Source organism: Haliotis cracherodii, unplaced genomic scaffold, assembly GCF_022045235.1.
Source record: "Haliotis cracherodii isolate W230 unplaced genomic scaffold, xgHalCrac1.p SCAF_3, whole genome shotgun sequence".
Taxonomy (NCBI): Eukaryota; Metazoa; Mollusca; class Gastropoda; order Lepetellida; family Haliotidae; genus Haliotis; species Haliotis cracherodii.
The window spans coordinates 22,668,715-22,793,681 of record NW_027266286.1 but is presented as its reverse complement, the minus strand read 5'-3'; the positions used below and the strand labels follow the sequence as shown (position 1 = coordinate 22,793,681).

Below are 124,967 nucleotides of genomic sequence, written 5' to 3'. Positions count from 1 at the left end.
AAAATGTGTCTTAACAAAAATATTGAAGATCTCCGTGGATAACTGAAGGTTCGCTTGAAGAGACTAAATCGACTTTCATGAAACTAGATAAGCAGTCATTGAATGTTTAAGAACTATGTGGCATATTTTTCTATGCACATTTTTCTATGCGACTCGATTTTACAAACAGTATTAACTGCGGCAATCATTTAAATTATGGTACATATACGAAAAGTATGTTCCAGATAAGATTTTTCCCTGTGATGAGGACAGTACAATAACTTACATCTGGTCTAGCCAAACGATGTCCTTGTGCGCCTGTGAAATATAAAGTTCACCGCGGATGCAATAAACAGCGAAAAAACCTTTTATTAATCATAAGAAATCCCTGCAAAAGCAGGGTCAGCTGAATTGGTCGACCATAAAATGAATTTATGAATCACGATCAAACGGCGATGATACCAATTGTTCGCGAAATGGTCAGTGTATCCTGCTCCGCCGGGGAAGTCTGTCACAAACACATGCAAAAGACAAGACAATTGCTCACCTGAAATATTACGGGGACATAGGGTACAAGTCAAAATAGAGACTTGAACATGCACAGACACTTCTGGTTTTAAATGATATAATCCGTTTCCATTGAAAGTTGAGAAATAAATATACAAATGACAAATGCTGCTCGAACAGAGTGTCACCAAGCTGTGACACGTTTCGGGAAATGAGGTTCTAAAGTTAGTTTAGTGGACCGCTTTTACCAGAAACTAGATACTTGTTATGTTCCTATGAAGGGTAGAACACAGAAAAACACCAGTCTCGAGCTCTGAGACTTTGGTGCCGAAAATGGTGTACATGTAGGTTTCATATACGATAGCATACTAAACCTTAACTAATAATTGTAATTTATGTTTAGATACGTAAATCTCCATGTCTTCTTTTGATAGCATCTTATGATATACATTTAAACATCGTTAATCAGGGTTAACGATTCATGGTTGCGGAAATATGGATGTTGGAAATATGCATAAAAATTCACAGTACGATCGTTCGGAAGGGGGGTTTCTGGACTAACGAGGCTCTTAGTAAATGGTTCCATTGTCCTCTGAACATATGGCAATATATTGTATTATGAAAAGTTATAAGATACAAATATGTTCTTTTGGGCCGTTATAATCGATCTCATGTTACATGGTTATGTGTATAAATGAAAATTATAAATATATAAATTCATAATTTTGGATTGGTCTTTATTTGAAACTTCAGGGACTTTTCAGAAATGTTATTGTATTATTTGCAAGAGTTAAATGATAAAATGAATTTTAAATGAAGAGAAATTACTGGATATATTTTTATGTATGAGTAACGTTTCTTGTTAAATGATAATGGTTTCTAATAAACTATCTTGCAACGACTTCCCATGAAGCTGTTTTAAGACTTTCTTGTCACCTTCCACATAAACAATGTTCTCATAAAACAATATTTTAAAAACAAAAAGTAACTTGATATCGGTGTCGAAATGTCCGAAACTAAATAAAAGGCACATTTGGAAAAGGCACCGGTGGGTCTGGATACGCTCAGCTTTTCGCGAACACCTGGTATCATCAGTATTTCGTAGTGATTCAGTAACACATGCCTATTATACAATCGGAATCGTACAATCGACTCTTAATAGATTTTAGGTGTTATTTGTTATGATTATGGAAATGTTTTGTCGCTTTTTATTTTTCAGTTTTAAACACTAGTACGTGTGGCATGTAAACACGGACATAGTGACATGTAGGCATGTGAACACGGACATTCAGGCACAAAGGCATGCAGACACACGGACATACAGGCATGTAGACACAGACATACAGGCATGTAAACACGGACATAGTGACATGTAAACACAGACATGTAGGCATGTGAACACGGACATCCAGGCACAAAGGCATGCAGCCACACGGACATACAGGCATGTAGACACAGATATACAGGCATGTAAACACGGACATAGTGGCACGTAAACACAGACACGTAGGCATGTGAACACGGACATTCGGGCATACAGGGTACGCATACGAATAGACAACCGTGATCTACTCACAGCGTTTTACGTTTGAGATCAATAAAGAATGTTATTTTTACATTTGGAATGTCTGGGCCTAAAAACAGAAGTCAGGCACTGTTCACTTTGAATGATCTGGTCGTGCAATCGTGTATGTTCATTCATGAAGCAATGCCACAAAATACACTTCGAATTGGGACAGTGATGGCACAACCGGAGCACCCATGGTAAGTCTAGATATCTGTCCAGATAGTTTAAACTGACTTCATTTCACCACGCTTATCCTTTTACGTTAAATCAAATTGAAAGTCGTGACAATGGTCGGGTGCGTCATTCTCATAGGGACCCTCGATCCATCGGTCGTCGTGCATTGGATATGGATATAGCATATACGCGAATTGGACGCGTGTGACGATCCTGTTTGATTTAACAAAGTGTGTATAAATGTCTCGCTTTCATAAGATTCCTTCAGTTCCGCCTTGTAGTTGTTAAAGCGAATGACTTCTCGCGATTTTTTATGAAATAAGAAGTTCCGATGTGACAAAGGTCATATGTGTGTGTGTGTGTGTGTGTGTGTGTGTGTGTGTGTGTGTGTGTGTGTGTGTGTGTGTGTGTGTGTGTGTGTGTGTGTGTGTGTGTGTGTGTGTGTGTGTGTGTGTGTGTGTGTGTGTGTGTGTGTGTGTGTGTGCATGCGTATATGTGTCTTAAAAGTGTTCGTGTTTAATTGTGATATATCAACACACAACAAGAAGACTATAGTGTTAAAGCTTAAAGTAATGTCGCATAACTGTTTGGCTTCGAAATATCCACAGCTTCTGAAACACAGTTAATTGGTCTGAAACGCGTTTGACCTTCTCAGTCTTTTTCAGTCTTTCCCAAGCAGGGAACACAACAACTAAGTTATATTGTGTCAATCTGAAAATAGATATACTTTTACAACTACTAAAAAGCATATATTCAATCGAGAACTTTATTGCTTTAAAAAAAGGATGACAAAAATTACTTTAACAAAAAATGGTCACATTTATTCTCTGCATGTGATTCTTAGCTCGTTGTTTATACGTGTGTTGCAAACCTTTTAGTGACAATTTTTGTTTCAAAACCTTTATTTTAAATTGTGTCACTCTATGCGATTCGAAATATGTTTTAAAGAAATACTGTATTTATCTTCAACTCTGGGAACAATAAAAAATAACTAAAAAGTTAACTGTGTCAGTATTTCAAACACTTTTTTTTCAGTGTAGTAGATGCTGGAATGACCCAAGTTCGTAAAGCATATGCAGACCGAAACACGGTTTGGGGACGTACCGAACAGGTGCACAAACCATCTGGCGATATGTGTTCAACCAAGTACTTAGGTAACCCGACTATCGGAAATATTTGATTTCGCGAACTATCCGCATTCATCTGGCATGTAGATCACATCCCCTGTTCATTTCCCTAACACTGCATCCTCATCTGTTGTGTGCAAAAATCGCAACAAAGTGAGTGAGTGATGTGGTTTTAGCAATATTCCAGCAATATCACGGCGGGGGGACACCAGAAATGGGCTTCACACATTGTACCCATGTCGGGAATCGAATCTTTGGCGTGACGAGCGAACGCATTAACCACTAGGCTACCCGACCACCCCCGCAACAAAGTGTTACATGTTTGTGAGAATGGAGGGGTACTATCGGTTGAGCAGGATACGATCACCTTTTGCGAATATGTGGTATCATCACTGGGGCAGGTAATTTATATTATGATATATATTAGTGTGGGGAGGTGGGATTGTCTTAGGACTCTATCATATTTTGCCGATCCCCCATTATATTTAACATACCCCCCCCCAAAAAAAAAAAAAAAAATAAATAAATAAAAATAAATAAATAATATATATATATATATATATATATATATATATATATATATATATATATATTATATATATATATATATATATATATATATATATATAATATAAAATAAATAAATAATAAAATAAAATAAAATGAGTACATATAACACATTTTAAAGACCACCCGTCGCTATTATATATGACCAGCCCCTAAATAATGTTCAAATTTATATTATACATGATTTATGAGGGTATCGGAATCTCAAATCATTTAATTTAATTTAATTTAAGAGATGTCTTAAGATTATGGAAAGGGCTTGTCGCTTATATGTTATACGCACTACGAAGAAGAGGGATTAGGAGTGAAAACGGCTTTGATTGATCATATATTGAGAAACATTCCCTCAAATCCACATTTTCCGTATCAAGTATACACAAACGAGCAGCAATAACCTTAACAACAAGAATGGCTATGTAACTAGCTCTGATATTACTGTAACGTGGAGGTTGAACCCTCGATGATATTTTCAAATATTGGCACATGTCTGGACACTTTGACGCAAGCTGCGTCTGCCGCGGTGACGTGTGGATGTAGTTGCTGCCGCAGATGGTGATAATGAGGTACGTCGCTGTGAACATACTCAGCCAAATGATCAAGGTGTAATTAAACATGTTTTTGTTATATGTGCATACATATACCATAACAATTAGTTTCCCAGTGCGAATATGTTACAAGTGTTTTCCAAGGCTCCCTGGGTTCGTGTAGCGCGCTTTCAAATTGTAGTCTGAGGTCATAATTAATTATGTACTCGTGCAGTGATGCCTGTTGATGATGCAGCTACTTTGGTATAATTCAGCGTTTTATTTTCAGATATAGCCCGTCGGGGGCATCCTACTTGCCCGGCACCTTTTATGCTAGGGGTGAACAAATTTCACACTGTAATGAATTCGGGGGTGAACACATTTTACGCTGTGGTTCCCCTTGTGAATGGACCTTGTGTATGGACCTTGTGTATGGACTTCTACCGGACAAGAATCAATCAACATACCACACCTTCATACTAGCACCCACAACTGTGTTCACTGACTTCGAAACTGCTGCACAAAACGCTGCTTCCCAGGTATTTCAGTGTCAACTGAAAGGATGCCTTTTTCATTTCCGACAGTGTATCTGGAGAAAGGCGCAGCTGGTCTCCAACAAGCCTTCCAGAACGACGACAACGTGAACATGCTCATAAGACGTGAGCAGCATTACCCCTGGTGCAGATGTGTGACATCGACGACGTGTGGGTGAAGACCTTTGATGAATCAGATCTGGACAATTACAAAATTGGGAACTTTGCGGACTGTGACCGAGCAATGGGTGGACAAAAACAACGGTGCTATGTGGAATCACTTCCATACCACTGGTCCACGTACAACCAACCATCTTGAAAGTTTGCACTCCAACCTAAAGAGGCTTGGACGCAGTCACCCAAACATGTACAATTCATTGAAATTATCCAATTTGAGCAGGACAGTAATGAGATTGTAATCATGCAGCTGCAGTCTGGTAGTTTGATGCCGCCATAAAATAGGCGGTATCGGAATTTGGAACACGCTCTTGAAAGAGAGAAGCGACTTCTTACTACAAATCAGAAATCCAAATACCAGCACCATGACGCAGGTACCCCGCCGTGATATTGCTGGAATATTGCTAAAAACGGCGTAAAACCATACTTACTCACTCCCCATGACGTAGTGTCGCCTCTTGTTGGTTTGTGAATTGTGAACGTATGTACAGAAATCATATTATATATCGAATAAATAAAGAAACTTTTTGTAATACATTTGGAAAAGTATTACTGGTGATACTATTGTATTGTATTTTTTGTGCATTTTTATCTAATAAAAGTAGAATTTGAAATATATACAAATGGAGTTTGTAAATGTGTATGTATGTCATTTTCCACAATTTGTATATGGATATACTTGAATCTTTATTTTTGAAACAATATCAATGGAATTAAAAAGTTGAGCAAAAGCACTTTCTTAGTTTCTATGACTGAGGCCGGACTACTGGGGGCCATCACTGACGGACTTATATTTGAGACGACCCCTCGTCTTAAACACACATGGTGGGGATAAACTGTTTGCCGGCTGTCGGACAAGTAGGATATCACCTCCCGTGGGAGGAAGGCCCGAAGTAAAACAGGACGATGACGTTTCCTACTGGCCATGGGTTTGGTGGTTACACATCAAGTGTCATAATCACGGCTGACAATGAATTCGAACCCATGGCCACCGGATCGTGTGATTGAAAACCTGTCTGGTAGGCTTTAGAGGATTTGTTATCCGTGCCCTAAATGTTGAATATTGTATAGCAACACAGAATAGTTAGATCGAGAATTTTTACCACCCTAATTATAAAGTGTAAGTATATTACATTCTACGTATTTGATGGTTCACCTAAGTTGGTTTTCATTGTTTAACGGTGTTTAAGATTCAGGTTAAAAGCCCTGGATTGGTGCGGAATTAGTTGACGGGGGTTGGGGAGTGGGGCGACACTCCTATGTAACAGTCTACCGTAGACACACAAATAAGGGCGTGCGCGCGATATGTACGAGGGGTGTTCATTAAAGATTTCCCCTAAACCACTTAGGGTTATCATATTTGGTTGAAATTTCACATGTGTAATGATACATGTATCTATGGGTTATGACTGAATTTGCAGCACCGAACTATTAATCTTACCACTTTTACAGGTGTTACGATCGAGTAGGGTGTGACAATGGAGCCAGTAGAATACCGAGCAGTGATTAGGTTTAATATTTGAAAGGTCGCACACCAAAACACCAAACACTGGCATCGCCAGTTCAAGTGTGGTCGGACATCTGTGGAAACAGCTGCCATTCCTGGTCGCCCCCAATCAGCCATTGATGAGGACACTATCCATCAAGTGGAGACCGCCATTTTGGCAGACCGACGTATAACTGTTCGCCAGTTAGCACAAGATGTCAAGATCAGTGTAGGGTCTGTGGAAAAAATCATCCATGACAATTTGAACATGCATAAGGTGTCTGCCAATAGAACGGAAGCCGTTGTTGTGGAAAGGCTTGATTCAGCGACGCTACGTTGTCCTTACCGTCGGTCGTACCAAATTAAAGTGAGTTGGTGAGTCAGGTTTAACACGACATTTAACAGTACTCCAGTTGAATCACAGCATGTCGGCTTGTTGGGGATGAAAGCCCCAAGGGATGCAGGACATTTTCCACGAGCACGGATATGGTGCTGACAGACCTGGAAATAAGGGAGAATCGGTATTCGAACCTATGATCATAGGATTCCGACGTGTCTGGTGATATTCCGGTGCCTAAGACGACTCGGCCACCTGTGTCACCCGTTACAAAACAACGCTTATTGTAATAGTAGTTTAGGGGAAATCAATTTATTCATTCTGAACAGAAAGTAGCGTCTGCTGTGACAAGGATCCGCGACCCATGAGGCTGAGGCTGAGGCTGAGGCTGAGGCTGAGGGAGTGAGGCTAACACGGGGTGTGGATGGGCTGGGCAGCGTGATGGTGGGAGGGACCTAGGGAGGAGAACAACAAGGGTGCGGTTTTATGCACGGAGCAGTTGGTGGGTGGGGGGGGGGGGGGGGGGGGGGGTAGGGCTTACTCTTGTCTCTTCGTGAAAACAAGAATTGCTGTCGGCCCCGTCATCAGAGTTTATTGTTGGATATAATAAGCGTGGCATTTGAAATTTCTAACTTTAAATGTAAAAGAACAAACAAAGCGGACAAACACTCACCCATAGGAAATGTGAAAAGATCAATAAAAAAAGTCATAGTCACTGACACCATGTTTAATGTAAATGTGCGTTTAGCTGGAGTACTTGTGGTTTTGTTGAAACCTCAACACTGTCTATCCTGTTTACGTGCATAGTTATGTCTCGCTGTTCATGGATATATTGTATCTGTGGGGAGAGCGAATTGGTTATTGTGGCTTTAAAGGTGTAGCAGTAAATATTGCTTCATGATTCATGGAAAGTGGTCTTCGTGCGCACCTCCATCAGGGTGGGTCTGAGTCGTTAAAGGCACCGCAATTCGCTGTGCAGAGTTGCGTCCCTTGGGCACGCCTATGGACAACCTATGATTGTGGATTCGAGTCCCGGTTTACCCCGATTATGTGTCTAGGTTTGTCAGCACCAGGCCCTTGCTTGTTGGTTTCACCAAAATGGCTAACGTCAACAACAAGTTTCACTTCTTGGTCTCTCAGCACCATGCTCGTTGGTTTCACCAAGATAGGTAACGTCAACAAAAAGTTTCACTTCTTGGTCTCTCGGCACCATGCTCGTTGGTTTCACCAAAATGGCTAACATCAACAACAAGTTCCACTTCTTGGTCTCTCAGCACCATGCTCGTTGGTTTCACCAAGATAGGTAACGTCAACAAAAGGTTTCACTTCTTGGTCTCTCAGCACCATGCTCGTTGGTTTCACCAAAATGGCTAACATCAACAACAAGTTCCACTTCTTGATCTCTCGGCACCATGCTCGTTGGTTTCACCAAAATGGCTAACATCAACAACAACTTTCACTTCTTGGTCTCTCGGCACCATGCTCGTTGGTTTCACCAAGATGTCTAACGTCAACAACAAGTTTCACTTCTTGGTCTCTCAGCACCATGCTCGTTGGTTTCACCAAGATGGCTAACGTCAACAACAAGTTTCACTTCTTGGTCTCTCAGCACCATGCTCGTTGGTTTCACCAAAATGGCTAACGTCAACAACAAGTTTCACTTCTTGGTCTCTCAGCACCATGCTCGTTGGTTTCACCAAGATGGCTAACGTCAACAACAAGTTTCACTTCTTGGTCTCCCAGCACCATGCTCGTTGGTTTCAGCAAAATGGCTAACGTCAACAACAAGTTTCACTTCTTGGTACAAACTAGCTCGGTACCTGAAACTCACTTCTTTCGTCTCCATTTACGACTCACCTCTCAGCATTGCACTGTCATATCTAGCAATCTATATGTGGTGTTCCTGTACATTTAAACCATCAGAGACTAATCAGCCTCGAGTATCTTCAAAAAGCCAAAAGGCAAAATAGTTAAGAAAATTATATGAACGGATCACGAAAAACCAGCGATGACACCAATGAAGACACCTCTATTGGTTGCACTCTGCTGAATGATGTAGTACCTTCGGCATTAATGTAATCTAGTTCATTAGGGGCTGACCATATCACATTGGCGTGAGTGTGTTTGGGGTGTGTACGTGGGAGGGGGTGGGGAGAGAGAGAGGGGGAGTAGAGTAGGGGTGTGCTGAATTATATTTTGAGAAAAACACCTTGCAACATTGAAATTTTGGTGGCAGGCAATTTCGTCGTTTTTCAAAAGTCAGAAGCATATGCGACAATTTATATTTTTCGATAAAATCCCAGCGCCCCCCTCCCCAACCTCTCCCCAAATATCAAATTGACGGACGTAACCGAATTATGATCATGTTTTCATTATGAGTATGATTATACATTTGACACAGCGACCTTAAGGACCTAACCTCTTGTATTTACTTTGTAATGACAAACGTATACATGGTGGCTAGGTGACCCCATGTCAGCGAGATAATGTGATCTCAGAGGAACCTCGCGGCCTTCATTAACATCAAATGACTATTTATTAAGGTTTCGTTACATATTGTTTCACCAACATTAACCTGAAACGTCAATGCGATACATTACCTGTGAGTCAATTACGTGACACGATAAGAAAGCCAAACTTAGATACTCAAACAAGCATACTGACTTTTAAGTGAAAAACCATTTATCTTATCGACAGCAGATGGCGTTGTTAAGATTTTAAGGTCCATTTTTAAAGACATGTTATACAATCATTTCACACCTTGACATGCGATATATAAAAACAATATAATGAGGTCAGGTTTGTCTTAACAAGCTTTACAAGTATATGACCTTTGACCCATATAGAACATCAGTGATAACGTTATACCACGCGTGATAACAACATTGAGGGTTAAGGCCATTCTCCTATAGGAACAAGGTTTGCATTTATGCAATGATTGATACACGTTGCTATCTGGACGTGTAGATTGTAAAAGGTTACAAATTGTTTCAACTGAATAGAGTTCCCTCGCACTTGCTGACCCAAAGTCTGTCTTGCATGTGGCCCTTGAAACACGATGAAGTTCGATGATGTTCTCCGCCATGTTGGCGAGTTCGGATCGTACCAGAAACGGATCTATTTTCTTCTATGTCTTCCTGCAATTACGCATGGTGCCCGGATGATGGTTAGCGCTTTCCTGCAGTACGTTCAGAAACACAGGTGAGTGGGGTTCAACGCCACTTTGAACAGTAATAGCACGGCGTGTCAGTCTAGCGTGGGGGGAGCGCCAGACGTTAGGAAGGTCTAAGACGCTCGTCACGTTTGTAAAACACAAGCATCGTGACCAAGCAGGACATCACGCATGTCTCAGACGTTTACCATTTTTGTGAAGCCCATGACCCCACCACACGGGGCTGACACGCCTAGAAATATAGTCAGGGGTGCGAATCTGTGGCTGGAGCACGTGGCCATGAGGGCGCGACCCACCGCTAATTGCGCCACCCTGTGACCTTTGTGAGTGAATGTAATAATTATACGTTTCGAGTCATGTACGTTATGTATTTCGGAAAAAAAGATTGCTTAGCGTGTAGTCAATATTGTCTGCTTAAGTATTTGCACGTCTCTATCTATATATCTCTCGCCTTGTGTTAACAGGCTAGCTCGATGCCGGGCAAAAGGAGGAATATGTTTGATGGTTTCTAAAAATAAACCTGACTGACATCGATCCTGAACGCTTCCCGGCTTGTACATGTGTCTGGTTTCGTTTAATATAAGTAGGTCGAAGATGGGGATGCAGACGATGGAGGGATAGAGAGAGAGATACGTTGCAGCTAAACTCCTGGGACATGAAAGTATATACTTATGTTTGACGGTGTGTGAAACTCGATGGTGATGTAATTGGTACTAGTATCATAGCTCTGCCTACAGTCTGCAGTGTTTTGTCGCCTTTTCAGCGTAGAAACATTTTGATAACATATTTGTAATTTGGGGGGTAAATCCAATTTTGTGTAAATATTCTTTTGCCTGGCAATTTATGTCTTAATGTTGATTGACACAATATTTTACATTGTGAAGTGCATAATACGATGTTTGTTAACAGATATACATGCAATGAGACAATTCGTTTGAAAATACAATAATTAAGCTTATGACTAACCGAACGATTTGATTGACTGATTAGTTCTTTACGTAAACGTGTGTGAATTATCGGATCATTACAGAGTTAATTGCACCCATACAATTATATATAATGTGAAAACAAATAATTTCAGCATTACTCATTCATAAATATACATAAATTGCGTCTATTATATCTGACCTTCCTAAACTCTGTTTGATTGTTATTATATCTAATTGAGCAGGCCACCAAAACCACTAAAGAGGTACCTTGCTATGACAATTAGTTTCGTACGTTTCTTCGGTGTTATTTCAAATGTTAATAGTTTTGCTATCAATTAGGTGGCACGTCCCAGATTTGGCCATCCTGTTTTAACCACCTAGGTGAGGTCATTTGGAACGAGTGTCAAATCGTATTCTTCATTCTTGTTTATTTCAATATTACCGACTTTCCTAAACATTATAGCATTATGCAGTGCATGATTGTCATATAGATTGAATATTCCTGAGTACGACGTTAAAAACAAACAAACAGTGCATGACACGACTGATTGACAGAAAACAAAAAAAAAGATGTATTGCATGTAATAATGTTAATTTTCTGGAGAGGATATTATTTTGAAAACATTTCATTATCTCGCATGATTTATGTGGTGTTCTAGGATCATTGTTATATGATTGATGATGATTTGACGAGTGAGTGAGTGAGTGAGTGAGTGAGTGAGTGAGTGAGTGGGTGAGTGGATGGGTGGGTGTGTGTTTGGGTGAGTGTTTGGGTGAGTGAGTGAGTGAGTGAATGAATGAGTGGGTGAGTGAGTGAGTGAGTGAGTGAGTGAGTGAGTGAGTGAGTGGATGGGTGGGTGTGTGTTTGGGTGAGTGTTTGGGTGAGTGAGTGAGTGAGTGAATGAATGAGTGGGTGAGTGAGTGAGTGAGTGAGTGAGTGAGTGAGAAAACGCATCCGTCGCTTTGTAGAATAATCCCAACACTATCACGGCGAGGAAGACAAGAAATGGGCTTCACATATGATACATGTGAGGAATCGAACTCTGAATATAATTTTAAATGAAGAAAAGAGAAAGAATAATGATCGATTATTTTTTTAATTTTACAATGTTTATTTACATTAAGTGTTTTTAAGACTTGTGGGTGTCATAACGCATCCTTTGAAACCCTCGCCTGTCGCTAACGATTCTAAATAACATTTCCAAGAATCAAATACTAATTTACAGCTGTAAATCTGACAGGAAAATAAACAAGGGATGTATGTTGTACGTATGGTGCGCTTTGAGCATACATTGTTTGTAGTGGTAGCAGTAGGGGTCGTTGAAGTAATAGTAGAAGAGGTTGTTGAAGGAGAGGTAGTAGTAGCAGGAGTAGTAGTAGTAGTAGCAGTAGAGGTTGTTGTTGTAGTAGTAGTAGAGGTTGAAGTAGTACTAGTAGTAGTAGTAGTAGTAGTAGTAGATGTTGTTGACGTAGTAGCAGTGGTAGTACATGTTGTTGAAGCAGTGGTGGTAGATGTTGTTAAAGCAGTTGTTCTAGAGGTTGTTGAAGTAGTGGGAGTAGAAGTAGTAGTAGTAGTAGTAGTAGTAGTAGTAGTAGTAGTAGTAGAAGTTTTTTAAGCAGTAGCAGTTGTTGAATAGTATTAGTGTGTATGTATGTGTGTGAGTGTGAGCGTGCGTGAGTACGTGCGTAAGTGTATATGAGAGACAGCTTGAGAGAGAGAGAGAGAGAGAGTGTGTGTGTGTGTGTGCGTGTGTGACAGAGTGAGTGTGTGTGTGACAGAGTGTGTGTGCGTGTGTGTGGATGTATGTGTGTGCTGCTGACACGCAAGGCTCGAACCTCTGCATATTGTATGATATGTATATAATTGTGCTTGCATACAAAACAAATATCTCAGCTTCTCCATCTTCACTGTCTCAGTAATGATGAGATCACTAATTCTAGTTCATCATAACCGGAGCAAATGGCCAGGACCCCAAAAAGCCAGTTCGTTATATCCGTCAGTTCGTTATAAGCATGTTCGTTACAAACGTAGTTTACTGTACTTACAGGTGCGCGCTACCAGGCTATGACAACGATACGTACGCTATTCAGTCGGAGTACCACAACGACCTCATCAACTCCACCATCCCCTACAGCTTCCAAGATGGTGACGTGATATATGACCAGTGCCATGTGTTCACGAACGCTTCAGGTACGATGACCATGGTCAGGTGCAACCGATGGGTGTATGACAAGAGTTTGTTCCTCCAAACTGCAGTGTCAGAGGTAGGTACATGAACAAACGTAAAATATCATAGTTATTTTTTAAAACGAAATATGATAGGCTCTTTTAGAAGGAATTAAGGTTGGCACGAGGAGGGATAGGAACAGTTCAAACATTTGTTACATTTAGTGAGTCAGTGAGTCAGTGAGTGAGTCAGTCAGTCAGTCAGTCAGTCAGTCAGTCAGTCAGTGAGCTGGGTTAACGCTGCTTTTAAACAGAATTCCAGTGGTATCACGGCGTGTCAGCTTAATGTGGAAGGAAAGCCGGGGCGGTCCGGGATTCGAATCGAAATCATTGAGTTTTGTGGTGCCCAAGGGACGTAACTATGCACAGCCAATTGCGGCGCCTTAGACGACTGGACCTCCGTTCAGTGACTAATCGATGTTTCCTCTCGATTCAACAAAAGATTGGAATTGTGTTTTACAATACGTCCTGGTGTGTGAATGTTATATAACACATGGCGTGTTCACAGTACAACATGGTGTATAAAGATACTTTATATAACAACTATTGATTCCACAACACAACATGGTGTATAAAGATACTTTATATAACAACTATTGATTCACAGTACAACATGGTATATAAAGATATTGTATGTAACAACTATTCATTCCACAGTACAACATGGTTTATAGAGATACTGTATATAACAACTATTGATTCCACAGCACAACATGGTGTATAAAGATACTTTATATAACAACTATTGATTTACAGTACAACATGGTGTATAAACATACTGTATATAACAACTATTGATTCCACAGTACAACATGGTGTGTGAAGACGCGCTTCTGACGTCCCACTCACAGATGTTGTTCATGGCTGGCTTTCTGGTGGGAGTCTTCATCCTTGGGGCGTTTGCTGACAGGTACCTCAGCAATTAGAACAAATAAGGGGCTTTAATACAGAAACATCTGCATCTTAGCATCTAAAAAACCCAGCAGCTTCGATATGGCCTTCCTCTTATCATCGTTCACAGACGTAAATACTGACACATCAACGTCTTATCAACTACAATATTTTCTATATTGGTAGAAAGTACCAATTCTTTCTGCGTTCTCATCATGTGTAGTGATAGTTGAAATACACATCGACTCTCCCGTAGGGTCCAGAGCAACCAAAGCTGGTCGTAAGAGGCGACAAATGAATCGGGAGGTCAGACCCCGTGACTTGGTTGACACAGTGTCCTTTGTGTATCTTTGCTCACAATATCAATCACTCTGTCGTCTTGTTCCAGCTAATTTCCAGGGAATTTTCAAAATGTTATTTGATTAGCAACCTCGTCTTATGCGTGGGCGAGTCAAAGGCGACGGTATGATGTGTCAAATTCCCATGACAGAATCGTATAAAATATAGATTGATAAGATGAGACATGGTTTAAATGAAACTAAATGGCGTGTTTCTAACTCTAATTTGTTTATTTCCCCCAGGTATGGACGGAAGCTTGCCATCTACGTCTCAATGGTCATCAACCTGGTTTCTGGGCTAGCCATGGCCTTTGCCCCCAACTTCTACGTGTACGTTGTGCTGAGGTTCCTGCTGGGGGCGTCCACCTCTGGCTACTTCACGGCGGCCTATGTGCTCGGTATGCCCCTTCACGTCTTTCATTGATCACTGACTTAGTGTGCATAGTAGATGGTGTACAGCGGAAAAAGAAACTTAGCTTTAAAGAAAGACCTTAATGGTGGGCGTGCGTTGTGTTTAATATCGTTAGATGCATGTGTTTACTCTCTCTCTCTCTCTCTCTCTCTCTCTCTCTCTCTCTCTCTCTCTCTCTCTCTCTCTCTCTCTCTCTCTGTGTGTGTGAAGCCCATTTCTGGTGTCCCCCGCCGTAATATTGCTGGAATATTGCTAAAAGCGGTTTAAAACCATACTCTCTCTCTCTCTCTCTCTCTCTCTCTCTCTCTCTCTCTCTCTCTCTCTCTGTGTGTGAAGCCCATTTCTGGTGTCCCCCGCCGTAATATTGCTGGAATATTGCTAAAAGCGGTTTAAAACCATACTCTCTCTCTCTCTCTCTCTCTCTCTCCTCTCTCTCTCTCTCTCTCTCTCTCTCTCTCTCTCTCTCTCTCTCTGGTCGAGGGCACAACTGTGCCATATAACTCAATAAATCACCAACAAATAACCATTTATTGCTTGTTTCACTTTTGGCAACTATCAAACATACACTTTCTTTTGTCCTCCAGTTTAGCTGAAATTTACACCTCTCTACCTCTATCCAACGCTTTCCCTTCTTCTCATATTCAAACAAAACCACACTATTTAAACATACACGTCACAAAGAGTTCACGATTGATTTCAGCCGCTATTCTTTGTATTATGCATTCCTGGTGTTAAAGGTCTGGAGATCGTTGGACCATCCAAACGCATCTGGGCGGGAATGGTCATCAAGTACTTCTTCGCTATTGGCCTTCTCCTGATTGACGGACTGGGTTTCGTGATAAGAGACTGGCACCACATGGAGCTTGTGGTCACGTGCATCGTAGCTGTCTTCCTTCCTTATTGGTGGTAAATATCTTCCTGTATCATACACAACCAATATCAGCGCGGGTCAATAGTCTTGTTCATAAACTTCCGGTATCATGTTTTTCCTAAGGTGAGCCGCCCGTGAAGATCCGGGTTAGAATAGGTCTTCAGCAATCCATGCTTGTCGTAAAAGGCGACTGCTTGTCGTAAGAGGCGACTAAAGGGATCGGTTGGTCAGGCTTAGTCTGTCTTACAGACCCTGATACAAATATATATCAAATACAGCCCATGCAAGTCTATAATGTTTGGCAAGTCTAGATTACTGCAGTATCAGGAGAATCACTGGGCTCCCTTTTTATTATGTTTTATTAAGATATCTGAACAATTGTTTTTTTCTGTACGATATGTTCATTTCAGAGACTAGATGTTAGTCTAGGTCAGGCGGTTTCATTTGTATCCAAATTGCGCAGGTGGATGCTCTTAATGTCCATCACAGGAATGTCTGGTCTAGACTCGATTATTTACAGATCACCGTCCTATAGCTGGAATATTGCTGACTGCGTTAAGTAACAAATAAACTTCGGGTGAGCCTATGACTCGCCTTTGGTTTCCAACATGGGTACATACCTTTGTTGCTGTCCAAAGCCCGCCATAATGTTGCTGGAATATTACAGTCGGTGAAAAAATAAACAAAAACAGTGTCCTCAGTCAGATAGATCTGCCGAATGCTAACAGCGGCGACTAAAGGTATTGACTCACTCACTCTCTAAGGATAATCCCCGAATCTCCAAGATGGCTCATCACACAGGGCAGAATACCGGAAGCGGAAGCGATCATCCGAAAGGCAGCTGAGGTCAACAAGGTGACTCTACCTGACAAGCTTTGTGCAGAATCGGAAGAGACTTCTGATGAAAAGGCAGGAAACATCACTTCTTTCCTGCAGCTGTTCACGTCTTCAGTGATGTTGTTTAGAACTCTCATCATATTTTTTAACTGGTGAGTGTGCACTTCCTCGCGTAAACATCCATAGTCCGAGACCACAAGAATGACGATATATACGACAAAAGTGTATGATTATCCACTAAATTATATAGCTCTAAACCATATATCGAATTCAATGTGTTCGAGTGACCAAACAATGGTAGTCAAATATTTTCATGGAACTGTTACAAAATGTCATTATATAATCTACTTGTCTTTGTATTTCATTTCGAGGAGACAAAATTAAACGTAATTCGTCAGAAAATTAATAAAAGATACATTTTTGTAAATTTAGACTAGTGGTAAAAGCGTTGGCTTGTGAATCTGAAGACGCACTTCAATTCCTCGCAATTATATGATGTGAGTCTCACATTCTAGATGCCCCCGTGACGTGTTTGATTGCGAGTCATCGTTCCCTGACGGCATGGGACGTTGCTCATGATATCAATCACTGTTTGTCTGGACGCGATTATTTCAAAGCCGCCGTCATATAGCTGGAATACTGCTGAGTGCGGCGTTAAACAACATAACTCTATCTCAACATCAAACCTTTTTTTTTGACAACATTGCCCTTTAGACCTATAGACCTAGAACATAAGATGACCAACGGTCACCGGGGTTGGTAATGATTGTCCATCGTGTCAATCCAGGCTAGTGACCAGCATGGCTTACTATGGACTGTCCCTCAACACACAAGACCTTGGTTCGGACAACTTCTTCCTGACCTTCTTCCTGGCCAGCTTGATGGACTTCCCCGGGGTGACCTTGTGTCTGTTTCTGCTGGACCGCGTGGGCAGGAAGGTCATGATGTGTGGGTCCATGCTGATCGGCGGGGTCGCCTGCCTTCTCACCATCTTTTCCATACTCTACCTTGGGGAATGCAAGTACCGGGTTTTCATTACGTTATCACACACTCCCACAGAAGGAGATTACACTGATCAACGATTGGTCGATGGACATACGGTTTAGCATGAGGTATAAATATTCTCAGGACAACTTATAATAAGGTTCATGTTTAGTGATTTTAGTGGATGTTTCCGTCTTTAATAGTGGAGAAAATATTTCACCCAAGCTAGTTAGATATTCAGTACAAACATAGACTAAAAGGTCGACCTGGGTCACGGACATCGCGTTTATAATAGTGGAGAAAATATTTCACCCAGGCTAGATAGATATACAGTACAAACATAGACTAAAAGGTCGACCTGGGTCACGAGCATCGCGTTTATAATAGTGGAGAAAATATTTCACCCAGGCTAGATAGATATACAGTACAAACATACACTGAAAGGTAGACCTGGGTCACGAGCATCGCGTTTATAATAGTGGAGAAAATAATTCACCCAGGCTAGATAGATATACCGTACAAACATAGACTAAAAGGTCGACCTGGGTCACGGGCATCCGTGTTGGAGAAAGCAGCATTTGGAGCTTATTTGGGCCATTGTCATGTGACTGTGGTTACTTTCGAATCGTCCTGGAAGGAAAACACTTGGGAAAGAAAATTGGTAGTTGCAAATTGTCAACCATAAAAAATGTCACACAATTCAAAGTTTTCCAGGGACAAAGGGGTCCTTATAATATGGTGTCCATTGATCCGTGGACGCTGGGGTAGACTGGTGGTTAAAGCGTTGCCAAAGACCCTGTCACAAATCTTCCGAAGGGTACGATGTCAACGTAGTGAAAACTTTCATCAATATGACCTTTTCAATGTCGATCTAGGCAACCTGTAGATTAACAGCTCTGAATTAATCTTGGAATCCAACGAAAAAGTGGTAAGAAAAAACAGTTTCACTATCAAAACAGTGTTTTAAAAAGAGAGGAGCCATACAACTTTATTTTTACACTTTTTTTATACAGCAGGTCATCAGTAAACAATTTATCTATCAGGCTTAAGCCTAAGACAACAATAGTTCTCCAGTGCATTCTGGGGAAAAAAAAGATAAACAAAAATACAAAGTGTACCCTTTTATTCTTTTCGACGTCCAGTGAACATGTATTCTGTTGGGGTTAAACTTGAAGCAAAAATAAATCTCCAGTATATTTTGAAACAAACTTATTTACAAAAATACAAAGTATACCATGGTATTCTCAAAGACGTCCAGTAAATAATTTATCAGCTGTGGTAAAACTTGAGGCCAAAATTCTGGAACAATACCGACCCAGAACACTCTATACCTGTACACCTCTACATAAACATTACTTCTTCACACCATAGCGTACCAATGGATCACAATCACGCTGGCGATGATCGGAAAGATGGGTACTGCAATGTGCTTCGCCGTTGTCTACGTCTTCTCTTCGGAACTCTTCCCCACCGTTGTGCGCAACGTCGCCGTCGGCGCCAGCTCTTCCTGGGCAAGAGTCGGTGGGATGATTGCACCCTATGTTGCAGATGCGGTTAGTCACAATATATACGGTTTTGTAGGCTAGACAGGGGAGAGCTATATCAGTGAACTCCGCTTTGAACAGTGTTTCATTTACATCACGGCGCAGCTGCTGGATGTTGGGTGAGGTGAGGTGAAATTGGGTTTAACGTCACGTCCAAGATTGTCGCACTTCTATAGCAACGTGCATGCACGTGTGTGTGTGGCTGCTTGTACTAGTCCGGACTGATGCCGATTTTTAGTGCTAGCTCACTGAGATACCATGCCGCAGTTTAACATGAATACCCCACTCAGACACAGTATACTGACTCCGAGCCGACCAGTCCTTGTTTTAGCCCTAGGCTTGGCTTTAATGCCGAGCGCCAGACAGGGTAACAACAAGTACCATCTTTTAACGTCTTTTGGTATGACGCGGCCGGGGATCGAACCCCGGAGCTTCCGCTCTCCGGGCGGACGCTCTACCACTAGACGGTCTGCTGGATGTTGGGGCAGCAGTGATTTTACTGTTACTATTTTTACTATTTTGTTGAAACCCAAGTTCACGGAGGGCGATTATGAATAATTGCGGTTTCAAGTCCCAAACATAAGATCAGCGGATCCTTGCACGACTAAGAAACGAGAACGGAGGAATAGTCCCCGGTCGCAAGGTCATACAAAACTGTGGATCGGTTGGTTACATGGTAACCTGGCTGATTGTGTACCATCCGGTCCCGGTTGCGTGGATGGTTGCGTATGTTTTCAGCCACTGGTTTCTCTCGCCAAGATGCGCTTATTAGTAGGCGCTTGATACTGCGACATCAAACAATATTCATTCATTTCACTATTTGTTTTAAATCAAAAATTTCTCCCTTTATTCAGTACGATTATTCTGCTTACTGCAAGCTTAGTGGTTAAAGTGTAAGTTCGTCACGCCGAACACCCGGGTTCGATTCCCCACACGGGTACGATGTGCAAAGCCCATTTCTGGTGTCCCGCGCCGTGATATCGCTAGAATAGTACTAAAAGCGGCGTAAAACCAAACTCACTCACTCTGCTTACTGTCCCCTCGTCAGTTTGAAAGGGCCATCTATTTATGAGCCTAACATTAAATCTTACATCATTATTTGAAAGACGTCAGTAAATATTTCCATCGTTGTGCTTTGTTCTTCAGGGCAAATTAGTGGGAGGAGATTTCGGGAGAGCTCTGCCGTTGTTGGTGTTTGGGGCGGCGTCGGTGGTTGCGGGACTTCTGGCGCTGCTCCTGCCGGAGACCTTGAACAGAGATCTCCCCGAGACCATCGAAGATGGCATCGCCTTCGGCAGGTATGCAAGTTTTGCAACAAGGTCGCAGCATCAATAGTATAGTTTAGTCAGTTTACGGCATAATCAACGGGTATAACAGTGGATCAATTACGGCTTTACTACTGCGGACCTAGCATGTCTATATCAAGGGGCGGTCGGGTAGCCTAGTGGTTAAAGCGTTCGTTCTTAACGCCGAAGACCCGGGTTCGATTCCCGACATAGGTACAATGTGTGAAACCCATTTCTGGTGTCCCCCGCCGTGATATTGCTGGAATATTGCTAAAAGCGGCTTAAAACCATACTCACTCACTATATCACTACTTAGTCATCTATATTAGAGGGGGAATCTCGACGGTGTGGTCAGCAATGCCTCAGCTATAATTTATCATGGCGTAGTCCGCAATTCCATAGCTATCCAGGGGGCGCGGATGGCCCAGTCGTCTAAGGCGCCGCGATTCCCTGTGAAAAGTTGCGTCCCTTGGGCACGCCAGAAACCTATGATTGTGGGTTCGAATCCCGGTTCGCCCCGATTATGTTTCTAGGCTTGGCAGCACCATACCCGTGCTCGTGGGTTTCACCGAAGTGGTAAACGTCTGAGACCTGCATTACTTCGGGCTTTCCTCCCACATTAGGCTGACACGCCGTGATATAACTGGAATACTATTAAAAGCGACGTTAAACCCAACTCACTCACTCCGTAGCTATACTGAAACACAGTAAAAACGCATACTGTTTTCAAGCATAGACATGGTGTGTTTTTGTGAACAACGGATCTGTTGTAAATACACAGAACAAGTTAATTTGATTGTTGTATGTTTGTTGTTTAACGCCGCACTCAGCAATATTCCCGCTGTATGACGGCAATCTGAGAATAATCGACCCTGATTTTTGTGGCCATTTTGCCAAGTGTTACAAAAATTCACATATACGTCTTCAAAGAGCTTCAGTTTATTTTACAACTGTATTACAGTCAACATGTTAACGCAACATTTGGGAGTAGGTCCCATGCTTGTCATATGAGCCGAATAATGACATTCTGGTTGTTACAATATCCGATCTAGGCCCCGTTTCACAAAGCGATCTTAGCGCTAGGGTGATCGTAACTTTCATCTTGGAAATAGGGTTACTATGGTCGTAATACAGTAAACTACGGTTATAACGAACTCAAAGGGACCACTTATTTTAGTTCGTTATAACCGTAGTTCGTTATAACATATATACAGCATATATACAACAAATGGCCGGGACTAAAAAAAAAGTTCGATATATCAGTCAGTTCGTTATAAGCGTGTTCGTTATAACCGTAGTTTACTGTACTAAGCTCGTTTTGTGGAACGAGGGCCTGGTTCCTGTGTGTCGTCGTCCCCGACGGCGTTAGGCGTTCATGGTAACAATTAGCTGCATGCCTCTTTGCTTTTGACGGGTCCCTTGGGCACGCCAGAAACCTAAGATTGTGGGTTCGAATCCCGGTTCGCCCCGATTATGTTTCTAGGTTTGTCAGCACCATACCCGTGCTCGTGGGTTTCACCGAAGTGGTAAACGTCTGAGACCTGCATCACTTGGGGCTTTCCTCCCACATTAAGCTGACACGCCGCGATATAACTGGAATACTGTTAAAAGCGGCGTAAAACCCAACTCACTCACTGCTTTTGACGGAATATTGCTGAGTGTGATGGAAAACAGCATTCATTCACCCACCCTACATTTCGGTTTCCTAGGACAGCACCTAACCCCACACCTGCAGTGGTAATGACAGCCTATCACCAGGACAACCAATCAGAGGAGGGCGCCAGGAAAGATAAGACGGATGAAAAATACCCGGGGGATGCAGACAAGCATCATCAGCACGTGGCTTGAAGTGTACACGGGATAAACGATCCGATTCTCGCGCCCATGTTCTCAGGAATGACTGTGTGAGCTTTTTATAATATCACGCCAGTACGGTATATGTTATCTTGGTATACTCGTATACTGGCATGGTATATGTATGGTGGTATACTAGTACTAGCATGCACATGAAATCGTGGTATTTGCTGTCACTGCAATCCCATTATAGTATATACTAACACGGGTTTTGTCATTTAAGGAACAAGATATCATGCAGTAATGGACACGCTATCGTGGTATATCGTGGTACATCCTAGCATATAATCTTGTCACAGCTAACATGGTACACGTTATCATAGTATATGTCATTAGGGTATATACTACAATGGTATATGCTGTCATGGTATATACTGCCACAGTATATGCTATCAGATATATACAACCATGGGTGATATGCTGACATGGTATATGTTATCACTGTTTATTCTACTATAGTATGTATATGCTGTCATGGTAAATGCTATCACGGTATATTCTACCACAGTATGTATATGCTATCATGGTATATGCTATCAGATATATACTACCATGGGTGATATGCTGCCATGGTATATGTTATTACGGTATATTCCACCACAGTATATATATGCTGTCATGGTATAAACTATCAGGTCAAATGCTGTCATGGTATACACTATCAGGGTAAATGTTGTGATGGTATATGCTGTCATTGTATGTGCTACCACAGTATGTATGTGCTATCATGGTATACACTATCAGGGTAAATGATGTGATGGTATATGCTACCACAGTATGTATGTGCTATCATGGTATACACTATCAGGGTAAATGCTGTGGTGGTATATGCCATTATGGTATATGGCAGCACATTATGTAAATGCTGTCATGATATACACTATCAGGGTAAATGTTGTGATGGTATATGCTATCTGGTATATGCTACCACAGTATGTATATGCTCCCATGGTATACACTATCAGGGTAAATGTTGTGATGGTATATGCTATCATGGTATATGCTACCACAGTATGTATATGCTGTCATGGTATACACTATCAGGGTAAATGCTGTGATGGTATATGGCACCACATTGTGTATACGCTGCCATGGTATACACTATCAGGGTAAATGCTGTGATGGTATATGCTATCATGGTATATGCTACAACAGTATGTATATGCTGCCATGGTATACACTAACGGGATAAATGTTGTGATGGTATATGCTATCATGGTATATGCTAGCACATTGTGTATATGCTGCCATGGTATACACTATCAGGTTAAATGCTGTGATGGTATATAATATCATGGTATATGCTTCCACAGTATGTATACGCTACCATGGTATACACTATCAGGGAAAATGCTGTGGTGGTATATGCTATCATGGTATATGCTAGCACAGTATGTATATGCTGTCATGGTATACACTATCAGGGTAAATGCTATCATGGTATATGCTACCACAGTGTGTATACGCTGTCATGGTATACACTATCAGGGTAAATGCTGTGGTGGCATATGCCATTATGGTATATTGCACAACAGTGAGTATACGCTGCCATGGTATACACTATCAGGGTAAATGTTGTTGTGGTATATGATATCATGGTTTATACTACCACAGTATGTATATGCTGCCATGGTATACACTATCAGGATAAATGTTGTGATGGTATATAATATCATGGTATATACTACCACAGTATGTATATGCCGTCGTGGAATACACACTATCAGGTCAAATGCTGTCATGGTATATGCTATCATGGTATATACTACCACAGTATGTATATGCTGCCATGGTATACACTATCAGGATAAATGTGATGGTATATAATATCATGGTATATGCTACCACAGTATGTATATGCCGTCGTAAAATACACACTATCAGGTCAAATGCTGTCATGGTATATGCTATCATGGTATATACTACCACAGTATGTATATGCTGCCATGGTATACACTATCAGGATAAATGTGATGGTATATAATATCATGGTATATGCTACCACAGTATGTATATGCCGTCGTGGAATACACACTATCAGGTCAAATGCTGTTGTGGTATATGCTATCATGGTATATACTACCACAGTATGTATATGCTGCCATGGTATACAGTATCAGGATAAATGTTGTGATGGTATATAATATCATGGTATATGCTACCACAGTATGTATATGCTGCCGTGGTATATGCTTTCAGGGTAAATGCTGTGATGGTATATGCAACCACAGTATGTATATCCCGTCGTGGAATACACACTATCAGGGTAAATGGTGTGATGGTATATGCTATCATGGTACATGCTACCACGGTATATTCTACCACAGTATGTATATGCTGTCCTGGTATATGCTATCACACATAAGCTATACATGCAAACATGCAAACATACTTAAAGGAGGTTCTCCAAGACGCTACATGCAACTTTTGCACATTGGTGTTGCATACATTTCTACTGCATGCGCAGGGGATTAATCTAACCTTAATTTTCTGACTAATATGATGTTTTTTATCATTCTTTATATTCTTTGGGAATACAGATGCTTTAACCTATCGGGGTCATGCACAAAGCAGTAAATTAAATGTGCCAACACAGGAATTCACATAACGAACCTACCAATAGGACAGGTCATTCGCACTGAATATCTGATATTTGTTTTTTGTCTTATATCTGGTCTGTTCTACTGGGTGACTGCAGTACTGAGGTCAATCTTTATAGAAAGCAGGTTTCAGTTTGGTAGATCTTTGTACAAATCAGGGTACGGCATAAATTATGACATCAATGTACTTACTAACAACTACCATCGACCATTCACAAAAATATACATGACATTTCAAGTATGAAATTATTTTGTTGAATGCTTTACTCGGAAATAAAGATTTTACTCTTTAACCTTTACAGATTTTATGGGTTTTTTTGTCAGTTATGTCACTGAGTGTCAGCTTAATGTGGGAGGGATGCCCGAAATGATGCAGGTCTTTGGGGTTTGCCACTTTGGTTTTGTTTTTTGTTATTTTGTTTTTTAACGCCGCACTCAGCAATATTCCAGCTACATGACGGCGGTCTGTAAATAATCGAGTCTGGACCAGACAATCTAGTGATTGGTATCATAAGCATCGATCCACGCAATTGGGATCGATGACATGCATCAACCAAGTCAGCGAGCCTGACCACCTGATCACGTTAGTTGCCTCTCACGACGTTAAACAACAAACCAACCAACCAACCAACCAACCAACCTAACGTAACACAGTTAGTGCTTTAGTGTGGGGCGGGATCTAAGCCCCAGACATTCTCAGAAGTCAAGCTGTCGAACATGGTCATCCAACCTCCTACTCTACGCGACCAATGTTGCTCAACTTCGCTTGATTTATGACCACGTGCCGCCATATGTATCTGGGATTCAAAGCCACATTCATAGGATTCTACCCAAGCTTCTTCGTTACAATACACTCTCAGTAACATCGCTGCCTTCAGTCATTCGTGACCAGCTCGTGTTATTCCGGGACAAGCCGAATAGCGTGACCAACTCGTGTTATTCCGGTACAAGCCGAAGAGCGACTCGTACCCCTCTCCCGGCATTTTTTGCGACTGGGTTCCTTCTAAGCGCAAATGGGCATAGTTAAAAGAATTGTCAACTCTTTGCGTAACGATTCACGTATATTTTCCACACGTCATATATTCCGGATGTTATTGAAAACACATCTCGACTTACGGTATTTATACAGTATGACTAAACATATTTAACTGTATTAAGGGTATATTTTTAGATGCAAGACATTTGTAAAATCAAAAATTATTCCTGAGGGATTCTTTGATCGAAGTACCTGATGTCATACGCGCATTCTGATTGGTTTGTCGAAATTCCGCACATGACATTCATCGATAGGGGGGCGAGTCTGTTTGCAGGTTACGGAAAGGGGCGAGTGGTGACGAATGTGTCTTCGGTATGGGCGCGGCCATTTAAAAAATCTTGAAATTTGCCCTCTAACCCCCAATGTAGTAACGTTTTTACTTGTGAATTGAGAATTTTTAAAAGGTTTCCGACAGACCAGATTTCCCAGAAGAATTTTACTTCTTGGTTGTTTGATCAGATTTGGTAAGAGAGTGCAGACGAACGGAAAATCACCCCTCACATTCTTATTTTATTAATTACATGATAGTTAAAATGAAACAGAAATTCAAACTGACAAACAATGGAAATAATTTAGCGCCGGTAAGTAAATTCGGCGTCACGGCAGACATCATTTGTTTGGAAACATAACGGTCAGTCGGTTGCGAGTTCAACTCCAAGTATGGTTGTAGCCACCTGTAGCGGGAGCTTTGACTGGTGGCAGCGATTGTATAGAGAGCTCCGCGAAGAGGATATCGCAGTGGGGAGCTGGGATTCTACCGCTTAATCGTGATGCAACTCTGCACAGTAAATTGCACATTCGTGACCAACTCGTGTATTTCCGGGACAAACCGATTAGCGACTCGTGTCGTGGCCAATTTTGCGACTGCGTTTCGTCTAAGGGCAAACGGGCATAGCTAAACGAATGGTCAACTCGTTGCGTAATGATTCCTGTATACAGTAAACTACGTTTATAACGAACACGCTTATAACGAATTGACGGATCAATCGAACTTACTTTTTTGTCCCAACTATTTGCTGTAGTTATGCTGAATATATGCTTATAACGAACTACGGTTATAACGAACTAAACTTAGTGGTCCCTTTGAGTTCGTTACAACCGTAGTTCACTGTACTTCCCCCATATCTCATATATATTCCTGGTGCTATTGAAAACACACCAGAACTGACAGTATAATACAGCATGATTGAACACATTTAACTGTAACTTGGGTATATTTTTAAATGCCAGACATATGTAAAATAAAATAAAAATATTCCTGATAGATTCTTTGACCGAGGTACTTGAAGTCATTCGCGCATGCTGATTGGTTTGTCGTATTTACGCACATGGCATTCATGGATCATCTTGTGTTATTCCGGGACTAGCCGAAAAGCGACTCGTACCTCTCTTGCGGCCATTTTTGCGACTGGGTTCCGTCTTAGCGCAAACTGGCATCGCTTAAAGAATTGTCAACTTGTTGCATAATGATTCACGCATATTTCCCCCATATGTCATAGTGTCATAGATATTCCTGATGCTATTGAAAACACATCGGGACTTACATTATTATACAGTATAGTTGAACATATTTAATGTATCTTGGGTATATTTTTAAATGCAAGACATGTAAAATTCAAAAAATATTCCTGAGGGATTCTTTGACCGAAGTTATTGAAGTCATACGCTCATTCTGATTGGTCTGTCGCATTTTAGCACTTAACATTCATCGATATGGGGACGAGTCTTCTTGGTTACGGAGAGGGGTGAGTGGTGACGAATACAAAATAAATTGAAGTGTCTTAGATTACCGGGACTACCCGGGCCGTACCACTGAAATACATCCGTAATAATGTCTATTACAACAGTACGTGTATCTGGGATATGACCTTTCAGTCACGATACGATGTAGAATTAGAATCGGATCTTGACAGGGAATACCTGTCTATAGGGGGTTAGTATGTGTGCACACAATTCAAGCAATATTCCACGGATATAATCCCTAGTCTTTGATGTGAACGCTGCAACCACCGCCCGCCTTTTTTCTGTGGAAACAAGATCATATTGTCCATGGGCGGATACAGCTTTTTTGAAAAGGGGGGTGCACAATTAAGATCCATTTATTGTCTTTGGTGACAGAAATAAAGATTCTTTTCGAAATAAAAAGGGGACACAGTATACTGACTCCGAGCCGACCAGTCCTTGTTTTAGACCTTTAATGCCGAGCGCCAGACAGGGTAACAACAAGTACCATCTTTTACCGTCTTTTGGTATGACGCGCCTGGTGATCAAACCCCGGACCTTCCGCTCTCCGGGCGGACCCACTACCATTAGACCACGGAGGCGGTCGTTCTATGGGCAGACTCCGGTAGACAAAGAAGGCAGACTTTTAAACAACAAACAAGGAAAGAATTTTAAGTATGAGAACATTATTATTTCGTTTCACAGTGTGTGCAATTATGAAATATATACTACTCAATTCAAGTCAAAGAATACCCGCAATTGGAAGGTCGTATGTTGCAATACCCACCCACAGATTAACTTTATTAATATGAAAAATCGGGTGGTCTTTAACTTCTTTGGTTTGGTTGGTTGGTTTGTTATATAACGCCACACTCAGCAATATTCCAGCTGTATGACGGCGGTCTGTGAATAATCGAGTCTGGACCTTGGACAATCCAGTGACTGATAGATATCATGAGCAATTGGGATCGATGACATGCATCAACCAAGTCAGCGAGCCTGACCACCCGATCCCGTTAGTCACACCTCTTACGACAAGCAGTCGCCTTTTACGGCAAGCATGGTTGCTGAAGACCTATTCTACCCCGGATCTTCACGGGTCCTTTGGAGTAGTTTACATGTAATATGAATAAACATTTTTCATTTGGATTGTCCTGGCAATGGTTGAAATACAGTCTGTGTACTCCGAATGAAAACAGTAAAGAGCAAACCAAATTATGTGGATCTAATCTGATTTTTCTTTTACAAAAAACAATTCATTCCAGAATACTTTAAAAAATCATTTTGCCTCAAGTCTTATACACAAAATAATTGTTCACTGGATATGTCCTGAAAAAGAATATGAGTTAAAAATAATTATTGTATTTCACAATACATATGTCTACAAATATGTAATATGTAAAAACAAAAAAGACGTATTTCACTATGTTCATTCGGTTTTATTAATAAAAAATATGATGAAAAGGAAACCCACACAGAAAGAGTATTAAACATACGGTCATCACGTACAAGTTCATTGAGAGTTGCACAAACATGTACATGTATATAGGACGTATTGCTTAACTTGCAACAAAACACCAGCCCCATGCTGGGTGCATACGACATAATACAAGTGCATAACAGTTACTTGGACTAAAGCCAAGGAAATTATTTGAAGCAACGTTGCGTAAATCCTTCCACAAATGTTAACTGTGTACTTATCAATTCAGGTCTGCACCAAAAAACTTGTATTTGCATCTCAAGCAAAAGGTTAATGTTATATCCAACAGATTAATTGCAGTGCGGCCAATAAATAGAGCATATTTGTCTCCAGAGTTTGAAGTGTTTTGTATTGGGGTGCCAGTAATGTAATTGTAATGGCAAAGTGAATACATTCAAACTTTCAAATTTTCAAACAAACTTTGTGATGATGGATATTATGCAAACTTCACAAGTTTAATGAGGACATACATGTAAAAATGATCATACCAAAAGGCTTAATACACAGAATGATTCGCGGATCTTAGGACATCATACATCTCCATGAAAGGAAGGAGCAGCTTTCAAATTACAGCTGCTTTTTATCAAGCTGATGATGAGATGATGTTGGTTTGTTGTTTGGTTGTTTGTTGTTTGTTGTTTTACGCCACACTCAGCAATATTCCAGCTATATGACGGCGGTCTGTAAATAATCAAGTCTGGATCAGACAATCCATTGATTGGCATCATGAGCATCGATCCATGCAATTGGGATACGATGACATGCATCAACCAAGTCAGCGAGCCTGACCACCCGATCCCGTTAGTCGCCTCTTACGACAAGCATAGTCACCTTTTACGACAAGAATGGGTTGCTGAAGACCTATTCTAACCCGTATCTTCACATGTCAGGCGAGATGATGTACTGCCAGGACATTGAAGGAGGATCTAATTGATTGGTTAATTTGGCTAAATTTGAAGTGGTTAACAAGGTCAATGAGGGATACTCACTTCTGACTGCATCATTGCACTGAATATGTGCACAGGAAAAATAGTGTGTTTTATAAAACACATTTCAGTCAAAGTATAATGGATCAATTGTGAATTGGTTCATTGTGGAATAACTGCTAAATGTTAAGTCTTTGAAAGGCATTTAGAAGTGATACACATAAGTGAGAGAAATTGTGGATGTTAACTTCTTTATTATGAGGAACACAATTTTTTCGGATTATACACTTAGTCCTTCATCCGAAACATTGTGTTCCCTATAATAAAGAAGTTGACATCCACAAATTCTCTTCCTTGCTAAATGTTACATATAAAACCTCATGCTTACGTGTTTGGATTTAAATTACATTTAGCCGTGTTCAATCAACAATTAACCACCTCAAAATATAACACAGAAAACGTTTATCTCTTAATTCCCCGATTTTGAAGATGGATCAAAAGTATTATAAAAATTATAGGCCACTTATATTGCGCATATTTCCACACCACTCAGGGGCATGCTAAGAGCGCTATTATTACCACGGTCATTGGATCAGTGTGCACTCAAGAATCATTCTCAGCTCCCTGGGGAGTATACAGCCCAAGCTGCCTGATAGGCGCTGGAGGTTAACAGAGGTACATTTCGAACGAAGTCACTTAGCCAAGGAGACACCACGTGTGCTGCATGCCCTTCAGTGTGGACAGGACCGAAGCCCCAGGTACTCTTGGTGCAGACGTAAATTCCAAAGGACACATCAAATCATCTTTCCGAGAACAACATTTCTGCCTCTTTTCACGAGCAGTGCAGCCATGAGCGAAAACGCCATTTCTTCAGGTCATGAAGTACACATTAGGGCTGGGACGAGTCCAGATTTACTACCCGGGTATCCACACCCCTATTACCCGACCCTACCTGGGTGCCCGCTGTTGGTGTCAAGAGATAGGTACAAAATGTCCGATTTGGGATGACAGTAGTCCTGGCAAACTGTATTTAGATACACCACGGACTTGTACAATATAGGTTATATAGGTCCGTGGATACGATGTGGTCATGCATAGACTGAAGTTGACTGAAGTTTTATCTTTGTTCAAACATTTATAAGTCTGAAGGAATGCGTTCATAGTCATGAAGAAATGCAAACATTAGAGACTTAAAATTGGTATGTAACCATGTAGTGATAGTGATTTTTTGTCATGAAACAATACATCACATGACTTACCACGATCCTGATATTCTTGTGTTTACCCGGGTCCTACTCAGTACCCACCCGACCAGAGTACCCGAGTTACCCGTCCCAGCCCTAGCTAGTAAACTTATATGTTATTTGAGGACACCAATGTTTAATTAAAGACAATCATGACCCTAGTCGGAAAATCATTATTTTATTGAAGCAGACTGAAAGTAGATCTGGGATAGGCTGTCATATCATTGGAGTGAGATTTGTTTTAGATTTCAGAAAAGTATAGTATTTCAAAATATATACACAATACATAGAAATACAGGACTACACACACACAATATTAATCACATGAGAACATGATTATGCGAAATCAAATACACCTTGAACTCACATATACTCAGCATGAGTTGAAAGACGTCACATATGTGACATATGTGGTTATGAATTGTGGAAATGAGTGAGTGAGTGAGTTGGGTTTAACGCCGATTTTAACATTATTACAGTTATATCACAGCGTGTCAGCTTTATGTGGGAGGACAGCCCAAAGTGACGTTTACCACTTCGGTGAAACCCACGAGCACGGGTATGGTGCTGACAAACCTAGAAACATAATTGTGGCGAACTGGGATTCGAACCCACAATCATAGGTTTCTGGCGTGCCCAAGGGACGCAACTCTGCACAGCGAATTGCGGCGCCTTAGATGACTGGGCCACCCGTGCCCCCTGTAGAAATGAACTAACAGTCACACCGGCACAGGGCGATTCATTGGCACCTCCAGGCCCATTCCACAACTGACCAATAAATTATCTCTTTAACAGACAATCCAGCCATAACTTTTTAAAATTGAATTTAACTATTTTTTTAATTTAACAATTAATAAACCAGACCAATTACTATCATTTTATCCCACAAACGTACCATATCTTTTGCAAAAATTAAATGCTGTGTTTGAGTTAACATGTATACTTCTTTGAGAGGCATTGAAAAGTTGGAGTACAAAGTAAGGATAAGATATATGGATGAACAACTTTATTACAATTAGAGTCACGTGAAATGGTGTTAGAACCTACACGTCACTCCTAATTGTAATAAAGAAGTTGTTCATCCATATATCTTATCCTTACTTAACCTGTATACATTCTTCACATCTTTCCGTAACTTTTTGTAACTTCTATTTCATGCGTTTTATAGGAAATAAAGTTCATTATTCGCCATTTGTTTTGAGCATCTCAGCATGACCAAGAAAATATGAAGAAAAAAACACTTGCCTCAATGAAAAAAAATGAAATAGTTCTAACAAGACAAGTTATAACTCCCACCGGCAATCCTTTTTTATAACGGTTATGGTTATCCGTGTAGACTGAGTGGGAAATCATGAAAGAAATAAATGCTATTGATGTAATGGTCACATTACTTCAACCATGGATCACACAAACTCCTATGTTTTTCTTTTGTGCCTACAGATTCGACTGACAGGAGCCAAAACCACAAATAAATAAAATATAACATTTTTTTTCACTCCATTTTTGATTGAAACCAAAATTTAAAAGATACAAATAGAAACATCACTTAATATGAAAGTAACTACATACTTTTTATATAATTCATCAAACGCACTGTATGTGGTCTCTGGCCTTCTCAGAAGTAGATAAATAACATACATGTTACCATGGTTACTGTAAAAAGATAAAACATCCTGCACTCATACAGTAGCATCATGTATGGTTTCCACCATAACACTGACCCAACAACGTCATGCCAGCTTTCGTTGATTGGTGGACATTAAAATGACAATTTACTTGTTTCCAAGGTCCAGATATGTATATACAATAGAATGAGACTTTTTGGCATAACCCTGTTTTTTCAGGCTTCATATATTGAAGGAAATTTATATTATGGCTTTGTTGTGTTCCAAATATTTTCACATTTTTGGATTTGTTGTTTGTTTGTTTGTTTGTTTGTTTGTTTGTTTGTATGCAGCATTCAGCAATATTCCAGCTATATGACGACAGCCTGTAAATAATCATGTCTCGACTAGACAATCTGGTGATTAATATTATGAGCAATGATCCAAGAAGCAGGGGTTCGGTGACATGCATCAACTAAGTCACCAATCCCAGCATTTGAAATACTTGCCTGTCTGATCGTCCGTGACAAGCCGTTTTTGTCTCGGGCAGTTCACTTTTAGAAAATGCCCGCCCAATGATTGTGTTGATTTTTTAAACCATACATGTAAAACATATGAATAAAACACATACTTGCTGACATGATGATGTACAAATACAGCCAAGCGACTCATTAACGACTGCACGAAATCTTACTGCAGCTAATGCCAGAGTTTAGAACATTGCATGAAGCTTTGGTGTGTACTCGGAACGCTGCAACAGTGTGCAGTATGTGTGTGACATGACAATGGAGACCGCCTAAATGATGTGTGGAGCTTTGTTAACTGACTGAGAGGTTATTATCATTTGCAGAGAGTTGGTCAGTCCAATTTGCAAAATGTGAACTGGCAACTTTCTAACTTGCCAGGCAACTTTTGTGAGTTGCCAGTCTGGTTGTCTGGCTAGATTCTTTGTGAATATTCAACACTGCCAATCCTGACTACCCGATCTATTAAGTCATTTCTTGTGACCAAGGTAGGAGACCAGAAATCCCCACAATGACAATGGCCTGTAAATAATCAGACCAGACAAACCAGTGTTTGACGTTATGAGCAACACCCTGCAATGTTAAACAACACACCCAACACAACATCAGCTCTTACAACAAATCCTACGGGGAATTTCTATATCTTGGTCACAATCATCCTCGCCTCTTCTCATTCCCCAACTATTTTCTTCACAACTTCTTCCAGTTTCATGGCAGCAGAAAGGTCCCCTGCTACACGGAGTCGGCCGTTCATGTAGGCCTGGAATGGTTTCAAGCGCCCCGCAAACATGGCCTGCAAGTCGCCGACTGTCATCATCAAAGAAGCGTCACTGTCCCCAATTGGACAGGCACCACTTCCGGCACTGCCACGCCCTGTTCATAAAATGAGGAGTTGTTTAATTATGAATCGTCAAGTTTTCCATAAAATCAATTTCAGTTGTTATTCCTATTCATAATTCACATTCCATTGCACAAATAAAATATTAGAAAAGGAGTGAGTGAGAGAGTATAGTTTTATGCCATTTTTATCAATGTAAATTAATTCATGGTGTCCAGGGGCGGTCGGGTAGCCTACTGGTTAAAGCGTTCGCTCGTCACGCCGAAGACCCGGGTTCGATTCCCAACATGGGTACAATGTGTGAAGCCCATTTCTGGTGTCCCCCGCCGTGATATTGCTGGAATATTGCTAAAAGCGGTGTAAAACCATACTCACTCACTCACTCATGGTGTCCAGCACAAAACAACTTCCTGAGGCAAGGGAGTTAACTGACAATCAAGGATCAGTGGAAACTGGACTTTAAGTCATTTAATTCCCTTGCCTCAGGAAGATGAGCACTATATTCATGAGTGAGTGAGTGAGTGAGTGAGTGAGTGAGTGAGTGAGTGAGTGAGTGAGTATGTTAATTACGCCAACTATGTAAAGAGATCTTATTAAGGTCTTAATTGCAATAATTTGTTAATAACCATTTCTGAGGTCGAGGTAGTAGATCCCCCCTCCGTCCCCAGTCAGCTGGAACTGGTACACCGCGGCCACCTTCTGAACCAGGGATTCAGTGATCACAGACTGGGCAGCCATCAGAATCTCCTCAGGGGTCAAGGTCGGCCCTTCACCGGATCCCTCCACAGCTTCCTGTTCTGTACGCAAGGCTGCTACCTTCAGTAGATCCGGGCGTGGCAGGGGCTGCCCAACTGGTACGGGCGGGTTGTGGCCTAAGATCAGTGGATTTGAGGTTAATATTGATTCAACTGTGACATGCATGAAATAATCATATCCCCCGTGAGTATGACGTGCAAGGCATAAGCCCTCCGGAAATAAGCACTACCACCCAGTCAAAGTTGTTGCTATGGAAACGCGAATTAAATGTTCATGCTCTGACAAAACAATTTCTTCTTTTCTTAAATATTTTCTGAACCTTCCAATGACACATAACGACACATATATTAATAGACAAAACTTTTGATTTGTTTTCATATATTGTTACAAAGCATAAAACTTATGTAACTCTAAATTATAGGTCTATAAACAAAATTAAAAAATATTAACCTCTTGCTTAACAGATGCATGAGTGAGTGAGTTTGGTTTAACGCCGCATTTAACAGTATTCCAGTTATATCACTGCGTGTCAGCTTAATGTCGGGCGCGAACCGGGATTTGAACCTATAATCATAGGTTTTTGGCTTGCACAAGGGCGCAACTCTGCACAGGGAATCGCGGCGCCTTAGACGATTGGGCCACCCATGCCCCGAACAGATGTATGATGTTTATTTGCAACTTAACACCAGACTCAGCAATATCACAGCTACAAGACAGCAGCCGGCCTGATGGTTCACAAAAGTCCTTGAGTTGCCTGTACCTTACCCTGAGCTGCAAGGAAAGCTGATGCTAGATGTTGCAAGGCCTCGGGTAAGGCTGGGTTGTCCTGTTCCCCTGCCCCCCTTCCTGACCCACCCAGCCCGCCAAACATTCCTGGGGGCATGCAGACCTGCGGGGGAGGCTTGGAGGGAGGTCCCCGCAGGACCTTCACCTGAGACCTGCAACACAATGGATGTGACACGTGATCTGCCAAATGGCATACTGGACAGGGAATGAGTGAGTGAGTAAGTGAGTGAGTTGTGTTTTAAGCCGCTTTGAACAGTATTCCAGTTTCATCACAGAAATAATGCAGGTTAGAGACGCTTAATGTAATGTGAATGTAATAATTAATAAATAAGTAATCATAGTAATATTGATGTCAAATGACTGTAATATAGTGAGTGAGTGAGTTAGTTTTACGCCGCTTATCATTTTATATATAAAAACTAGTTTACGCATCTATGTTTCAACTTTGATAAATTGATGTGACCTTGGTGCAACCTGTTTCAGTCTGGTGCAACTAGGATTTCATATCAACATGCACCGGGTGCAATTTAAATCAAGTTCCTTAAATCGAGCCCAGAATGTGTATGAAATGAGGAGGTAATATGGATGTAACAAGGATGTGATGAGGATGTAACAAGGATGTGATGTGGATGTAATGTGGATGTAACAAGGATGTGATGTGGATGTAACAAGGATGTGATGTGGATGTAACAAGGATGTGATGTGGATGTAATGTGGATGTGATGTGGATGTGATGTGGATGTAACAAGGATGTGATGTGAATGTAATATGGATAGGATATGGATGTAATATAGATGTAATATGGATGGGATATGAATGTAACATGGATGTAACAAGGATGTGAAATGGATGTGATAAAGATGTGATATGGATGTAATATGGATGTGAAATGGATGTAATGTGGATGTAACATGGATGTAATGTGAATGTAATGTGGAGGTAACATGGATGTAACAAGGATGTGATATGCATGTAACATGGATGGGATATGGATTTAACAAGGATGTAATATGAATATAACTTGGATGTGATATGGATGTAATGTGGACGTAACAAGGATGTGATATGGATGTAATATGGATGTAATGTGTATGTAACATGGATGTAACAAGGATGTGATATGTATGTAATATGGAAGTGATATGGAGTGAGTGAGTGAGTGGGGTTTAACGCCGCTTTTAACAGTATTCCAGTTATATCACAGCGTGTCAGCTTATTGTGGGAGGAAAGTCCGAAGTGATGCAGGTCGCAGACGTTTACCACTTTGGTGAAACCCATTAGCAACCTTGAAACATAATCAGGGTGAACCGGATTCGAACCCACAATCATAGGTTTCTGGCGTTCCCAAGGGACGCAACTCTGCACAGCGAATCGCGGCGCCTTAGACGACTGGGCCACCAGTGCCCCCAGAAGTGATATGGATGTAATGTGGTTGTAACATGGATGTAACATGGATGTGATATGTATGTAATATGGATGTAACATGGATGTAATATGGATGTAACGTGGTTGTAACATGGATATAATATGGATGTAATGTGTATGTAACATGGATGTAACAAGGATGTGATATGGATGTAACATGGAAGTGATATGGATGTAATGTGGTTGTAACATGGATGTAATGTGGATGTGATAAGGATGTAACATGGATGTGATATGGATGAAACATGGAAGTGATATGGATGTAATGTGGATGTAACAAGGATGTGATATGTATGTAATATGGATGTAACATGGATGTAACATGGATGTAATGTGGATGTAACATGGATGTAATGTGGATGTGATATGGATGTAACATGGATGTGATATGGATGTGAGATGGATGTAATGTGGATGTAACATGGATGTAATGTGGATGTGAGATGGATGTAATGTGGATGTAATATGGATGTAATGTGGTTGTAACATGGATGTAATGTGGCTGTAACATGGATGTAACATGGATGTAATATGGATGTAACATGGATGTAACATGGATGTAACATGGATGTGATATGGATGTGAGATGGATGTAACATGGATGTAACATGGATGTAATGTGGATGTGAGATGGATGTAATGTGGATGTAACATGGATGTAATGTGAATGTAATGTGGAGGTAACATGGATGTAACAAGGATGTGATATGCATGTAACATGGATGGGATATGGATTTAACAAGGATGTAATATGAATATAACTTGGATGTGATATGGATGTAATGTGGACGTAACAAGGATGTGATATGGATGTAATATGGATGTAATGTGTATGTAACATGGATGTAACAAGGATGTGATATGTATGTAATATGGAAGTGATATGGAGTGAGTGAGTGAGTGGGGTTTAACGCCGCTTTTAACAGTATTCCAGTTATATCACAGCGTGTCAGCTTAATGTGGGAGGAAAGTCCGAAGTGATGCAGGTCGCAGACGTTTACCACTTTGGTGAAACCCATTAGCAACCTTGAAACATAATCAGGGTGAACCGGATTCGAACCCACAATCATAGGTTTCTGGCGTTCCCAAGGGACGCAACTCTGCACAGCGAATCGCGGCGCCTTAGACGACTGGGCCACCAGTGCCCCCAGAAGTGATATGGATGTAATGTGGTTGTAACATGGATGTAACATGGATGTGATATGTATGTAATATGGATGTAACATGGATGTAATATGGATGTAACGTGGTTGTAACATGGATATAATATGGATGTAATGTGTATGTAACATGGATGTAACAAGGATGTGATATGGATGTAACATGGAAGTGATATGGATGTAATGTGGTTGTAACATGGATGTAATGTGGATGTGATAAGGATGTAACATGGATGTGATATGGATGAAACATGGAAGTGATATGGATGTAATGTGGATGTAACAAGGATGTGATATGTATGTAATATGGATGTAACATGGATGTAACATGGATGTAATGTGGATGTAACATGGATGTAATGTGGATGTGATATGGATGTAACATGGATGTGATATGGATGTGAGATGGATGTAATGTGGATGTAACATGGATGTAATGTGGATGTGAGATGGATGTAATGTGGATGTAATATGGATGTAATGTGGTTGTAACATGGATGTAATGTGGCTGTAACATGGATGTAACATGGATGTAATATGGATGTAACATGGATGTAACATGGATGTGATATGGATGTGAGATGGATGTAACATGGATGTAACATGGATGTAATGTGGATGTGAGATGGATGTAATGTGGATGTAACATGGATGTAATGTGAATGTAATGTGGAGGTAACATGGATGTAACAAGGATGTGATATGCATGTAACATGGATGGGATATGGATTTAACAAGGATGTAATATGAATATAACTTGGATGTGATATGGATGTAATGTGGACGTAACAAGGATGTGATATGGATGTAATATGGATGTAATGTGTATGTAACATGGATGTAACAAGGATGTGATATGTATGTAATATGGAAGTGATATGGAGTGAGTGAGTGAGTGGGGTTTAACGCCGCTTTTAACAGTATTCCAGTTATATCACAGCGTGTCAGCTTAATGTGGGAGGAAAGTCCGAAGTGATGCAGGTCGCAGACGTTTACCACTTTGGTGAAACCCATTAGCAACCTTGAAACATAATCAGGGTGAACCGGATTCGAACCCACAGTCATAGGTTTCTGGCGTTCCCAAGGGACGCAACTCTGCACAGCGAATCGCGGCGCCTTAGACGACTGGGCCACCAGTGCCCCCAGAAGTGATATGGATGTAATGTGGTTGTAACATGGATGTAACATGGATGTGATATGTATGTAATATGGATGTAACATGGATGTAATATGGATGTAACGTGGTTGTAACATGGATATAATATGGATGTAATGTGTATGTAACATGGATGTAACATGGATGTAACCAGGATGTGATATGGATGTAACATGGAAGTGATATGGATGTAATGTGGTTGTAACATGGATGTAATGTGGATGTGATAAGGATGTAACATGGATGTGATATGGATGAAACATGGAAGTGATATGGATGTAATGTGGATGTAACAAGGATGTGATATGTATGTAATATGGATGTAACATGGATGTAACATGGATGTAATGTGGATGTAACATGGATGTAATGTGGATGTGATATGGATGTAACATGGATGTGAGATGGATGTAATGTGGATGTAACATGGATGTAATGTGGATGTGAGATGGATGTAATGTGGATGTAATATGGATGTAATGTGGTTGTAACATGGATGTAATGTGGCTGTAACATGGATGTAACATGGATGTAATATGGATGTAACATGGATGTAACATGGATGTAACATGGATGTGATATGGATGTAACATGGATGTAACATGGATGTAACATGGATGTAATGTGGATGTAACATGGATGTAACATGGATGTAACATGGATGTAATGTGGATGTGATATGGATGTAACATGGATGTAACATGGATGTAATGTGGATGTGATATGGATGTAACATGGATGTGATATGGATGAAACATGGAAGTGATATGGATGTAATGTGGATGTAACAAGGATGTGATATGTATGTAATATGGATGTAACATGGATGTAACATGGATGTAATGTGGATGTAACATGGATGTAACATGGATGTAATGTGGATGTGATATGGATGTAACATGGATGTAACATGGATGTAACATGGATGTAACATGGATGTAATGTGGATGTGATATGGATGTAACATGGATGTGATATGGATGAAACATGGAAGTGATATGGATGTAATGTGGATGTAACAAGGATGTGATATGTATGTAATATGGATGTAACATGGATGTAACATGGATGTAATGTGGATGTAACATGGATGTAATGTGGATGTGATATGGATGTAACATGGATGTGATATGGATGTGAGGTGGATGTAACATGGATGTAATGTGGATGTGATATGGATGTAACATGGATGTGATATGGATGTAACATGGAAGTGATATGGATGTAATGTAGATGTAACAAGGATGTGATATGTATGTAATATGGATGTAACATGGATGTAATGTGGATGTAACATGGATGTAATGTGGATTTGATATGGATGTAACATGGATGTGATATGGATGTGAGATGGATGTAATGTGGATGTGAGATGGATGTAATGTGGTTGTAATATGGATGTAATGTGGATGTAACATGGATGTAATGTGGATGTAACATGGATGTAATGTGGATGTGATATGGATGTAACATGGATGTGATATGGATGTAACATGGAAGTGATATGGATGTAATGTGGATGTAACAAGGATGTGATATGTATGTAATATGGATGTAACATGGATGTGATATGGATGTAACATGGAAGTGATATGGATGTGATATGGATGTAACATGGATGTAATGTGGATGTGAGATGGATGTAACATGGATGTGATATGGATGTAACATGGAAGTGATATGGATTTGATATGGATGTAACATGGATGTGATATGGATGTAATGTGGATGTAACAAGGATGTGATATGTATGTAATATGGATGTAATGTGGATGTAACAAGGATGTAACATAGATGTAACATGGATGTAATGTGGATGTAACAAGGATGTGATATGTAATATGGATGTAATGTGGATGTAACATGGATGTAACATAGATGTAATATGGATGTAACATGGAAGTGATATGGATGTAACATGGATGTAATATGGCTGTAATGTGGATGTAACATGGATGTAACAAGGATGTGATATGTATGTAATATGGAAGTGATATGGATGTAACATGGATGTAATGTGGATGTGATATGGATGTAACATGGAAGTGATATGGATGTAACATGGATGTAATGTGGAGGTAACATGGATGTGATATGGATGTAACAAGGATGTGATATGGATGTAACATTGATGTGATGTGGATGTAATAAGGATGTGATGTGGATGTAACAAGGATGTGATGTGGATGTAATGTGGATGTGATGTGGATGTGATGTGGATGTAACAAGGATGTGATGTGAATGTAATATGGATAGGATATGGATGTAATATAGATGTAATATGGATGGGATATGAATGTAACATGGATGTAACAAGGATGTGAAATGGATGTGATAAAGATGTGATATGGATGTAATATGGATGTGAAATGGATGTAATGTGGATGTAACATGGATGTAATGTGAATGTAATGTGGAGGTAACATGGATGTAACAAGGATGTGATATGCATGTAACATGGATGGGATATGGATTTAACAAGGATGTAATATGAATATAACTTGGATGTGATATGGATGTAATGTGGACGTAACAAGGATGTGATATGGATGTAATATGGATGTAATGTGTATGTAACATGGATGTAACAAGGATGTGATATGTATGTAATATGGAAGTGATATGGAGTGAGTGAGTGAGTGGGGTTTAACGCCGCTTTTAACAGTATTCCAGTTATATCACAGCGTGTCAGCTTATTGTGGGAGGAAAGTCCGAAGTGATGCAGGTCGCAGACGTTTACCACTTTGGTGAAACCCATTAGCAACCTTGAAACATAATCAGGGTGAACCGGATTCGAACCCACAATCATAGGTTTCTGGCGTTCCCAAGGGACGCAACTCTGCACAGCGAATCGCGGCGCCTTAGACGACTGGGCCACCAGTGCCCCCAGAAGTGATATGGATGTAATGTGGTTGTAACATGGATGTAACATGGATGTGATATGTATGTAATATGGATGTAACATGGATGTAATATGGATGTAACGTGGTTGTAACATGGATATAATATGGATGTAATGTGTATGTAACATGGATGTAACAAGGATGTGATATGGATGTAACATGGAAGTGATATGGATGTAATGTGGTTGTAACATGGATGTAATGTGGATGTGATAAGGATGTAACATGGATGTGATATGGATGAAACATGGAAGTGATATGGATGTAATGTGGATGTAACAAGGATGTGATATGTATGTAATATGGATGTAACATGGATGTAACATGGATGTAATGTGGATGTAACATGGATGTAATGTGGATGTGATATGGATGTAACATGGATGTGATATGGATGTGAGATGGATGTAATGTGGATGTAACATGGATGTAATGTGGATGTGAGATGGATGTAATGTGGATGTAATATGGATGTAATGTGGTTGTAACATGGATGTAATGTGGCTGTAACATGGATGTAACATGGATGTAATATGGATGTAACATGGATGTAACATGGATGTAACATGGATGTGATATGGATGTGAGATGGATGTAACATGGATGTAACATGGATGTAATGTGGATGTGAGATGGATGTAATGTGGATGTAACATGGATGTAATGTGAATGTAATGTGGAGGTAACATGGATGTAACAAGGATGTGATATGCATGTAACATGGATGGGATATGGATTTAACAAGGATGTAATATGAATATAACTTGGATGTGATATGGATGTAATGTGGACGTAACAAGGATGTGATATGGATGTAATATGGATGTAATGTGTATGTAACATGGATGTAACAAGGATGTGATATGTATGTAATATGGAAGTGATATGGAGTGAGTGAGTGAGTGGGGTTTAACGCCGCTTTTAACAGTATTCCAGTTATATCACAGCGTGTCAGCTTAATGTGGGAGGAAAGTCCGAAGTGATGCAGGTCGCAGACGTTTACCACTTTGGTGAAACCCATTAGCAACCTTGAAACATAATCAGGGTGAACCGGATTCGAACCCACAATCATAGGTTTCTGGCGTTCCCAAGGGACGCAACTCTGCACAGCGAATCGCGGCGCCTTAGACGACTGGGCCACCAGTGCCCCCAGAAGTGATATGGATGTAATGTGGTTGTAACATGGATGTAACATGGATGTGATATGTATGTAATATGGATGTAACATGGATGTAATATGGATGTAACGTGGTTGTAACATGGATATAATATGGATGTAATGTGTATGTAACATGGATGTAACAAGGATGTGATATGGATGTAACATGGAAGTGATATGGATGTAATGTGGTTGTAACATGGATGTAATGTGGATGTGATAAGGATGTAACATGGATGTGATATGGATGAAACATGGAAGTGATATGGATGTAATGTGGATGTAACAAGGATGTGATATGTATGTAATATGGATGTAACATGGATGTAACATGGATGTAATGTGGATGTAACATGGATGTAATGTGGATGTGATATGGATGTAACATGGATGTGATATGGATGTGAGATGGATGTAATGTGGATGTAACATGGATGTAATGTGGATGTGAGATGGATGTAATGTGGATGTAATATGGATGTAATGTGGTTGTAACATGGATGTAATGTGGCTGTAACATGGATGTAATATGGATGTAACATGGATGTAACATGGATGTAACATGGATGTGATATGGATGTGAGATGGATGTAACATGGATGTAACATGGATGTAATGTGGATGTGAGATGGATGTAATGTGGATGTAACATGGATGTAATGTGAATGTAATGTGGAGGTAACATGGATGTAACAAGGATGTGATATGCATGTAACATGGATGGGATATGGATTTAACAAGGATGTAATATGAATATAACTTGGATGTGATATGGATGTAATGTGGACGTAACAAGGATGTGATATGGATGTAATATGGATGTAATGTGTATGTAACATGGATGTAACAAGGATGTGATATGTATGTAATATGGAAGTGATATGGAGTGAGTGAGTGAGTGGGGTTTAACGCCGCTTTTAACAGTATTCCAGTTATATCACAGCGTGTCAGCTTAATGTGGGAGGAAAGTCCGAAGTGATGCAGGTCGCAGACGTTTACCACTTTGGTGAAACCCATTAGCAACCTTGAAACATAATCAGGGTGAACCGGATTCGAACCCACAGTCATAGGTTTCTGGCGTTCCCAAGGGACGCAACTCTGCACAGCGAATCGCGGCGCCTTAGACGACTGGGCCACCAGTGCCCCCAGAAGTGATATGGATGTAATGTGGTTGTAACATGGATGTAACATGGATGTGATATGTATGTAATATGGATGTAACATGGATGTAATATGGATGTAACGTGGTTGTAACATGGATATAATATGGATGTAATGTGTATGTAACATGGATGTAACATGGATGTAACCAGGATGTGATATGGATGTAACATGGAAGTGATATGGATGTAATGTGGTTGTAACATGGATGTAATGTGGATGTGATAAGGATGTAACATGGATGTGATATGGATGAAACATGGAAGTGATATGGATGTAATGTGGATGTAACAAGGATGTGATATGTATGTAATATGGATGTAACATGGATGTAACATGGATGTAATGTGGATGTAACATGGATGTAATGTGGATGTGATATGGATGTAACATGGATGTGAGATGGATGTAATGTGGATGTAACATGGATGTAATGTGGATGTGAGATGGATGTAATGTGGATGTAATATGGATGTAATGTGGTTGTAACATGGATGTAATGTGGCTGTAACATGGATGTAACATGGATGTAATATGGATGTAACATGGATGTAACATGGATGTAACATGGATGTGATATGGATGTAACATGGATGTAACATGGATGTAATGTGGATGTAACATGGATGTAACATGGATGTAACATGGATGTAATGTGGATGTGATATGGATGTAACATGGATGTAACATGGATGTAATGTGGATGTGATATGGATGTAACATGGATGTGATATGGATGAAACATGGAAGTGATATGGATGTAATGTGGATGTAACAAGGATGTGATATGTATGTAATATGGATGTAACATGGATGTAACATGGATGTAATGTGGATGTAACATGGATGTAACATGGATGTAATGTGGATGTGATATGGATGTAACATGGATGTAACATGGATGTAACATGGATGTAATGTGGATGTGATATGGATGTAACATGGATGTGATATGGATGAAACATGGAAGTGATATGGATGTAATGTGGATGTAACAAGGATGTGATATGTATGTAATATGGATGTAACATGGATGTAACATGGATGTAATGTGGATGTAACATGGATGTAATGTGGATGTGATATGGATGTAACATGGATGTGATATGGATGTGAGGTGGATGTAACATGGATGTAATGTGGATGTGATATGGATGTAACATGGATGTGATATGGATGTAACATGGAAGTGATATGGATGTAATGTGGATGTAACAAGGATGTGATATGTATGTAATATGGATGTAACATGGATGTAATGTGGATGTAACATGGATGTAATGTGGATTTGATATGGATGTAACATGGATGTGATATGGATGTGAGATGGATGTAATGTGGATGTGAGATGGATGTAATGTGGTTGTAATATGGATGTAATGTGGATGTAACATGGATGTAATGTGGATGTAACATGGATGTAATGTGGATGTGATATGGATGTAACATGGATGTGATATGGATGTAACATGGAAGTGATATGGATGTAATGTGGATGTAACAAGGATGTGATATGTATGTAATATGGATGTAACATGGATGTGATATGGATGTAACATGGAAGTGATATGGATGTGATATGGATGTAACATGGATGTAATGTGGATGTGAGATGGATGTAACATGGATGTGATATGGATGTAACATGGAAGTGATATGGATTTGATATGGATGTAACATGGATGTGATATGGATGTAATGTGGATGTAACAAGGATGTGATATGTATGTAATATGGATGTAATGTGGATGTAACAAGGATGTAACATAGATGTAACATGGATGTAATGTGGATGTAACAAGGATGTGATATGTAATATGGATGTAATGTGGATGTAACATGGATGTAACATAGATGTAATATGGATGTAACATGGAAGTGATATGGATGTAACATGGATGTAATATGGCTGTAATGTGGATGTAACATGGATGTAACAAGGATGTGATATGTATGTAATATGGAAGTGATATGGATGTAACATGGATGTAATGTGGATGTGATATGGATGTAACATGGAAGTGATATGGATGTAACATGGATGTAATGTGGAGGTAACATGGATGTGATATGGATGTAACAAGGATGTGATATGGATGTAATATTGATGTGATGTGGATGTAATAAGGATGTGATGTGGATGTAACAAGGATGTGATATGGATGTAATATTGATGTGATGTGGATGTAATAAGGATGTGATGTGGATGTAACATGGATGTGATATGGATGTAACATGGAAGTGATATAGATGTAACATGGATGTAATGTGGAGGTAACATGGATGTGAGAACTCACAGTTCTATGCGACAAATCTCCACTCCCCAGTCCATGGCCTGCTTGTTGCTCTCCTCCTGCAACAAAGAATAGCAGTAACACTTGACATGTACTGATCAATACTGATACTGACTGACTAGGGAGTGACACTGCTTTTACCAATATTCCAGCAATATCACGGCGGTGGATACCTGAAATGGGCTTCACACATTGTACCCAAGTTAGGAATAGAACCAAGGCCTTCAGTGTGACCACTGGGCTACCCTAGCACCATTTAATGATACAGCATAGCATCAATACTTGACTTGTACCAGTATAGCATCAATACTTGACTTGTACCAGTATAGCATCAATACAGGACATGTTTCAGCAAAGCACTTATGATAAAACAGAGGCAATCCTAATCGCTCCGCCCTCAAGACAACATAATCTCAGCAACCCCATCTCACAATTGGACAATCCTTGATTCCTTTTTATTCACTTGTCAAAAACCTTGGTGTGTTTATGGACTCTTCCCTAACTATGGAAGCACACACAAAGTGTCTCTGTAAGACATGTCATTTTCATTGGAGAAATATTGGATCATTCAACCATCTTCTCACTACTGAAGCTACAGCAGCCATGGCAAGATCACTCATCCTGTCTCGTTTGGACTATGCCTACTTGTGGGAATATCAGGGGATCAGATGAAGTGACTGCAGAAGATACAGAATAGAGCTGCCCGAATTGTGACAAAAACAAAGCTTCGGTCACATATCTCCCCCATCTTGAAGTCACTACATTGGCTGCGAGTCTACAAGGGGATTGGTCTTAAAATCCTCTCTCTTGTCTACCAGTCTCTTCACTGGCCCTGCCTATGGTCAAGAAATGTTTCTCCAATACAAATCTACTAGAAATCTCCGATCAAATGACAAACATCTCCTGTCTGTACCAAAATACAGACTAAGTCCTTCGGTGCTCGATCCTTCTCCCATGCTGGTGCCTCTCTATGGAACTCCCTTCCCTACAGCCTCAAAAGTGCACCTGGTATCACTGTGTTTAAGTCTGGACTCAAAACATACCTTTTGCAACGCTACAACTGAACATGTACATTTTTACTATGTTACTGCCCCCTCTCTGTTGTGTATATACTACTCAAAAGAAGTTAAGGATCACCTGATTCTTTCATATTACTATAGTTAATCTCTCATGTCATGACAGATTAACATTACCATTATGAAAGAATCGGGTGATCCTTAACTTCTTTTGAGTAGTATATGTACATGTGCTGAATCTGCACATCGAGCATTTCCCTCAGTGATGTGGATTTTGCACTATATAAATAGCCTTATTATCATTTATTACTTGACATGATCAATTGTCTGACCTGTTTGATATAAGATAGAAAGACTGATCACCAACAACTGCACAGTGAGTAAGATTACTATAAGGCGACCTTGAACAATATTTGAGTTATATCACAGCATGTCTGATTCATGTTTGTGGAAAGCCCAAAGTGTTGCAGTTCTAAGGTATTTCCCACATTCGTGAGAGCCACAATCAAGGATATAGTGCTGACAAACCAAGAATCACAATCAGAGCAGATTTCATACTTGACATTTCATATTATTTCATATTGACCCATGTCAACTAATTACATATGGATGTGACTTGACAATCAGAAGTGGTTGTTCTTCTCTAGAATTTAACAAGCTTTCAAAACATGAAGGACATAACTTTGTCCACAGATAAAATCTATACAAAGAATCCCACGTTTCAAAACACTGTGAACACTGTGTCACTTGCATCGCACGAACTCATGGTCCTGTGCATTAGATTTTATTACCACTTCACTGACTTCCTGGCACATATATGGCCACACATGCATGAAATGGATTCATCACAACTATTGGGGCGGTCGGGTAGCCTAGTGGTTATGCAGTTCGCTTGTCACAACAAAGACACGGGTTCGATTCCCGACATGGGTACAATGTGTGAAGTCAATTTCTGGTGTCCCCTGCCAGGATATTGCTGGAATATTGCCCAATGCGGCGTAAAACCATAGGGCTCACCTGGACTATAGACTCACCTGTACTATAGGGCTCACTTGTACTAGAGACTCACCGGGACTATAGGGCTCATCTGAACTATACGGCTCACCTGTACTATAGAGCTTACCGGGACTATAGGGCTGTACAGGTGAGTACAGGCTATACAAGTGAGTACTATGGAGCTCACTTGGAGTATAGACTCACCTGGACTATAGACTAACCTGTACTATAGGGCTCACCTGTACTAGAGACACACCAGGACTATTGAGCTCATCTGAACTATAGGGCTCACCTGTAGTATAGAGCTCACTTGGACAATAGACTCACCTGGACTATAGGTAAAACCTGGACTATAGGGCTCACCTGGACTATAGGGCTCACCTGTACTAGAGACTCACCTGGACTATAGGTAAAACCTGGACTATAGGGCTCACCTGTAGTATAGGACTCACCTGTACTAGAGACTCACCTGGACTATAGGGCTCACCTGTAAAATTGGGCTCACCTGTATCATAAAGCTCACCTGGTCTATATGACTCACCTGGACTACAGGGCTCACCTGGACAATAGTCATCACACTCACCTGAACTATAGTGATCATCCTGAACTACAGGACTCACCCTGGACTATAGGACTCAACAGGACTATAGTGCTCACCTGGACTATAGTGATTACACTGAACTATAGGTCTCACTTCGACCATAGGACTAACCTGGACTATAGGTCTCACCTGGACAAAAATACACACCTGGACTATAATGCTCACCTGGGCTGTAGGAATTTTGACTGACATCACATTTGAAATGATATGCACAATATATTTTATACTTTCCACAAAATGGACAGTGAAACATGAATGTATATATGTTTGTTCATGAGAGAACACAGTTCACCAGCACATTTCCTGCGTAATCACAAGGGGAAGGGCAAAGTTGTTTCGGTCTTGTGAGTTTTGCTAATAAAAATCCATACAATTAACACTAAAATCTACAGAAAATAATGTTAACAGACAGGTCCAGGCTAGTGAACTCAAAACGGTTTTGCACAGACTGGCACTCAGCATTAAGGGGACTTGTCCGCTCGGACTCAGTATACTGTGTTTTAGTGGGTTATCCATGTTAAACTGCTGCATGGTATATCAGAGGCCTGGCACTATAAAACCGGCATTAATCCAGGGTAGTACAAGAAGCAACACACACACACTTATAATGCCTCAAAGTGAGATTAACCAATCAGAGAGCAGAACTACTGACCCCACATGAGCCCATATACCATCAGTAAAAATCCAAGATGGTTGATACTGACCTAATATGAGACTGTATACCATCAGTAACAGCAATCTTGGATTTTCCAACACCCACCTCACATATTTCACATGAAAATTCTAGTACCAAAATTTGTTATTCAACACTGTTTTGTGTTTCAATATCATAAATTTTGATGTGACTCTAATAAGATTATATAAAGTTAAAATTATCAACAAAGTTTGGCCCCTGAGGTTTAAAGAGTAGTCTCCCTTTGACCCTAAACATCTTAGACTGTAAGTGTTAAGTTTTGAGTTTTAAGTTTTGATATGACATGTGCGACAAAGATACCAAATAATGTAAAGTTTTCGGCATAATAAATTTGTTATGGTGTCTTTAGTGGCGTAAAAGGGAGTCATATTAGGTTACCAGAAAAATATTGGGCTTAGCTGACATTAAACACTACTTCACCACCACACAGCGGAGCTCGGGTGGCCCAGTCATCTAAGGTGCCGCGGTTCGCTGTGCAGAGTAGCGTCCCTTGGGCACGCCAGAAACCTATGATTGTGGGTTCAAATCCCGGTTCGCCCCGATTATGTTTCTAGGTTTGTCAGCACCATACCTGTGTTCGTGGGTTTCACAGAAGTGGAAATCGTCTGAGACCTGCATCACTTCGGGCTTTCCTCACACATTAAGCTGACACGCCGAGATATAACTGGAATACTGTTAAAAGCGGCGTTAAACCCAACTCACCCACTCACCACCCCACACATACATACACTGTTGAAAGCAGTGAGAAACCCAGCTCACTCCTATACATAACAACTGACCTGTACAATGTTGGAGATGTCCATCCTCTGGCTCTCGATGTCCGACAGTTTTCTCTGGACCAGGAGATTGAGCAGGGCGGTCTGCATCAGGATCCGTGTGGACTGGTCAAGATTCTGGACGTGGGTGATAGACTTTTCAACATCAGCTATACGATAGAACACATCAGCACCAAGCTCTATCACAGCGCCATCTGCTGTCAAAACCTGAATGTAAAACAGATACTGGTGATTAGGTGTGCTTGTATTAGGCTTATTCAGTGGACAAGGGCATGTCATCTTCCAAAGGCAAGAGAGTTAAGTGACTTTTAAAGTCCAGCTTGCACCTGCTGAACTAGGCTGGAATTATGGAGTTACATCTTGGCTGGACTAATGAGTTTATGCATAGTCCAATAAAAATCGCATACCGTATTCGACGTAATAAGCGCCCCGCTCTAATAAGCGCCCACTGCGATATTTGCTAATATATTGGCTGGTGAACAATCCCAATTAGCACCCCTTCCGATTGATCAATGTACACAAGACATATTTATTCGTGTATAATACAAACTCTAGTGTTATATGCACCCTTAATTACAGGCAATTAAATAAGGGAAAATATATCTGTCATGTATGATACGCACATACTTTTCTTTTGTATCATTTCAGGCTGTCAGCATAAACTACGAAATTTACAATTTTTCAACTCTGTTTTTGTCTCCCCAAAATTATATTCTAATAAGAGGCCCCTATTTCTAATTTTGAAGCGCCGGGCGCTTATTACGTCGAATACGGTAATGATTTTGCCATGCAGATTTTTGTCACTTGCAGGATTTGCAAAGCATTTGTACTGTCAACTTAGGGTCACCAGATATATATATATATATGTAAATAATCAAGGTGCTCACATGATTTGATGCATTTCACAAGGTAAGATCTTGTTTTATTACGAGTACAAAATAGATTTTGTTTTCGATCCGATCATCTTCACTGGGCCTAAAGGGGCTCTCACACTTTGCCGAGTTGTGTCCCGAGTATGGACCCGAGCTGACTCGTATGGAGCTCGTAGCGAAGTCGTACTAAACTCGGGGTAACTCGGGATACCTCGTACTGATCTACGAGAGTTTTTGGAACTGCTCAAAACACTCGGGCCGCCAGCAAACTCCTAACAAACTCGTAACACACTCGTCCTACTCGTAGTACCCTCGTGGCGACCTTGTGGCTCTCGTACAGAACTCAGATGAGGATCGTCTGCAAAATTTATTGCTGAGTTGACCGAGTCTAATACGAGCTATATGAGCCTCCATGTTAAATCACGTGACAAATTCCTGCCTAATTATTTAGCAGCTCGTAGCCACCTCATACCAAAGTCGTACCAAACTTGTACAGCTTGTATCAAGATCGTTGTGCTCATATGCAACTCTTAATAGACTCTAATTGGACTCCTATTGGAGCTCAGCAACCACCTCGGCAAAGTGTGAGAGCTGCATAAGGGATGCAACTCTGCAAAGCGAATTGGGGCGCCTCAGATGACCGGCCACCAATGTCCCCTCACCTTGTAAAGGAAGGTTAATATTACTGTATAAAAGTCTTAAACAAGTCTTACCTGTTTTGGAGGGACATTGAAGGCTCTGATGCGTATATCCACTTTATGCCATCTGTCAATCACTGGCAGTATAAACACCATCCCTGGCATTAACAGAGCACAATACACAATAAGTCCATATTCAAGCAGAGGAAGAATTGCATTTTAACACTGTGTTCACAGGCAAATATAAGAGAATTATATTACTGGTACAGCTATTTTCCAAGAGGTTATCAAATCAAACTAAGCCAAACTAACCAGAGGTCGAAAGTGTGAGCACAATCATCTTTCTCACTCAAGTCTCGCTTGGAGATGTTGGTCTCTCTCTCATTCAAGTACTAATCATACCTAGCAGTCATTTTAGCCAACGAATCCACATTTCAGCAAACATAGCAATATGTTTGTTGTTTAACGCCACTATCATCAATTTCCAGCTACATGATGGTGGAATGTAAATAATTAAGTCTGGACCAGATAATCCAGTGATTTAAATTGTTGACGACGATCCACCCCATCAGGCTACGATGAGACGCTATCAAACTAGTCACAGAGTCTGACCACCGAATCCACTTGGTCACCTCTCAAAACAAGCACAGATTGCTGGGAATCCCCAAATGATTTGTGAAGATCCTGGTTCACTCATCGTAGTCATGAGTGAGTGAGTTGGTTTTGACGCCGCTTTTAACAGTATTCCAGTTATATCACGGCGTGTCAGCTTAATGTGGAAGGAAAGCCCCAAGTGATGCAGGTCTCAGACATTTACCACTTCGGTGAAACCGTCGAGCACGGGTATGGTACTGACAAACCTAGAAACATAATCGGGGCGAACCGGGATTCGAACTCACAATCATAGGTTTCAGGTGAGCCCAAGGGACGCAACTCTGCACAGCGAATCGTGGTGACTTAGACGAATGGGCCACCCTTGCCCCCCTCGTGGTCATGTATACATACCAGGCCCCTTGACTCCTTTCAGATACCCAAGCCTAAACACAACCATCCTCTCAAAGTTGGGCACCGACTGAAACAGTAAGATCCACACTGAAACTAGGGACGTCATGATTCCCCGCTGTAAGGATGCACTGCGACTTACACCTGACGATACATGATACATGATTCATGAAACGTGTGTGTTGATTTGTGTTTGATTAAATTATTGAATAATTAAAATCATATTTTACAACTCAAAGATGTAACGTGTACACTAGATGGCCTACTGTCTCTTTTATGCAAGATAGCCTCTTGTAAGTGCGAGATGGCCTACCGTCTCCTGTATGTGAGATGGCCTACAGTCTCTTGTATGCGAGATGGCCTACAGTGTCTTGTATGAGAGATGGACTACCGTCTCTTGTATGAGAGATGGCCTACAGTGTCTTGTATGTGAGATGGCCTACCGTCTCTTGTATGCGAGATGTCCTACAGTGTCTTGTATGGGAGATGGCCTACAATGTCTTGTATGCGAGATAGTTTGCCGTCTCTGGTATGTGAGACGGCCTGCCATCTCCATTATGCGAGATGGCCTACAGTCTCTTGTATGCGAGGCACTGCTGAAATCCATGATAGTGCGTATTGGACCGCACAGTTGGTGTATGGTCCCAGCCCTAGTATATATAAAGAAGTCAGTTACCTTAAAGCTGAACCACACACTGATGGGGAAGGTGATGACCCAGACGATGAAGCTGAGGACTACGACAACCCTGTATAGCAGTCTTGAAACGAAGCTCTCTTCTGAAAAAATCACATCCAGAATATTACTGGTGTTGTGTGGCATTATATATTATTGTACGTCTTTTTATGATGATTGTTAGTGCAGCAAATAAAATGATCATGAAATATCATTAGCTGAAGGACCCGCGAAGATCCGGGGTAGAACAGGTCTTCAGCAACCCATGCTTGCCGTAAAAGGCGACTATGCTTGCCGTAAAAGGCAACTATGCTTGCCGTAAAAGGCGACTATGCTTGCTGTAAAAGGCGACTATGCTTGCAGTAAAAGGCGACTATGATTGTCGGGATAGGGTGGTCAGGCTCACTGACTTGGTTGATGCATGTCATCGGATCCCTATTGGGTAGATCGATGCTCATGATGTCAATCACAGAACTGTCTGGTCCAGACTCGATTATTTACAGACCGCCGTCATACAGCTGGAATATTGCTGAGTGTGGCGTTAAACAAAAAACAAACAAACAAACAAACATTAGCTGAAGTGTTTAAACAGTACCTACAGAGGAAGTGTAAGTAACTGAGCTGGGTTTAACCCATCTTTATTCCAGTTATATCACGTCATGTCAGCCCAGTGTGGGAGGAAAGCCCAAAGTGATGCAGATCTCTGGTATTTACCACAGTGAAACGAGCACAGGTATGGTGCTGACAAACCTAGAAATCTAATTGGGGCCAACTGGGATTCGAACCCACATTCACTGGTTTCTGGCCTACCCAAAGGAAGCAACTCTGCACAGTGTTAGTTAGAGTTACCTCCTACCTCACTTCCAAGACTTGATCGATCAGGATTTTAGGTGATAGTTTCCTGAAGACTATATCAGAGCGAGACGAGGGCAAACTGATGCCTTCTACGAGCTGACTTGGGGACAAGGGTTGGATGAGAGTGTTTTGCTAAAATCATAATCACAAGTTTGTAAGAGGGGCTACTTTTATATTAAATGGTTGCTGCCAATATATAATAATACAAACATTTCTAACAACCTTGCATTTCATAATTATCTGCAAATTTTAAGATTGTTATCATAAAATGACATTGTCGAGGTAAGGTGGGGTGAAATTGGGTTTAACATGGTGTCCAAGATTATTGCATGTATAAAGCAATGTGCATTCACGTGTGTGTGTGACTGCCCGTAACTAATGCAGATTTTATAGTGCTAGCACCCTAAGATACCATGCCGCAGTTAAAAATGGATACCCCACTCAGACACAGTATACTGACACTGAGCCGACCAGTCCTTGTTTTAGCCCTTGCTGTCGAGCGCCAGGCAGGGTAACAACAAGTACCATCTTTTAACGTCTATTGGCATGACGCAGCCGGGGATCAAACCCCAGACCTTCCGCTCTCCGGGCGGACGCTCTACCACTAGACCACTGAGGCTGTCAGCATTTGTTGAAGTTAACAATTAATCAGGGTCCAAACTGATCTTTGGACTCTAAATTCAAGCACTGTTTAAGCACTTTTCAAGGAAAAAACATATGTTTTCAAGCACACTTTTCCCGTTTAATAAACGCCCAAACCCTGTACTTTTCATCCCAATAATGACAATCTGACAGTTTTTCTGGTGACAACTGCTTCGTCTTTGAGAATTTAGCGCACTGTCCCCCATCATACCAATATCAGTTTCCTTCCTGCAGCAGTAACCATGGTAACACAATGCCCTGTTTCTGTGTTATGTTTCCTGCACCCATTGATACTTTGAAGCCCAAGCGTGGTTAAAAACACACTTCCGTATGATTTAAACACAATCTGACAGGATCCTCTGTTTGGTCTGTCGCAAGAACAGGAACAGTCCAGAGTTTCAAGTGCCGCTCGACCCCCTCCGTGGTCTAGTGGTAGAGCGTCCGCCCGGAGTGCAGAAGGTCCTGGGTTCGATCCCCAGGCTGCGTCATACCAAAAGACGTTAAAAGATGGTACTTGTTGTTACCCTGTCTGGCACTCGGCATTAAGCGGCTAAAACAAGGACTGGTCGGCTCGGAGTCAGTATACTGTGTCTGAGTGGGTATTCATGTTAAACTGCGGCATGGCATCTCAGTGAGCTAGCACTATAAACCGGCATCAGTATAAACACATTCACGTGCATGCACGTCGCTAAATAAGTGCAATAATCTTGGACGCGACGTTAAACCCCATTTCACCTCACCTCACCTCAAGTGCCGCTCATGATAATGTTAATTAAACTAAATTCCATAATACAATGTGCAAAGGAATTAATGCATGTAACCTATAATATATAGAAGACAGTCTTTTTTTCATGTTGTAAGCGACAGGAAGTAAACAATGCATTAAAACAATAGATAACTATTTTCAGTAGTGACTTTGTTACAGCAAGACCGAATTTATTTACATTCCAGCACTTTTCAAGAACTTTCAATAAAATTCCAGCACATTTGAAGCACATTGATTTTAAAATGGCAGAATCAATCACTTATTGGACATGGTTAAATTCAAGCACTTTTCAAATCTTTCGAACCCTGTTAATTCCTTATAACTATAATTATAATTAATGATAATTAATTCTTTATGATAATGATAATTATCATCAAGTATATTAATCGTGAACATGTGATGAAAATACAGTTACCTGGTTCCAAATCAGTGATACTTGCCACCTCCAATGTGCCTTTAGGGGAGTAGGTAAATGCAGACTTGTACTTGGTGGTCATATTTTGGTCGTAGGTAAACGCTGACCCATAGTTGAAAGCTGACCCCCCTACTTCGGGGTCTGACCAGTCAGTCATTGGGATGCGTGTGTACTTCACAGACATCTTCAATGTCGCGTTTATTCGTCAGAAGACTCCAGACAAACCCCGACAAGCAGACCACACTGTCTGTTCATGGCGGACTTTAGTGATCACACAGCCAAGGCCGGGCTACTTCCTGGTCTGGATAACGTGCTGTTTCAGTGATTCTGAAATACAGAGGTGTTTCATATAGACAAGTAGAGCGTCCCCCCGGAGAGCGGAAGGTCCAGGGTTCGATCCCCGGCCGCGTCATACCAAAAGATGTTAAAAGATGGTACTTGTTGTTACCCTGTCTGGCGCTCGACATTAAGGGGCTAAAACAAGGACTGGTCAACTTGGAGTCAGTATACTGTGTCTGAGTGGGGTATTCATGTTAAACTGCGGCATGGTATCTCAAGGGCTAGCACTATAAATCGGCATCAGTCCAGAGTAGTACAAGCAGCCACACACACACACACACACATACATGCACGTCGCTATATAAGTGCAATAATCTTGGACGTGACGTTAAACCCAATTTCACCTCACCTCACCTCATATAGACAATACTGGTATACCACTCACTGATATACCATCTTCCTGAGGCAAGGGAATTAACTGACTGTATACATCCAGTTTCCACCCTTGTCGAACTAGGCTGGTATTCTGGAGTTAAATTTTGGCTGAACTAAAGTGTCTTTGCATAGTCTTATCAAAATCGCGCAATGAACTAGGCATCTGATTCGTTAATAATATGGATTTCAACATACAGATTTCGATCGACTGCAGGATTTACAAAGCATGTGTATCGTCAGCTGGGCGTCAACAGATATTTTCCAGATCTTTTTTTTTTTTAATCAAGGTGCTCAAATTATTTGGTGCTCTTTGCGGGGTAAGGCCCGTTTTATTACAGTATAGATCTTGATTATTGATCAGATCGTCTTGACTGGGCGCCGCCTTTTGTTTGAAGCAAATGCAAGTGATATGACAGGTGGAATCTGATTGGTCAATAGAAGGGAGTCAAGGGACATAACCCATAATAGCCATTGGTGGCATTACGATGGAGTAGTTCAAAACTGGACTTTTGGAGTCAGTTAACACCCATGTCTCGGAAACTCTACATGGCCTTCGATACGATACACAATACATATGGAACAATACATGATGATTCAAAATACATACATCTGACTTGCTTACCAAAAGAAGAACTCCATCTAATTAACAACTCACTTCAATATTTGTTTGTGTTTATGGATGTATAAACTGATAAACGTAAAACTCAATGTGCACACTTTATAACTTCACAGACAGCAAATGTTCGGGGCAACAATGCAACACATGCTCCGCCTGTTCTTTTAACATGTTTATCAGCCAATCAGGAATCAGTCTGTTAGTTAGCATGGCCTCACATTATTCATATATGGACAAATATATACAAAAAACATATGCTTGGTTAGTCAGTGTTTAATGCCACTCTAAATAAAATTTCAGTGTTATTGTAAATAATCAAGTCAGGCAATCCAGTGATTGACATCATGAGCATTGATCTGTGAAATTGGGACACAACGACATGCATCAACAAAGTCAGCAAGTCTGACCACGCGATCCTGTTAGTCACCTCTTTTGACAAGCATGGGTTGCTAAGAGCAATACCAACCCAGAACTTCACAGGGTGTATCAACACAGTTGCCTGTGGGGATGCCTGTCAAAATGGACCAGCACCAATATCGATAAGCTTACTTTGGTCATGATGACCCATTTGTCAAATAATCAAAACTGACCACAGTTAATCAAAACGGACCACTGTTAATCAAAACAGACCACTGTTAATCAAAACAAACAGACCACTGTTAATCAAAACAGAACACTGTTAATCAAATATAACATCAAATCACAATATAGATCTTGATAATCAATCAGATCTTCTTGACTGGGCGCCGCCATTTTGTTTGAAACAAATACAAGTGATGGAATCGGATTGGTCCATCAGTCAGGGTGTCCATAGGAGAGGCTCAGAAGGGACATAACTCAAAATACCACTGGTGGCGCTACGATTGAGCCCAGAAATTCCAGCTAAGTTGGAGGTGAAAACTGGACTTTTAAAGTCAGTTAACTCTCAACAGGAGACTTACTTACATATGATTATGGAGATCAGGTGTTGTGAGCTTATGCAGCGAGAGTTGAGAATACCAAGACGTTTAGTTCTTGGACAAATGCAATGAATGGACGTACAGTTTGTGTTGCTCAAGGTTGTCTTTGAAGAAGTATAAGGAACTGTCCCCATCTGATTCATTCACAGCTTGTTTCCTGCATTTGCATATACCCAATAAGTACCGGTAACATATTGTCAGTGTAAAATATCAACTATGAACATGAATGTATGAGAATGTATATTCATGAACACACACATGATCATGATGATATACATAATTTATGTATGTTATGTATTTATGTATACATGTGTGTGAATCCCTCGCTACAATGCTACCTTGGGGGTCAAAATAATTGATGAGCGCTATAGACGATCAGCAGTTCAGCTGAGTTGGAGTCGGTGGAGTAGATGACAAACACATGCTTGCTCTGCCTACCTAAGACAATCTATGCTCCATGTTTCAGAGTTTGAAGAAAAAAGATTAGATTATACTAGTTGTTTATGATTCGTATAGTGTAAAAAAAGATTTATTGCATGTAATGCTCAGAAAAAAACAGAGTATCCCTTCAGTGAATTCAGGTAGGATCAGGGGCAGGACTGCTTAACATAGCACTAACCATGATCACACTGGCCGGCCCACACCGTGGCTCTTGCTTCTCTTATCTAGCATCTTCTTGATCTTTAGAGTTATTTGTGTTCAGGCATTTACCCTCAATTCCATCCTTAGCCCAATGTGTGAAGCCCATTTCTGGTGTCCCCTGCCATCATATTGCTGGAATATTGCTAAAAGCGGCACAAAACCATACTCACTCACTCACTATCCTTAGCCCTTGGACCCCTATTCCAATCAATCACCTCTTCACCATAATTTTACACAGGCACATTTTTTCTGATAAAATATCCCTTTACAACCCCTTTACAAGCTCCTTAGAGTTGAGGTGAGAGTCACCAGTTTCACCACTTTTAACATGTTTAACAAATTACTCCAATGAATTATTTCGTAACGTTTTTATGAAGTTTCACAATTTTTGGAAAAATGTTTCTCTACTGAGCTTGCACTCAAGCGGTAAAAAACTGTTGGCCAATTAATATATATCAGTCCAGCCAAACTGACAATGCAAGGTCAATCATCAAACCATGAGGGACTTCATGGAGTCTGATAAACCGCCCGTTTAAGTGCAGTAATCATGGATCATAAACATGAAAAGAATACGAAACGAGGAAACGTGTTTTGTTTGCAAGAAGATGTGATTATCTGACAAACAGACTCAGAGGTCCATCCTGATACATTGGCCACTTTCGGGCTGTCTGATTAACAACCGACCTTGAACATGATGATTACAATGTTTATGATCGAAGGTAAGTAAATGTAAGTAGAATGTTACATGTTACATCTCACGATCTTGCTTACTTTGGGAAAAGACCATAAATTATTTGATGGTCTCTGTTTTGGGTTTTATTTAGGGGTTCGTGGGTGGCCCTTCATTCTGCAGATTCTGTTATTTATTACACAGTGAAAATGTAAAACAACATTGACAACTACCTCAAACCTGATCAATGATGGACGCTGGTGGGTTATCCTGGGTAGCTCTCCGCCTTACATTGTGTTCACTATAACTCGAGTTCAAAGGCAAGTCAGGAAGAGAATAGACTACACACAATAAAGCACTGAAGTGTTTGTATTTCTATCTTACCCGCGATATTGCATTGGGAATATTAATCAGAAGGTAATGAAATATTGCGAAACGTATCTGACTCAGGTGTCAGGTTTGTTTACTAAATAGAATTACTTCCCCTTGTGTCAAGGGAGGTAAGCACTTGATTTCACATAATGACGGTCGCTAAGATATTGTAAGGCTACTCCAGCGATCAGTGTACATTTAGTGAGAGACATATGCCTACCATGTGCAACTAACAGCCTGAATTACATTGTTCCTACGTCCATTAATAAAATTTAGAAAGTCATATCTGAATAGACACCATATTCTTTTTTAGTACATGTACAGCTGTACGGAAACCCCAAATCATTCGTGGTAACCAACTTTGCAAAATGCGTTTTCATTCGAATTATTTTGTTGTACTTAGCGATAACTGGTTTATGCATCAGACTGAGTGTAAGTGTTTGAGGGATACATTGTAAGATATATTAGATCGATGTCCAATAAATATAGGAAAGTATGCATCAACAATTTCGCCCATAAACATAATCTTATTACGCTTACAAAAACAAACGTTACTATGACAATATTTTTATTTATGATAAATAGAACTTTAAAAGTATTTAAGAGTATTTAACTTAACATCCTCTTTTACGCTTTGAAGATTTAAATTGCACCCTCTTTTAATTGGGGTAAATATGGACTTTTGAAAATTTGTTATAGTATAAATTTCAAATTCTGCCTTGCATTGTATGTGCTCTTTACATGGTTAGGTACATCGACAATGACACCGAACGGAAACTTGATGCGTAAATTTCTTTTTGGCCCCCAACGTATTATAGCGACGAATGAAAATGTCAGGTTCATTTAACGGACTGGCGCTTCACCTGCGCTTTGGTTTCTGATTGTTGACATAATCGGTTCTCTCCGCAACTTGCTTGTCCCGGAATGACACGAGTGATCGCGAATGACTTTGGTTACACATTTCTAATTGGCTGTTGCGGAAGACAGTCACCCAGCTAACTACACAGCAGTGCGTAGAAACGGAACATGTACGGCAACAGACAACCAGTCAATATCGTTCTCCCCCGTATTAGCCCACGTCTTCCTGTTGCTCGGCAACACGTGAAACGTGGTTTCATCGAAATAAATCATGAATGATAGACGATAATAAAATGGCATCAACACTGATCGATTAAAGGGTCAAGCAAACCTGGACAACCTATGCCGTGTGTAGTCATAGCAACCGTAACCTTTTCAGTTGAACTATGCGAACATGTGTCTTAATTTGTTTAAGTCAATTAGCACTAAAACCGTCATCGCATCCCAACTGTGTGGATTGATGCTCATGATGTTAATCATTTGGATTTTCTGGTCCAGACTCGATTATGAACAGACCGCCGTCATATAGATGGAATATTGCTGAGCACGGTCAGCGAGCCTGACCATCCAATCCCGTTAGTCGCCTCATACGACAAGCAAAGTCGCCTTTGAATATCACAGTACGGCACGGCGGGGCGGTTGTGTAGCCTAGTGGTTAAAGTGTTTGCTCGTCACGCCGAAGACCAGGGTTCGATTCCCGACATGGGTACAATGTGTGAAGCCCATTTCTGGTGCCCTCCACTGTGATATTGCAGGATATATTGCTTAAAAGCGGCGTAATACAATACTCATTCACTCGCAGTACGCCACAGGGTTGGACTGGTCACTATATAAGCCGTATTTGTTTACTAACGTCATTGTGCAGTGACTCATTTCAAACAGCCACACACCAACAGTTGTTTCTGGGCAATATTATTTCGTATTAATCCCGGCTTGCAAACAAGACCGTGTATATCACATGTCCCCTCGCTGGAAGAGACAAGGCGCCATGGGTAGCAAGAGGGTTGTGTGTTGTGTGTTTGTAGACAGGATTTAGTGAAAGTGGAGATGTGTTACATGTTTATGTTTTGTGGGCGTGGTTCTGTTTCTGAATAGTATTATTCGTTCTAAGGTGCTTTTTTATATGAACGTTTCGCGTATTTTCATTTCCATTACACAAGACCATGATGATAAGAAAAGATGACATTCGTTCGTTCGTTCGTTCTTTCGTTCATTCATTCATTCATTCGTTCCTCCCTTCATTCATTCATTCATTCGTTCGTTCCTCCATTCATTCATTCGTTCGTTCCTCCCTTCATTCATTCATTTGTTCGTTCCTCCCTTCATTTATTCGTTCATCATTGATTCATTCATTCTTTTGTTCGTTCATCTGTATTCATTTATTCATTCATTCTTTTCGTTCATCCATTGATTCACATTCATTCATTCATTCATTCATTCGCTCGTTCGTTCGTTCCTCCCTTCATTTATTCATTCATTCATCATTGATTCATTTCTTCTTATTCATTCATTCTTTTGTTCGTTCATCCGTATTCATTTATTCATTCATTCTTTTCGTTCATTCATTCATTCATACATACATCATCATTTTAGTTTTTTATATCAATGTTTATTGGGGTTTATTTAACATTTTGTTTTCTTTCTAACGTTTAACATGCATTGTCGTGTTAATGTCAAAATGCTAGATGCTGTCAAGAAGTATATAAGGTATATTTCTTGATGGTGGTAGTGATGTATTGCGAGAAAGGTACGACAAGGCGGCTTCGGATAGCACAGCCGCACCTAATTCAATTTGTGACTGATATCGCATGTGTGATTCGTACAGAGGCTGAGACAGATCCAACACGTCGCTGGCAGCTTGGACAGGCTCCATCTGCCACTCAGAACACAATCGCCGTTCTCAAAATATAATCCCATAGTTATAATGTCGCGTAACGGAGCTAGTCCTACGACCAAGTAATAAATTGCCACGACCTCAAACGTATCACAACGTGGTCAGCGTATTGAGTGTTTGCGAATGCTCTTCAAGCAGATTGATTTTCTGTTCTACCTGGCGTATTTCACACCGAGGGGAGACTCCAGAGAGGAAAGGTTGGGGGGTGGGGGGTGGGGTGGTGGTGTTTGGTGTCGGGTTTCGGTTGACGGGTTGACATGATTTAACTTAAAGCCCCGATTGAGCGGTAGATTATACAACATCCAGTTTGAAGCGTGTTTTAAAACACACACCGTATATTGTATACGCTATCTATCAATAGTCCAGCCTAATACATACATAATGCTTTGGGGTTAGATTCTAAACGGATAATTCAGCGCTTGATATGTTTCCTTTGTAATTAGATAGTTACAGTGTTCTGCTCCCGTGCATATTTAATGCAACTAGTCTCATACTTGAAATTGTTCTATATATATATACTGTAATTAGTAGATAATTAATCTGGAGTAAATTATTAATCTGCTCAAAGATTCAATGTCATTTACACTTGATATTTATTCAGATTATTACAAAGTGCATTGCGATGCAAATACCCTTTTGACAGGACGGAGCTAATAGACAAACATGATTAAGATTAATTTTTAAAATTATGTCGGTCGAATTAAATGCTTATTGTCTGTTAAATGTTTCGCCCTAATACCAAGACCCACAACACCATGACGTCAATTCTGGGGAGTGGAACATGCGCTCGCAACTTGATCACGTCGAATGTTGGACGACGTTATTTCTGAGGGGGGCGTGTCTGGTCAAATGCTCCCCATAGTTGTAACTGGGCAACGCAGATAAACAAGATGATCTAACGATCGCATCCCAAAGCGGGAGAGATGTGGCAATCGTCATTGGGAGAAAAGGTACAGATAATCGACGCGAGGATATGTGAGAATATGCGGGATATCCCCACCTGTGCATAAAATGGACTTATCCGACATTGCCGATGTCGGATTCTAGTGAGGGAGTCGTCATTATTTAAATAGGGGTAAATATTTTTAAGCTTGAAGATTGTACATAATGTTGATACCTCAATTCAAATATGTGACTTCAAAACAGCGTAACGGTATAACTGTACTCTTGAAAATCACATTCGAGAAAAAGGTTGAGTAAATTATACAGCTCATCTTTGGAATTTTATATATATCTTAGCATCTTAGTAAATTGGCGGACACAATTTTCTTTAATGAAGCAATAAGTAAGCTTGGTATACGTCATAAACCCAATACCCTCATATTGCGATCTGTATGAATAACTCCAAGGCGCATACCCTATGACCTCTGTCGTAAATTAAGACAAATTTATGGCCAGACATGTATGTCATTTTACACAACACTATACAATATATGACCCAGGGCCAAAGCCAAAAAGAAAATTTATTAAAATTTCAATATATTTTGAATTTGAATATATTGGAGTAGGTACGCACAGTAATGTGGTGGGCAGAGTAGAATACTTGCTTCAGAACACAAACGGCTCATTGTTGAAGGGATCGAGTTTCAACACCCTCTTGGTGTGAATCTGTCACAGGAATGAGCACCCAGTGCGTTCCCCCTTATCACAGAGAATCAGCGACTATTTGTAACGAATTCAACCAGGTAAGACGCCGGGAGATAAGCATAGACAGGGTTGCCAATGGGTGAGGATATCCTTTAAGACAAAGGGATTTGTTTCTCGTTGAATACTGCAAAAAGAAGAGTTGCCATTGCGTGGCGTGGGGACGCTCTATGACGACTATCAAGTGGGGGTATCGGGCGACGGTTTGTGACGGACAAGAGCTTTAGACCAACGCTACGGCGAGGGAGACGGTACTAGAACGCCTGTTTACAGTGACGCACAGTGGGAAAACGTTTTAAGGTGCAGAGAACCCTTGGGTCTGGGGAGGTGTGATTTTGTGGATGGTGCTGGTTTAGAACGTGACTTGGATATTTACACGGGGACACGGGACACTGTTGGAAATTGTTTTAAGGTTCAGTGAGCCCTTGGAGGAGTGATTTTGTGGATGATGCTGTTTTAGAACGTGACTTGAATATTTACACGGGGACACTGTTGGAAAACGTTTTAAGGATCAGCGAGCCCTTGGAGGAGTGATATTGTGGATGCTGCTTTTCTAGAACGTGACTTGGATATTTACACGGGGACACTGCTAAAAAACGTTTTAAGTATCAGTGAGCCCTTGGAGGAGTGATATTGTGGATGCTGCTTTTCTAGAACGTGACTTGGCTATTTACACGGGGACACTGTTGGAAAACGTTTTAAGCTCCAGTGAGCCCCTGGAGGAGTGATATTATGGAAGATGCTGGTTTAGAACGTGACTTGGATATTTACACGATGGCATTGCTGGAAAACGTTTTAAGTATCAGTGAGCCCTTGGGGGAGTGATATTGTGGATGCTGCTTTTCTAGAACGTGACTTGGATATTTACACGGGGACACTGCTAAAAAACGTTTTAAGTATCAGTGAGCCCCTGGAGGAGTGATATTGTGGAAGATGCTCGTTTAGAACGTTATTTGGATATTTACACGATGGCATTGCTGGAAAACGTTTTAAGGATCAGTGAGCCCCCGGAGGAGTGATATTGTGGATGCTGCTTTTCTAGAACGTGACTTGGCTATTTACACGGGGACACTGCTGGAATACGTTTTAAGGTTCAGTGAGCACTTGGGATCTGAGGAAGAGTGATTTTGTGGATGATGAACGTTACCTGTATGTTTAAATTGGACACCTGTTGGAAAACGTTGGGATGTTCACAGCTGCGGAGGAGGATCTTCTGAGGGGTAATATGGATGTTTACACAGTGAAGCTGCGGGAAAACGTTTGACTTTCAAATTGGTCCTTGGATTCCAAGGTCTTTTGATTCTAAGATGCAGATGGTGAATTGAATAATGGTGCTGGACTGTTTTTCATACGTTGAATTGATATGTTTATCTGTTCAGATTGACGTACTTGTGGTTGCCGTTTGTTATGAAGTAATGGTAATCCGTGTTTTGATAGAGGTATTAAATATTCATAAGCTGATTGGTATTAAATATTCATAAGCTGATTGATATTAATTATTCACATGCTGAAGATACATTACACCGCATCAGCTGATGGGAAGAGATTTGTGTGTGTTGTACAGATGGCTTTGGAAAACGACTTCAAAGTGTAAAATGATGGATTAACTTTTAGGACGAGTTCCGTGCTTTTGTTAAACATGTGTTTTGAGGCTATATGTGATCCGATTGGACTCTCTTGTTGAGACTATACGCTGTGAGTTAGGTATGGTGTGTTACATTGTAATGGCTTGTGAAGGAACGATCACGGGTCACCATGAAGCGCCTCTCCCTGCTTAGTCGGGGGACAGGGGAGTTTACTCAACGACAGTCGTCCCACCAGATTGACGTCAAACTTGACCCCCAGGATTTCCAGAACGCCCCCAAGCGTTACCAACCAGCCATATCAAAATCCGACCCATCCACAACCCCCTACATGCCACCCCCGGGTTTTTTCCAGCCACGATTCCCAAGGTTAAAAAGGGAGGCAACTCTTCCCAAAACCTACTCCACCAAGAAGGGGGCGCTGCTGCTGTATTCGGAAGAATTCGCGTGTAGCCGTCAGCAGACCATCACGAACAAGGCAAACGGGTATGACATTGACAGACAGCAGTTGGATATCAGTACTTCAGATCTCACTCAAGCTATCTCGCGATATGAATCGTCTCAACATAAATGCACCCGCTTTGTCACGGACGATAAAGGACGTGACATCAAACCCGGTCATTCTGCCCAACGCCATGTTGCGGCTTGGCATTTTTCTCACCCCGAGGTTAACATACACACATCTATTGGTTCGCGTTTTGCTCGAAAACCAGACCGGAGAGGGCGGAAGAAGATCATTCTTAAAGCAAGCTTAACCGTGTTCCCGGCTCCATATAATATTCCAAAAAGTTTGAGTCAAATTCAACATGGCCGCCGACAAGATGGCGACGGAGGTAAACTGAAAGGAAGGTCGGTACAGGTTCAATCCACTCGTGTCCAAAGTGACCATATTCGGACATTACTTCCTCCGGCCATGTCTTCGAGAAAGGTGCCCACCATTGCAATCACCCCGAAACGTAAAGAATGGACTCGCCCACCCACGCCCAAGCACGAGCCAGAGATAGACAATTCGTCATCGGCTTCATCAGGATTGAAATTTACAAGGGCGCGCCTGCCTCCAATATTTAGACACCCTTCTTCAAGTGGATCCAAAGTGATTAAAGAAAACGGTAGCAGCCATCAAAACTCTGACACGTCCAGTGTGAGGAAGAGGGTCCGGATTCAGCTGGATCCCGTTATAATGCCTGATCCCGTTATAATGCCTCATCCCTCATCACCTGAACATGATACTCATCACGGTTGCTGATGTACATAATGCAAAAATTTGAAAACCTTTAAATATTTTCATGACAATATTGGCCATAAGGCGGATTCACTCGATGTCTTTAAATGCAGTGTCGAGTTTAGCAAATTTTATTAATGAAATCAATCTGTCCTGGTGATGGCATGTAATTAACATGCATCACAGAAATTGTAAATATATATTGCAGGGATTTCTAAGTTTGTTTGTTTGTTTGTTGTTTAACGCCACACTCAGCAATATTCCAGCTATATGACGGTGGTTTGTAAATAATCGAGTCTGGACCAGACAAACCAGTGATTGACATCATGAGCATCGATCCACGCAATTGGGATACGATGACATGCATCAACCAAGTCAGCGAGCCTGACCACTCGATCCCGTTAGTCGCATTTTATGACAAGCGTAATCGCCTTTTACGACAAGCATGGGTTGCTGAAGACCTATTCTACCCCGCATCTTCACGGGTGGATTTCTAAGTGAACCATATGCTCGTGTGCATGTTAACTTACTCAGTGGACAGTATATGTATGTGTTTGTAAACTGCCGGGTAAATGAAAGTACAATGTATACACCATGTTTGATTGTGGCTAAAAATGAAACAAACAAATGTTTATTCGATAAATATATATATTAGATATATTTGATACGGGTATCATAGTTGACTTTTGGACCTTGTTTGCAGTGTTTGCAGTATTTCAGTCTTGTAACGTTTTGATAACGTTTCTAAGTTTGAGGTCACATTCAAATTTCAAGAGTATCCTTTCTTTTGCCCGACAGTTAAGTTTATCACATCAGAGGAATTCATATTGACCGTGAAATACATATACATTATAAACATGAATTACCAAATTTAAAATGTTTAGATACAAAGTCACTAGAGAGATAGACGTAATGTGTTTTCAACGTCAACGTGAGTGCGCTACGTATAATTTGGGAAAAGCGTACAGCTTCCCCCATTTTAAAATAATACTCACATCTGGCTGAAATATTGCTGGCGCAGTGTAAATGTAAAGAGTTAATGCCAGAGAATAACCAGTCTCGATTATCTGGCAAAAAGATTCCACTTGGCGTAAATGACAAAGTAGGGCTGACAATGAATGGATCACTAAAACGTCAGTGATGACACCAGGTGTTCGCGAAAAGGGTAAGCATGTCCTGCTCTACTGGCATCACTCGCCTCCCACACATTTTGTACAAAAGGTTTTTGTGTTGCATATGCAAACGATGTTGAGCCCTTTGGTGAACAGAGCTGAGAAAATAATGTTTGTCTTTAGTTTTTACCAATTATTTTCACTACGTTGTTTATCTCCCTATTGTCATGTGTGTTCAGAGATATTCAAGACCCTGGAGAGGGTCCCAAACGTTCAACCAAAAGGAACTATTTTTCCCTTTGTTTTTAATAAAACATTTTGTGTGATTGTTATATTTTCAGTTTCGTGTTAACTTACCACCGCAACACACACATTGTTGTCATTGAATCGACACAGGCACCAGAAACCTATGATTGTGGGTTCGAATCCCGGTTCGCCCCGATTATGTTTCTAGGTTTGTCAGCACCATACCCGTGCTCGTGGGTTTCACCGAAGTGGTAAACGTCTGAGACCTGCATCACTTCGGGCTTTCCTCCCACATTAAGCTGACACGCCTTGATATAACTGGAATATTGTTAAAAGCTGACGTAAAACCCAACTCACTCAATCACTCAAGACACAGGAAACGGCATCAACATATACATTGTCCGATCGATATTAGTTACATTTCCTTTACAAATAAAATACTGTCTCTGGTAACATATACACATAGAGCTATCATAACGGGATCTCATGCGAAAGTATTTTGTAATTTGTGATAAGAATGATTGCAACCACAATACTTAATAGTATATATTGTTCCTCAAGAATATGCCCATAAGAAGCCAAATTACGTTCAGGTTTGTGTTCAAGGATTAATAAAGCGTGGACCTACATGTACTTGGCACCCAAATAACTTACTGGGTCATCTGTGGGTCATAGCGGTAAATCTATATGACATTGTTATTTTTGGTTCTTGGATATCGTGGGAAAAGAAAAACAACTATATGTTTTGTGATGATTTAGTTCACCAAAATGATGTTTTTAATATAATCATGATGTAAATCTCAGGATTTCTGGTCCAGACTCGATTTTTTACAGATCGCCGCCATATAGCTGAAAATTGCTTGAGCGTCAGAAAACAGTCACATGAACACCATGTACAGTCGCAGGAACACCAGACACGTGGTGTGAGTGAGTGATTGGGTTTAACGCCGCTTTTAACAGTATTCCAGTTATATCGCGGCGTGTTAACTTACTGTGGGAGGAAAGCCCGAAGAGATGCAGGTCTCAGACGTTTACCACTTCGGTGAAACCCACGAGCACGGGTATGGTGCTGACAAACCTAGAAACATAATCGGGGCGAACCGGGATTCGAACCCACAATCATAGGTTTCTGGCGTGCCCAAGGGACGCAACTCTGCACAGCGAATCGCGGCGCCTTAGACGACTGGGCAAACCGTGCCTCCTCATAAGACTGTAGTTAGTGTTCATGTGACTGTAGATGGTGTTCATGTGACTGTACATGGTGTTCATGTGACTGTACATCGTGTTCATGTGACTGTACATGATGTTTATGTGACTGTACATGGTGTTTATGTGACTGTACATCGTATTCATGTGACTGTACATGATGTTTATGTGACTGTACATGGTGTTTATGTGACTGTACATTGTGTTTGTGTGACTGTACATGGTGTTCATGTGACTGTACATGGTGTTCATGTGACTGTACATGGTGTTCATGTGACTGTACATGGTGTTCGTGTGGCTGTACCAGGTGTTCATGTGACTGTACATGGTGTTCATATGACTGTACATGGTGTTCATGTGATTGTACATGGTGTTCATGTGACTGAACATGGTGTTCATGTGATTGTACATGATGTCCATGTGACTGAACATGATGTTCATGTGACTGTACATGGTGTTCATGTGACTGAACATGGTGTTTATGTGACTGTAGATGGTGTTCATGTGACTGTACATGATGTTCATGTGACTGAACATGGTGTTCATGTGATTGTACATGATGTCCATGTGACTGAACATGATGTTCATGTGACTGAACATGATGTCCATGTGATTGTACATGATGTCCATGTGACTGAACATGGTGTTCATGTGACTGTTCCAGGTGTTCGTGTGGCTGTACCAGGTGTTCATGTGACTGTACATGGTGTCCATGTGACTGTACATGGTGTTCATTTGACTGTACATGATGTCCGTGTGACTGAACATGGTGTTCATGTGATTGTACATGATGTTCATGTGACTGTACATGATGTCCATGTGACTGAACATGATGTCCATGTGATTGTACATGATGTCCATGTGACTGAACACGGTGTTCATGTGACTGTTCCAGGTGTTCGTGTGGCTGTTACAGGTGTTCATTTGACTGTACATGATGTCCATGTGACTAAAAAAGGTGTTCATGTGATTGTACATGATGTCCATGTGACTGTACATGATGTCCATGTGACTGAACATGATGTCCATGTGACTGAACATGGTGTTCATGTGACTGTTCCAGGTGTTCGTGTGGCTGTACCAGGTGTTCATGTGATTGTACATGGTGTCCATGTGACTGTACATGGTGTTCATGTGATTGTACATGGTGTTCATGTGACTGTACATGGTGTTCATGTGATTGTACATGGTGTCCATGTGACTGTACATGATGTCCATGTGACTGAACATGATGTCCATGTGATTGTACATGATGTCCATGTGACTGAACATGATGTCCATGTGAGTGAACATGGTGTTCATGTGACTGAACATGATGTTCATGTGACTGTACATGGTGTTCATTTGACTGTACATGATGTTCATGTGACTGAACATGATGTTCATGTGACTGTACATGGTGTTTATTTGACTGTACATGGAACCACCATCAAATAGTGATGATACCCTGTACAGCTGTGTAGGGCAGGCATGAAGACTTGAAGCACCAGTAAAAGGAGCACTATTCTGTCGGTCAATACTCGCCCACAGATGTACCGTAGTGCTTGTTTGTTTGTTGTTTAACACCCCACTCAGCAATATTTCAGTTATATGACGGCTAGCATAAAGCAATGACTGGTTGGTTCTGTGTCTGAGTTGGGTATTCAGTTTAAATTGCGGCATGATATCATAATGCGTTATCACTATAAAACTGTCCGGAGTTGTACAAGCAGACACACGCACGCACGAACGCACGCGATTTGTTCGTCGATATTTATGTGCAAAAATCGTGAACGCGATGTAAAACTCACTCCACATTTATAGTCAGTTAACTCACTTGCCTCAGGAAGATGCACATTACGAGGCCAAACAAGGATAACTCACTCAACATAACGGCCTCAAACAACAACATCCCACTTCACTCCACATTACAACGTAAAACAACGTCATCACAATCTACATTACGACGTAAAACAAGGATAACTCACTCAACATAACGGCCTAAAACAACGATAACTCACTCAACATAACAGCCTAAAACAACGATTACTCACTCCACATGACGTCCTAAAACAACGATTACTCACTCCAAATTACGACGTAAAAGAACGACATCTCAATCCACATTACCACGTAAAACAACGACATCTCACTCCAAATTACCACGTAAAACAATGACAACTCACTCAACTTAATGTCCTAAAACAACGATTACTCACTCCACATAACGGCCTCAAACAACGACATCTCACTCCACATTATGACGTAAAACAACGACATCTCACTCCACATAACATCGTAAAGCAAGGATAACGCACTGAACATAACGGCCTAAAACAACGATATCTCACTTTACTCCACATTACGACGTAAAACAATGACATCTTATCCACATTACGACGTAAAACTATGACATCTCACTCCACATAACAGCGCAAAACAACGATTCTCCGCATAACGGCCTAAAACAACAACAACTCATTCCACATAACAGCACAAAACAATGATAACTCATTCTACATAACGGCCTAAAACAACGACAACTTACTCCAAATAACGGCCTAAAACAACGATAACTTACTCCACATAACGACGCCATACAAGGACAACTCACTCAGCATAACGACCTAAAACAACAACAACTCACTCCACATAACAGCACAAAACAATGATAGCTCACTCTACATAAAGGCCTAAAACAACGACAACTTACTCCAAATAACAGTCTAAAACAACGATAACTTACTCCACATAACGACCTGAAACAACAACTCACTCCACATAACAGCGCAAAACAACGATAACTCTCTCAACATAACGGCCTAAAACAACGATACCTCACTCCACATTACAGCAAAGATTAAACAATAACTCACTCCTCATAATGGCCTATAGCAACAACTCACTCCACATAACGGCCTAAAACAACGATAACTCACTCAACATAACGGCCAAATGTCACTGAAAACCCCCATCAGACCGTGGTAGTTCTGAGATCGAATCTTATGACCTCAGTTCCATTAAAAGTGTATATATTTACCCAACACTACAATACACCTTACAACTCTCCTTTAATCCCTACTTATACCACGGGACAGATTTGGATAACGCCTGAAAGGCCCAGGTGACAAAATATCACCCAGGAATCACACCCACCTCACACGTACACTGCCCACACGTTCTTTTCTATGCAGGGTATAACGGCCTGAAGTATATATATAGTTTGTTGTTCTGGTGGCAGGCTCGATACAAGTGAGAGTGCCCGCGGGAGTGTAATTTAGCATACAGATTTTGTTGGTAATTCCTTCTGAGCTCGACACGCCGACTTACATACGCCGATACAAATACACAAATGATTTCACCTCACAGTTGACAGACGCGCCAACAATATGATATCAGCTTTGGCAACATTACTGTGTTGATAATGGGATTTAGTCAGCGGTGTATACGTCGTGCATAAACTATTTACTGTTAGTCTTTGATGAAGGTTAATTTTAGCGCCTGGGTTGGCTTTATACCGCTGTCGGTGATAATGCTGCAATATTATGTCGGGTGACACCAGGAATGGGCTTCACACATTGTACCCATGTCGGGAGTCAAACCCAGGTCTTCAGTGTGACGAGGGAGCGCTTTAACCATTAGGTTTTCATGGTATATTTGCCTCAAAAGATGTGCCAGTAACACCACCACCATCACCACCACTACTACTACGACTACGACCATTACCACCACCACCACTACTACTGCTACAGAAGATCTGCCACCTTTGTCGAGGTTTCTTTGACTGGTGTATGAGGAGATGATTTGGCACGTTTGTCTGATATGTGGGAGATGATCAGACACGAATGTCTTGGGTTGTTTTATGGGTGTGCGGGGGAATATCTGACACGTGTGTCTAGGGTTGTTTGATGAGTGTGCAGGAGAAGATGTGACACGTGTGTCTAGGGTTGTTTTATGGGTGTGCGGGGGAATATCTGACACGTGTGTCTAGGGTTGTTTGATGAGTGTGCAGGAGAAGATGTGACACGTGTGTCTAGGGTTGTTTTATGGGTGTGCGGGGGAATATCTGACACGTATGTCTAAAGTTGTTTGATGGGTGTATGAGGAGAAGATGTGACACGTATGTCTAGAGTTGTTTGATGGGTTTGCAGGAGAAGATGTGACACGTAAGACTTGGGTTGTTTGATGGGTGTTCGGGAGAAGATGTCACACGTGTGTCTTGGGTTGTTTGATGGGTGTTCGGGAGAAGATGTGACACGTATGTCTTGCGTTGTTTGATGGGTGTGCGGGAGAAGATGTGACACATATGTCTAGGGTTGTTTGATGAGTGTGCAGGAGAAGATGTGACACGTGTGTCTAGGGTTGTTTTATGGGTGTGCGGGGGAATATCTGACACGTGTGTCTAGGGTTGTTTGATGAGTGTGCAGGAGAAGATGTGACACGTGTGTCTAGGGTTGTTTTATGGGTGTGCGGGGGAATATCTGACACGTATGTCTAAAGTTGTTTGATGGGTGTATGAGGAGAAGATGTGACACGTATGTCTAGAGTTGTTTGATGGGTTTGCAGGAGAAGATGTGACACGTAAGACTTGGGTTGTTTGATGGGTGTTCGGGAGAAGATGTCACACGTGTGTCTTGGGTTGTTTGATGGGTGTTCGGGAGAAGATGTGACACGTATGTCTTGCGTTGTTTGATGGGTGTGCGGGAGAAGATGTGACACATATGTCTTGGGTTGTTTGATGGGTGTGAGGGAGAAGATGTCACACGTGTGTCTAGGGTTGTTTGATGAGTGCGCGGGGGAATATCTGACACGTGTGTCTTGGGTTGTTTAATGGGTGTGCGGGAGAAGATTTGACACAGGTGCCTAGGGTTGTTTGATGGGTGTGCGGGGGAATATCTAACACGTGTGTCTTGGGTTGTTTGATAGGTGTATGAGGAGAAGATCTGACACGTATGTCTAGGGTTGTTTGATGAGTGTGCGGGAGAAGATGTGACACGAATATCTTGGGTTGTTTGATGGGTGTGCGGGGGAATATCTGACACGTGTGTCTAGGGTTGTTTAATGGGTGTACGGGGAAGATCTGACACGTGTGTCTAGGGATGTTTGATGGGTGTGCGGGGGAATATCTGACACGTGTGTCTAGGGTTGTTTAATGGGTGTACGGGGAAGATCTGACACGTGTGTCTAGGGATGTTTGATGGGTATGCGGGAGAAGACCTGACATATATGTCAGTAGGGTTGTTTGATAGGTGTATGAGGAGAAGATCTGACACAGGTGTCTAGGGTTGTTTGATAGGTGTGCGGGGGAACATGTGACACGTGTGTGTCTAGGGTGCTCATACCATGTATGTTGATCTGCCATGAGAAGTTGATTCTCTTGATCTTTGTATTCAAACGCCCTTTCATAACGCTAAGACGTTGTTGCACCTTTTCGCCAACGAAAGATTACCTCATTCCCGTCTTTATGAAATACTCACGTGCAACATTACTAAAGTACCAGGTAACAATGTATAAACAGTAACAAGCATATAAAGATCAATTGGTTCCAGATGATTTGCCCCAGCGCTCCCTTACAACAGTGGAATGGACCCATTAGAGATCCTCACCTTTTGTGCGACCTAGTTCGGAGCGTGTATATATTCAAGGCACTCTCGACGCCAAGTATTCTGTCTGGTACCCTCTTACCCCAGTAACAACTGCTGTTGTCCAGGTTTCCCTGAATATCAAAGTATATACCTTTGTGCATACTGTAACGCCTTGAGCATAGCCTTGGGCGTGGAATAACGCACATACCCTATCGGGCAAAAGAAAGTATCCACATAAAAAAATTATTATACCAGAACATAACAAACGTTATCAAACCGTTATTAGGCTGAAAACAGTCGTAGAAACACTGCAAACGTAAGCTCGAAAAACACAACAGTTACTATAAACCCCATATCAAAACCATAATCATTTAATAACAATTTCTTGTTTGTTTCAATTTTTGCCACAATCAAACCGGCAGTGTTGTTGTTGTTGTTGTTGTTGTTGTTGTTGTTGTTGCTGTGCGGGAGAAGATGTGATACGTATGTCTTGGGTTGTTTCATGGGTGTGCGGGGGATGACCTGACACGTATGTCTAGGGATGGTTGATGGGTGTGCGGGAGAAGATCTGACACGTGTCGAGGGTTGTTTGATGGGTGTGCGGGGAAATATCTGACACGTGTGTCTTGGGTTGTTTGATGGGTGTGCGGGGGAATATCCGACACATGTGTCTTGGGTTGTTTGAGGTGAGGTGAGGTGAAATTGGGTTTAACGTCGCGTCCAAGATTATTGCACTTATATAGCGACGTGCATGCACGTGTATGTGTGTGTGTGGCTGCTTGTACTAGTCCGGACTGATGCCGATTTATAGTGCTAGCTCACTGAGATACCATGCCGCAGTTTAACATGAATACCCCACTCAGACACAGTATACTGACTCCGAGCCGACCAGTCCTTGTTTTAGCCCCTTAATGCCGAGCGCCAGACAGGGTAACAACAAGTACAATCTTTTAACGTCTTTTTGTATGACGCGGCCCGGGATCGAACCCTGGACCTTCCGCTCTCCGGGCGGACGCTCTACCACAGGACCACGGAGGCGGTGGGTTGTTTGAGGGGTGTATGAGGCGAAGATGTGACACGTGTGTCTAGGGATGTTTGATGGTGTGAAAAACACAACAGTTACTATAAACCCCATATCAAAATCATAACCATTTAATAACAATTTCTTGTTTGTTTCAATTTTGTGTTGTTGTTGTTGTTGTTGTTGTTGTTGTTGTTGTTGTTGTTGTTATAATTCATTAATCGGGATATTTGTTAGTTTGCTAGCCTTCATAACATTATATAACATTTCCTCACGTCTACAACAATGACACCAATATAAAGCGTCTCAGGCCTCTAGAGGTTCTGCTGAAAATAGAGCGGGTACAATGTCACGTGCGGACTAATAAATAAACACATAAATAAACAAAGCACTGTCTTCCTTGAATGACAAATACTGCAACCCAAATGCTACATTCAAAGCCACAACACGGAAGGGTCTTTTCAAAGTGGCGTCTGTTGTGCTGGTGTTGTTGTGTTGTTGCTGGCGTTGGCAACAATACCCGTTTCAAACGCCAATGTAAGGCTAATACATCGGTGTATGGCAATACGCCTACGTATACATTGTACGCTATTGGTGTTGGATATTTAGGAAACCGTGGCATAAAGACTTTGTCGATTTTTGTATTGGTTTTTGTATGGGGTCTCCTTGTGTGACCATATCGTGTTAGCGGGACAGGGGTGACATTTATATCTATACAATAACTGTGGCTAACAGGCCATGCGGACCAGAGCTGACCGGACCTCACGGAGTATTACGATATAACACATACCAAATATGCTTTGATAATCCTAGCTTTATTGATTTAATCTAACCGAAGGCAGCTATACTTATCAGAAGCATGGATTGATTGGCTACGGGATATATTAAATATTGATTCGTATCCCAAGTAGCTACTATGTGAGTATATATTATACTCATGGGAGATTAAATTAAACCTGTCTTCAAGCAGGAATTTAACTCCTTCTCGCAGAAGTAGCGTTAACGTTGAGTGCTTGTCGTTACGACCAATCGGGACTTCGTTAACACACCTGATTCATTTTATTGTATACTTGAGAACTCTAGTGTAGTGACAAATTGGAGACCAGATCGCTGTGTGATATAGTGCAGGGATATAAACATCAGACGGTTATGGATCAAGATATGTGGTTTGTGACAAGACCATATGGCTAGATTAACACCGAGTGCTTGAACGGCACAGGGTGTGCTTGTGGGTGAGTGTGTTTGAGGGTTTCGGCGTGTAGGGCTGACTGTGGGTCTTTTGTGTCGGCACGCCGCTGTCATTCCGTGAATGGTTGAGGACAGGATCTGGATTCATTCTGAAGTTGCGATCAGTTTGGACACATGGCCTTTGTAACATTCCAAATGATCGTCTTTTTAAACTGACGCTTTATATTTTGTCTAGTCACTTTATTCAAGACGAGATATATACTGTACGCGGATGTTCAGTGCGAGATATATGCTGTACGCGGATAGTCAATGCGAGATATATGCTGAACACGGATATTCAATGCGAGATATATGCTGAACACGGATATTCAATGCGAGATATATGCTGAACACGGATTTTCAATGCGAGATATATGCTGAACACGGATATTCAATGCGAGATATAAACTGAACACGGATATTCAATGCGAGATATATGCTGAACACGGAAGGAGGTGGCAGAATTTGGTGAAGGCAAGGTTCCTTGAAAACGGATGGTCAATGCGAGATATATTCTGAACACGGATGGTCAATGCGAGATATATTCTGAACACGGATGGTCAATGCGAGATATATTCTGAACACGGATGGTCAATGCGAGATATATTCTGAACACGGGTGGTGACGGTTGATGGCGGCAGAATATGGTGAATCAAGGTTCCACAAACACAGACGTTGACAGAACACAACAGATACTACAAGAAATGAATGTATTCACGAAAGGTTAATACATCATGTCTGTCTTGAGAAGGGTTGATGCAATACACAGTAGACATCACTGCAGATCCTGCTAATCAGTTTGAAACCATGGTTCTGATGTGGTTCGAAGAAGACTGTCCAATATATGGGCACAAATATCACTCAGCGTCCAAATCACCAATATGAATTTCAGAAGGAAATTCCTATCCCAAGACTGACGGTGTGAGGTCCAGGGTGTTGGGTATATCAAGGAGACCGTATCTAGTGTGTATCTTGTTCTGACATGACGACTATACAAGCTCTGTGCGGGGAACTCTTTGTCCCGACTGACACACCTAAGAAGGTGGGAAGATATATTTTGGGGAAGATTCTCGGAGAAGGCCGACAGTCTACGGTCAGAGAAGCTATCCACCAGGATGTGAATGAAAAGGTAATTTTACATATGACGTCACAATGTGATGACGTCATGAATAATGATGTCATCATGTTACGACTATCGAAATATAATATGAATCATTGATCTTTGAACTATTTTACTCTCCTTTTGAGTAGGAATATGAATAAGAATGCTTATGAATAATCACCGATTTACGAGGATATTACGGATTATTGAAGTGAATGAATATTATGATTATAAGTACTGAGCCTTGACGCTGGGCGGTTAAACCGTGTTTTCGAGTTTCGAGTAGGTCATTCTATTTGTCACTCACTGCTACTTCAGGACAGAAAATGAGGAAAACGTATGAAATGTCCACCCAATAGCGAAACTTCTTGATGACGTAATGCAATCATTCTGTGACGTCATAAACAATGGATGACGTCATATCGCATTGTTCCCAAACAATGACCCAATATGGCATCCCATCGCTTCAAATGACCAATCAGAATTGAGAATATCGACGAGTTATTATCCGTTCAATGAACCAATGTGTCACCCAAAGGCTACCAATAACCAATCAGCATTGTGAATCGCTAAAACAAACTGAGCATATGCGCAAATATCGCAAAGTTATCACAATCGATCCTTTTCGCACTTATGAGTGAGTGAGTGAGTGAGTGAGTATGGTTTTACGCCGTTTTTAGCAATATTCCAGCAATATCACGGCGGGGGACACCAGCAATGGGTTTCACACATTGTACCCACTAGGCAACCCGACCGCCCCTTTTCGCCCTTATGTGTAATATAAGGCTTATTATAACGTACAGCAACGTGAACGTGACTTGATGATCGAGTGAGTGAGCGTTTATAGCCGTTAGTCCACTTTCCAAAGCACGTAAAAGAGTAAAAAGCCATATTGCATGTGTGTGGCGCTGACAAAGCAAGTGAAATTGAGATTCGAACCCATAACCCATAATCAAAATTCACACGTATGATAAAGTCAATTGAGAGGTACAGTTGTTTTTCCCCCAAGTTTATACTGGTATATGAGGGGCCACGGGTGGCCCAGTCGTCTAAGGCGCCGGAATTCGCTGTGCGGAGTTGAGTCCCTTGGGCACGCCAGAAACCTATGATTGTGGGTTCGAATCCCGGTTCGCTCCGATTATGTTTCTAGGTTTGTCTGCATCGTGCTCGTGGGTTTTATCGAAGTGGTAAACGTCTGAGACCTGCATCACTTCGGGCTTTCCTCCCATATTAAGCTGATACGCCGTGATAAAACTGGAATAATGTTAAAAGCGGCGTTAACCCCATCTCACCCACTCACTGGTATATGATGGTCAGTATTATAGTACTTACACCCACGGAAATTTTCAGGAACCAAGACAGGGTCATTGTTACATAGATGAATATTACATAGTCACTGTGCCTGACTTATTACCTTGGTTGCGTGATGTAACGCATCCCTTGATACCAGTGCGAATACCTGTCATTCATTGCACCGGTGATTAGTAGAGTCCAGTCCCGTCCCATCGCGTGACCAAGGTAATAAGTCAGGCACAGTGACTATGTAATATTTATCTATGTAATAATGACCCTGTCTTGGTTCCTGAAAATTCCCGGGGGTCCACGCTGTTATATACAGAGGCTCGACACATAATGGTATACACTTCATACAATATTGACGTGGTTCATTGATGTGACGAAGTAATGTAAGGTGATTTCTGATCAGTGAGAGATTAATGAGAAACGTTATAATTGTGTCAACGAACCCCTGTTTTAACAAGAGCTTTTTTTCTCGAATATTTGATTGTTTGTTGTTTAATGCAGTACCTCCTTCAATAAGTGAGGTGAAATGGGGTTATGGCACTTATATAGCGACGTGCATGCACGTGTGTGTGTGTGTGCGTGCGTGCGTGCGTGCGTGCGTGTGCGTGCGTGCGTGCGTGTGCGTGCGTGCGTGTGTGGCGACTGATGTCGATTTATAGTGCTAGCCCACTGAGATACTATGCCGCAGTTTAAGATGAATACAGTCAGACACACTGACTCCGAGCCGACCAGTCCTTGTTTAGGCCCCTTAATGCCGAACGCCCGACAGGGTAAGAACAAGTACCATATTTTACCGTCTTTTGGTATGACGCGGCCGGGGATCGAATCTGGACCTTCCGCTCTTCGGGCGGACGCTCTACCACTAGACCACGGAGGCTGTTCCCTGCTTTAGCACAGCCGCCAGTACATACTTGAATCTCACCAGGCCCACTAGTGACGAATAATAATGATCAACATGATAGTTGATAGTATTTGTTTTTTTGGGTGAGCCCAACTCAACAACCCTCCCTCTCCACCCCCACCCCACACGCACTGAAGTTACAAATGACCCAAGTAGATGTGTATGTCTGTTGTTGTTTCAGGTGGCTGTGAAATCCTTCCTCAAGTACCGCTCCAGCAAAGGAGATACCCAGAGACAGTGTTTCCGCCGCGAGGTGGACAGCCTACGCTGTCTCCGTCACCCGAACGTCGTGGTGCTGTATGAGACGATGGAGACAACGAGGCACATGTATCTCGTCCTAGAACTGGTGGAGGGCCCAACACTGGCCAAGGTGCTGAGACACAGGTACTTGTCTCAAACTTGTCACGAGTGAGTGAGTGAGTGAGTATGGTTTTACGCCGCTTTTAGCAATATTCCAGCAAAATGACGGCGGGAAACACCAGAAATGGGCTTCACACATTGTACCCATGTGGGGAATCGAACCCAGGTCGTCCGCGTGACGAGCGAACGCTTTAACCACTAGGCTACCCCACCGCCCCACACACGTTAAGACTAGAAACGTGCCAGTTACTTGCTGGAACTTCTCCTGGAGTATGTGTTACGCAGCTTCAAAACTACACTACACATGTTTTAGAAGTAGCCAAACAACACAGTCCCCCCCCCCCTCCTCTCACACAATATGAAAATATTGACCCTAATGACATAGCGAATTGTTCTTAGCATCTACATTTGCCAAGGTCTTGCAAACGATTTAAACACTGATGATTAATAACACCTCGCAGGGGGGATTACAATCATTGTAAACCCTTGATAGAACAAAAACTACGAACAGCCTACTAGACGCACGTGCAGATTTCGTGCCATTGCGAGACGCACGTGCAGATTTCGCACCGTTGCGAAACCCACGTGCTGAGGTCACCGGTTTCATTGAACCGAGTTCACGACTGCAGGTTATACATTTTTATTACAGTTATTTAATTAAAAACGTTGTCTATGCGATGACTTATAGAATGTGTACAATAGGATTATAGTGCTTTATTGCATTTTGTCCATACGTGGAGCACAATAAGCACATGCTATGTAAGCTAATCTATATAGGCATCGTTATTTGTGCGTTTGCATGTGCGTAACCGCTACTAAAAGTGTATTTCTAATTATTTTGTGATGGATTATAAATATTATCAAACAGATATGAGTATATAACAGTTAAGGGGCACAGGTAGCACAATCGTCTAAGGGCTGCATTTCGATAAACAAACCTAACTCACTCAGTCTAAAATTTACAGTAGCACACAATGTACTATTATGTCGTTTGATGTTGCTACAGGGGCCCTCTCTGTGACGACGACGCGAGGACTATGATGACGCAGCTGGCGTCAGCTGTCACTCACCTACATCACAACGACGTCGTTCACCGGTAGGTATCACACACACACAGAGAGAGAGAGAGAGAGAGAGAGATGTGTGCTCTTGGTCAGCTTCCAAATGATTACTACAATGCAATATGTCATATGTACAAGTATCTCTTATTCACCTCACCCCATCCCCACCTCACCCCCATCCTTACCTCACCCTTACGCTCACCCTGACCCTGACCCTCATCCTCGACCTTACCCTCACCCTTACCCTTACGCTTACCCTGACCCTGACCCTCTTCCTCACCCTGACCCTTACCCTTAAGCTCACCCTGACCCTGACCCTTACGCTCACCCAGACCCTCACCCTGACCCTGACCCTCATCCTCACCCTTAAGCTCACCCTGACCCTGACCCTTACGCTCACCCTGACCCTCATCCTCACCCTTACCCCGAACCTTACGCTCAACCTGACCCTCATTCTCACCCTTACGCTCACCCTGACCCTGACCCTCATCCTCACCCTTACCCTTATATTACGCTCACCCTGACCCTCATCCTCACCCTTACGCTCACCCTGACCCTGACCCTCATCCTCACCCTTACCCTTATATTACGCTCATCCTCAACCTTACCCTTATATTACGCTCACCCTGACCCTCATCCTCACCCTTACCCTTACGCTCACCCTGACCCTGACCCTCACCCTCATCCTCACCCTTAAGCTCACCCTGACCCTCATCCTCACCCTTACCCTTACCTTTACGCTCACCCTGACACTCACCCTTACCCTAACCCTTACGCTCACCCTGACCCTGACCCTGACCCTGACCCTGACCCTCATCCTATCTTCACCCTGACACCCACCCTCACCCCTCGGGACTGTAAATTGGTACCGGTCTGGGGTTGACAGATTCCACTGTATCAGGCTGACATATTGATCTTACACATCACTCGTGCATTTGCATATTTGTTTCCAGAGACATCAAACCGGCCAACATAATATTCCGCAAAGAAAATATGCACATCACACTCATAGGTAAGTCGTAGCCACAGCACCTCGCACTGATACTTACCTGATCTGGAGGATAGATACTGACACCTTGTTTGAGTACGAGATTACTTAAATGGGAATCGGGTGGCCGCAAAAGCTGTTGACCAGGATAAATACTTGGACACGAGTACCATCCGTTATGATGGAATGTAGGCGCTATTAGTTACGGGTTGTTTTGTTTTTTAGTTGTTGTGTTGTTGTTGTTTTTTGGGGGGGTATATTTTTTATTATTTATTTATTTATTTTATTATTTTATTTTATTTTATTTTATTTATTTTATTTTATTTTATTTTATTTTATTTTATTTTATTTTATTTTATTTTATTTTATTTTATTTTATTTTATTTTATTTTATTTTATTTTATTTTATTTTATTTTATTTTATTACAGTTGTTCAATTTAATGTGCTGCCTGATACCAGTAATTTGCTAGTGATCTCAACCCGTGGATCCAGGGAAGAATAGGTCTTCAGCATCCTTGGCCTATGCTTTTTAGGCGACTACCGGGTTTGGGTGGTCAGGGTCGCTGAATTGGTTGATGCATGTCATCGTATCCCAGTTGCGTAGGTCGATGGTCATCATGTCGATCACTGGCTTGTCTGGTCCAGACTCCAAAACTTACAGCCCACCGTCATATATATAGCTGGAATAGTTGCTGGGTGCGGCGTTAAACAACAAACAACAAAAAGCTTATGATCCCTGAAGCGCAGTAAACGTTGTGGCCGTGTTGTTGGTTCAGGGCGTGTTGTATACAGTATACCTCACAGCTTGATAGAGCTGAGCTATTGATCAAATTATCCCACCGTACTCCAGTCATTCCAACGTCTCCCGGACTGCATACCGTTATTATCTCTATACAAAGTACAGACATATAAAATACACAAGGGGGTGGGGGCATCCTTTAATATATATATTCTCATATATATTAATACATGTACATATTTGTAATTGGATTTGCAGACTTCGGTTTGAGTACACGGTTCCACGTGGAGTCCCCTCTAACCCGCCAGTGTGGGACGCCAGTCTACACGGCGCCTGAAGTGTACTCGGGTGCACGGTATGGACCGCCAGTCGATGTATGGAGTTTGTAAGTAATACGCGGTGTCGCTAACTTTAACTGTACATCAGGCACTTAAATTTAGATGAGTTTTCCTATAAATATTCATTTCGATTTATTTCGAATAACTTGACGCATGTGCTTTCTTGAGATGTTAGTTTTGTCATCAGCACCGAAATTAGTTTAAATGCCAGAGAACAAAAACTGTATGATGGGTGGTGACATAGACGACATCTACTTGCTTCAGATGTCAGATTGTTTTTGTTTGTTGTTTAATACCGCACTGGGAGTGAGTGAGTGAATGTGGTTTGACGCTGCTTTGAACAGTGTTTCAGTTATCGGTTTCATTTGACACTCATTCACTTTCTAGACGCGTGAAGATACCGGATTAAAATTGGTCTTCAGCAACCTATGCTTGTCGGAAGAGGCGACTAACGGGATCGGGTGGTCAGGCACGCTGACTTGGTTGATTCATGTCATCGTATCCCAATTACGTAGATCGATGCTCATGATGTCAATCTCTGAATTGTCTGGTCCAGACTCGATTATTTACAGACCGCCGTCTTATAGCTAGAATATTGCTCACAAATCTCAAGCACTCACTCACTTAAATGGCTGTGTACTCATTATATATATTAACGTAAATGTTCAAGCTATTAATGTTTCTATGTTAAAGAGGGGTCATGTTGTTTGAAATGCTGACTGGGAAGCCTCCGTTTGTGTCGGACCGGCCGAGGAGCATGACACAACTGTATGGGTGTATACTCAAGTCTGTCGTCGTCCCACATAGCCTACAGCAAGGTACGTACACCACGATTTATGTCAACTGTGATAGCGGTAGTTCAGAGGCTGATCAAGAATTTAGGAAAATAGATCTGAACACTATTCTCTAAGTCATGAAGTGACTTGACCCACAGGACCATGTAACTAATAATACAGAGCTCCAGATAACTTTTTTTGCAATTGAGTTTTTACTCTTGCGTTTCTATTTTAATTTGGTTATTACATTTTCATTGGGTAACCAATATGTTTTCACTCATCCATTCATCACTGTATTGATTTTTTCACAAAATAAGTGAACATTTTAAGATGTAAAAAAATACGAAATAATGTTTATAACTGTTCTAAATATATAGGCTTGCCTCGGATGGTAAATTAGCTCGTTATTGTGTTTCGGAAATTAGCTCTTCGTGCGCATGCTGATAAAGCTTCATTGTGTATTTACGCGAGCTGTTTTATACATTTGGGTTTTTCATGTAATGCATGCGTTTCTGTACGCAGGTTAATTGAAAGTAATTGGGTTTTGAATATTTTTGGGGGGTATTTTCCGCAAATACGCTGCTTATCTGTAGCTCTGTTAGATGTATATAATTGTTATAAATTTATAGGCTTGAGTTGAGGGCGCAGTTAACATGTGAGGTGTGTGAAAAAGGGGCACAACCCCTGATGTCTGTATTATCACTTCATTTCAGGATGTATCTGCTCATATCTGCACTGAATTTTAAAATCTGTTGATACTGATCATAGAAAAAACACAAACCTCACTAACTAATGTTTTGTTCTCCAGATTGTGCTGAGCTCGTGAAATCCCTTCTCATCATCGACCCGCTCAGCCGACCCACCAGTTCCCAGGTATCGAGGCACCCATGGCTGTGTCGAGACAATGACGCAACACCGAACAGTTGAAGAGACGGGATGTCAACTCAAGTATTCACGTTTATTCCGAGAGACAGAGCTCGTCACACACAAAACAGAGCAAAACAGACGTTCATGAACAATGCAAAAGTGTCGATCCCCAGCGCTCTCCAGACTTGTCATGGACAGCAGCGGTTTGTTGCGAGTGTTGACAGGGTGACAAGAGTGACCTCCCCTTATTGTGCCCCGCAAGACGAACTGATCTTCAATATGTTCTTTGATGGACGATTGTGAATCGACTTCAACCCTTATTATAAATGCCTAAGAAATGTTTGGGAATGATATATGATCAGTATTTCATATCACATCGAAAACCATAAATATATGTAAAATGTAAATAAATGGAACAATTATGTATAGTGGACTTGTAATCAATTTCGTTTGTTACCTAATAGAAAACAATTGACCAAGCTGGCTCACATCCCGCAATTCCGCAGAGTTACGTCCCTTGTGTGTGCAAGAATCCGGTGATTGTTGGTTCGAATCTCAGATTCACACTGGCCAGGGGTCATGATTCGTCAGCACAATGTCTATGTTCTGTCAACCAGTGTCTCGTGTTCTCACTATCTAAAGAGGTAAACTTCAAAGACTTGCATCACATCGGGATTTCCTCCCACATCCGACTGAAACGCCGTGATATATCTGAAATACTGTTCAAAGCGGCGTTAATCGTTTAACTCAACTCACAGACTCTTTATACCTAACGAAAAGAGTTCGATACTTAAGAAACACTCACTGTTTCTCACATACATGGTAAATGGTTTCATCAGCACACCAGTTTACGCCTATCTACATCTGACGATCTACGAACAATTATTTTATGCGAATGAAAAACATATTTTGTGTCCCTAATATATGATATCAACCGTATAGAAAGATAGATAGATAGATAGTTTTCCCTATTAATGATGTCATTCTTAAAATTAACGAGTGAGTGAGTATGGTTTAACGCCACTTTTAGCAATATTCCAGCAATATCACTGCGGGTGACACTAGGAATGGGCTTCACACTGTGTACCCATATCGGCGAACCCACGGTCTTCGGCGTGACGAGCGAACGCTTTAACCACTAGGCTACCCTACCGTAAAACAAACGATATATAAAACGTAAGCTCGTTCACTGTAGTAACTGACGAACACACGTAATAAGACACTCTAAACACAATAAATAGATGATTGTTAATAATATAATGATAATAACAACAACGATAATAGGCTATTTCTATTGCGCATATTTCAACACCCCACAAAGCTTCTCAAAGCGCCATTACTACCCCGTTTACTGGATCAGTGTGCCCTCAACAATCATTCTCAGCTCCCCCGGGAGCGCTGGAAGGTGAACATCCACATTGTCATCTGATTCTACCGCGTACCCATTCGGTGAACAGAGGCAAATATCGAACTAAATTACTTGCCCAAGGAGACACCACAAGTGCTTCAGTGTTGGGCGGGAAGGAAGCCCTAGAACTCTCAGGAGCCAAGCTACCGACATCGCTTAACTTTCCCTTCTTTGTGACCTGTGTGCTGTGCGACCACGTAGTATGCTTAATAGAAAGGTGGGTGGGTTGATCGTTATGCACTCTTCCTGGTCAGAGTATCATACATTTCAAGAAACTGAAACATTTAATACTATTACAATAAAATCACCGCACCCTGTGAATAATTAACTCTGTGACAAACAAACCAGTAGTTGATATCGCGAAGCTCTATTCATGTTACAGGTTACGATGACACGCAATTATAGGGGTAAAACCATTCATCGATGCGCATAAACATCGTGATACGTACATGTGGGCACGGGTGGCCTAGTCGTCTAAGGTGCCGCGATTCGCTGTGCAGAGTTGCGTCCCTTGGGCAAGCCAGAAAACTATGATTGTGGGTTCGAATCCCGATTATGTTTCTAGTTTTGTCAGCACCATACCCGTGCTCGTGGGTTTCACCGAAGTGGTAAACGTCTGAGACCTGCATCACTTCGGGCTTTCCTCCCACATTAAGCTGACACGCCGAGATATAACTGGAATACTGTTAAAAGCGGCGTTAAACCCAACTCACTCACCCACTCACTCACAAGAGGGCACGGTGCAATGCATCGATGTACGAGGTGCTTATACGAAATATGAATATGTTGGCATTCTGAAACACCGGATAACTCGAGAACTTTCAGTTACCGAGGTTCTACTACTGGTACTGGTACTGGACCTTATATTCTTCCCCCTACCCCCACCGACCCACCCGCTTCGCGTATAGCCCACCCCCACCATCCCTATGGGCACTGGGGTGGTGGAATAGCCAAGTGGTTAAAGCGTTCGCTCTTCACGCCGAAGACCCGGGTTCGATTCCCGACACGGGTACAATGTGTGAAGCGCATTTCAGGTGTCCCCCGCCGTGATATTGCTGGAATATTACTAAAAGCGGCGTAAAACCATATCCATTCACTAACAATTGGGGGCTTGTCAGGCGAAAGCAGATTTGTGATTTTTTTAAATAAGGATATAGCAGAGCTGCCATCATATAAAAACACGGCGAACCCAAGACTTCTAAGTATCGTTCTTCATTTGTTCCCCCTCACATATTTTTTAAAGAACTGTAAAGTCCCTCACAGCCCACCCAGGGCTCGCATTAAGGCAAACCTACACTAACACCTGGATCCATTCACGTGGTCCTTGCAGTCTCAAATTACCTGCCCTTGATTTTCATTAACATTTTACCGACCAATCAACGTCGAGATAAGGAAAAAGGAAATGGGTAATGGAAGTGGACATGAAGACATCATTTCCAACAAAAAGAATTTTGAAGTCTTTCTTTTGCGTGTCAGGCAGTGTTTCAATATTGAATTTCTCGCATGGTGAATCATAAACAATGGGACTGGCCGCCATATTTATTATATCGCTGTTTTGTAACTCGCATTCTGATTGGTCCGTTAGACTGAGTGGCGTATCAAATCAAATTGGCTAATGAAAACCAAGGGCGGGTAATTTGTGATCACCGATTATTTATAAGACGAATCTAAGTTAATATAACAGTTCCACATCACTCACTTAATACGTAATCAATAGCATGACCTATATGCATATTCGTAACCGCTCGCCCCTTTCCGTAACCTGTAAGAAGTCATTCGCCTTCGACCGGAATGGACCGAGTGGTCATGATCCATTCGTCACCACTCGCCCCTTTCCGTAACCTGCATCTGAAATATATTTTGATACATGGGGGAAATATACGTCAGTCATTACGCAACGAGTTTACAATTCTTTTAGTTGTTCCCGTTTGCGCGTTGACGAACCCTGTCTCAAAAATGTTTACGAGATGGGCACGGGTTGGTCATGAATGGAATATGATTGAAACGAGCATTCGTGACCAACTCGTGTTACAGGTTACGGAAAGGGGCGAGTGGTGACGAATGCGAAACGAGCCGTGAAGCCCCGCTATGATAATTATCATGACGTCACGGACGTTTACTGCCTCATGACGTCATAATCACATCAGAGCAGCCAGGGAGCGCGTACATCATCTTCTCTCTGTGTGTCTCCATCAATAGATGTAGAACTGAATGTATGGGTGTAAGGAAGCTGGGTTATCTGCCCCCGTCCACACTTGAGGTGAGCGATGCTTACCAGGCCTGTGGACTGACGGGGGTACACGGCACACCCCGGGACAACGCCAACAGACGTCGGGTACAGTTTGCTTACCAGGCCGAGGGCGGGAAACCCCTGGAACAGCAGTTTCTGGAACGGTATTTCATTTTTAAATACGATTATCATCACGATATAAACTGCCGATATATTTTAAATTCATACTGTATAAACTCATATATAAACCCATATAAACCAATATCATGAATGGCCAAATATTTCAACATGTCAGAGCAAATACTCCATCAGATGTATATATTACTTACTTTCAAAATGTATATAGTAAAAGCACTAAGGATATTACCTTTGTAAACATGTGGTACAGAGATGTATATTGCAAGATAAATTACATCCATAGGATGAAATGTATGTATAAGCCGTATAACTGTATCATAAGGTATGCTCATACTCCGGTGGTATTTGTTTTTGTGTTTTTTTTAAAAACAGTATTCTCGGTTCTGTACATTAGTAGCTAGGTGTTTTATTTATTTCGGTTTCTGCTTCAAAAAGGAAATTTGTTTTCGCTCTGAAATTCGGAGTTGTTTCGTGTTAAACGTGAAGCAAAATTATTTTTTCCCCACAGTATTTTCAGGAACAAAGTATTTTATCGTCACTTTTTGTATCATCCACCTTCATCTGGTATCGCTTTATGGATATTATATTGGGGGGTAGGGGTGTGTGTGTGTCCCTGGTGATTCTTTAAAAGAAGAAAAGTAGTTGCCTGACACAAAAAATTACAATGCTGCAACATGTATTTTTAAAAATAGTGTGTACAGCATAAATTCTTACGAGGGCCTTTATGTCTACAATGGAAACTCTATACAGTACTCCATCTTTTACAGTTAGGATTTACTGTTTTCATTTTCAGTAAACATGTATTTGAAATATAGCTTTCACGTTTAATACCTTAGTTGATGGGAAACGCTAGATGAGTGCAAACAAACATGATGCTTAATCGTTATCACAGTTGAGCTATGAAAACTTCGGTTTTTAAAAAGCCATATAACGGGATATCATAAAACCCCGTTACTACAAGTCGCCTCATCCACGGATATATCAAGTCTGGTCTGTATATAGGTTTACAAATGCCATCGGTGAGGAATTGCGTGATACTGACTTTACTGTATTAAATGAGACAGTAAATAGCGTTCTCATCACTGCTTCCCGAAAGCTTCCTGTATGAAGAATGAATGAAAGTGTGTCTCGATGTGATGACCTCCGTTTTCCATCCAGGGGGAAAGAAACATGACACTAAATCAGTTTTATTTGTTTCCTATATTCGCACTTGCAGTTTGCATAGATAAATAGTTAATGCTGGCTATTAAAGTGGAAAGTATACGACAAATGCACCGTTCACGAAGGATGAGACTTCCATGTGTTCAACATTTCATCCTTTTCGTCCTGTTGGACAGAGTGCAGCGTGAGTTAATGTTGCTCCATTTTCAGGCGGCCCCTGAACCGGGGTCATTCGGGTCTTGGGCCCCGCTCCACAAAGCTATTTTAGCGCTAAGACGATCGCGATTCCCATACTTTTAACATAGACTTACGACTGTAGTAGCGCGAAGACGATCGCAACTCCCATACTTTTAACATAGACTTACGACAGTAGTAGCGCGAAGACGATCGCAACTCCCATACTTTAACATAAACTGACGACAGTAGTAGCGTTAAGGCCATCGCAACTCCCATACTTTAACATAGACTTACGACAGTAGTAGCATTAAGACGATCGCAAATCTCATACTTTAACATAGACTTACTACAGTAGTAGCGCTAAGACGATCGCAATTCCCATACTTTAACATAGACTTACGACAGTAGTAGCGTTAAGACGATCGCAACTCCCATACCTTAACATAGACTTACGACAGTAGTAGCGTTAAGACAATCGGAACTCCCATACTTTAACATAGTGAGTGAGTGAGGATGGTTTTACGCCACTTTTAGCAATACTCGAGCAATATCATGGCGGGGGACACCAGAAATGGGCTTCACACATTGTACCCATGTCGGGAATCGAACCCGGGTCTTCGGCGTGACGAGCGAACGCTTTAACCACTTCCCGACCGCCTCTTACTGCAACAAAAGACTGACGTCAGTACTAGCGCATAAAGTGCATTAATTACAGGACGCCATGGTATATAGCATAATGTACAATACTAATACGCTTAATAACAAATTGAAGAACAATGTGCAAAGCCCTTGAACACATTAATCCAGAAATAATCCCCCGCCGCCCCGCACTGAAACACTGGTTACATGTAGTTCGAAATATGCTCTGTTCACATTAGCAGTAAATGGGTGACAATGTGACGGCATCATGAACCCTCATAGGCAACTCGTGTTGTATACTCCCCGGGTGTGAGAATGTCATTCCAGAGCGCATTTGTCCATTGTCGGGGGTAATAATGGTATCGCTTTGAGCATGCACTAGTGTGTGGATTTGTTTGTTTTTTCTTTTCTTCTTCATCATCATCACCACCATCATCATCATCATCATCATCATCATAACCACCACCACCACTATCATCATCATCATCATCATCATCAAAACCATCATTATTATCATCATCATCATTAGAGGGGCGGTTGGGTAGCCTTGTGGTTAAAGCGTTCGCTCGTCACGCCGAAGACCCGGGTTCGATTCCCGACATTGGTACAATGTGTGAAGCCCTTTTCTGGTGTCCTTCGCGGTGATATTGCTTGAATATTGCTAAAAGCAGCGTAAAACCATGCTCACTCACTCATCATTAGATAATATTGTATCACTGAAATACGTTTCAGGGTACAGCAACATACCCAGGATCATTTTGCCGACGTTGATTTTCCTGAGAGTGAGACACCAGCTAAGTCAACTTTTACATACTCCAACTCAGTCCGCAAACATCCCGAGAAGATCGCCCAGGTACGTAAACATCAGAATACAACCCCAGAACCTCATCCAGCTAGTGCAGAGTGGTCATACCAGAACCCGATGATTCGCCCTGATTACGAATTTTGGTTTGTTAACCATGACACTTGCTCGTGGTTGTCGCCTTTGACCTCCAGATACGGCGATATAGCTGAAGTACAGTTCAAGCGGCGTTAGACGAAGCACACTTATCGCAGGGGGAAGTAATACACGGGGAAGCAATGGTCTGTTAGAATTCGATACCTTTTGTTAGTAAAGCGGGGCCATGGTGGCCCAGTCGTCTGAGGCGCCGCAATTCGCTGTGCAGAGTTGCATCCCTTGGCCATGCCAGAAATCTATGATCGTGGGTTCGAATCCCGGTTCGCCCCGATCATGTTTCTAGGTTTGTCAGCACCATACCCGTGCTCGTGGGTTTCACCGAAGTGGTAAACGTCTGAGACCTGCATCACTTCGGGCTTTCCTCCCACATTAAGCTGCCACGCAACTCACTCACTCACTGTTGATGAAGCTAACATCCATATTTTAACAGTTTGAAATGACATTATGACAAGTATGACAAGGGCCCGAATAGGTCGACAGGATCTACATAATTTAAGAAATTTTCAAAACTTTTAAAAATCGTTTTGAAAGTTTTGTGTTCTTATGAATGATAATTAAACTTTATGTTTTTAAACATACAACACATACAACAATATTTGTATAGATGAGGCTACTTTGTGTTTAAAAAGAGGGAATTCTTTTTCATATATGTGAACATGTGTAAGTCTTTGACAAGCTCATGTTCAAATGAGATAACGATGAATACTGTACAAAAATATGGTAAGCATATATTCCTTGGTCATGGTCCTCGGAAGATTGGGAAATGGTGCCTCACTCAATTTGGCGACCGCCTCCGTGGTCTAGTGGTAGAGTGTCCGCCTGGAGTGCGGAATCGTTTGGCACAAAAATAAATTGTGATATCAATAAATGACCATACTAGATCAATGAATAATTTTTCACTTGTACTGAAACACACACTTTTAGGTTTACAAACACAAAGAGTAATACTATGTGTCAAAGAAGTGGCATCTTCCTGAGGCAAGTGAGTTAACTGTATTAAAAGTCCAGTTTCCACCCTTGCCGAACTAGGCTTTTAATATGGAGTTATATTTTGGTTGGACTAACGAGTCTATGTATAGTCCAATCAAAATCGCGCACCGAAATCGAAATCCGGATCGTAAACTGACGTGCAGATTTCGGTCAATTGCAGGATTTGCAAAACATGTGCACCGCCAACTATTTGTCAGCAGATATTTTCCAAACCTTTTCATGTTTTTAATCAAGGTGCTCACGTTATTTGATGCTTTTCGCGATGTAAGACCCGTTTTATCACAATATAGATCTTGAATATCGATCAGATCGTCCTGACTCGGCGCCATCATTTTGTGTGAAACAAACGGAAGTGATACGAGAGGTGGAATCTGATTGGTCCATAGGAGAGGCTTAGAAGGGACATAACTGGTAATAGCCACTGGTGGCGCTACGATCGAGCCCAGTAATTCCAGCCTAGTTCGGCAAGGGTGGAAACTGGACTTTTACAGTCGGTTAACTCCCTTGCTTTGGGAAGATGAAGAAGTGGCAGCAACAACGAATAGTGGGCCTATAATTAAAGTGCACTCACGAATGTCCAGAACTTTGTCAATGTCGAACGTCTTGAAACAGGCCTGTCTCCGCCCTTGAATCCGCAGTAGTGGTGGAATCTGGCAGGATGGGTTTCTTTATAATAGGTGTTAAATCCGCACTTGGCAAGTTAGTCAGACACAAGTCAGGTCGTAACGGCCTCGAATCATCATCTTGTCGCTCATATATAGGTACAGCCAGCCTTCAAGAAACTGTCCCCTCCTGAAACTTCCCGATACACGATCGAGCATGATTCACTGTCTTAGATGTTCAAGTCAGTGTGATGTTGTGGTGTTTCTGCAGGTGAAAGTGCAAGACTTCCTGTCGGTGTGCGATTGGGAAGTTGACCGACAGAAGAGGCGGCGCTGTCAGAAACCCGACTTCCTCCGCCTGGAGCCCCCCGAGTGTGACCCCGGGGACGACTGTGTCCCCTGCCAGGTGCAGCAGCTCAGAAGGGACCTCCGTCGACGACACTGCACAGGACGCCGGATGGACTGTCAACTCTGCTACAGGTGGGGCGTGTGTCTATATGAGTTCATGTGAGTGGGGCTGTCGGGTAGCCTAGTGGTTAAAGCGTTCGCTCGTCACGCTAAAGACCCGGGTTCAATTCCCGACATGGGTACAATGTGTGAAGCCCATTTCTGGTGTCCCCCGCCGTGATATTGCTGGAATATTACTAAAAGCAGCGTAAAACCATACTCAGTCAGTCATTTGAGTGTGTGCCTGTCTGTGTGTGTGTGTGTGTGTGTGTGTGTGTGTCTCTCTCTCTCTCTCTCTCTCTCTCTCTCTCTCTCTCTCTGTGTTTGTATGTGTGTGTGTGTGTGAGAGAGAGAGAGAGAGTATTGCTTAATACCGCATCAGCATTGTTGCAGCGGCGAGTCGGCGTGGATTTCGAGGTGTTTAGCGCGGGTGATCTTTCTGGAGTAGATGAGTAGTCAGTATCAGTATAAGTGTTCTGGATATAAGTCGTAGGAGGTGAAACAGTCACACTGTGTACATTTCTCAGTTTTCCCTTTTAACACAGGTCGTAAAATTTATCTAGCGGATTGATTATAAAATATTTATAAAACAACAATCCCGATTAGAACAGAACAGTCGGTCACTCACCTCTTTTATACAGAAGTGTCCCTAAAGTGTGATGAGGTCAAATGGGTATTAACTTCGCGTTCAACTTGCACTTATATAGAGACCTGCACGTACTTGCGTGTGGCTGCTTGTACTATTCCGGATTAACGGTCTTTTATAACCTTAGCTCACTGAGATACCATGTCGCAGTTTAACATGGACACCCCACTCAGACACAGTATACTGACTCCAAACCAACCAGTCCTTGTTTTAGCCTCTTAATGCCGAGCACCAGACAGGGTACCATCTATTTTTGTATGACGCGACCGGGGATCGAACCCCGGACCTTCCGCCCTTCGTACAGACCTTTATCTACTAGACCATGGAGGGGCAGTATCCCTTCTTGAGGCTAAGATTTACTGACTCAATGCGCAGGTAAACAAGTAAACGGGTCAATACAAAGAACACCTCTTTTAAGTCCGAATTAACACAAGGATTCAAAATAACTTACACACTAATATTACGTGCCGGTGGTATCTCCCTAACGGCGACTGTCTTTCAAAACAACCGTAAATCAATGAAATCGATAACTCACGGTTAAACGTAGACATGTAAATCAGTTCTTTCTGAGACCGCCTCCGTGGTCTAGTGGTAGAGTGTCCGCCCGGAGAGCGGAAGGTCCGGTGTTCGATCCCCGGCCGCGCCATACCAAAAGACGTTAAAAGATGGTACTTGTTGTTACCCTGTCTGGGGCTCGGCATTAAGGGGCTAAAACAAGGACTGGTAGGCTCGGAGTCAGTGTACTGTGTCTGAGTGGGATATTCATGTTAAACTGCGTCATGGTGAGCTAGCACTATAAATCGGCATTAGTCCGGAATAGTACAAGCAGCCACACAAACACACACACGTACATGCACGTCGCTATATAAGTGCAATAATCTTTGATTCGACGTTAAACCCCATTTCACTTCACCTCACCTGTTCTTCCTGAATCAGTATATCACTGAAGATATATCGATGGTTTAAGCAAATTGAGACAGGAAGTTACTATATACGTTCAGGAGTCCGGAAACCCCTCATCGCTAGTTTTGGTTACATGCCCTCCAAGAACTGATATCATTAACCCGACGGTTTTTCAACGTTAAATCTCTTGTCACGCACGGAGGAACAGGAATGCGGGTAGATTTTCACCCCCCTATCAGTGTCAAAGTGCTTTGTTGTCTGTCACGTGTGTTTACCCCCAGGGTCAGAGTTCAAACCGTTTCAGAGTTATCAACTCGGGAAGTCCATTAAACAAACCCTTTCACTTTCACCACCGAACGCCATGATAAAATGCAGGATGTGAGTATTGCAGTATTATACGGCTTAGCGATTTCGAGGTGTACGTTAATACCTCAGACGCGAGGTGTACGTTAACACCTCAGATGTGAGGTGCTGGTCTGTCAGTAGAAAATCTGACAGAAAAAAGTGAGCAGTATATAACTATGCTTTCGCTGCTGGTTAAGATCGATGTTTGTTGGTTTGTTTTTTTTGTTGTTTAACGCCGCACTTAGCAACGCTCCATCTGTATCACGGCTGCGTTGACACAATCGAGTCTGGACCAGACAAATCCTGAGATATGCTGTGCAGGGTTGTGTCCCGTTTCCACGCCAGAAACCTATGATTGTGGGTTCGAATCCCGGTTCGCCCCGATTATGTTTCTAGGTTTGTCAGCACCATACCCGTGCTCATGGGTTTCACCAAAGAGGTAAACGTCTGAGACCTGCATCACTTCGGGCTTTCCTCACAAAGCAAGCTGATATGCCGTGATATAACTGGAATAGTGTTAAACGCGGCGTTTTACCCAACTCTCATTCACTCAAACCAGAAATCCCCACGAGGTACTTAACTTGGTGTAATGTCTCCCAAGTAGTGATGTCCGTCATACGCGTGTTAAGACATAAAACAAAGAAATATCTAGCCAAATACTCCCCTGGATACATACCGGGCGTCAAACACTGCTACGAGTGAGTGAGTGAGTGATAAAAGCGGCGTAAAACCATACTCACTCACTCACTCACTATTCCAGCAATATCACGGCGGAGTGAGCGAGTGTGAGTGAGTTGGGTTTAACGCCGCTTTTAACAGTATTCCAGTTATATCGCGGCGCGTCAGCTTAATGTGGGAGGAAAGCCCGAAGTGATGCAGGTCTCAGACGTTTACCACTTCGGTGAAACCCACGAGCACGGGTATGGTGCTGGCAAACCTAGAAACATAATCGGTGCGAACCGGGATTCGAACCCACCATCATAGGTTTCTGGCGTGCCCAAGGGACGCAACTCTGCACAGCGAATCGAGGCGGCTTAGACGACTGGGCCACCCGTGCCCCCCTGCTACGAGAGAAAATAGAACAGTTCGTGGCCAAATAGATATTACTTTGTTTTATGTGATGTCTTAACACCAGTGCGGCGTTAAACAAACAAACAAACAAAACAAAATTGTGAAGGTATATAACCTGTTCGATCCGAGGTTTTTAATCTGACACCATGGTATAACAGATACTAGTATACATTTCAAAGAGGCGTAAAACCCCATTCACTCACTGACCTTCATTTCATGATCAGATACCGCCTACGGCGGGCCACCATGAAGGACTTCGCTGACGCCCAGTCCAAGGTGATGGCTGTGTGCAAACGGGAGGTCCTCAAGGACAAGCTAGAAGTGAAGACGCCATCCCCTCCGCCAGCGTCCGTCATGGCCATACTGGCCTCACCCGGGGCCACGCCCTCCCCGATTCCGCATGGGACGCCGGACTCCGAATACGACACGGAGAAGAGGGATCAGCTGATCAAGAAGTTCATCCCCAAGGCGAAGGTCATTCACTACGAGTGCAAACCAAGGGATCGAGTGTTCTTCTACACGGAGGAGACGGCCTCGCAGGGATTCGTGCATCAGCCGTACCTCTTCCAGAAGCGACAGGTTGTCCTTACCAACGGGAAGAAGAAGTCGAAAAAGTCTACAAACCGTGAGTCCCAAACAGCCCACCCCCGTTAGTCGGGACAGTGATAATCTGGACTCCTTAATGTCGACTCCACACCTGTTGGGAACGACTTACATACACTGCCGGGCAAAAGAAAGTATACAGCTGTTTGATGGTGGCAAAAAACAAACACGAAATGGTTATGCGCATGTGATATTTACACGGGAATCATGTTGTTTTTTGGAACTCATATTTGCATTGTTTCGTTGACTGATTTCAGCCCAGTGACGTTTTGATGACGTTTGTCATTTTTTGGTAAATCCAATTTTCAAGTGTATACTTTCTTTTGTCCGGCAGTGTATATGAGACATTACTAAATTCCAGGATACGTTTGTCCCAGCGCTACCACTTGGAACGGTACCGTCCGGACTAACGGGGGTTCACTGTATCGAGTTATAGTAGCTCATACATATTGTGTCTGTCTGTATGTAGTTTCTCTATAATTTTGAGTTTTACTTGTTAAATTGTACGTTCAGAATGCCTGGTTAATTCCAATGGTTAAAAACAATGGTTTAACCGTCAACAGATACTACTACTACTACAACAACTACTACTACTACCACTACTACTACTACTACTACTACTATTGCGACTAACAGGATCGGGTGGTCAGGCTCGCTGACTTGGTTGATGCATGTCATCGATCCCAATTGCGTGGATCGATGCTCATGATATTAATCACTGGATTGTCTGGTCCAGACTCGATTATTTACAGACCGCCGTCAGATAGCTGGAATATTGCTACTACTACTATTACTACTACTACCACCACTACTACTATTACAACTACTACTACTTCTACTACTACCACCACTTCCACTATTACAACTATTACTGCTACTACTACTACCACTACTACTACTACTACCACCACCACTACTACTACTACCACTACTACAACTACTACTACTACAACTACTTCTACTACTACTACTACTATTACTACCACCACTACTACTACTACTACTACTTCTACTACTACTACTACTACTACTACTACGTGGTCTAGTGGTAAAGCGTCCGCCCGGAGAGCGGAAGGTCCGGGGTTCGATCATACCAAAAGACGTTAAAAGATGGTACTTGTTGTTACCCTGTCTGGCGCTCGGCATTAAGGGGCCAAAACAAGGACTGGTCGGCTCGGAGTCAGTATACTGAGTGGGGTATTCATGTTAAACTGCGGCATGGTATCTCAGTGGGCTAGCACTATAAATCGTCATCAGTCCTGTCTAGTACAAGCAGCCACACACACAAACACACACGTGCATGCACGTCGCTATATAAGTGCAATAATCTTGGACGCGACGTAAAACCCAATTTCACCACCTCACCTCACTACTACTTCTACTACTACTACTACTACTACTACTACTACTAATGTGCCCCGTTCTCAGTTGGAGCCAAACGGACTGGAATAATGCTGGGATGGTGGGATAGCTTTGTGGTTAAAGCGTTCGCTCGTCATGTTAAAGGCCCGGGTTCGACTCCCTACAGGGGTACAATTTGTGAACCCCATTCCCGATGTCACAAGCTGTGATATTGCTCAAACATTGCTAAAAGCGACACAACGTTCACTCAATCCATGTCATTCCCTCTGCTCGCAGCGACGTATTCCGTCTCCCAACTCGGCCTCGTCTTCACCCTGCCGGACCACAACGCCGCCCTCCCAGAGAGGCACCCTTGTCCGCCCATGAGGATATGGAACAACAGCATGGTCCTTCCACCAATCACCGGCTACAAGGTGCAACGAGCGGCCTTGAACCTGAACCACCCGGATGTAGACATGGCGGGGTGAAACAGCACCACGTGCTCTGGTTGACCTTTCGTCCTGGAGACGGATGTTCTAATATATATATATTTCTTTTTGTCTTTGTTGCTGTCTGGTGATGAGGATGAGGATGTATGAAAATTCGAATTGTATTGTATTGGTAGGAGTTGTTGTCTTCGTTTGGGCAATAATTGTTTCTGTGCTGAGCCTGATGTTGCTGACATCAGTAGATGTACCTCCAGGCGGCGCTCAGGTATTAGTGTATATGTTCGTGGATAGTAAACTCAAACATGAATGGATTAAATTTTATGTTGTTATTTTCGAATACAAGAGAGCTAAGCGATAATTAAGTCGCAAAGCACAATGAAAATCGAAGTGTTCATTTAAGAAATAAACGACGAGTGGGAGTTGTATATCCACCCCCCCCCCCCCCCCCCCCCCCCCACACACACACACCACCCCCGGCCCGGACAAGCCACCTCATGGGGAGATTCAAGTTTTAGACGATGTTGCTCCCAATTGCGTGGATCGATGCTCATGTGGTCAATCACTGGGTTGTCTGGTCCAGACTCGATTATTTACAGACCGCCGTCATGTGACTTGAACATTGCCGAGTGCGGCGTTAAACAACAAACAAACAAAGACGTTGTTGCTGACAAATCAAGAAACATAATCAGTGCGAATTCGAACATGAATTTCTGGCACTCATATAGGATTAGCGCTTCACAACAAATTGCTGACCCAGAGGTGACTTTGCCGCTCCAAATATACACCACTATTCAAAACAAACGCCGGAGCCAGAGCCAAACCCAGACCAAGACCCAGAGCCAGAGCCAGACCCAGACCCAGACCCAGAGCCGGACCCAGACCCAGACCCAGACCCAGACCCAGAGCCGGACCAAGACCCAGACCCAGAGCCAGAGCCAGAGCCAGACCCAGACCCAGACCCAGAGCCGGACCAAGACCCAGAGCCAGAGCCAGAGCCAGAGCCAGACCCAGACCCAGACCCAGAGCAAGACCCAGAGCAAGACCCAGAGCCAGAGCCAGACCAAGACCCAGACCCAGACCCAGAGCCAGACCCAGAGCCAGAGCCAGACCCAGACCCAGAGCCAGAGCCAGAGCCAGACCCAGACCCAGAGCCGGACCAAGAGCCAGAGCCAGAGCCAGAGCCAGACCACGAGCCAGACCCAGACCCAGACCCAGACCCAGAGCAAGACCAAGAGCCAGAGCCAGAGCCAGAGCCAGAGCCAGAGCCAGACTCAGAGCCGGTCCAAGACCAAGACCCAGACCCAGACCCAGACCAAGACCCAGACCCAAATCTAGACCCAGACCCAGAGCCAAAGAGAGTTAATAAACCTTTTATTCCTGAACGAGAAATGCGCTGTGTTACATCTTAAAACAAACTATGACATCTAGTTACGAGTCTTCCATTACAATTATAACAATTTTCTTCGCGTGTGTAATTGTCTCTGACATTCAGAGCTGGCACTATGTGCTGTACCAGGCGGCCCCATCACGACTTGTTGCAGATGTATGTGTAAATCTCGGTGTTAAAGGGGTACTTCCCGATATCCTTCCCTGCCACGTTTTGGTCCAGGATGTCCCGGATGTCGGCGAGAGTCTGGCGTTGTTCCTGTTCCTCCAGGGCACATATCATACTGAAGGTGGAGTAATACTTGAGGATTGCCTCAACTGTTCCCTGTAACAGATGTATGACAGTGAAACCCACGAGCACAGGTATGGTGCAGACAAACCTGGAAACATCTAAGGGACGTAACTCTGCACGGAACTGCGGCGCCTAATACTTGAGGATTGCCTCAACTGTTCCCTGTAACAGATGTATGACAGTGAAACCCACGAGCACAGGTATGGTGCAGACAAACCTGGAAACATCTAAGGGACGTAACTCTGCACGGAACTGCGGCGCCTTAGACGACTTGGTCAGCTATGCCCCCATGAGAGGGTGGGTCTTAATGCATTCGTTTTATAACGAGTGAGTGAGTATGGATTTACGCCGCTTTTAGCAATATTCCAGCAATATCACGGCGGGGGACACCAGAAATGGGCTTCACACATTGTACCCGTGTCGGGCATCGAAGCCAGGTCTTCGGCGTGAAGAGCGAACGCTTTAACCACTAGGATACCCACCACCCCCGTTTTATAATGAGTGAGTGAGTGAGTGAGTGTGGTTTTACGCCGCTTTTAGCAATATCACGGCGGGGGACACCAGAAATGGGCTTCACGCATAGCACCCACGTTTTATAATGGCGTGGGGGCGGTCGGGTAGCCTAGTGGTTAAAGCGTTCGCTTGTCACGCCGAAGATCCGGGTTCGATTCCCGACATGGGTACAATATGTGAAGCCCATTTCTATTATTAAAAATACGAATATTTCAAAATCGACTTGGAATTGGAACAAGCATAATGTACTTATACCCACTGCCAAGTTTATATGGCTTTAAAAACTCTAAACAATTTTTTTTGAATATCCCAAACTATCAAAAGGCACCGGATTACAACAAGACCTATCTATGTGCCAAGTTTGGTGACGAAATATTGTACGTTTTTTAAGATCTGCTCTAGAAAGGAGCACTGTCGTCATTGTCAGTCTAACTCAAAGTCGTTGTCATGGAAATTCGAAAAATAAATTGTTAAAAAATCCCAAACTATCAAAAGGCAATAGTTCACCATCAGACCTATCTGTGTGCCAAGTTTGGTTAAGATATCTGTCATGTTTTTTTAGTTCTGCTCCGAAAACGAAACGTGACGGACTGACGGACGGACAACACCTATATCCCCCCTTCCACTTCGTGACGTGGGATTAAACAAAAACCGACTGTATACCACGTGACGTGAAAGTTCACCTGTAACGGAGTTCCCTCCTTCCGCTGATGAGCCTCGTTCCTGAAACCGGAATACCCCTGCATGACCTTTTTCCAGTTGAAGGTGGTGGGCAGCTTGTCCGCACCCTGTCCGGCAGCCTTGGCCACAAGTCCCTCTATCTGTTTGACCCACGGCACGGACACGTCCCGCATGTTCCACACCAGCACTGGACAATAGCTGGACATCGTTATACATGTGGCGACAACGTTAACCAACACGTACCATCGTTTAACGTCTTTTAGTATATTTGTTTGTTGTTTAACACCGCACTCAGCAATATTCAAGCTATATGATGGCTGTCTGTAAATAATCGAGTCTGGACCAGACACTCCAGTGACTGACAAATACATTAACTTCGAATAACCATTTCTTGTTTGTTTCTATTTTTAGCCACAATTATTCTTTTGCCAAGTTGTTTTGTCCACATGGTGAAACTGAGATGCGTCTTTGTGTAAAAAAAGGAATAAAACATTCTACCATGGCATACACCATAGAGGTTTTGTTGGACAGAAATTGTATTTGAAATGTCTTCCGAAAAAATAAACTTGCTAGCATTAACATTTGCCAAGACAATTAACCAGAGCTCCAGATAAGCTGAGTATCTGCGTAAAATACGCATCAGATATGCAGAAATATGAAGTAAAATCAAATCCAAGCGTATCAAATACGCAACGAACAGTATTACAGATACGCTACAAAAATCAAACTTGTGCGTATCATCAAAATATTGTGAAGTAACCCTGCGTATTTGATTAGAAAATCAGCAACTTATTTTGAAATCATAAACGGGCATTCCGTCAACCTTGCCAAACTCCACAATGACAGTTACATCATGATCATTTGCCATCACACTTTCTTGTGGAAGTATCGTGGTATTTTTGAGTCCTATAAAGCTCTCGAACCCACACGACGCCAGTTTGCAGGGACTAGATGAATAGTGTTTTTAAATATTTAACTTAAATACCCACATGTGTAAAAGCTAGTGGGTAACAGAAATTTGAATACCCAGATAGAATTACTGATACCAAATGATTTTAAAATGCATGGGTAAAATACTCACAACACCAAAAGCTTATCTGGAGCTCTGATTAACTCATTAAGATTACTTAAGATTTACCCAGTTTTCCTTGATCCACCAAGACTCTCCTCATTTCGTCCAGAGCCGCTGTGGTGGAGAACCAGTGGAAGCACTGGGCACAGAGAACCGCCTGGAATTACATACAACGTTACAGATGCACACAGATGTCTCCAACAAAGATACACGTAAATCCAGATCAACCAACGCATCCAAAGAAATAAAAGTCCAGTTGTTTAAACGTTTTGTCAAATATTCGATAGAAAATAATATGTTTCTCAGAAAGCAATAACCCTCCTCGAATAATGGCTGGGTCTAAGAGCCTTCCGAAATATATAACAACATGCGCTTATTCAATTATTTACGGTATCTTGCCTTGCGATCGCGAGTTCCCCCGTCATTCCATATAAGGTCATTTGGTTCTCTTCAATCCCATGTCGATAGGCAATGTCGAACAGCACAGATGTGGTGCCTAATTAAAACTAGTTTCTTTCATATTATTATTACGTGACACGTTCTATTTGCTTTTTCTTTCAAATAGAAGCTAAGTGTGTATTGACGGTGCTCGAGTGTTCATGCACTTCGTCAGGTAAGACCCGTTTTAATACAATAAAGATCTTGGATTTGGATTATGGATCAGATCGCCGCCATTTTGTTCGAAGCAAACGCAAGTGTTATGAGAGGCGGGATCTGATTGGTCAATAGAAGGGACATAGAAGGGACATAACTCGTAATAGCCACTGATGGCGGCTAATCGAAATATACTGGCCTTGTTCGGCAAGGGTGGAAACTGGGCTTTTAGAGTCACTTAACTCCCTTGCCTCGGAAATGTGGCGTGACATCGTTGGAATATTGCTAAAGCTACATAAAACCACACTCACTCACTATGAGGAAGGATATACCGGAAAGTGGGTAACACTGAAACCATGACACATATCACTACGCCAGTGTTGCCTGACAACGTTAAGGACATGTACACGATGGAATTAAAGGCTCCGAGGTTGAAAAGTGTCAACAATTTCTCTTTTAACGTAACGTCTATAATCATTTTCGACCAGGACTCTGAAGAAAACTAATGCATGTACTGGACACTGATAGGGTATCAAATCACAATAATAGACCTCTAACTTCAACAAACGTTTAAAACCATACTATTGGCTGTATGAGAGTTACCACAGGTGACGACTGCAAGTATTCACGACACATAAAATATCACACATTTTACCTTCACTGAGTTATCCGGCAGTGGTATACTGTCAGCTGCACAGTTCTTGGCGTCCAGGTTTGGAGACATGCCTTTGAGCGTCTGCAGGAAGGCGTCCGAGGGCTCTGTTGCCAGGTAACGGGTACCCTGTGTATGAAATTAAAACTGCATTATCTATATCCTACTATATTCACAACCTTTCCTAACATTAGGCTTGTTCCTAGCACTAATTAATGACTGAACCAAATACACCCATTGGGTTGTTTGTTGTTTAACGCCGACCTCAGCAATATTCCAGTTATATGACGGCTGTCTGTAAATAATCGAGTCTGGACCGGACAATCCAGTGATTGACATCATGAGCATGGATCCACGCAATTGGGATACGATGACATGCATCAACCAAGTCAGCGAGCCTGACCACCCGGTCCCGTTAGTCGCCTCTTACGACAAGCATAGTCGCCTTTTATGGCAGGCATGGGTTGCTGAAGACCTATTCTACCCCGGATCTTCACGGGTCCACACTTTTGGTATGATTTGTGAGCTTTGTTAAAACCGGCGTCAAACCTCACTCACTCACCCCCACTCCCTTACACACGCACCTACCTGAGGTAATTTTTCAAATATTTTTCTCGTGAATATCCCAGTCCCGGCACCAAGCTCAAGCACATCATACTGAATCCCTAAAATCATAAAACAATATTTTGTATCTTTGTTTTTTATTAACGTCCAGTCAGCAATAGCCCAGCTATAATTATGACGGCGTCGTGAAATTAACTGAATCAATTGATTGACAGACCATTTCACATTCAGGGCGGGGATAGCAGGGATTATTATTTAACACCGCATATTTTATCAGTGAGTATGTAAAACCAAACATATATTTTCTCTGAAATTGTTTATATACAACAAATTAGTTTTCAGAACATCCAGTATAAATGGTCATATACTGGTACAAACGCAATTAACTTGGACAAAAATGTTAATTTACTTGAACCACAATGTTTGAAATTTATATGTATGTACCTTTGGTATTTTCGATATTTTCAACTTGAGTTATCTCCCTTGCAATTAGGTCAATGGTCTCCTTGGTGTAGGTTGGCCGGTTGGCATCGTAGTGACCGCCCTAATAAACATATGATGTAGATTTTTTCGAACGAACACGTTGATGGAAAGAGGGAACAATAATTATGAACTAATGACAACTATTGAAGCGCTTTTTACTTCGAAATCCTTAATTTCGAAAAAAATATAATGCAGTATTGAGCGGTATTTCAGTTATTATGTCAAGCCGTGACATTCAAATGGGGCAGGAAAGCCCGAAGTTATGCAAGTCTTAGACATTTACTACTTCGGTGAAACTAACAAGCACAAGAATGGTGTTGGCAAACCGAGGATCATAAAGCAGGCATTTCTGTAATTCGAACGCACAACCATAAGATTCTGGCTCGTGTAAGGGACGCAATCCTGCATAACAATATACGGCGCTTTTAACTATTGGGTCACCCCTGCTGCGGAAATAAGCATTGTAATTATTTATTAAATATTATATTAGACTTTATTCAGTAAATTGTTTCTATTTTTTCAGATATTACATGGTTTTAGAAGATTTTACCAAAACAATCAACATCTAACGTCTTGGATATTAAACTGACACATCATGATAGCACAAATACTGTAACAGTTCAAAGCTAATATTAACATAACTATCTCACATAAGTCTAGGATCTGAAAGGTTTACTACAGATTTATTGTAAGCATGATTATCATTCAAATCAAATCTATTCACATATCATGTAATCTTCCTTCCGTTATGAATGAAGATAAATACTCAACGTTGAATTCCATTAACTAGTGAAATATGACGCACTACCTCCCCACACCTCACACACACGCCCCTAACCACCCACCCACCACCTCCACCACACCATTTATTGCTTTTTAGCATCTAAACAGTTTGAGTATTTTTCAAAATTAGTGACAATGTGGTACTGTCATTCGCTCAATTGAAATCGCTTTAATTGAGCTCACCAGCGAGATTAACAATGTCCATAACTCCAGACTTTCGTCATTTTAATTAGTGAGATACAAAAGTTCATTATCTTTCGTGTATGGCTGTGTAATCATTTTAACAAGACTTTGTGATCTAGGTGTGTCAGGTCAAATCCAGCCCAGCCACCGGCTTGAACAGGATGGACTGACATCATTAGCTAATTCCTGTGTATTGTACCAACGTTAAAAGCTGATTTTATTTTTTACATTTATTCGAAACCGACTGTGGTGCAATAATCAAACTAACGTGTCTGGTTCATAAATAAAGTTTGTTTCTTTTATTATATTTTTACGCCATCACCGCAAGCCGAGTCACAGTGATGCTAGACTTTCTCCTTCAGTTCTTCCATTCCGCCGGTCCGGAGAAGATGTTAAAAGTTTGTGATTAAGGACAGACGACGAACAACGCGCCATTACATCCGCTCACTTGAACCTTCGGTCCTCATGGGTTTATAAATGATATCATGATCAAAACAGACACATCAGAATATGGAATGTGTTTTATTTGTGTAAAATCGTACTCGAATAAACAGACGATAAAATGAAGTCTCAGACGAATTCTACGATTCTGCGAACGCGGAACGATTTGCAGAATATGTAACTTACCGCAGAATTCGAGAAAAATCGCGGAATTTGCCCTTTCGTATCAATCAATACATTAATTTTCATCATTTTCAAGCTTTTCTATAAAATGTTGCACTCGAACATATTTAACATTCGATTCAAACATACAAAATATAAATACTACAATGAAACAAAATTGGAAGTAAATACCTCTTACCATTAAAGGTTGTTGTGGTCTTAGGACTACATAAACTATGTTTACATCTAATCAGAATTATCACTGGGACTATGCACATGAGCTTATATTAATCTTGGAGGGAAAAATTTAGCTTTAGAAGTTTAGTAAATTTACTGAAAAAAATTGATAATATTACCGTAGAATTCATCTGGGAATGAATAAAATCCTTTGCCTTGCTTATTACAAATACTCTCGTACATCTTGCAACGTCAATGCACGTCACAACCAAACACGGGCGCTGTTCTATGTGTGTATATACAACGAAATATTTATCGTGTGTGGTTGAAACATTGATAAACATAATCATGTGGATTTTACTGCTCGGACAGAATACTTTACCAAAACCACATGCAACTTGGGCGTCTTTTGATACGTGTATATGCAGATTTCAGTGGTGAATGATTCTGATTAATAAAAAAAACCACAACATATGTCAATGCTCGTACAATGTTCGTTACATAGCCACTCGCTGTTGGGGTTTCAAATGATACGTGTGAATGTACATTTCAGTGATGAATGACACTGCTAAATGAGAATAACAATCTCCCCGAGGCAAGGGAGTTAACTGACTATATACGTCCAGTTTCCACCATTGCCGCTCTTGGCTGAAATGGTGTTATATTTTGGCTGGACTAACGAGTTCATGTATAGTCCAATCAAAATCGCGAAACGAATTCGACATCCGGTTCGTAAACTGCCGTGCAGACATCGGGCGACTGCAGGGTTTGCAAAGCATTTGTACATTCAACATGTCGTCAACAGAAATTTTCCAAATATTTTCATGTTCTTAATCAAGGTGCTTAAGTGATTTGATGCACTTCGCGACGTAAGACACGTTTTATTACAATACAGATCTTGATTATCGATCAGATCGTCTTTTTGTTTGAAGCAAATGCAAGTGATATGAGAGGAGAAATCTGATTGGTCAACAGGTGAACACAGAAGGGACATAACTCGTCACAGCCACTGGTGGCGCTACGATCGAGCCCAGAAATTTCCAACCTAGTTAGTTGGACGTATATAGTCCGTTAACTCCCTTGCCTAGGGAAGATGGAAAATAACAGAAGTCATTGCTGGTAGTAGTCGTTACCAAACCACATGCAGCTAGGATGGCTTGTGACACGTGTAGATGTAGACCTCAGTGGTGAACGGAATCTGAATCAAGTCGTTGTCCTTGGTTTCCGGGTGTTTCTGAAGGATAGCCCGGATGTCTCCCAGAGCCTTTCGGGCCCGCTCATCAGAAAGACCCGCCATGACGCTAATTGAGGATATGTGATCAACCACGAAATCCTGGTTGCCCTGGCAACGAAATGTTGTGTTGTATAACATAAGTAATCACAGGAAGAAAAAAATCTAAAGTATTCAACGAAATAAAGCATTTGAGTTTTGGGTTTCGTATTTCCAGAATTAAAGTATTTGAAAATGTCTTATTCACAAAATATAAAATATGGATTGGTAATTGTACAGGCAATTTAGCCGCCTCGTACTACAAGCACAGATTGCTGGGGATCTATAATTTGCCGACGGGCTTCAAAGGCTTCTTTTCAGGAGCTATTCAAGATTTCGAAGACACAAAAAAGTACAGCTTTGGCAACACTATCGCTTATTTGTATCATCCAAAGACCATCACATAACAAAGTTAGCCAAAGACGGTTATGGGCAATAACAACTGAATTTTCATAAATAGTTATGGTTGCCGTTCTCTAGCTATAGAACAGTAAAGAATATAATTTACTTTCTATGATTTTGCCAATCCTGATATTAATTTTAAATCTTCCTTTAATGGCGTATTCGTAGATTCGGGATCATGTACAATAATATAGATATAGAATTTCGTCAGGAATATATGCTACAAAGTCAATTGTGAATAGCAAAATAATAAGGGTCAAAGCACAAAGCCCTGGGGAACACCAGGACCAGATACAGGTTTTCCCTGGATTTATTTATATCCATTGATAAATGTAAATTGCTCTCTCTGCTAAAGAGGTTCTTGTTCCATAATCTAGTATTAATTCACCTTAAACTCAACTCCAGGTAATTGGATGTATTTTTCGTCTTTGAAACCGGTGTAATCTTGAAACACTTCCCTCCAGGCAAGATATCCGCCTACATTGTGCACGGGTCTTGTATCATCTTCTTTCGATATGTAGCTTTGTATTTCACTTATCCACGGAACGGACCAGTCCTTCTTGTTCCAGATCAGTACTAAACACAAAATTGATCAATTTAGTTTGAATCAAGATTTCTATTACTAGTTATAATGATGATACATATGCCAAATATTACCAAATAAGGCTTTTTGTTTGTTGTTTAACGCTGTTCTCAGCAATATTATCGCTATATGACGGCGGTCTGTAAATAATCGAGTCTGAACCAGACAATCCACTGATTGATGTCATGAGCATCGATCCACGCAAATGGGATACCATGACATGCATCAACCAAGTCAGCAAGCCTGGCCACCCGATCCCGTTAGTTGCCTCTTACAACAAGCAAAGACGCCTATTACGGTAAGCATGGGTTGCTGAACACCTATTCTACCTCAGATCTTCACAGGTACACCAAATATTTGGCAATCCTGATACTGTCATCACTCCAAATAAGGCAATCGTTGTACTGTTATATATGTAAATTACGAATGAAGAGTTCATGAAACTGGATACGCTAGCTCCGTCAACCAGAAGAGACGTGATGATTGTCGCGACACAAATTAAACCTCTGTTGTAAGGGAGATGTTCACATGGATTTCCATAAGCCTGGTTACTGCAGGAAATAGGAAAAAAACTTGCATTTCTAAATGTTTTAACAACGAGGAAAAGATATATATCGCCAAGACTGGTCATGTTATGTTAAGTGGGGTTTAACGTCAATATTATTGCACTTATATAGCGGCATATATGTGCATGAATGCGCGAGTGCGTGTGTGCGTGCGTGCGTGCGTGCGTGCGTGCGTGCGCTAGCTAACTGATATACCACGCCGCAGTTAAATATGATTTTCCCACTCAGACACAGTATACTGACTTCGAGCCGACACGTCATTGTTTTATACCCTTAAAACTGAGCGCCAGGCAGGGTAACAACAAGCACCAGCTTTTTACATCTTTTGGAATGACGCGGCCGGGGATCGAACCACCGACTTCCGCTCCATTCACTACACAGAGGTGGTTCCAAATATTCAACTAATATATATGGCGTTCCATGACAACAGTGTAATGGGAATCTTTGTACTGTCGACCTCATGTCCACATTTGCAAAATAAATATATGTGTCTGTCAGCAGTATTCCAGGTATATGACGGCGATCTGTAAACAATCAAATCTGTATCAGACATTCCAGTGATTGACATCATGAGCATCGATCCACGCCATTGGGATTCGATGACATGCATCATTTAATGAACGACTGAACTACAATCTGCATTTTATACCTTCGGGAATGATCTCCCTTTGTGTTTCTGTTTGTAAATTACCAAAGGTTGAAAACTTCTAACGACGTCACAGGGCTTCTTGTCCCTTCAGGGAATGGGGGGCACGGGTGACCTAGTCGTCAAAGGCGCCGCGATTCGCTGTGCAGAGTTGCGTCCCTTGGACAAGCCAGAAACCTATGATTGTGGGTTCGAATCCTTTTTCGCCCTGATTATGTTTCTAGGTTTGTCAGCACCATACCCGTGCTCGTGGGTTTCACCGAAGTGGAAAACGTCTGAGACCTGCATCACTTCGGGCTTTCCTCCCACATTAAGCTGACACGCCGTGATATAACTGGAATACTGTTAAAAGCGGCTATTCCAACTCACTCACTCACTTCAGGGAATGATTGAACAAGTACAGTAACTCTAGTTGTTCTACAGGCAGACAAATAAAATCAAGATGACACCAAGGTACCAAGAATGCCTGTATGAGAAACAACAGTGAAGGTATTTTATGCAGCAGCCAGCCATTCCAGCTGTAACCTCTAGTGAGTGAGTGAGTATGGTTTTACGCCGCTTTTAGCAATGTAACCTCTAACACACGAGTGTGGGGCAGCCAAACATTTCGTTGACACCATGGATACCGAGCCACTGGTACAGCGCCACCCAATCACCAATGGCACACACTGTGTCCACCCAATCCTCATTATGACGGGACCGCCTCCGTGGTCTAGTGGTAGAGCGGAAGGTCCGGGGTTCGATCCCCGGCCGCGTCATACTAAAAGACGTTAACAGATGGTACTTGTTGTTACCCTGTCTGGTGCTCGGCATTAAGGGGCTAAAACAAGGACTGGTCGGCTCGGAGTCAGTATACCGTGTCTTAGTGGGGTATTCATGTTAAACTGCGGCATGGTATCTCAGTGGGCTAGCTCTATAAATCGGCATCAGTCCAGACTAGTACAAGCAGCCACACACACACACGCAAGTGCAATAATCTTGGGACGCGACGTTAAACCCCATTTCACCTCACCACCTCATTATGATGGCTTCCACAACAAGCGCAGAGTACTAGGGACCTACTTTGATTCGGAATCCTAAACGAGCCTGTAAGTTCTCTTCTTAGAATGACAATAAAGATCTAGGTACTCACTAAGCTTCCCTCCATCCACCATCACCCTCCGTATTTCGTCCAGGACATGACTGTATGGAAACCAATGGAAACATTGGGCGCAGATCACAGTCTGTGGAGAAAGAGTCATGCGGTTTGTACACAACATGGATTACATCCTGCAGATTTCGGTCCACTGTAGGAAACGCAAAGGATGTGTTACGTCAACTGGGCGTCGACGGATATTTTCCAAATCTTTTCATGTTTTTAATGGCTCACGTAATTTGATGATCAACGCGAGGGAAGACTCGTTTCATTACAATATATATCTTGATCATCGCTCAGATTGGGACTGGCCTGGGCGCTGCATTTTGTTTGAAGCACAAACATATTCGCTTGATTGCAGGATTTGCAAAGCATGTGCACAGCTAACATGTCGTCAAAAGAAATTTTCCAAATCTTTTCATGTTTTTATCAAGGTGCTCACGTGATTTGACGTAAGACCCGTTTTATTATAATATAGATCTTGATCATCGATCAGATCGTGACTGGGCGCCGCCATTTTGTTTGAAGCAAATTCAAGTGATATGAGAGCTGAACTCTGAATGGTCAATAGGAGGGACATAGAAGGGACATAAGTCGTAAATGCCACTGGTGGCGCTACGATCGTCCAGAAATTCAACCCTATTTCAGCAAGGGTAGAAACTGGACTTTAACTCCCTTGCCTCGGGATGGCGCATCACGAGTAGGAGAGGGAATGAGTTTAAGATGTTTCCAGTCTTGGTTTAGAGCTTTGTGTACTCTTGTGTTTATGACGTGTAGCTGGTAAGCGAGCTTTCACGTCATTCGTGACCAACTCGTGTTATTCCGGGACAAGCCGAATAGCGACTTGTGTCCCTCTCATGGCCATTTTTGCGACCGGGTTCCGTCTTAGCGCAAACGGATATACCTAAAACAATTGTCAACTCGTTGCGTAATGGTTCACATATATTTACCCTTACATTATATATATTTCAGAAGCAATTTAAAGCACATCTGGACTTTTCGCACATAACATTCATCGATAGGGGGACGAGTCTTCTTGCAGGTTACGGAAAGGGGCGAGCGGTGACGAATGCTTTCACGTCTCTTTTCGCCACATTCGGCGGGGGCACCTATACTGAACAAACAAGTTAGGGGGGTCATGAATATTTGGGAGGATTGTTTTTATGACATTGTGACCTCAGTGTTCACAACAAAAAGACATTCCCAAAATATTCATGATCCCTAATTGTTTTTGTTATATTGTAAAGTATATTTCCCATGTAGGGAATCCAACTCGGGTCTTTGGTGCAACAAGAGAACATTTAAATCACAAGGCTATACCCTGCCCTCGAACAAATGCTGGCATTACTGGGTAATTATTAAATGAAACACAACAAAGTCGTCTGGAGCTTCATGGCCAGATGGACCGCCTCCGTGGTCTAGTGGTAGAGCGTCCGCCCGGTTCGATCCCCGGCCGCGTCATACATAAAGACGTTAAAAGATTGTACTTGTTGTTACCCTGTCTGGCGCTCGGCATTAAGGGGCTAAAACAAGGACTGGTCGGTTTGGAGTCAGTATACTGTGTCTGAGTGGGGTATTCATGTTAAACCGCGGCATGGTATCTCAGTGGGTTAGCACTATAAATCGGCATCAGTCCAGACTAGTACAAGCAGCCACACACACACACGCACATGCACGTCGCTATATAAGTGCAATAATCTTGGACGCGACGTTAAACCCAATTTCACCTTACCTCACCTCATGGCCAGATGTGGAAACATGTTTACCTTGACCGCACTGTCAGATAAAGGTATGGAGTCTGCTGTACACTGGCGTGTCTCCACATCCGGGCAACTCTCTTGAAGAACCGGAAGAAACCCTGCCGATGGCTCTGTTGCCAGGTACCGGGAAGTCTGGTTAGGGCAAAGCAAGTGTGTTAGTAAAATGTCAACGCCAGACAGTAATCAGTTTCGATTATCGACCGAAACACAGTCAATTGGGCGTCAAGGGCAAAATAGTTATATGGATATGAAATATGAAATTGTATGGATGGACGACACTAGATATTCCTACAGGAACTCGTTATTGGTCAGTAAATAAAAATATATATACCCTATATGTAAGTAGAGAACTACATGTAGGGGTTCTATATTTTTATTTTACTGACCAATAACAAGTTCCTGTGGATGTTCCCCAAAAGGGTAAGCATGCCTCCTTGCTCAACCGACAGCGACCGCCACTTGTACAATTCGCACAAAAACAGAAGGTATTTGTTGCGTGGCTAACGCGGCACAGCTTTTATTCAATATGTCAGAGAATGTATACATCATATACTACCTTAGGGAGCATCCATTTGATTCCCTTTGTGGTTGGGGTAGGGGGTGGGGGGATTACACTGTAATATACAAGCCATATTACGGCAGGTAAACCAAGAATAGGCCTTAAACATTGCACCCATGGTGAGAATAGAACCAGGACTTGGGCGTGAGGGGCGAACGCTTAATCAATAAGCCTATCCAACCGCAGTGTGACACACCTTAAAAGGTAGGTCTAAGACAAATTGTTAGCATAATGTCGAGACCCGTGAAGATCCGGGTTAGGTTAGGTCTTCAGCAACCCATATATGCATGCTTGCCGTAAAAGGCGACTATGCTTGTTGTAAGAGGTGACTAAGGGGATCGGGTGGTCAGGCTCGCTGACTTGGTTGATGCATGTCATTGTATCCCAATTGCTTGGATCGATGCTCATGATATAAATAACTGAATTGTCTGGTCCAAACTCGATTATTTACAGACAGCCGTCATATAGCTGGAATATCGGCGTTAAACAACAAACAAACAAACAAAACAAACATTATGTCGATACTGAAATCGAACCTTTGGTAGTTTCTGGTTTATTCTCTTGGTGAAGAGTCCGGTGCCTGCACCCAGTTCCAGGACATCGTACGTCACTGTACAAACAAACACATGACTAGTAGGCGTTACCAACATCCACGTTAAACACATTGACACTTTTTTTATATTAATTACATCGATTGAACCAAGAGAATCACTACAAAAAAGCGTTTTACGTCCATCAGGCCATCTGTCTTTGTTTGGATGAATCTAATCTCCCGCCGATCCTGAAGTACAGTTCCGCTCAAATGCAAGTTAATCTACTTATAATTATCCTTTAGTAAGAGAAAAAATAAACGAATATCCCGTTCCATGAAAGAATTTACGTTGTATTTTATCGTATGGATTTGCAAGGAAGGGACGTAACTCTCTGATCTCTTACCACTTTGGAACCCATCAGCCCGGGTTTGGTTCCGACAAACCAAGAACTATAATCAGGGCTTATCGGGAATTCAAACCCATGTTTATTTCAGTCTCAAGCATACCCAAAGGGACGCAACTCTGTAGAGCGAATCGCGTCACCTTAAGCAAGTGAGCACCCACTTCCTTCGTCGATTCGGGTACTTAATGCCTATGTTGATTACGGCAATACAGTTCTCTACTGCCCATGCGCAACACTCACCTGTGTCACGTGTTTGTATTCCAGAAATTGTGCCTGTGATGAGGTCTACAGCCTCCTCGCTATAAGAAGGTCTGTTGGCGTTATAATGGGCGCCCTGGGGAGAAATGTATGTGGAATGTATTCAGGATACGCTACGTTGCTTCCCGCACTGTTATAATCACTTTTAATGATTTAGAAGACATTGTGACTCGTACATCCATGCGTATGAGTGAATCCTGAACCTTTCTGAACGATTACAACCATAGCGAGTGAGTGAGTTGTGTTTAACGCCGCTTTTAACAGTATTCCAGAACGAGACTTCAACTTGGGGGCAGACTGAGAACTTGGGTTGGCCAAGAGGCAAACACCAACAGCAGTACACAGTTGGTGAGTGAGTGAGTGGGGTTTAACACCGCTTTTAACAGTATTCCAGTTATATCACGGCGTGTCAGCTTAATGTGGGAGGAAAGCCCGAAGTGATGCATGTCACAGGCGTTTACCACTTCGGTGAAACCCACGAGCACGGGTATGGTGCTGACAAACCTAGAAACATAATCGGGGCGAACCGGGATTCGAACCCACAATCATAGGTTTCTGGCGTGCCCAGGGGACGCAACTCTGCACAGCGAATCGCGGCGCCTTAGACGTCTGGTGAAACAAAGAACTGGCTTCCCACATTGTACCAGAGGAATCGAACCTGGGTCTTCATGAGAATGAACGCTTCTACTGGGCTACCACATCGCCCCTTTCAAGTCAGTAATGATATTAGATTCGTTGTTATCCCATTTTGAAATTGTGAAAATTTGATTTGAATTAATGTGACAATAGGACTGCGTCAGTTAGTGAGTGACGCAATCCTATTGTCACATTAATTCAAATAAAATATTCACCATTTCAAAATGGGATTACAAAGGAATATTATATCATTATTGACTTGAAAGGGGCGATGTGGTTGCCTAGTAGTTAGTGAGTGCACCCGTGAAGATCCGGGGTAGAATAGGTATTCAGCCACCCGTGCTTGTCGTAAGAGGCGACTAACGGGATCGGGTGGTCAGGCTCGCTGACTTGGTTGATGCATGTCACCGTATCCCAACTGCGTGGATCGATGCTCACGATGTCAATCATTGGATTGTCTGGTCCTGACACGATTATTTACAGACCGCTGTCATATAGCTGGAATGTTGCTGGTCGGCGTTAAACAACAAACAAACAAAAATTAGCGAGTGAATGTTATTCAACGCCGAAGTAATATTCCAGCTGTGTAACAGCTGTGTATAATCAAATCTAGGTCAAGGCAACGATAAAAGCAGTGGTTACATAGGTTGATATACAATTAACCAGGTCACACAATACGGTGCTAAATTTAGTTGTCTATCACAAGCATAGGGTGACCTGTATATGAACACACGTTAAAAAATACTAAAAATTAAAAATACCGAAAGTGTGCCCGATATCAAATGACATGTCCACGCATGAACACCACAATCTGTAATCAAGAGGGTCGAGGTGTTTTGAAATGTTACCTCATCGCAGGTAAATTAAAAGAATATGGTAACGTTGTCTTACCTTCTGAAAGCCAGCCTCCGCAACGTTGTGGACACTCATTCTACAGAGGCGAAAGCTTCTTGAACGAAATGCAGAAAATAAAGTGAATCCCTTCACCAACATCCTCTTGGCCTCATCGCGATGTCTTATCACAGGTCAAGGTCGGTGAACGCCGCATGTTTGAGGAGCAGGTATGTTATCAGTCTCGCGTCGAGTACTGGCTTGTTATGCTGACTAATTATGTCGGATTTATTGAAAGTATAGGTTGAAAGCTGAACGAAAGAATACAATAAACTTTTATTTGTTTGTTTAACGCCTCACTCAGCAATATTCCAGCAAGATGACGGCGGTCTGTAAATAATCGAGAGAGTTAGTGAGTGAGTATGGGCTTCATATATTGTACCCATGTCGGGAATCGAACCCGGGTCTTTAACCACTAAGCTACCACTTTAACCAATAGGCTACCCGACCGCCCCGTAAATAATCGAGTCTGGACCAGATAATCCAGTGATTAACATTATGAGTAGGTATCGATCCACGCAGTTGGGATACCCGATCCCGTTAGTCGCCTCTAACGACGAGCATAGTCGCCTCTAACGACGAGCATAGATGCCTCTTACGGTACAATAAAGTGGAATAAATTCAGAGCTCCAGATAAGCTGCGTATCTGCGTGAAATACGCATCAGAAATGCAGAAATACACAGTAAAATATAATCCAAGCGTATCAAATACGCAACGAACATTACAGATACGCTACAAAAATCAAACTTGTGCGTATCATCAAAATATTGTGAAGGAACCCTGCGTATTCAATTAGCAAATCAGCAACTTATTTTGAAATTATAAACAGGCATTCCGTCAACCTTGCCAAACTCCACGATGACAGTTACATCATGATCATTTGCCATCACACTTTCTTGTGGAAGTATCGTGGTATTTTTTGAGTCCTATAAAGCTCTCGAACCCACACGACACCAGTTTGCAGGGACTAGATGAATAGTGTTTTTAAATATTTAACTTAAATACCCACATGTGTAAAAACTAGTGGGTAACAGAAATTTGAATACGCAGGTAGAATTATTGATACCCAATGATTTTAAAATGCATGGGTAAAATACCCACAACACCAAAAAGCTTATCTGGAGCTCTGATAAATGCAAAAAAGTGTTATAAATGGTGTGTTCTCAAGTTTAGGCTAAAAGTTAAAGTTTCTTAGGCATCGAAGAGTCACTTAAAATCCTGTGCATTGAAAAATGTTTTTAAAAAAGATTTCTTAAATTTTCATTTTCCGCATCACAGCTTCAGTGTTTCTGTCATCCGTTCTCTGAAACTATATACGTAACTGTTATATTGTATCTGGAGTCCGGTTTAACGAGTTACAGGAAGTGACGATATGGTGCATGGGCCCTTATGACCCTGTCGCTATAGCGGAGTTCACCACCCCATAAGCTATCAGGGAAGACGTAGCCATTAACATATACGGGTTTTAATCTGTATACATTTAGTAACGTGACGTTACATTTCCGGAGATATTGATGTTCCCAGCACTAAGGGTAATCATGTCCTCTTTATGTCGGCCATCAGCGTTTGTATCAACAGCTAGTTCTAGAGTCCCTTTTTTGTAAAATGTTCATTTTATCGTCTACATTTGATGGTTAATTGTGCTGCTCAAAAAGACAAATGAATGAATGAATGAATGAATCAATGAATGAACAAAGGATGAATAAAGTACAAACGTCTTCCAGGTTTAGCTTTTTCCCTCTCTCATAAGTTTGGAAAACAAATATTTATAATAATAATAATCATCATCATCATCATCTAATTATTTTAATGTTTTGTTTGTTTGCATGTTTAACACCATACTATTTCTATGCAGTATTATTTACATACCGCCTTCATATAGCTGGAATATTGCTGAGTGGGATGTCAAACAACAAACAAACAACCATATCTAATCAATGTTACGGAGAGAGCTTATCGGTTTATCAGTGTACTGCGTTAGAGACAATGGTCTTATCAATGTTCAAAGCATATGAGGTGGGACACACACAATAAATTGGTTTGACATGTTGCAGGTTAAAACGGACTCGTGTCAGAACGGCCTCAAAAGGTAAAGTCCAAACGGCCACAGAAATTGGTCAAAGGGCCACAGCCCATAGTCAAATAGGCCACAAAATATATAGGTGACGGTTAACGTCGCGTCTGCGCGCGCGGGCTAACCAACTGAGATGCAATGCCACTGTTTAACATGAAAACCCAACCCAGACACAGTATACTGACTCCGAGCCGACCAGTCCTTGTTTTAGCCTCCTAATGCCGAGCGCAGGGTAACAACAAGTACCATCTTTTAACGTCTACTTGTATGACGTGGCCAGGAATAGAAACCGGACTTGTCGCTCTCCGGGCGGACGCTCTACCACTAAACCACGGAGACAGCCAAACAAGTTTTAACGACCAAAGAGAATCATAAAGACGTCAAACTCAAGTATTGTGTCACAACAACAGGAATGAAAGGTTTCCAGCAATCACGCTGATATTGGGCCAACAGAGAGCCAACATTGTATTTTAATATAATCTTATATGAGGCCTCTGATATGAGTCGAACCGGGTTAGAATAGGTCTTCAGTTACCTATGCTTGTCGTAAGAGGCGACTAACAGGATCGGGTGGCCAGGCTCGCTGACTTGGTTGATGCATGCCATCGTATCCCATTTCCGTGGATCGATGCTCATGATGTCAATCACTGGACTATCTGATCCAGACTCGAATATTTACAAACCCCCATCATACAGCTGGAATATTGCTGAGTGCGGCGTTAAACAACAAACAAACAAACACATCAGTCCGTTTTGACCACAAAACCCCAGATGGTTAGGATGTAAATGTTCCAGATTGAAAAATATGCACACTTGAAAAACGATAGGAAGCCAGTAGCAAGACTAGCAGTATCAACGCCCACAAAACACGTGTCAAGCAGTCACTGTTGGTTACGTTTACTAAACACGTGATCCCCGCGCCTTTAAATTTTAACCGGAAATATTCGAATCACTGCGATGACAATTCAGCGTGTGTAAATATACCAGCGTGGCAGCTGAAGGCTGTCTGGTGTTACCTTTAAATAACCAGTCTCGGCAATCTGGTGGACGCTCATCTTGCCCTGACGACAGTATGTTGAACGTAGCACTGACAATATCCCCACGCTTCTGCCGAAGACGCTTGTCATATCTGCGTCCTTGTCTAGTGCAAGGTCAAGGCCGTGTCTTCCCACGAGGTCGGGCTTCCGCCAAGTCGCTGTTGCATGCCTGCACTCCTTTTTTCGATCGCCATTGATTAAAGCGTTAAAGGGGCCTTCACCAATAACAGAATTATCGTCAGTTACGATTTGTGTAGTTTTTAGTTTGTTGTTTAACGCCACACTCGGCAATATTCCAGCTACATGACAGCGGTTTGTAAATAATCGAGTCTGGACCAGACACTCCAGTGATTGACATCATGAGCATGGATCCACACAATTGGGATACGATGACATGCATAAACCAGGGCAGCGAGCCTGACCACCCGATCCCGTGAGTCGCCTTTTACGGCAAGCATGGGCTACTGAAGACCTATTCTAACCCGGATCTTCACGGGTCAGTTACGAAGACGGAAGGTATTGTTGAACGTATTTGAGAGATATCGCCCTCTAAACATATGATTTGTTTGTTTGTTGTTTGTGTAATAATTATCTCCTCTGAAAACAAAAAAGCATGCTTATTCATGATGCTTAATTAGGTATTCACATATATAGTGGGTGAGCATATCCTACTAACTGATGCATAACCAGTGTCAACGTTGTTTCTTCTTTCTTCGGGACACGCTTCGGAGCAGTCCAAGTGCGCGATATTTTTTGTTTTTGTTTTGTTGTTTAACGCCGCACTCAGCAATATTCCAGCTACATGACGGCGGTCTGTAAATAATCGAGTCTGAACCAGACAATCCAGTGATTGATATCATGAACATTGATCCACGCAGTTGGGATACGATGATATGCATCAACCAAGTCAGCGAGCATGACCACCCGATCCCGTTAGTCGCCTCTTACGACAAGCATAGCTAGTCGCCTTTTACTGCAAGTATGGGTTGCTGAAGACTTATTCTAATCCGGATCTTCAAGCGGGATAGGTAAAGTGGTGGCAGCATCACGGCAACAGGATGGATTTGACGATCGTGCAAGGAAACATGACCGGTCAATTTCACGTGAACCAAATGTTCCGCCCCCTAGTCCCCTAGTACATGTAATCCTATCAGCTCAGCGCGTAGGTCAAACTTTGAGTTCCAGGATGACAACCCACATCTTCACAGAGCTGGTGTTGCTGTAGACTGTCTGAGGCAGCAAGGTGTCACAACATTGCCTGATCATCAAATCTCCAGACATGTCACCGATCGAACACCTTTGGGATGTTCTGGGACGAAGGGTTCACAGCCGACCTCATCCTTCCCAGAGTACCCAACAGCTTGGACAGGCCTTACAAGAACAGGACCGCCTCCGTGGTCTAATGGTAGAGCGTCCACCCGGAGAGCGGAAGGTCCGGGCTCGATCCCCGACCGCGTCATACCAAAAGACGTTAAAAGATGGTACTTGTTGTTACCCTGTCTGGCGCTCGGCATTAAGGGGCTAAAACAAGGACTGGTCGGCTCGGAGTCTGTATACTGTGTCTGAGTGGGGTATTCTGCGGCATGGTATCTCAGTGGGCTAGCACTATAAATCGGCATCAGTCCGGACTAGTACAAGCAGCCACACACACACACACACACACATACACGTGCATGCACGTCGCTATATAATTACAATAATCTTGCACGCGACGTTAAACCCCATTTCACCTCACCTTACAAGAACAATGGCGAGCGATATGACGGAAGACAATCGGGCGTTTGATTTCAATTATGCCCAGAAGATGTCAAATGGTGTTCCTCGTATGACTAGAAAACTGTTTAAAGCGGCGTTGAACCAAACTCACTCACTCACTCTTCTTTCTTCTCTTGTTTATCGCAAGAGCCGATGAAATGGGGATCAGGGGCCACGATGATGTGGTCTTGTTGGCCATGTTAGGGTATCCTGGTGCTGATGGTCGTTGGTCATACTGTCAGTCGCTGTTCTTTTCTGGTTAAGAGGTATTAACGGCGAAGTGAAATGGGATTCAACGTCGCGTTAAGATTATCACGTGTTTTTATTTTAGGGTCAGATGAGGTGAATTGGGATTTAACGTCGCGTCCAAGATTGTTGCACTTATAAAGCGACGTGCATGTACTTGTTTGTTTGTGTGCCTGCTTGTACTAGTCCGGACTGATGCCGATTTATAGTGCTAGCTCACTGAGATACCATGCCGCAGTTTAACATGGATACCCAACTCAGACACAGTATACTGACTCTGAGCCGACCAGTCCTTGTTATAGCCCTTTAATGCCAAGCGCCAGACAGGGTAACAACAAGTACCATCTTTTAACGTCTTTTGGTATGACGTATGATTGTATGTTCGAATCCCGGTTCGCCCCGATTATGTTTCTAGGTTTGTCAGCACCATACCTGCGATTGTGGTACCAAAGAGGTAACAGTCTGAGACCTGCATCACTTCGGGCTTTCCTCCCACATTAAGCTGACACACCGTGATATAACTGGAATACTGTTAAAAGCGCGGCGTTAAACCCAACTCACTCACTCACCACAAGGGGCTTCGATAGGTTCTCAGTAGCCTCTAATGTTTACAAAGGCAGTCGTAAAACATATATTCATCTCCACATGTATCACAAAGCATGTACTTTGAATTTTGATTTTCGTGAACCCTTTTTGTCTGGAAAAAAAAGGATAAATAAATTTTATGTCACATGTCACACGAAGGCTAAAGACGACCTTCGTGTGACATGTGACATAAAATTTATTTATCCATTTTTTGCAAACAGAAAAGATTCATTATCATGACTAATGCAATTCTGAAAATAAGTTGACTTAAAAGTTTTATAATGTATTGAATATTTGAAAAAAAAGTATTTATAAATGTGATTTCTTTTCAACGCTTCAACCGTATTACTGTGCCACAAAAGTTTTGAGTGCGTTTTCACACATTTGGTGCTGCAGATTAAGAAGGAACATCGTCTGCGACAAGACAGTTGAAAATCGTTCCTGATGCCTTCAACGAACGTGAAGCTATACATCTAGCTTTCATCTTTCTGAGCCTCGTGAGATCAGT

At 41.9% G+C, this 124,967-nt stretch overlaps 8 protein-coding genes across 9 annotated transcripts; 4 read left to right on the top strand and 4 right to left on the bottom strand.

Moving 5' to 3' along the window:
* Positions 1 to 9,987: 9,987 nt before the first annotated feature.
* On the top strand, positions 9,988 to 22,523 carry LOC139475069 (organic cation transporter protein-like). The gene is made up of 10 exons (XM_071258299.1): positions 9,988 to 10,179; positions 13,128 to 13,344; positions 14,113 to 14,216; positions 14,779 to 14,933; positions 15,685 to 15,853; positions 16,583 to 16,807; positions 17,443 to 17,672; positions 19,011 to 19,192; positions 20,330 to 20,481; positions 22,179 to 22,523. The coding sequence occupies exons 1-10, from the start codon at positions 10,037 to 10,039 to the stop codon at positions 22,315 to 22,317; spliced, it is 1,716 nt and encodes a 571-aa protein (XP_071114400.1). The 5' UTR covers positions 9,988 to 10,036; the 3' UTR covers positions 22,318 to 22,523.
* Positions 22,524 to 34,013: 11,490 nt separating this feature from the next.
* Positions 34,014 to 61,110, bottom strand: LOC139474504 (stomatin-like protein 1). 2 transcript variants are annotated; one of them, XM_071257551.1, is made up of 10 exons: positions 60,878 to 61,110; positions 57,044 to 57,370; positions 54,369 to 54,469; positions 53,696 to 53,762; positions 52,766 to 52,848; positions 51,184 to 51,387; positions 47,101 to 47,156; positions 35,819 to 35,991; positions 34,924 to 35,169; positions 34,014 to 34,332 (listed from the first exon to the last, which is right to left on the bottom strand). In XM_071257551.1, the coding sequence occupies exons 2-10, from the start codon at positions 57,225 to 57,227 to the stop codon at positions 34,130 to 34,132; spliced, it is 1,317 nt and encodes a 438-aa protein (XP_071113652.1). In that variant the 5' UTR covers positions 57,228 to 57,370; positions 60,878 to 61,110; the 3' UTR covers positions 34,014 to 34,129. The 2 variants fall into 2 exon arrangements, with proteins under 2 accessions (XP_071113652.1, XP_071113653.1); XM_071257552.1 differs by having other exon boundaries at positions 61,029 to 61,106.
* Positions 61,111 to 70,375: 9,265 nt separating this feature from the next.
* LOC139475304 (uncharacterized) lies at positions 70,376 to 72,179 on the bottom strand. Its single transcript, XM_071258532.1, has 2 exons — positions 71,086 to 72,179; positions 70,376 to 70,424 (listed from the first exon to the last, which is right to left on the bottom strand). The coding sequence occupies exons 1-2, from the start codon at positions 72,177 to 72,179 to the stop codon at positions 70,376 to 70,378; spliced, it is 1,143 nt and encodes a 380-aa protein (XP_071114633.1).
* A 7,269-nt stretch (positions 72,180 to 79,448) lies between these two features.
* LOC139475723 (hormonally up-regulated neu tumor-associated kinase homolog) lies at positions 79,449 to 87,353 on the top strand. The gene is made up of 7 exons (XM_071258910.1): positions 79,449 to 79,722; positions 82,080 to 82,282; positions 83,265 to 83,354; positions 84,273 to 84,331; positions 85,306 to 85,432; positions 86,079 to 86,203; positions 86,970 to 87,353. The coding sequence occupies exons 1-7, from the start codon at positions 79,576 to 79,578 to the stop codon at positions 87,086 to 87,088; spliced, it is 870 nt and encodes a 289-aa protein (XP_071115011.1). The 5' UTR covers positions 79,449 to 79,575; the 3' UTR covers positions 87,089 to 87,353.
* Positions 87,354 to 90,651: 3,298 nt separating this feature from the next.
* LOC139473543 (uncharacterized) lies at positions 90,652 to 101,175 on the top strand. Its single transcript, XM_071256183.1, has 5 exons — positions 90,652 to 90,830; positions 93,514 to 93,634; positions 95,603 to 95,811; positions 98,968 to 99,368; positions 100,985 to 101,175. The coding sequence occupies exons 1-5, from the start codon at positions 90,652 to 90,654 to the stop codon at positions 101,173 to 101,175; spliced, it is 1,101 nt and encodes a 366-aa protein (XP_071112284.1).
* A 663-nt stretch (positions 101,176 to 101,838) lies between these two features.
* On the top strand, positions 101,839 to 102,471 carry LOC139475303 (accessory gland protein Acp36DE-like). Its single transcript, XM_071258531.1, has one exon. The coding sequence runs from the start codon at positions 101,839 to 101,841 to the stop codon at positions 102,469 to 102,471; it is 633 nt and encodes a 210-aa protein (XP_071114632.1).
* Positions 102,472 to 102,507: 36 nt separating this feature from the next.
* On the bottom strand, positions 102,508 to 121,959 carry LOC139474966 (uncharacterized). The gene is made up of 7 exons (XM_071258170.1): positions 121,853 to 121,959; positions 107,335 to 107,434; positions 106,915 to 106,991; positions 106,330 to 106,455; positions 105,147 to 105,237; positions 104,011 to 104,195; positions 102,508 to 102,847 (listed from the first exon to the last, which is right to left on the bottom strand). Exons 1-7 carry the CDS (start codon positions 121,889 to 121,891, stop codon positions 102,662 to 102,664), a joined length of 804 nt encoding a protein of 267 aa, XP_071114271.1. The 5' UTR covers positions 121,892 to 121,959; the 3' UTR covers positions 102,508 to 102,661.
* On the bottom strand, positions 110,232 to 118,861 carry LOC139475894 (uncharacterized). Its single transcript, XM_071259112.1, has 7 exons — positions 118,762 to 118,861; positions 117,217 to 117,310; positions 116,577 to 116,650; positions 115,488 to 115,613; positions 113,719 to 113,809; positions 111,180 to 111,367; positions 110,232 to 110,461 (listed from the first exon to the last, which is right to left on the bottom strand). The coding sequence occupies exons 1-7, from the start codon at positions 118,798 to 118,800 to the stop codon at positions 110,267 to 110,269; spliced, it is 807 nt and encodes a 268-aa protein (XP_071115213.1). The 5' UTR covers positions 118,801 to 118,861; the 3' UTR covers positions 110,232 to 110,266.
* Positions 121,960 to 124,967: the final 3,008 nt, after the last annotated feature.

Coding starts and splice junctions, on each gene's coding strand:
- LOC139475069 (XM_071258299.1), top strand. CDS start 10,037: ATGAAGTTCGATGATGTTCTCCGCCATGTTGGCGAGTTCGGATCGTAC. Junction 17,673..19,010: donor CATACTCTACCTTGGGGAAT/GCAAGTACCGGG, acceptor TTCACACCATAG/CGTACCAATGGATCACAATC. Junction 19,193..20,329: donor CACCCTATGTTGCAGATGCG/GTTAGTCACAAT, acceptor TTTGTTCTTCAG/GGCAAATTAGTGGGAGGAGA.
- LOC139474504 (XM_071257551.1), bottom strand. CDS start 57,227: ATGTCTGTGAAGTACACACGCATCCCAATGACTGACTGGTCAGACCCC. Junction 54,470..57,043: donor TATCACTGATTTGGAACCAG/GTAACTGTATTT, acceptor TGATTTTTTCAG/AAGAGAGCTTCGTTTCAAGA. Junction 52,849..53,695: donor GAAAGGAGTCAAGGGGCCTG/GTATGTATACAT, acceptor TGTTAATGCCAG/GGATGGTGTTTATACTGCCA.
- LOC139475304 (XM_071258532.1), bottom strand. CDS start 72,179: ATGTACAGTCACATGAACATCATGTTCAGTCACATGAACATCATGTAC. Junction 70,425..71,085: donor TACAGTCACATGAACACCTG/GTACAGCCACAC, acceptor AGCAATTTTCAG/CTATATGGCGGCGATCTGTA.
- LOC139475723 (XM_071258910.1), top strand. CDS start 79,576: ATGACGACTATACAAGCTCTGTGCGGGGAACTCTTTGTCCCGACTGAC. Junction 82,283..83,264: donor GCCAAGGTGCTGAGACACAG/GTACTTGTCTCA, acceptor ATGTTGCTACAG/GGGCCCTCTCTGTGACGACG. Junction 83,355..84,272: donor CACAACGACGTCGTTCACCG/GTAGGTATCACA, acceptor ATTTGTTTCCAG/AGACATCAAACCGGCCAACA.
- LOC139473543 (XM_071256183.1), top strand. CDS start 90,652: ATGGGTGTAAGGAAGCTGGGTTATCTGCCCCCGTCCACACTTGAGGTG. Junction 93,635..95,602: donor ATCCCGAGAAGATCGCCCAG/GTACGTAAACAT, acceptor GTGTTTCTGCAG/GTGAAAGTGCAAGACTTCCT. Junction 99,369..100,984: donor GTCGAAAAAGTCTACAAACC/GTGAGTCCCAAA, acceptor CTCTGCTCGCAG/CGACGTATTCCGTCTCCCAA.
- LOC139475303 (XM_071258531.1), top strand. CDS start 101,839: ATGAATTTCTGGCACTCATATAGGATTAGCGCTTCACAACAAATTGCT.
- LOC139475894 (XM_071259112.1), bottom strand. CDS start 118,800: ATGAGTGTCCACAACGTTGCGGAGGCTGGCTTTCAGAAG. Junction 115,614..116,576: donor TAAACCAGAAACTACCAAAG/GTTCGATTTCAG, acceptor TGCCCTAACCAG/ACTTCCCGGTACCTGGCAAC. Junction 110,462..111,179: donor TACCTGGAGTTGAGTTTAAG/GTGAATTAATAC, acceptor TTTCGTTGCCAG/GGCAACCAGGATTTCGTGGT.
- LOC139474966 (XM_071258170.1), bottom strand. CDS start 121,891: ATGAGCGTCCACCAGATTGCCGAGACTGGTTATTTAAAG. Junction 107,435..121,852: donor CCGAGACTGGTTATTTAAAG/GTAACACCAGAC, acceptor TATGTTTATTAG/GGCGGTCACTACGATGCCAA. Junction 106,456..106,914: donor TATTTGAAAAATTACCTCAG/GTAGGTGCGTGT, acceptor TTTCATACACAG/GGTACCCGTTACCTGGCAAC.